The sequence below is a fragment of the Gasterosteus aculeatus genome, chromosome 13, assembly GCF_964276395.1.
Source record: "Gasterosteus aculeatus chromosome 13, fGasAcu3.hap1.1, whole genome shotgun sequence".
NCBI lineage: Eukaryota > Metazoa > Chordata > Actinopteri > Perciformes > Gasterosteidae > Gasterosteus > Gasterosteus aculeatus.
The window spans coordinates 23,552,862-23,667,604 of NC_135701.1; the positions used below are offsets into that span (position 1 = coordinate 23,552,862).

General features: G+C 44.4%; 5 protein-coding genes and 2 long non-coding RNA genes across 16 annotated transcripts; 4 read left to right on the forward strand and 3 right to left on the reverse strand.

Moving 5' to 3' along the window:
- The first annotated feature begins 3,427 nt into the window (after window positions 1–3,427).
- ntng2a (netrin g2a) lies at window positions 3,428–24,901 on the forward strand. 3 transcript variants are annotated; one of them, XM_078086562.1, is made up of 15 exons: window positions 3,428–3,700; window positions 4,069–4,485; window positions 9,989–10,247; window positions 10,742–10,887; window positions 11,104–11,342; window positions 11,432–11,604; window positions 11,782–11,805; window positions 12,840–12,944; window positions 13,788–15,251; window positions 15,683–15,775; window positions 17,100–17,174; window positions 17,668–17,835; window positions 21,121–21,264; window positions 21,358–21,447; window positions 21,625–24,901. In XM_078086562.1, the coding sequence occupies exons 2-15, from the start codon at window positions 4,252–4,254 to the stop codon at window positions 21,756–21,758; spliced, it is 3,348 nt and encodes a 1,115-aa protein (XP_077942688.1). In that variant the 5' UTR covers window positions 3,428–3,700; window positions 4,069–4,251; the 3' UTR covers window positions 21,759–24,901. The 3 variants fall into 3 exon arrangements, with proteins under 3 accessions (XP_077942688.1, XP_077942687.1, XP_077942689.1); XM_078086561.1 differs by having other exon boundaries at window positions 12,840–15,251; XM_078086563.1 differs by lacking the exon at window positions 12,840–12,944.
- Window positions 24,902–26,945: 2,044 nt separating this feature from the next.
- On the forward strand, window positions 26,946–29,621 carry endog (endonuclease G). Its single transcript, XM_040195262.2, has 6 exons — window positions 26,946–27,285; window positions 27,797–27,990; window positions 28,070–28,211; window positions 28,664–28,773; window positions 28,861–28,942; window positions 29,017–29,621. The coding sequence occupies exons 1-6, from the start codon at window positions 27,103–27,105 to the stop codon at window positions 29,212–29,214; spliced, it is 909 nt and encodes a 302-aa protein (XP_040051196.1). The 5' UTR covers window positions 26,946–27,102; the 3' UTR covers window positions 29,215–29,621.
- Window positions 29,622–29,676: 55 nt separating this feature from the next.
- LOC120830543 (transcription termination factor 1) lies at window positions 29,677–38,268 on the reverse strand. Of its 6 annotated transcripts, none has more exons than XM_040195259.2 (11): window positions 38,110–38,268; window positions 35,379–35,966; window positions 35,001–35,122; window positions 34,588–34,773; window positions 33,962–34,040; window positions 32,420–32,544; window positions 32,045–32,240; window positions 31,756–31,845; window positions 30,523–30,588; window positions 30,325–30,410; window positions 29,677–30,157 (listed from the first exon to the last, which is right to left on the reverse strand). In XM_040195259.2, exons 2-11 carry the CDS (start codon window positions 35,777–35,779, stop codon window positions 29,955–29,957), a joined length of 1,554 nt encoding a protein of 517 aa, XP_040051193.2. In that variant the 5' UTR covers window positions 35,780–35,966; window positions 38,110–38,268; the 3' UTR covers window positions 29,677–29,954. The 6 variants fall into 6 exon arrangements, with proteins under 6 accessions (XP_040051193.2, XP_077942691.1, XP_040051194.2 ...); XM_078086565.1 differs by having other exon boundaries at window positions 29,677–30,113; window positions 38,176–38,262; XM_040195260.2 differs by having other exon boundaries at window positions 38,176–38,262.
- An 890-nt stretch (window positions 38,269–39,158) lies between these two features.
- Window positions 39,159–41,272, reverse strand: LOC144386278 (uncharacterized). Its single transcript, XR_013451966.1, has 2 exons — window positions 40,945–41,272; window positions 39,159–40,008 (listed from the first exon to the last, which is right to left on the reverse strand). It is a non-coding gene; the product is annotated as an uncharacterized LOC144386278 (long non-coding RNA).
- A 12,858-nt stretch (window positions 41,273–54,130) lies between these two features.
- LOC120831372 (myosin light polypeptide 6) lies at window positions 54,131–54,845 on the forward strand. Its single transcript, XM_040196787.2, has one exon. It carries the CDS (start codon window positions 54,153–54,155, stop codon window positions 54,744–54,746), a length of 594 nt encoding a protein of 197 aa, XP_040052721.1. The 5' UTR covers window positions 54,131–54,152; the 3' UTR covers window positions 54,747–54,845.
- Window positions 54,846–58,487: 3,642 nt separating this feature from the next.
- On the reverse strand, window positions 58,488–72,638 carry LOC120831328 (regulator of G-protein signaling 3). 2 transcript variants are annotated; one of them, XM_040196709.2, is made up of 17 exons: window positions 71,767–72,638; window positions 70,808–70,918; window positions 69,251–69,332; window positions 68,912–69,017; window positions 68,576–68,672; window positions 68,223–68,495; window positions 67,833–67,872; window positions 67,476–67,732; window positions 64,061–64,144; window positions 63,427–63,538; window positions 63,065–63,216; window positions 61,489–62,220; window positions 60,230–60,276; window positions 60,022–60,120; window positions 59,845–59,906; window positions 59,406–59,572; window positions 58,488–59,325 (listed from the first exon to the last, which is right to left on the reverse strand). In XM_040196709.2, exons 1-17 carry the CDS (start codon window positions 72,001–72,003, stop codon window positions 59,125–59,127), a joined length of 2,859 nt encoding a protein of 952 aa, XP_040052643.2. In that variant the 5' UTR covers window positions 72,004–72,638; the 3' UTR covers window positions 58,488–59,124. The 2 variants fall into 2 exon arrangements, with proteins under 2 accessions (XP_040052643.2, XP_040052645.2); XM_040196711.2 differs by lacking the exon at window positions 70,808–70,918 and having other exon boundaries at window positions 71,767–72,636.
- Window positions 72,639–74,525: 1,887 nt separating this feature from the next.
- On the forward strand, window positions 74,526–77,607 carry LOC120830197 (uncharacterized). 2 transcript variants are annotated; one of them, XR_013451968.1, is made up of 6 exons: window positions 74,526–74,848; window positions 74,921–75,085; window positions 75,737–75,816; window positions 76,043–76,107; window positions 76,834–76,949; window positions 77,159–77,607. It is a non-coding gene; the product is annotated as an uncharacterized LOC120830197 (long non-coding RNA). The 2 variants fall into 2 exon arrangements; XR_013451967.1 differs by having other exon boundaries at window positions 74,526–75,085.
- The last annotated feature ends 37,136 nt before the right edge of the window (window positions 77,608–114,743 follow it).

Below are 114,743 nucleotides of genomic sequence, written 5' to 3' on the forward strand. Positions count from 1 at the left end.
GGATCGTGCTACCCACCACACCACCACGCCGCCCTAGTATTTTTATTACTATTCATCAAAGATAATTTTAACAAACCGGACCCCAGATTCAGTTCAATTTAATTAATTTTAGTTTGTATAGCCCAAAATTGCAAAATTGCCTCAGATTGCTTTACAGTCTGTACACATGCGACATCCTCTGTCCCGAAACCCTCACATAGGAAAAACTGCCCAAAAAATGAAAAACCCTTCGATGGGGAAAAAAGGGAAGAAACCTTAGGGAGAACGTCAGAGGAGGATCCATCTCCTGATGGACAATGGATGTCATGTGTACAGAATGAACAATGTAAAATATATATAATACATTAAATTCCCATAACGGAAATGATTCAAATAATTGCGAGCAAGCAGGTGTACGGTAGGACCACTGCAGGAACAACCACCATCAGATAGAACCACCATCCACAGAAGCCTGTGGGGAGGGAGAGCACAAAGACTTTAGGAGAGGGTAAAGTAGGTTTATGATGACAGTAATAGTACATGTGATGAATATTTAAAATAATAATAATAATGATGATAATAGCAGCTGCAGGTGTCAGCAGACCCACGGCAGGAAGAGGGTCCAGATAGAACCATGATCCATGGAAACCTGTGTGACAAGAAAGCACAAATACTCCATTGAAGAAACAAAGTTAGTGATGTTTAGAGCAATAGAAATGGGAATATCAATGGTGTCAGAAGCGGTAGGTGTCCGCAGGACCAGGGTCCAGACGGAACTACAATCTAAGACCTGCAAGGCGAAAAAGCACAAAAAAACTCCGGGAAAGAAGCTGAATTAGTGATGTGCATTAATACAACGTGGACTATTGTGGAGGGAGAGAGTGAGACAGGAGCTTGGTGTGTCTTGTGGAAGCTGATTCCACAAAAGAGGAGCTTGATAACTGAAGGCTCTGGCTCCCATCCTACTTTTTAAAACTACAAACAAGTAACCAGCATCTATGGAGCGCAGCTGCCTTGTAGGGCAATAAGGTGTTACAAGCTCTTTAAGATACGACGGTGCCTCACCAGCAAGTGCCTTGTAGGTGAGGATAAGTACCTTAAAATCTATTCTTGATTTAACAGGGAGCCAGTGCAGAGAAGTTAATACAGTGATATGATCCCTTTTCTTAGTTCTTGTTAATACACGTGCTGCAGCATTCTGAATCAACTGGAGAGGCTTAAGAGATTTACAAGAGCAGCCTGATAACAAAGCATTGCAGTAATCCAGTCTAGAAGTAACAAACAGATTAAGTTTGAGTTAATACAGGAGTAATATGATCCCTTTTCTTAGTTCTTGTTAATACACATACTGCAGCATTCTGAATCAACTGGAGAGGCTCAAGATGCTTATAAGAGCAGCCTGATAACAAGGAATTACAGTAATCCAGTCTAGAAGTAGCAAACACATTAACTATTTTTTCTGCATCACTTTGAGACGGGAAGTTCCTTATTTTTCAATATATTACGTAGATGAAAAAAGAGATTCTTGAAGTCCAACAAGCTGGTCGGTCTCTTCTGGCTTGATCGACAGATACAGTTGGGTATCGTCTGCATAACAATGGAAGTTTATGTGGTGTTTCCTGATGAGATCGCCCAAAGGAAGCATATGGGGTAAATAAGATTGTTACAAGTACAGAACCTTGTGGGACTCCGTGACCAACATTGGTGGTCTTTGAGGATTCACCGTTTACAAGCACAAACTGAGATTGATCCGATAAATAGGATTTAAACCAGCTGAGTGCAGTTCTTTTAATACCAGTTAAATGTTCTAGTCTCTGCAACAGGATACAATGATGTCAAATGCGGCACTGAGGTCCAGCAAGACAAGAAAAGAGATGAGTCCTTGGTCCGACGCAAGTAGAAGATCATTTGTAATTTTCACCAGTGCTGTTTCTGTGCTATGATGCGCTCAAAATCCGGACTGGAAATCCTGGAACAAAGCATTGTTTTGTAGAAAGTCACATAATTGATTTGCGGCGGATTTCTCAAGGATCTTAGAGAGGAAGGGTAGATTAGAGATAGGTCTGTAGTTAGCCAACACATCTGGAGCCATAGTAGGTTTCTTAAGAAGAAGTTTAATTACAGCTACCTTGAAGGACTGTGGTACATGTCCCGTCAACAAAGAAAGATTCATTGGACGGAAGAACTTCATTAAGCAACTTAGTCGGATCGACTTAGAGACAAGTAGACAATTTAGACTTCGAAATTCTAGAAGTCAGTTGATCAAGGTTGATGGAAGAGAAACCACCCAAGTAGGTACCAGGGCCCACTGCTGCATCCAAGGTTCCTACATCAGAGGACAGGATGCCACTGGTTGAAGGCAGGAGACCTTCAATTTTCTCTTTGATAGTCAGAATCCTATTATTGAAGAAAGTCGTTACTAATGAGGTCCAACGGAATACACGGCTCGACAGAGGTCTGTCAGCAGCTTTCTGACCCACAGCAGCAGTCAGCTTCTCGTCCCCAACATTAAATTGCCAGTAGGAACTGAACTGGTTGGTCAGATGTGAATGTCTAAAGTGACCAAGTGGTCGGTGAATCCCACTGGGAAAAAGTGACTCACCAACCGATTGCAAAACCCCAAGACATGTACACCCTTTCCAACTTGGCTGCCCTAACATTGCCACCTAACACCTTCACCTATGTGTCTAGTCCAGGGATGTTCGAGTCTCCACCACACCTGATTCTGCAATCACCTGTGACAAGGTGGCAGATAATATTGTGTGAGGTTCCTCTCCTGTCCGATCTAACAAGGAATCCAGTGTGCGGTTCTAGTCCCCTTCCATCACCACATACTCTCCAAGTCTGTTGAAGATGTCTGTCCTGTGTAAGCATAGACAAAAATAAAAACAAAAGGAATGTTCTGTAGTGTTGCTTTGCCAATTGCAGCCCTGCCATACACTATCTCCGTGGTGGAGATGATGTCCATATCCAGTCCAGGTGAGAAAAGAATGGTTACACCTGCAGATACACCTGTGATAAAACATAATGCCCCTTCCACCACAAACCTCGGCCCATGGGTCCACACTGTCCACAGTATCCAAAAATATGATAGCAGCCCCGTTCATCCGCAGAGTGGACTTTACGTCCCCATGGCCGGCCATCTCCTCCACGGCCAGGCTGCAGTCCCCCCGGAGCAAGAAAAGACCTTAATGCCGCGCCTCCTCGTTACTCGGGTAAGGTCCATAGTGGCACTTAGCATGCCGACTAGCGCAAGCTGATTTTATTTTGCATAGGAATACAAACACTGCAGGAATACTAAACCCCAAACAAGTCCACACAAACACCAACACACTCCTAAACCACAACCCTCTATATTCTCCACATCCAACGGTACATGAAAAAAACGCTATATTGCTCTCAGCTCCACCCTCTGTACGCTCAACACTCCTTCACTCAGAGAGAGAGAGAGACACAGAGATAAGAGGGGGTAGAGTCAGTTGAGCTCTGAGAGGTTTACCAGTAAAGAAGAGGGGGAAGAAGGAAGAGCAGGAGGAGTTTAAGCGAAAAGGGTTCAAACTAAGAAGAAGAAGAAGAAGAAGAAGAAGCAGATCAGACACACGAGAAAAGAGTGGAAGAACATTACTAAAAAGACGTGGAAGCTTTGCGTTGGATATTTAATCAGCTTATCAAGAATCCTCCTGAAGAAACAAACTACAGAGACCGATTACAGTTTTAAGAGGTACGTAATACAGAACCAAAGAGACAGACAGATGGAGAGAGAGAGAGAGACACGTAGGAAAGAGAAAGGTGGAGAGACAGACAGATATAAGATCAGGATAGATGAATGTAAAAGTAAGGTGAAGGATTACGGTGCTAGAATCTGATGCAAGACATGGTGTAGAATTTGGATGGATGAAGAAGGAGAGTGCAGTATTTGGGTTGATGAAGGTTATTTGATTAAGAGGACAAAGTCTGAGTCCCAGTGTAATAATAATTGTTATTAGTTCAAACAAAAACAAACAAACATTGACAAAAGTCAAGCAGACCGGGTGGGACCAGGTCTCATTGTTTCTTTGTCTTTGATGTCTGATTGTTTTCTGTTTGCAGACTGGCGGTTGGCTATCTGAAGACTTCAGGTGTGAACCATTACCTGGATGGTAGATTATAACCATGATAACCACGTCCTTTTGGAAGAAGGTCGGACACTGAACCTGAGATGCCCACCAGAAATGTGGGCGGTGAATTTGGGATGTGACTTCCAGACAACCTAGCTTTTTGTCTGACTCCACCATGTCCCTCGTCCCCTCCTGTCTACTCCAGAGACTCCTCGCCCTCCTCGTCATGCTGGCATTGGGCCAGTGTCAATTTGACGTGTGTCGCTCTCTGCGCAGCTCGGAGGCGGGGCCAGGATGGGAGTTTTATAGCTGCCAGCCTTCAACTGTCAACATGAAGGAAGTGATGCAGATCAGAGTCGACCCCCCTGGTGTCACGTGTGGCAACCCACCTGAGAGATTCTGTACTCTGGTTAGTCATGCACACACACACACACACACACACACTTGAACAAACCTGAGCACAAACACCTGAACATAGACCTGAACACACACATCTCAGAGTCTAAAAGATGTAAAATACGTTAGGAAACTGAGACTACAATTTGCAAAGGCTCACCAAAATCAACAATGGAAGATTGGAAAAACGCTGCCTGGTCTGATGCGTCTCAGTTTCAGCTGCGACATTCAGACGGTACGGTGTCAGGGGTGCGGGTGGAAGGCAGGACTCAAATGCAGACTTCTCCGAAAAACAAAAGACTATTAGTCAAAAACCACAGGAAAAACTCACAGGCAAGAAACTGTAGACATCCATGACGATAGACAAGAACAAGCGTGGCGAAAGACAATGACGCGACAAGTGACAACAGACACACACATGGGAGCCTCCGGTGGTCGGCCCGGCGGAGAGTCATTTGGCCGGCTCCGGAACGTCTCTGGCATGGCAGGCTCGGGGACACTGGAAACCTCCGGGGGGGTCGTCGGCGGCTCAGGGACACGGGAAACCTCCGGGGTAGTCGGCGGCGGCTCGGGGACACCTCCGGGGTAGTCGGCGGCGGCTCGGGGACACCTCCGGGGTAGTCGGCGGCGGCTCGGGGACACCTCCGGGGTAGTCGGCGGCGGCTCGGGGACACCTCCGGGGTAGTCGGCGGCGGCTCGGGGACACCTCCGGGGTAGTCGGCGGCGGCTCGGGGACACCTCCGGGGTAGTCGGCGGCGGCTCGGGGACACCTCCGGGGTAGTCGGCGGCGGCTCGGGAAACCTCCGAGGTAGTCGGCGGCGGCTCGGGAAACCTCCGGGGTAGTCGGCGGCGGCTCGGGAAACCTCCGAGGTAGTCGGCGGCGGCTCGGGAAACCTCCGAGGTAGTCGGCGGCGGCTCGGGAAACCTCCGAGGTAGTCGGCGGCGGCTCCAGTTCGGGGACACGGAACACGTCCGCAGTAGTCGGCGGCTCAGCAAGGGGACACGGAACACGTCAGCAGTAGTCGGCGGCGGCTCCAGCAAGGGGACACGGAACACGTCAACAGTAGTCGGCGGCGGTTCCGGCTCGGGGACACGGAACACGTCAGCAGTAGTCGGCGGCGGTTCCGGCTCGGGGACACGGAACACGTCAGCAGTAGTCAGCGGTAGCTCGGGGACACGGAACTGCAGCGGCCCAGCAGGAACGGGAGATCGCTTCTTCCGCTTGCTCCTCCTTGGGTTAAGGATGTCCCGGAGCTCGAGGCAGGCGAGCTGATAGCTCCTGGGACCAAAAACAAAATGTGTTTTCCGCTGCCAGAAGGGACTTCTTACGTCCAAGTAGTCCGGACCGTAGTCTGGCAGCGGGTCTGCTGAGTCCCATGGTCGCGTCATTCTGTCAGGGGTGCGGGTGGAAGGCAGGACTCAAATGCTGACTTCTCCGAAAAACAAAAGACTTTATTAGTCAAAAGGCCAAAAACCACAGGAACCAGGGGAAAAACTCACAGGCAAGAAACTGCAGACATCCATAACGATAGACAAGAACAAGCGTGGCGAAAGACAATGACGCGACAAGTGACAACAGACACACATGGTTTAAATACACTAGGGGAGGTGCAGGTAATTGGACACAGGTGGAAACTATTAAGACGATCACAGGGGATGACATGACAAGGCAGGAAGTGAAGTTACCCGGGGGCACGAGTGGCAGAAAACTACAAAATATAACATGAAGTGAACCACACCGTGACAGTACGGTCAGAATTTGGTGTAAACAACACAAAACCATGGATTCATCCTGCCTTGTACCAACGGTTCAGGCTGGTGGTGGTGGTGTGATGGTGTGAGGAATATTTTCACTTTGGGCCCCTTAGTACCCTTTGAGCATAGTTTAAATGGTGACCATGTCCATCCCTTTATGACCACAGTGTACCATCTGTACCATGTCACAAAGCTCATATCATTTCAAACTGGTTTCGAATAATTTCCCTTTATTTTGTATAGACCAAAATCGCAAATTACAAATTTGCATCAGAGGGCTTTACGGTCTGTACACATACGCCATCCTCTGTCCCAAAGCCCTCACTTCGGCACAGGAAAAACTAAAAAAATATATAATAATAAAGAACCCTTCCATAGGGAAAAAAGAGGAGAAACCTTAGGGAGAACGTTGGAGGAGAGATCCTACTCCCGGGATGGACAGACTACATGTGTACAGAATGAACAATGTATAACACATTCAATTACGATAACAGAAGTGATTCAAATAATTGCGAGTAGTAAGCCCGGTGTACGGCAGAACCACTGGAGGGACAACCACCATCAGATAGAACCACCATCACATAGAACCACCATCAGATAGAACCACCATCCACAGAAGCCTGTGGGGAGGGAAAGCACAGACTTTAGGAGAGGGTAATGTTGGTTTATGATGACAGGAATAGTAATATGATTAATATTTAAAATAATAATGATGATGATGATGATGATGATGCAGCAGCAGGTGTCAGCAGGGCCACGGCAGGTGTCAGGACCAGCATCCAGAAGGAACTACGATTTACGGAGACCTGCTCCCCTATAAGCGATGACTACTATAACTAACTACTATCAAGGAGGAAAGTATTAAGCTTTATCTTAAAAGAGCTGACAGAATCTGCCCCCCAGACTGAAAGTGGAAGCTGGTTCCACAAAAGAGGAGCTTGATAACTGAAGGCTCTGGCCCCCATCCTACTTTTTATAACCACAGGAACAACAAGTAACCAGAATCTATGGAGCGCAGCTGCCTTGTAGGGCAATAAGGTGTTACAAGCTCTTTAAGATACGACGGTGCCTCACCAGCAAGTGCCTTGTAGGTGAGGAGAAGAACCTTAGATTCTATTCTTAATTTAACAGGGAGCCAGTGCAGAGAAGTTAATACAGAAGGATTATGATCCCAGCCTGATCACAAAGAATTGCAGTAATCCAGTTTAGAAGTAACAAACACATTACGTTTGAGACAGAAAGTTCCTGATTTTTGATATATTACGTAGATGAAAAAAGCAGTCCCTAAAGTTATCCCTCTTTATCTGAGAGTTAAAGGACATATCCTGATTGAAGAGAACTCTGCGCTGACGGTGCTGCTGGATACCAGGGCAATTCTGGCAAAAGAACCAGGAAACTTCTTCCACACAACAACCTCTCAAAATAAACTTTAGAGGAAACAAAAGTTAGGTTTGAGAAACCAAACTTATCATTTAGGTTTATGAAGAGATTGTAGTTTTGATTGAAATAACTGCAGACGTGATTTTATTGAAGAACATAGATGAATCCAGACTTGTGGTTTCACTGCAACAAAAGAACAACTCCATGTGTATGTGCATCTTTGACAGCAGGGAATAGTGATATTGATGATAATAATATTAATAGAAATGTCTCTACTTTTTCTCTTGTCAGACGGTAATATCATAATATTTAATCAAGAATTAATCAGACTCCGAAATTAACGTTATTTTATCTGATCTTAAAATTTCATTTAAATCTGTCTTCTCTCGACTCACTTGTCAATGATTTCATTACCCCTCAGATTCCCCTTGAGACCACCTGGGGGGTCCTGACCCACAGGTTGGAAGCCACACGCTTCGTCTGTCTAATTGATCCTTTGGGTAGCTGAATTCGTATCTGAATTATTGATAAATGTAAAAGATGTAATGAAGCAAAAATGATACGTTAATAATTGATCAGTTTAATTCCTTCAAAACAAAAAATAACCATAAAATACATGAAACATTCAAAGAATCGGAATCAGAACCATTTATTTGCCAAGTATGTTGGACAGAAATTTACACAGTGGAAGAAATATGGATGAAATATGAATATGAAACATATTAAATGTACAATTACATTTACAAATGACTAGAGAAGAATATAACATATAAAAATAATATCAAACGAAAATACAGTGCAAGATGAAGTTCAACATGTTCCCATGGTGGCCCCTGATACATTAACTAAAACTCCTTCTGTGTAATTAATGAGAACGTAATCAAATGCAGCCGTAATTATATAAATATGTGTTGAAAAATGTACACCGGCAATATATTATAAAATGGCAGTACTATATCCTACACTGTGGTACATATCACTACAGTTTAGTACATGTTATGACATTGTAGTAAATATTATTACGTTAGTCCGTAGTACTACACGGTAGTACATCACAGGGTTGGTTGTCACAATGTTATTTCAATAGTAGAAACTTAAAAAAAGAAACATAGACGGTAGAACTAAATGTTAAAGTTAAATTGCATTAATACGTTGACAAATAACTTAATACTTATTAACACAAAATTAGAAAGAAACATAGACATGAAACACATCTTTAGGCAACGATAAATAAGAATATTAAGAACCAAACAAATATGCCCTCACATTGATAGCCTACTCAACCGGGCTCTACACATTCGCTATCCGAGTTACAGTGATGACAAATGTAAGGTCTGCACAGTCCCCCTAAGCAGAGCTTGTGTGCACACTGTTTAAAGCAACAGTTTGATAGGGTCCCATGTGACAACCAACCCCAAAGAGAATGTGACAATCAACGCCAAATGGAATGTAACTAAATTTAATTACGGACAATTTCATACCAACATTTGAGAAAACAATCACCTTCTGGTGGAGAGATATAATGAATGTGACAACAAACTTGTGAGAACCACCCCCTTTTCTCCCATACATACTATGTACCTGTGGGTACCATAGTACCCTGTAGTACATAGTAAATATGTAAATAGTTGAATAGTAGAAATGAAACAGTAACAGAGTTTGTTGGTTAGTTTCTAGTTTAATCAACTTAACAAGATGGAACTTTAATCTTGTTGAGTTTACTGATTATCTTCAGTGTGACAGCTGGCTGCTGAAGCTTAAGTCACATGTTTAACCTCTAAAACTCTAATTAGATTAACACACACATAACACCTCACTACAACAATCTACAGGACACTACCCCCCCACCTTCCAACTTCTTTTTCACAAACAACCAAAATTGCAAAATTGCAAATTACAAATTTGTCTCAGAGGGCTTTACATTCTGTATACGTGTGACATACTCAGATATAACCACCATCAGATATATTCACCATCAGATATAACACTTTATTTTAAAAGGCCTATATATTTGGTGGGTGTAAAGCATGCTTGTGTATTTTTCTTTGTGTTAGTCCATTTTTTTCCTTTAATTATTAAAACATGTTTATGTACTTGCTGAACATCTTTTGTCAGTTTTGTTATTGAATAAAGTGTTTGAAATTAATCCAATTTTTTTGTTTTTTTGTAATCCGATTCATCGATTAATTTTAAAAAAGTCAACAGATTATCAAAATAATCGTAAATTGCAGCCCTAATTAGTTTTTCATGTAAGTAACGGAAATAATCAGTTCAGATAGACAAACTGTGTCATTTTAAGCTAGAACCTAGAATTTGCTTCTCGTGACTTCACAGAAACTCTCCTGCTCCTCCCATCTGACTGTGTGTTTGTCTTTCTGCAGGAGAACCCGTATCTGTGCAGCGATGAGTGTGATGCTTCCAGCCCCGACCTGTCTCACCCCCCTCAGCTGATGGGAGACAGGGAGAGGGGGGGGCTCATCACCTATTGGCAGACAGTCACATGGACGAGGTATCCTGAGCCCCTATTGGCCAACATCACTCTGTCCTGGAACAAGAGCCTGGAGGTGGTCGATGACATCATTGTTAGCTTCGAGTATGGCCGACCCACGGCCATGGTATTGGAGAAGTCTATGGACAAAGGTGAATGGTTCAAGTTGGAAAGCTGTTGCTAACGTGTGACCTGTATGAATGAAAACTGCAGCGACATTTGAAATATAATTTGTATTTTGTAAACTTTCACAGTAAAAGTTTACTCTAAGGTTCCTACTTCTGTTGGCGAAAGCTGCCCTTCAAAAAAGAGGGCTAGGATTTACGACTGACGGGTGTTGAACAGTGTGGCTAGCATGAGTACTGCCATGCACCCTCCAAACACTTTTAATATTGTGTACTACTACCTGGTATGTAAAATATTGTAAAAATAAGTTTGGTTCCATATTTCGACTTTAAGTGAAGGATCTGAGAACACAAACCAGACAGAAGTACTAGGTCCAGTACTGAGCAATGCGGGACGGCAAATCAAAATGTGACGATTAAGTTGAGTAAAGAGCCAAAGCATGAACGCGTTGGTACTAATGTAACATAAACTTAGCAATAAGTGATTAACACTCACATAACTGTCAGTGTTTTTGTTACAGGTGTAACGTGGCAGCCATATCAGTACTATGCTGACGACTGTCTGGAGGTGTTTGGCATGTCTCCTAAACGGGTCTCAGATTTAGCACCGAGTAACTTGACGCGGATCATCTGTACCGAGCAGTACTCCCGCTGGGTCGGAGCCAAGGTAGGTAACTGGTCCTGACACTGGTCATACAGGAAACAGGAAACACTGATGATACACACTGTGGTATAGGTAAAATCCATCCACATACACCTCAATTCATATTTACTGATATTTAAATTATCTGAACAATTAGAAAATAAATTGATCATTAAGCAATGTTGGCCCTTAAGCAATGTGGAAAAACATGACAATTGACCATTAGGACTCCACCAACAGGAGGAGAAAAACATGGTTTTCGAGGTGCGCGCTCGGTTCGGGGTGTTCGCAGGTCCAAAGTTGATCAACATGGATGCCCTGTACCTCCGGATGGAGACCATGAAGGGTCTGAGAGACTTCTTCACCTTCACCAACCTCCGCCTGAGACTTCTCCGCCCGGCACTGGGAGGCACCTACGTCCAAAGAGACAACCTGCTGAAATACTTTTATGCCATCTCTAACATCGATGTACCTGCCAGGTATCAACAGCGGCCGACAAGCAGCTCCACAGGTAACAGGGTCCCCCAGTGAGAACCTCGACAAACACCTGTGTTTGTGTTTCATTTAGGTGTAAGTGCAACCTGCATGCAGCTCAGTGTGTATTACGTGATGCGACGCTGCAGTGTGAATGCGACCACAACACAAGTGGACAAGACTGTCAGCTCTGCAACCAGGGGTTCAAATCCCGCAGCTGGAGACCAGGATCATACCTGCCCTTGCCCAAAGGAACTGCCAACACCTGTAAGTACCATCACATACATTAAAACTAACACCTTTAAATACCATAAAAATGTATTACTAACACCTGTACGTACCATCACACACGCACAACTGTAGTTACTGACCGTCCACATATTCTCAGAGATCAGTCGCTGGATGTCACACAAATAAACACTCTAACATGTTTCTCATTTTCAGGTGAGGCAGCAGAAACAACATCCAGTAAGTACTGTTCACCTGTTTGTCACGTTTCATTCCATATCCCTCTTCCTTCACTTGCGTGTTAAGTGTTGCAATGTAAAAGTACATTATTATATTGAACAACAACTACAGTAAAATAAAATATGGTAAAGAGCTTTGGTATAAAACATAAAATAGTATCTTCAATACTATTTCACCTTTAATTAAGTGAGTTAATTAAAGGTGAGGAATCGGGAATATTTATTGCTAAGTATGTTAGACATAGATAGAATTTGACGTATACACATACAGACACACGCAATCCTAACACTTTAAACATGGGTCCAGCAGTTCCAAACCCAGCTGATCTCAGGTCAGATTTATTGTAGAACGAATCCAACAAGAAGCTGATGAGCCTGAAACCAAAACGGGAGAACAGTCAATGAAACATATACACTCAGAGTCTCTCTCTTTGATGTTGTTAAAAAATCAGCTGCTTGAATTTTTCCTTCAGAGGGCTTTACATTTAGGTGTGTTGTGGGGTTAAAGGGAGGGAGCACAGTGTGTGTATACATACTCACACTTAGATATCTTTGTTCATAGTACATATCTGGTCCACACTGCTTACAGACATCACATACATGGTCACAGACACACAAGTCTGTGAAACAAAACTGATGATTAGACATGAAGGTAATAGAGTTATGTCACTGTTCTAACTCACAACTCACGCTACAATCCAAAGGTTCTGTTTGTCAACACGTATTGGATTTGTCTTAAAAGATCCCAGTTATGTGAGTGAGGACACATGCAAACTTATTGGCAGGAAGAACTATTAGCTCACTTTCTGTTTTCACCATCAACCAACCCGACTGAGTGATCAGAAGTAACTGGTCTCAGAATACTTGGTTTATGTTGAGGTCTCCTGCTGGTATGATGTCTCAGTGGGGGTTTACTTCTTTTCACATTGTAGTAAAGGTAATCGTTTGTAAAACAATGTAAAATATATAAGTACAATGTTTAGCAGGTTGAAATCTGAGATTTACTAAAGAGACTTAACTCTTCTTCTCTGACAGCGGCTGGTGACTCTGACTCATCTGATGGAGTGACTGACACGACTGCTACTACCATTACTACTACCACCACTTCTACTAAAACTTCTACTAGCGCTACTACTCAGGGTATCATATCTTTATACACTATTACGACTGACGCTAATCTACGTGATATAATCCCTATAACTGAATATACATGGATAACTGACAGTACAACTACTACAGCTGAATATACCACCCCTACTGACAGTACTACTACTACAACTGAATATACTGACAGTACTACGACTACAACTGAATATACTGACAGTACTACTACTATAACTGAATATACCATCTTTATTGACAGTACTACTACTATACCTGAATATACCACATATACTGACAGTACTTCCACTATAACTAAATATACCACCCCTACTGACAGTACTACTACTACTACAAATGAATATCGCACCCTTACTGACAATACTATTACCACTGTAACTGATTTTACCACCCCTATTGACAGTACTAGTACTACTATTACAGAATATGCCGCACCTACTGGCACTACTAGTACTGACCTCACACCAGTTTTTACATACATGTTGAATTGTGATGCTGTCAGTGTTTCTACTCCAACTGACAGTATTTTTGCAGAAGAAGGAAGTCCTACGAGTTATACCAATGTAATTGACCCGGACAATGATCTTACTATCAACACCATCACAACTGTTATGAGTTCTGAAGATTACCGCATTAGTACAAGTGATACTGGGGACTTTATTAAAGCAGAATCGGATGCATTTCCTGACTTGAGCAGTACAACAAAACCTACAGTGGAGATAGCTTCATCCAGCAGTCCAGCTCTGGATAATGGAAACACTGCTCCCTGTACCAGTATTAGCACCTCCAGTTCCACCAGTACTAACAGCCCCACTATCCCAGGCCTCGGTACTGACTCTGAGGTGTCTATTTCTGACCCAGTGACTACGTCCTCTGACTCCACCAACTCAGCAGACAACAAAGACTTCACTCTCTCTGGGACTGGGACTACCAACTTGATCAGCAGCACTACCTCACCTGATGAGAGGTCTACAACATCTGCTGGAACACCAACAACAAGCATCTCAGAAATAACCCAGGCCAATGACAGGGCTGCCAAAGATACTCCACCCACTACAGGAGCTGACACTGCTTCGCCTGATATTTTTTCAGAAACTGTGACTGATATACCTTCTGCTGATGTAGCACCTCTTGATTTACCTCGTACTGATATTCCACTGGAAGCACCAGCTTTCAATCTTCGTTCACCTGAAGAATCTCAATCTAATATTCCTCTGCCAGAAATACCTCTTCTCAATGTACCCCCTTCAGAATCTCTTCCTGAGAATGTAACTTCTTCAGATGCACCTCCTCCAGACATATCTTCCTCTGTTGCAGTTCCTCCAAACAAACCTTCCTTTGATTTACCTCCGCCAGATGCACCTTCCTCTGATGAACCTCCTCCTGATTTACCACCTCCAGATATACCTTCCTCTGATGCACCTCCATATTTACCTTCCCCTGATCTAACCTCCCCAGATGTACCTCCCCCAAATGTATCTCCTCCTCCTAATGCACTTCCTCCAGATATACCGTCTCCAGATATACCTTACCCTGATGTACCTCCCCCAGATATACCTCTTCCTGAGGAAAGTACTTCAGCTATACCTCCCTCTGATGAACGTCCTGCGGATTCAGCTCCCCCAGATGAACGTCCTCCAAATGAACCTCCTTTGGATGTACCGCCTCCTGATGAATGTCTTCTAGATATACCTCCTTCGGACAAATGTCCCTCAGATGTACCTCCTCTGGATGTACCTTCTGGTGATGAAGGTCCTCCAGATATACTTCCTACTGAAAAACAACCTCCACTGGATGGACCTCGTCCATATGGACCTCCTCCAAATTCACCACCTCCAGATGCTCCTGCAGAATTCTTATTGTCTCCTCCTGAAGGAGGAGGTGATGCCATACCCGACATGAGCACCCCCTCCTTAGATCAGTCAAAGCCTTCTGGGGATTGGGCTCCGGTTGACTTCCGATTCCCTTTTCGAGATGGTCCAGATTCAGGTGACGCTGTGCCAGATGCAGGACTACAGCCTGAAATCTTGCCATTTGATTCTGGTAAATCTATTTCTGGACTGGATTCTGTCTCAGAAGAGACAGATGGGACATATACAGAGAAAGTAGTAAATGGTGAAATGGAATCACCAATCACTACAAGTGCTGGTCTAGATTCTCTACCGGATTCCCGTCCAGCAGTAGATGATCAAGGAGTCAATTCTACTGCAGCTCAGATAGAAGGTTCTACTGCAGCTCAGATAGAAGGAACGTTTCCTGGAGAAGAAACAGCTGCCAGTGGACCGGCAGAAGGTTCAGAGTCGGATGAAAAGGAAGAAGAGAAAGGTGCACTGATATATATTTTATATCAATATATACCTCTATATATAGTATTATATGTATATATCTATATCTAAAGATATAGATAGATAAAGATATAGATATAGATAAAGATATAGATAAAGATATAGATATATATCTATATCTAAAGATATAGATATATACAGTATATCTATCTTTAGAACACATAGACCTGAGAATATGTTACTTAGAGTATGTTTTATTTACCGCATTCTCCTGATCTAACTGCAAGTTGAAAAGCAGGCAAGGATGTTAAACATGAAGAACCAACAATAACAAACTAGAGTCATAATGGATCAACTATGTAGATCTCAAGTTTTATCAGATTATTGATCATCATCTTCACATGTTGAACAAATCAAACTATACTCAAATGAACTCTGTTTAAAAGTGTCCTTCTCTGTTGGACCAAACAGTCACTAAGGAGAAAGAGGAAAGTAAAGACAAGAAGAAGGCGAAAGAGGAAAGTAAAGAAGGAAAGAAAGAGGAGAAAGGATACGGCAAAAAAGGTACAACATGTGTCACCAGTCCTAAAAGTGAGCTTTACTGACCTTCAGCACACTATTCTTCATGTGAAATAACAACATTAGGTCAGTTTTTACATATGTAAATATGCAGTTATAATATGTATAGCATATATACAAGATGTGATGATTATGGCTGGGCACAACACATTAACTCATTAATTAACCGCAAATTATTTTATTCTGCATCAACACAGTTTTTAAAATGATTATTACTTTGAAACTGCATTGCTCACTGGCTGTGAACACATAAAACACACACCATGGGACACAATGAAGGTGAGATGTTGGGCGAAGTAGGGCGTCACCACACGTCTTAACCGTCCTTAACAGCATTTCGGGAGTAGGCTTAACACTGCTCTTCAAGCTCAGATGAACCAACTGGCGGGAACAGAGACATTTTAAAAAGGTATCAAAGTCTTTAATGGACATTATCATTTTAAATCTCGAGACAGTTGACCTGTTCAAGAAAAAAAAGGAAAACATATTTAAAAGTTAACTTGCTGTAGGAAGGTGCCTGTTATATTGTAACTTGTCTCGCAAAAACAAAATAGATTAAACGTTAATGCCCTGGCAGTGGCAGACGGCTCTGCTTTTATATTTGATGATTACACTGATTATACTGAGGGCTGTCAATTAATTAAAAAAAGACTAATTATTTTGAAATGCATTAATCGAGGATAAAAGTTTGTTATTGTTCTAAGACAAAATCTTATAAATTAACAAGTACTCATTTTAGAAGTATTTTAGACACTGCTGTTTATTTGTAATTTTTTCAACACAAACTCCACACATGTGATCATCTTGGAGGTGGAACATGTTGAACTAGCGACTCTTCCTGTTGTTCTCGTGGACTTTGCTCTCAACTGTCATTTGACGTGTTTGAAGAGCCAACAATGTCCCGACATTAAGCCAGGACGTTTCCAAACCAATGTCTTTTTAGGGACACAGTGGTGATCCTCTGCAGGAAGTAGCCTACACGTGGAGGAATTCCTCTGCTCAGTTCTTATTTTTTTACTTTACATTTATGATATATATAAGTGATATATAATAACATTATATCACTATTTATACATAGTAAAGCTCAACTGTGGCAGTAACAGTATTATATTTATAATTATTATTAGTAGTAGTAGCAGTAATAGTAGCAGTAGTAGTAGGAGTAGTTTTAGAAGTTGTGTCAGTACTCGTAGTAGTAGTAGTTGTAGAAGTAGTAGAATTAGAATTAGTAAAACTAGAAGTAGTAGTAGTAGTAGTAGAAGTAACAGTAGTCCGTTACCATGATTATACACATTGTTCTATTCCCAAGCGACCCAGAAGATTTTGATTCCAGGAGGGCCAAAGTTCAGCCAGCTGTCCAAAATTGCCTACGTGACCTTTCAGGGTAAGACCACCTCTGAGGATCTGACCTATACCTGTCCTTCGACTGTCCTTATTCACCTCCCCCTCTATCAGACAGTAAGCAAGAATACCTGTTATCAGTGGTGGAGTGGACTGATGACAGACAGAAAGGTGACTGACAAACATGTGGGGGAGGCATCAGGCCGTGTCTTGTTCTCATCTCACATTGTAACCAAAGTGAATTCACTACAATAACTCCCTCCTGCAAGTCTACAAGCTAGTGCCATCCCACCTCGGTAGCTCCTCTGGTCTCTGTGTCACCTCTCTGTCCTCTCACCTGTCTGTCAGTCACCAGTGTGTGTGTGACCTATCTGTGAGTCATATGTCTGTCCTCTCATTCTGAGTCACCGTCCGTGTCACCTATCTGTAAATCACCGGTCTGTGTGCCACATGTCTGTCGTCCCACCTGTCTATGAGTCACCCTCAAACACCCTCTTTCCTCTCACCTTTCCTTGTGTTTCTTGTGTTTCCGTCAGACTGTGAGTGTAACGGTCACTCCAACCGCTGCAGCTACATTGACTTCATCAACGTGGTCACATGTGTCAGCTGTAAACACAACACACGAGGACAGAACTGTCAGTTCTGTCGCCTTGGTTACTATAGCAACGCCCTGCTGTCTCTGGACGACGAGAACGTTTGTGTCGGTCAGTGACACACACACACACAATACACAGTATGATGATAATGGATGTGATGATGAGGGATGATGGGGATGGTGAGGATGATGATGATCCGGATGATGTGCGATGATGATGAAGATTGATCATGATAATCAGGATGATGGTGAGGAGGATGAGGGTAATGATGATTAGATTAAAAAAGACACCACCTGCTGGTGCTTTGGGCATGGACCTGCCTGGCTAAATGTTTATCTAGGCCATGCGGGCCAGAGCATAGGGCAATTGTTAAAATGTGTTCAGATTCAATCCACTGGTTGAGCTGTATTTATGGAAATACAGGAAGGGGCGTGTTGGACAAGAGGTCCTGCTCCTGAAATACGCTAATTATCTTCAATTCACTAGCAAGGACCACGCCATCCACTGAAGGCGTTTACGTGTAATTGATTGATTGATGATGATGATTTCGTCAGGTCGGTCGGGTTGGGTTGTGGGTAACAAAAGACTCCCATTATGTGAGGTGTGATAGAGCGGCTTGAAGATCTTTGAGATCCGAATAAATGCAGCGAGGATTGTCGAAGCTGCAAGTACATGGAAAGGGTTTCAAAAGGATTCACGGGTGACTGTATCTCGAAGTAAAAACAGGTGTCGGTTGGCCTGATCGGTTGGTTTTCATTTGGTTGTGTAGTTGTGTGGATGTGCCGATCATGAAACCTTCTTTTACTTCCTTGGTGAGGAGCTGGAGCATGGAGCTGGTCGACTGATTCTGGTTCTTTCAAGGCTGACTGAAGGGGTGGATGGTTGAGTGGCAAGTCCCAGGTGGAAACTTGTAAGTCCATCGATGAGGATCTGCGCAATATGTACGACAGCATCCCAGTGCCATCAGTTGCATCAATGATACTTAACATTCCCCCTTTTGACACATGGTCTAACCCATGAGTCAATTTCGCATAGTGAGGGAAGAAATGTTTAGGTAAGCATGGATTACCATTCGGACCATACCAGATGCCGTCTATGAATTTGGAGCCTGAGGAAGACCAAAAACGTCTCTCATCTGAAGTAGAGAGGGACTGCCTCGTTGCGTTGCATTCTTGACAGCGCTGGATTGCTTGTAGTTGGTGCAGAAGTTGTTGTTGGGGCTGCTGTTGTAGTTGGTGCAGCAGTTATTGTTGGAGAAGCAGTTGTTGCTGAGGTTGTTGTTGGCGTGGCAGTAGTTGTCGCGGTAGCAGTAGTTGTCGGTGCAGCTGTTGTTGTTGGGGCTGCTGTTGTCGTGGGGGAAACTGTTGTAGTTGGTACAGCAGTTGCTTGACAGTGTTGCACTCTTGACAGTGTTAAGTTGCCTTTGTGTGACATTGTTGCGTTATGTAAATACTGGAAATTTAGTTATTGTGTAAATGCTGAGGATTATCGCTGTGGGCTGGCATCTCGGTGCTGATGGCTCCAACTAGCATGGGTGCCTGACTGTGACTGGAAGGCGTGATGGTCTATCCCGGTGGAAATGGCTAGCAGTGGGGGGGGGCTGGAAGCATGCGGTGGGTGTGCTGGCTAAAGTTGGCGGCTGCGGTAGTTAAGAAATTGCAAAGAGGGGCCCCAGCATCTCGGTGCCGGGTGCTCCTGCTAAGCTGGCTGGAGAGGTTGAGGATTGTAGCTGTGAGCTGGCATCCCGGTGCTGGTAGCTCCAAACGGCGTGGGTGGTAGTGGTGATTTCCATTTGGTGTTGCAATGCACTATGGGAAGTGCTGGGGGCAGTATTTCCTCCATGTTTAACTGCAAGCAAGACAAGGAAGAATAATGTTTTTTGACAAACAGTCATGGTGAAAAAGAGTGTGGGCAGACCAAGGTGAGACTTCGATCATCTGGGGGTATTTCATCGGTAAGACGGAGGGAAATCCGGTGCCATGAGTTGCTACTGGTGGGTGATTTGTGTGTAGTGTATCTTTAACTGGATTGCTGACGTTTCGACGTGTTTTTTTGCGTGATGACGTCAACGGTTGGCACGGCGGTTTGGCATGGCGTTAGGGATTTAAGAGTTGAACTCTTCTGTTGAAAGGGAATCCGTTGTCCATTATAGTGCTTTTTTGCACTTTTTGCTTTTTTCAGTTACAGGGCTACTTGTGACAGAGAATATTTCCAGTAACCAGGGGTTACACAATCCTTCTAGCTGACGTGACCTAGGCAAAACAAACGCCCAACTTACAGTGGCAGAGTAACAGGGACTCCTCGAGTCCTCTGCAACTAGCAGACCGGTTTACAACCTGATGAAGTGACAGCGGGGACGGCCAATCACACAAGCAGAGCCAATCGAGGAGCTTGTGGGCGGTCTAAACTAAGGGAAACAGGCTTCAGCTTGAGCGGCCGTTTTTCCACTTGGTCCTAGTGCTTGACAGGTCTTTGTTTACCATAGCGTAACATTGTTTTTGGACGGCAAAAACAGCAGGGGACCAAAACAGGCTTTTGAAAAAGAGTAGGGGACATGTCCCCAGTATAACATCTCATCAGTGCACTGGATATAGTACATTATAGTGTAGGATCATTGTTAAAGGACACACTGCTACTCTATATTAGGTAATAACGCAGGACGTTTGTTCAATAATAACATGTGTGTGGCCCTTAAAGAGCCTTTTGGATATGCTTGAGCTCACGGTGCCTCTCCATGGGACAGTTCCCTCGACAGAGAAGTATGTCCAGGTGATGAACTCCGGTCCCCGATTCGAGCTAACAAGTTCAAACAGGCAGCTAGCATCATGTAGTGCTGGAAGCATCCAGACGCACTTCCTGTAGAAGCTGTCAGCCCCTACAGATGCCCTTTTCAGAAAAGGGCATCGACCGTCCGACGTGAGTAGGACTTCCACATCAGGAACATCGGTGCTATGTCTTTCATCGTTGATGCGGACAAAACTCGCGGGCGGAAATGGCGGAAAGTTGAACTGTTTTCAGGCCACACCCCCTCTCCGTTGCATCTAGTGTGAATGATGCAATTGTGAATTGACTAGAAATGGTCCCCCGAGAGTATGCAGTGTGTTTAGAGCGTTTGAGGCGCTTCAAAACATGTTTGGCGTGAACACACTATTAGGGTGATGAGTCCAGTCCAGTTTATTGTTCAAGTGAACACCCAAGTATTTAAAATATTAATTTTCCTGGATTGCCCCGACCAGAATTCTGGCACCATGATGGGGTTGAGTTTGATGGTGAGGATGGTGACGGTCATGATTATGGTATTGATGATGATGAGAGGATAATTATGATGATGTGATGATGATGATGATGGTGATAATGATGAGAGGATGATTATGATGATCTCTGTGTCCTCAGACTGTGAGTGTGATGTGGACGGCAGTGCTTCTCCTCACTGCTCTGACTCTGGTTTCTGCCAGTGTAAAGATGGAGCCACAGGGAGGCGCTGTGACACCTGTTTACCTGGATACACCTGGAGAGGAGGCGGAGCCAGCTGCACAGGTACAGAGGGCTTCAGCCATCCCTCTGGATGAGGGCACAACCAAACTTTGTAATCAATAACATTATTAATAATAAATCATTCTTGTCCCTCAGTTAACATGTGTGATGAGGAGGATTTGATTTGTCAGAATGGTGGAACCTGCGTCAACCTCCAGCGCTGCGTCTGTCTGGACGGCTTTACAGGTAACAAACCTGGATGACGTAGCAGCTCCGGTAATTACATTACATTACAGGTCATTTAGCAGACGCTTTTATCCAAAGCGACTTACATTACACTTTTAAACCCATGGCTTTTTCACATTTTAATGTGGGCGGGGACTGATGATGTCACACCTCAGGTGTCTGATGTTGTATTTGCAGGTGCATTCTGTGAGAACCAGGTCTGTCTGAAGAAGAGTGGTTGCCTCAACAAGGCTGAGGCCTCCTCCTCCCTGAGCTCACACCTTTACCTGCTTACACTGAGCGTGGTCTCCAGTGGACTCATCCACTGTTAACCCCGCCAACAAACCCCAGGCAAAAACAAAGTTTGTTGAAACAGGTGAAATCACACCTCGGCCCACCTGTGAGGAAGTTTCTTCATCTCCTGTAAGACACATTTAAGTAAACTACTACTACTAATACTACAACAACCACTTCCACTTCTCCCACTTTCATTACCATCACTACCACTAACACTGCTACCTCTACCACTTTTGCTACTACTACTACCACTTCCACAACTACTACTTCTTCTGCAACTACCACTGCAACTACTAATACTACAACTAAAACTACAAATACTCCCACAACTTCCAGTACAAATATTGCTACCACAACTAAAACCACCAGGGGTCCGTTTCAAGTAGGAGGTTTAAAAACCCTAAACTCTTGGGTTGATTTACCCTGAGATGGGAAACTCAGGGTAAATTTCCGAACAGCTGTTTAGAGTTGGTTCAATGAACTCGGAGTAGGTTGACTCAGAGTTGAGTTGAAAATCTGTTAAAAATAAAGAACAAAAACATAACATGAACATAAGTATTCACAGCCTTTGCCATGACACTCAAAATTTAGCTCAGGTGCATCCTGCTTCCACTGATCATCCTTGAGGTATTTCTACAACTTGATTGGAGTCCACCTGTGCTAAATTCAGTTGATTGGACATGATTGAGAAAGGCACACACTAGTCTATATAAGGTATCACAGAGGTATCATATCAGAGCATAAACCAAGCCATGAAGTCCAAGGAATTAGCTGTAGACCTCCGAGACAGAATTGTATCGAGGCACAGATCTGGCGAAGGGTACAGAAAGATTTCTGCAGCATTGAAAGTCCCAATGAGCACAGTGGCCTCCATCATCCGGAAACGGAAGAAGGTTGGAACCACCAGGACTCTTCCTAGAGTTGGCCGCCCAGCCAGACTGAGCGATCGGGGGAGAAGGGCCATAGTCAGGGAGGTGACCAGGAACCCGATGGTCACTCTGACAGAGCTCCAGCGTTGTTCTATGAAAAGACGAGAACCTTCCAGAAGGACCACCATCTCTGCAGTACTCCACAAATCAGGCCTGTTTGGTAGAGTGGCCCGACGGAAGCCATTTTCAGTAAAAAGTTTGCAAAATAGCACCTGAAGGACTCTCAGACCATGAGAAACAAAATTCCCTGGTTTGATGAAACAAAGATTGAACTCTTTGGCCTGAATGCCAAGCGTCATGTCTGGAGGAAACCAGCCACTGCTCATCACCTGGCCAATACCATCCCTACAGTGAAGGATGGTGGTGGCAGCATCATGCTGTGGGGAAGTTTTTCAGCAGGAGGAACTGGGAGACTAGTCAGGATTGAGGGAAAGATGAATGCAACAATGTACAGAGACATCCTCAATGAAAACATGCTCAAAAGCACTCTGGACCTCAGACTGGGGCGACGGTTCATCTTCTAACAGGACAACGACCCGAAGCACACAGCCAAGATACTCTGTGAATGTCCTTGAGTGGCCCAGCCAGAGCCCTGACTTGAACCCGATTGAACATCTCTGGAGAGATCTGAAAATGGCTGTGCACCGACGCTGTCCATCCAACCTGATGGAACTTGAGAGGTTCTGCAAAGAAGAATGGGAGAAACTGCCCAGAAATAGCTTGTGGAATCATACCCAAGAAGACTTGAGGCTGTAATTGCTGCCAAAGGTGCTTCAACAAAGTATTGAGCAAAGGCTGTGAATACTGATGTCATTATGGGTTGTTGTGTGTAGAATGTTGAGGAAATTAATGAATTTTATTCCATTTTGGAATAAGGCTGTAACATAACAAAATGTGGAAAAAATGAAGCGCTGTGAATACTCTCCGGATGCACTGTATTCACCCCTATTGAGCTGGACATATTAATGCAAGCGTACGGCAAGTATGAACCCGTAATTAGAAAGAAAAGCAACACTGCTACTGCAGCAAAAGACAGAGAAACGGCGTGGGAGAAAATTGCTACTCGGGTCAATGCGTAGGTTATATTACATACCCCTACGCCGCGACAACCCCTATAAGTTCCAACATAATGTTGTCAGTTAATATTTGATTTACACACTGATCATAATCCATATGTTTTACCAATTCCCAGTTTTTACACAGTTAGAATGCAATACACACAGGCTTGAAATACACATACACAAATACGCTAAAATAAAGAACAATATTGCTGGTAAAAACTGGTACAATGGTATTGAACCTATAATGTATTTTATTTAGGCAAAATCCTGTGGAACTCCTCTTTAATGGCTCTCACTGGTTTGTGTCCAGGGAACAAAATGTTTAAAAGAGGTTTCAGAGTGAGGCACACTTCTCTTACAGCTCTGCATACACCAGCTTTACTAATATTCCCTGCATCACCAAAGTTGTACAGGAAACTGCCGTTTGCGGAACAACTTAATGCTACACAAAGAATCTCCTCAGACGTGAGAGGATGTCCATGATGGGGGACATTAGTTATATGAGGAGGGGTGAGGTTATGTACATATTTGATGGACTGTGAAGAAAAACGATACAGTTCAAAAAAGTAGTTATCTGGAAATGACAATATATCAATATTCTCTCCCGACGTGTTTAACACCCTGCGAAGTAAAAGCGCTTCTTCATCAACAGGATCGTCCAGGAAAGGACGTGACGTGTTCCAGAAAACACTTTAACGTAACATCTTATTTTGTTCATATGTGGAAACTGCGCTACAATCCCACTGATACAGAGTACATGAATGAATGAGGAAATGAAAGCGCGCTGTGTCATTGGCTGGGCTGCTGTCAGAGGGAGGAGCCTGTGGAAGGAGAAAGAACCTGCTCCCGACCAGGTGATGTTCACAGGCTCAGTTACCATGGAGACGGATCCTGAGCTTTAGTTACCATGGTGACTGACCCTGAGCTTTAGTTACCATGGTGACTGAGCCTGAGCTTTAGTTACCATGGTGACTGAGCCTGAGCTTTAGTTACCTCCCTTTGTGGAAGAAGCCAGAGTTTCCCTAATCTCAGGGTTAAAAAACTCTGAGTTGCCACTAAACCTGCTTCTTTAAACGGATTCCAGCACAACTACTATCATAAATACTACTGTACTGTAAATAACATAATACCATGGACACAAACTTCTTTGGTTTTTATTTTGCCGTAATAAAATAATGATTCACTTTTTCAATTTACTCAGTCTACTATTTTTTGAATTACAGTCCAAGTGTGGCTTTTACTGGTTTCTGTATTGTTTTCACTGCTTACTAAGTATTGCTGTTATTAAAGACTAAGTATTGTTTTTATTACAAACTAAATATTGTTTTTACTTCTTACTAAGTATAAAGATTGTCCATCCATCCATCTTCAACTGCTTATCCGGGGTCAGGTCGCGGGGGCAACAGCTCCAGCAGGGGACCCCAAACTTTCCTTTTTACTGGGCCACATCTACCAGCTCTGACTGGGGGATCCAAGGCGTTCCCAGGCCAGTGCAGATAGAATCTCTCCACCTAGTCCTGGGTCTTCCCCGGGGCCTCTTCCCAGCTGGCCGTGCCTGGAACACCTCCCTAGGGGGCATCCTCACCAGATGCCCAAACCACCTCAACTGGCTCGCAAAGGAGCAGCGGGTCTACTCCGAGCTCCTCACGAATGGCTGAGCTTCTCACCCTATCCCTAAGGGAGACGCCAGCTACTCTCCTTTTGGCCGCTTGTACCCATGACCTTATTCTTTCATGACCATAGGTGAGGGTAGGACGGAAACGCAGACAAGAACTCGCGACACCAGGAATGCCGCTTTGCAATCTCCATCTTTAACATTATCATGGTCTTAGGCCTTTTATGACAACATTTAAGAGGGATCTGATTAATTTGCGAAGTGCAGGGTATAAAATAAAAAACATTCCACTTCCTGTTGCCACTAGGAAGCGCTATGACTAGAATTCAAAATTATCATATGGATATCTTCAGGGTAAGGTTATTCATGACACATGAGAAATATGGGGAAATGTCTGGGAAAAGTATTCACTAGTCCTGATGTGCATATCACACACAAATCGGTTTTGCATGGTCCAAAGAGACTTTTCTTCGGTTTACTTTTGTTACATATTCCTACTGAGTTTCAAACTTGTAGGTCAAATGTAGCGCTGGGGCTCCTTCGAGTCTAAAGTTTTTGCCACATTTAGTTACAATTTCAGCATGTTTAATATCTCAAAAGCACCATTGTTGTTTACTGGATACCAGAAAATGTGACTTTCTGTTACCAGTAGGTGGCGCTATGAGTTTGATTCCACTTTACACGTCTTCAGGCCCGGAGTCTCATCAAACATGTGAACATTGGAAAGGACCTGACCATGTGGAGTAGAGTTATTTGTTCTTGTCGAAGGATCAACGTCCCACCCCCCACTTGCCGCCTTTTATGCAATTCTTAGTTTAATATTTTTTCCGGCAAAATGCAATTTTTAAAGGCACGGCCTCAAGATCACACTGCCCAAATTTGAAAAGAATCAGGTTTAATCTCTGGGAGGAGTTTTACAACGCTTAAATAATCGTGAAAATAGGCTAAACAAATAGGCTAAAAAGGCAGATTTTCAACGATTAACTGCAGCCCCCCCTATTCTTCAAATATTCTCAAAGAACCATATTTGTTCAGCGGTTCAATGTTTATGTCAACATATGTTCCAATTTTGGTAATCAAATGTCCGATTATCCAGCTCAGATTACCGAGATGATTGACATCAGACTATCTCGGTTCCTCAAAGGCGGATCGACGCTCAAAGTGTCTCCTTAGTTTGAACCAGATGTCAATCATCAGGATAATCTTACGTCAGAAGGCGGAAGAGTCGATTACAGAAACTAGGATTTTTTTAACAGTATAACGGCAAATAAACTTAAAGAGCGTCTTTTTTCTCCGCTGATGAGCAGGAGATGATCATGAACCCATATGATGAGATAATATGTTCATTTCAATCATTTCTGTCGAATGAATTGAAAGTATTACTATTGATGGATGTCGAAGAGTGCCAAATGTGTGCCAAATTTACAGTCGATCGGACATCCGGGGCAAAACTGGCCTACTTTTCAAATTTCTAGGGGCCCTATAGAGACATTTCTTTGTACTCAAATGCAAGAGACCCCAAAATTGCCAAAATTATCATTATTATTTTTTAACAGTCCTGATATGCACTTTTTGAATATGATAAAGCCCCCAAAAAGGAGAATAATAATAATAATTCCATGAAATACAATAGGTTCCTCTACGCTATTCGAAGCGAGGACCCTAATTAATACATTACTCTATAAAAAAAGGGGAAAGATGTTTTTATTTACCGGAAGAAGTAACGTCAAATCTTGACGTCATCAGAGTGCGCCACTAGCAGAGCGCCCGGATCATGACGCGCTTGCTCCGTACCGGAGCGACCTTGTTGGTCGGTGCGAGTTTTGGAGCTTCAGTGAGCCGCCTTCTGGGCGTCAGAGGCCGGGAAGAGGAGGAAGAGGAAGCCGGTGCTCCTCTGGGTCTACTGGGCAGAGTGCCGGTGCTCCCCGTAGCGAGAGTCCAGGCCTCCGAGCTGACGGTGAGCCGTGTGTGTCCGCGTGTGCGGCTGCGGGCGCTTTATCGGACTGTAATCAGAAATCTGAAAAAGGTTGAAGCACAACTGCTTGTAAATACATAAACGTATATATTAAATATGAATACATAACCTTAACATACATGTTTTATTTATTGATGTTATATAAAACATGTGGTATAACCATTACATTACATGTCATTTAGCTCGGTGATCCCCAACCACCGGGCCGCATTTCAGTGCATTTCAACCATAAGGAAACAAACCCAGAAAAACAAGAAAGTGCAATTTCATCAAACGTTATGTATAACAGATGTCATTTAAAGTGGCATATTGTAATGTCACTATAAAAACGGTATAACGGATATAAGAGAAACAAAGTCTGTATGTCATAATATTAATATCATATAATCGTATGTTATACTGTCTCACACTAATTACCTGTCTCATAATGTATGTCCCACTCTGTGTCTACCTTTGCTTACCTGTCTCACGCGGCGTCTACCTGTCTGTCAAGGTGAGTCCGGGTGGGTCAGGATCGGTGATGAAGTATGGATTTCCCTCAGTGGCCAACATCAAAACCAGAGAGTCCTATGTTTCCTCGTACGACCCCCGCACACGCACTCCATCCTGGGTAATAGAGAGGCTTACCCCAGCCTCCCTGAACGGGCCGTCAGACAGGAAGTACTGCAACTTCAAAGAGGACGAAAGGTGAGACAGAAATAAACAGGACGGCAGGTGACAACAAAGTGTCAGACAGGGAGTGCTGATGACCCCCCCTCCCCTCCAGCATCCACATCTTTCACAGGGCGACCAACGCAGACTTCAAGGGGAGTGGCTTTGACAGAGGTCACATGGCAGCGGCAGCCAATCACAGGTGGAGTCAGAAAGCAATGGAAGACACCTTCTACCTGAGCAATGTGGCCCCACAGGTGAATAAACACACAAACAGAATATGTAAAGTCCCTGACAACAGTCTCATCACTTATCCATTTAGTAGAAACAACAGCTTATAACCTGACTTTTTATTAATCCATTGTTTTTTTAAATGGCTCATATTAAAGCTAAAACCCTCTCAAATTATGTTTAATATACTAAAATAAAATTGCTTCACTGAAGAAAGATTGATCATTTAATGAACACAGAAAGGTCAGATTTTGGCAAGACAAAAGTTTTGTCGCCTACAGAGAGTAATGCGAAAATTGAACAAAAATATGTTGAATAATCAGTGAATTAAGTAGTGGTGCTGTGAGATCCATCTATTCAATATCTTGTTGTTGTTTCTTCAGTCTGTAGTGTGTGTGTGTGCGCGTGTACAAGTCTTCCTGACCAGGTCAAATGCTGTGATGTCATCACTGACTGATTAATATGCCAATGTCGTCAGAACCCTCATATGAATCAGAACACCTGGAACAATCTGGAGAAACTGTGTCGCTCTCTAACCAAACATTACCTCAACATCTACGTCTGTACCGGACCGCTCTACCTGCCCAGGTAACCACTTCTTCTTCTGCGATGTCTGAGTACGCTGTCGTAGGGGCTACAGGAGGACATCACCAGGTGTGTGTGTGTGTGTTTTAGTCAGCAGGCTGATGGGAAACTCTACGTCAGGTATCAGGTGTTAGGACGAAACCACGTCGCTGTGCCGACGCATTTCTTCAAGGTTAGTCCACTTGTATGATGATGATGATGCCGTAGGTGACCTGACTGCTGATGGCTGCTCATTTGGTTCCACAGGTGCTGATCCTGGAGAAGGTAGATGGAAAGGGGGTGGAGCTTCGATCATATGTTTTACCCAATGAACCAATAGACGAGAAGATTCCTCTGGAGCGTTTCCTGGTTCCCATAGAAACCATCGAGAGAGCTTCAGGACTTCACTTTGTTCCGAACATCATGAAGAGGACCAGCAGCCTGCAGGCCATCACTGCCAGATGAGCTCCATTACCCATGATGCACTTATTTATCTCTTTAAACAGATCCCCTGTTCACTGTAGTTGTTTGATAATGAACCAAGTTAGTTGATCCCTACTGGAGAACCAAGTGATCACATGATCGGGTGATCATGTGACTGATATAACCATCTAATGTGATCACCGTGTGATTCTGTTTATAAATGATGAACGTGTCACTGTATTTAAATACTTGTTAGTTTAGGACACTCAATGGTTTGTGTTAATAGATTACTCTGAACACCCATTGCTTTTGTGCCTTAATTTAAACCATATGGTACAATTTTGATCTCAATATTTGTCTACTAATGACAATAACAATGAATAACAAAGTATTTTAAAATATTGTATCTTCACTCAGAAAGGAAACCATAATAAATAATATACATGTGATTATCCGGATTTCATTTTTAGGTTCTCTATAAATGGAAAAAAAACTGAAACTTGAAAAGGTCACAAAATATTTTATTAAAACAAAGACATCAGTCTTAATAAAGTGATGCAGCCTTGATTAGGTTCACTTCCTGCTCCATGTTTATATAATCAATCAGTCAATTAGTCACACTATAACTCAGAATACTTGTGGGGCTTTCCTATTGAGCTCCAAAGTATTTAACACTGGTAGATCACTTAATGAGGATCCTGTTGAGCGTCAACATTTATGTGTGTGCGTGAACTGATGCTGTGCACACATGAGATGAGTCTGACAGCAATTTCATTTGGAATCTATCTGCATCCTGATTGGCCAAATGTCAGCTGACTGTTGTCGCTTTCCATGTAGTCGTCGTCTTCATCGTGTGAAGGGACAATGTCAGAAAGCAGGAAGCCGTCCTCCCCCTGCGCCTCCCCCCGGCTTTCCTCTCTGCTGGCCTTCTGCAGCTTCGCCTGCAGGATCGGAGACACGTTCAGCTGCAGGAAGTCGATGATTTCTGACAGGAAGTGACATCACAGTATACATCAGTGACAACTTAAATACTGGCCTTTTATGAATAGAGTGCAATACTGCTTTGTCAAATACTGCAGTACTTGACATATGAAGTACTATAGTACTGACATATGAAGTACTGTGGAACAAGCATAGTATTGCAGTACTGACCTCCGTAGGATAAACTGATCCAGTTGGGAACTTTGGAGACTTTCAGTCTGTAGAAACTCCTCTGAACGCACACAGGCGTCACTTTACTGAAACACAGTAAGTACACACTAGTACACACTTTTCTTATCTAGGGCCCCACTAAGGGTCTGTGCACGTGCCTGTTCTACACTGTAGTCCTACTGCTCATTTTGACCTCACCCCACAAGGCGCACAACCTCTTCCCAGTCGATGTCCGCTATGTCCTCCACACCCATGTTGTACAGCCTGAAACACACAGTTGTTAGTGCTGTTGTAAGTATCATTTCATTTAGTTTATAGTTTGTCTGTGCAAGGTCCCTCAGTATATTTTGAAAAATAAATTATAAGTTACCTTTTTTTAGTTAAGTTTCAAACATTGATGTTCTCCTGCTCACTACTATCATCATGTATTACAAATATACTTAAAACTAGGGTTGGGTACTGTTAAGCTGAATCTTGACTACGCTTCCCAGAGTGCACCAGCAGAAATCACTAATTGTGGAGCACCTGTGTAGAGGTCCTCATTCCCTTTTTAAACAGGCACAGCGGAGAAGAGACACAAGTTACTCTACGGTTCGGTCCAAAGACGCCAATGGTCGGTGAGATTTTATTTAAAATGCTGATTTATGTTGAAAGCATGGGTAACTGAGTAGATTAGGGTGAATCATTGCAGCATCAAGTTGTCAGAATTTACTAAAATATTTCATTAAATTTGAAAGTATAAGATGTTTATTTAAATGTAAACCCAGTTAAACTTGTGTTTTTAATGTGAATGTTTAATTTTGAGAGGTAATTTATGTTCTTTGTCTTTAAAGGTTTACAACCTAACTCTGAACTGGCAAATCAATGGACAAAGGCAAAAGAAAAACTAAATAAAAGTGATTGAGCCAGAAACTTTGATTTGTCCTCGTGTCCTCGTGGATTGTGAGCTGGAGAAAACTTGACAGGTACCGAAAACCGGTGCCATATTCCTATGCGACCGGTACCTACGGGACCGAACCACAACGCAGATTTTGCGTCTTCCTTTCGGTGCCTGAGCCAATGGAAAAACTTTACTCACACGACTGATGACTCCGTGCCCGCAGCTGCTAACGATAGCCTAGCGCCTGTGTAGCTACAGTAGCTAGTTAGCCATCTGCCTACTATTTATATTCATCCAAGTCTATTTGCCCTCGGTAATTAAAGTCTGCACGTGTTTTTGCTGTGCATGGCCCCGATGGACACAGGCAGAAACGTGGGCGCCCACACAGGTGAGCACGTTCCCACCAGCAGACAACGAGGTGGCGCGCGGATGGTCCGGCCGCGGGGAGGGGGGGCGGTCATTTTCAAGCTGCCTGGACGAACGCTGTGGTCGGAAAGGTCTAACGCAGGGGTGCCCACACTTGTTCAGCCGGGTGTTTTATGTTATCTTACGTGTTGATGAGCCGAATCTTAGCCGCAATTCCTTCAACTCCTCTGGTGAAGGTTCCAGCTGAAGTCAGTTTTAACCTCAGGATGGAGAACCTGGAACACAACAACACGTCAAACATCTGAAGACCTGACCATCTAAAGGCCTGTGGACCTGAAGCCCTGACTACCATAACAAAGATCTGGCAAACTACATACCCGAATAACTGAACACTTTAAAACCTACGGACCTGAAGACCTACAGACCAGTCCAACGTTGGTATAGTTAAGTAGCAGAACTGGAAGATGTACTGACCACTTGATCCGACACTGGCAAATTGATCTGGTCCCGACCTTCCGACTGATCACATTCCAAGGCAGAGAGTTACACAGCTGCTGCCTACTCAGACGGGGACCTGAGGAACTCTGCTGGACCAGAACCTCAAGGTAATCTCTCACAGCCCGCTTCAACCTGGACTTCTCATCTGGACTCCATTTACCCCGACCTGTAGCTGAAGAGACACACATACACACACATTACAGATACACACATGCGTTCTACGACAGGAGTTACATTTTCAGTCTCACAAAGATTAGTCACCCGTTTAAGGATTTTCCAAACGGATCAATGCGCTCCCCCTCTTAGAGCTGGCTAAAGTGAGTTCTAAAAGTTCTGAATCAGCTGTTTTACCGAGTTGTGCGAAGCGCTTCTCTAAGGCGAACACGCTGCGGCCCATCATCTCAGAAATCTTCTTCCAGTCATTCCCATATAGGTTCTGAAACTTTGTCAGTTGGTGCACCTCCTGCTCCGAGAACCTGAGTGAGGACAGGTGGAACATGAACACACAGAGGGATGCTGGGAACATCAGGCCTCCAAGTCTTCAGGTCCTGGCTGGACAGCCCAAAGAGTCATAGCTTTAGGTCTAACATCTGACCTACTGTTACTTCGTAACAGTCAGTGGCATAAAATGGCACGTTCACACTAAACGCCATGTTTTGCACCACCTCAAAACCACCGCGTACTCAATCATTTCTGGTCAATTTGCATGAATCGTGTAATTCGGCTGGAAGCGACAGAGGGGGCGTGGCTTATCACCCTGGAAACAGATGAGCTTCCTCCGCATCAACCAAGGCAAACATAGCGACTGTTCCTGTTGTGGAAATCCTACTCAACAAACGCCGTGGTGTTTTGGTACAAAATAGCATCAGTAGGCGCAGACAGCTTCTACAGGAAGTGCGCATGGACGACTGCTGCTTCCAGCGCTACATGATGCTAGCTGTTAACCCGTTTGATAGCCTGTTGGCTGGATCGGGTACCGGAGTTAATCGCCTGCACATCATACTTCTGTCGGGGAACGGTCCCATGGAGACACAGTGAGCTCAAGCACATCCAAACGGCTCTTTAAGGGCCACATACGTTATTTGGGGCTTTCACAATATCAAATTGTTGTTGTGTAACTATTGCACCAACATTTATTGCGGTATTGCAATTTTCAGACCATTTCATGCCACTGATACAGAACATAATGACAATATAATAGCATAGTAACACAAGTACGCTATTTCAAAGAACAATGAGTTCTATTCAACAGAATAGTTAGACATTAAAACTGGAATGTTAAAAAAAGCTAAATAAAACAAAAACAAAAAAGTGCGAGGGACACGGAGCGGTGCAATGCGGTCGGTAAATGTGTCCAGCGGAAAGTGTGGCGCGGGTATTACTTGATATAGAGCAGCAGTGTGTGATCCCACACTATAATGTACTATAGTCAGTGCACTGATGAGATGTTATAAAAACGGCACATATGGTTGTGTCCTGTTTGTTAAAAGAGGTCTTTCCTGAAGCGGTCGCAGTAGGTACCAGGATGTATCGTACAGCTCGGGTACCCACACACAGATAGCGTTACTAATCATTTACCCTCCATTTGTTCTGATTGGGTAACTGTCTGCAGGACGTCAGTGACGACGGGGAGCATCTCAACGCTGGTAGGCTTTCCACAGCAGCACAATGTTGCCAACGTTGAAATTCCAACTTTTGTGTTTGGGTGTCAACGCAATTTCGCCTGAATTTGGTTCAACTTTGCTGACGCAGATTTGCGTCGCAAAGTGTATGCACTGGTGTCTTATCACGTCTGTGTATACACTTTGTAATTCTGTGGCGTGAAACCTTTGGATTGCGTTTGATGTGGACTGACTACCTGGTCTAACATCTGACCCTTCAGGTCTCACTGACCTCCCCTTGTAGTTCCTCTTGTCAAACATCTTCTTGGCTCTTATGTAAACCTGTTGACACGAACGAGGAATCCCCTCAGCTGTGGAGAGAGACAGAGACTAGTAAGTAAAGACATGGTAACTTGATAACTTCCCAGGCTGATCCCCTTTCCCCAAAGACTGCAGTACCACAAAGACTACAGTAGCATGAAAGACTGCAGTACCACAAAAGACTACAATAGCATGAAAGACTGCAGTACCACAAAGACTACAGTAGCATGAAAGACTGCAGTACCACAAAAGACTACAATAGCATGAAAGACTGCAGTACCACAAAGACTACAGTAGCATGAAAGACTGCAGTACCACAAAGACTACAGTAGCATGAAAGACTGCAGTACCACAAAGACTACAGTAGCATGAAAGACTGCAGTACCACAAAGACTACAGTAGCATGAAAGACTGCAGTACCACAAAGACTACAGTAGCATGAAAGACTGCAGTACCACAAAAGACTGCAGTAAAGACTGCCGTACCACTAAGACATCTTTACCAAAACGACTCTACAGTACTGCAGCAACAGGAGGACCATCTTACTGTCTGGGTTTGATTACAAGGTGAGGTGCGTTGTTTGTTAACAGTACATACCAATCCTCTCCAGGAAGTGATGACGTGCTCTTAGCTTCTTGATCTGCTTCTCCTGCTCTGGGTACCTCTGAGGAAACAGAAGCCGTTTGGCCGAGCTGATGCTTGTCAGAGCGAGAAAGTCTCTGACATTGTCTCTGATTTGCTGATTCTCCTGCTGAGAAAGCCTCCCCCAACACAGATCCACACCTGGAGAGAGAGGAACAGGTGAAATGTCTGTATTCAAAGTATTAGTACATTGATGTTTAAGGTTTTTTCGAAATATTTTTGTTATGTTTATTGAAACACTGCAGGTTCTGCTTCAGCAGTTTGCAGTGCTTTCTCCTTGTTTAGAGCATCGGCAGCGCTCCTTGTTGTTTACAGCATTAGTTGTCGTCTCCACCATACTAGTAGCACGTTGGTAATGGTAGAAGTACCTTGCTGTTTGAATTGTTTGAAGCGATGCAGGTCGTATTTAAGCAGTCTATCGATGTGTTTGGCTGATCTCGTCTTGATGTTTGGGAGAAACTCCTGCAGCTCCTCCAACAACCAGTCCAGCCTGATAATCAAAGCAGTACATTGTCTATCAAGCCGTCTAATTGGAGCACAAATAAAAATACAATAAAAATATATTGGATTGGCTAAAAAGGGTGCCCTCTCATTGGAACAACTATAGCTTAGCATGGTACGGCCTGTACCGATACCGTGTGCTACAACGCTATTAATGCATCTTACAACTTGCATTACTCAACACCACCATCCCGTTGATCCTTGCAGTCAATCGAATACTCTTGACGATAAAGAGAAGAACTCACTCCTCTTTTGGAACTGATGTTGTGATTGCACTATTCTCTCTTCCTCCTTCTGTCCTCTTCGCTCTTCTCTTCTTCTCTCCTACATCGCTCTTGTTCTTCTCCTCTCCCTCTAACATTACTTCCATTATATTCCCATCTTTCTTCTTCTTCTTTCCTGTTTTGTTGGTTTCCATGGAAACTGAGAAATCTTTTCCTGTGTGGTTATGGTCTGTTACCGTGGATATACCTTTTTCACTCTGTTCATTTTTCTCTTTCTTCTTCTTCTTCTTCTTCTTCAACGCCTCAGTTGTGTCTACTACAGGCGGTGTCTCCTCAAACACTTCCTGCCTCTTTTTTCTCTTCTTTTGTCTGCTTGTGTCTACATCAGCAGCAGAAGAAGCAATACTGATCTCTCTGTCCATTTTGCTTTTTGTCTCTCCGGTGTATTAATGTCAACAGCTAAAGGATATTCCTCGACGTCGACTACTTCTGATAACCATGGCAACTGGTTGGAGGCTTCATGACAGGCGGACGTGGAGGAGATGATGATGGTGTAGATGAACAAGGTAATGAAGCAGGAGGAGGAGAAGGAGGCTATGGTTGTTAAAGCTGTAAAACAATAAACACAATTTAGGAACAGCTCTTTCCATGGCGCCACTTACACTACTTCTGGGTCATTTCACTCAGTGAGGAACTTCCCTCGACAATTCGGCTGGATTAGAATAGTCAAGGTCATTTGCCGTGATAAGATCGGTTTTCTATCGTCGACACGTTGTTTATTATAAAACGATTCAGAGCTAAGGGTCTTTTTTATTCAGTATTACAATACACCACAGGAAGTGCTGGGGGCGCCATCGCTTCTATTGTCTACATGCACCAAGGAAAATAAGAAGTTTATCAAGTTGAAAGTGAGTCGAAAAAGTCTGCGAGTAGTTCATCAGCGGAACAAAACAGTTGTCGTTCAGTGATATTGATAGGTACGCATCCTGCGTCCCTGACAAGCGCGGTTTCAACCCTTTGCGCATCAACTCTGCGCAGACATGCTAGTTTAGCCGCTACAACAACAACTAGCCAGTAACCGCAGATTTTATTTCAACAATATAGATACAAACTTATTAGTAAATAAATTCACGTTTTAACTGCTCTATGTTGTGTCCACTGCGGGCGATTATGTTTTAACGTCTAGCGGACGGGCTGTAATGAAATAAATAAAACATTTTGGTGGTAGGTGTGCGGAAATGAAAAATACTTTGAATGGCGGTCGCCATTTTGTTATGCGCAGACGTCGTCTGCGCATACATCCCGCTTCCCACGTGATCCCGTTTTTCCTTGAGTGAGCAGGAAAAGTAGAACGGAAAAATGCCCCCTAAGAAAAAGATGAAACCTATCGCGGACCAGAAGACTATTGAATGTGTATTTTCTGCTCCATCTACCTATCGAAAGCGACGCAAGCCTCGCAAGCCTCCCGCAGCGCACAAGGCTGTGATTGGTCTGCTAACTACGTCTTTTACGGAGTCTCACATTTCCGTTTTCATAGCACAATACGGCCATTATTAAAAGGAAGAATGAGAGAGAACGGATCAGATTGAAGAGCTTTTGTGGGAAGAAATGCGTAAATATGAGCACTTGTACAAGCCGTGATTGGCGGACTATGAGGACGCCGGATGGCCTCTGATTCATGGAGGCAGATCTCCACAAACCAGGGGAACAAAGTCGTGGAGGAAAATACGGGACAAATGTGTCCTTGATGAAAAGCAGCAGTGTGGATACACGGGGCAATAAAGTCTATGATCAATAAATAAAGCAACCAGCGACTTCCACACACAAAGACGTGACTCTCTAGGTCGTCTTCAACAAAACACGTGACTCCACCTGTTGTTCTGGAGGTGAATCGCTCTGCAACACACGCACGACTTTACAACCAGGAAGTGAAACCAGAGCGTAAAGACGCGTAAAGACGCAGAAACACGCGGCAGCCTCAACTCACACTGTAACAACACATTCAATTCATTTTATTTTGTGTAGCCCAAAATCGCAAATTAGCCTCAGAGGGTTTTACAGTCTGCACACATGTGACATCCTCAGTCCCCAAACGCTCACATCTGCACAGGAAAAACTCCCCAAAAAAGGAAAAACCCTTTGATGGAGAAAAAGGGAAGAAACCTCAGTGAGAGAGTTTTGTGCTGTGAGAGGTTGGTGAGAGGCAGAGGAGGATCCCTCTGCCACGATGGACAGACTACAATGATGTCAAATGATGTCATGTGTACAGAATGAACAAGTAAAAGATGTACAATACATTCAATTCCTATAACGGAAATTATTAAAATATTGGGAGTAGTAAGCCAGGTGCACGGCAGGACCACTGCAGGGACAACCACCATCACATAGAACCACCATCAGATAGAACCACCATCACATAGAACCACCATCACATAGAACCACCATCAGATAGAACCACCATCACATAGAACCACCACCCACAGAAGCATGTGAAGGCATATCTATTTGACAATTCAAATACGGCCTCAATTTTGCCTCCGCAAGGAATTGTGGATGATCTCATTTTGTCTTAAATGATGGTCCAATGGTCCCTATACTAAAGGAGCTGACGTAAGTAGGGAAGCATTGAAGCTCCTTTCCTTTGCGTTGAGATAATTCCAACGGCTCTTTTCATGGCGCCACTTACACTACTTTCGGGTTATTTCACTCAGCGAGGAACCTTCCTAAACAAAAAAGAATATAACAATCAAACCCCAGTGTGGTCCCGGTTCTGGCTCCGTCTGAAAGGTTCTAAAGATTCAATTACTGAACGTCTCACATGCTCGGCTCCGACGGCTCGTGGATGGAAGCCTGATGCTTTTTTACTTCCTGTGTCCTAACAGCGCATGCGCAGTGAGTCTCAAAGCGCAACCTGCAAAGAGGTATCACTCTGACTAAGTTTCCGGATCCTTTCTTTCGGCGTCCTTGATTCTTTACAACAGAACCGCACTTTGCTGGAGTTTTAAAGTATTTGTATATAAAAATGAGCATAAGCACATCTGTCGATTGGGTTTGTGACGACACTGTCTGTGTCTGTGTAGCTGCTTACCTGCAGGTGTTGCACCTGAGATCCACCTGAGATGTACATGATATGTGCCTGATATGTACCTTGGATGTCCCTGAGATGCATCTAAGCATCTGAGATGCACCAGGATATTCCTGATATGCACCTGAGATTTACCTGAGATTCCCCTGATATGTACATGAGATGCACATGAGATGTACCTGAGATGGACCTGCGTGTGTAGTTCCTCTTGTTAACAACACCCTGTGTGTATGCTCCTGTGTGCAACACCATTTTGTATTTAGTTAATGGCTTTGAGTTAATAAATGCTAACTACTAAATCCTACACGGCAATTTGTGTGTGAGCAAGTTATCATAAGTTGGTCCCTCAGCGCCTCCATCTGGCAGGTAAAAGTTGGAGCCACTGAAGGGTGGAGCCGTGTGGAAGCAGTAATATCAGGTTCATCTCTGCTATATAACTTTAAATTGAATATTTCTTTCATGGTAATTACCTGTTTATTTTAGTCTTTATGTATATTGGAACTTGGAAGTGTTTTTCGCCCTTAGGGGATCAATAATCAAAAATAGTTTAACTTATGAGTACTTCAGTACTTACTTCATTTAAGTAGGGTTAGTTTCTCTTTTATTTTGGACATAAAAAGACACAGTCTTCAGTGTTCTCATTGCAAATTTTACTCATGAATGAAAGTGTTTCAATTATTGTAAGAATTATAATGAATGAAAAATAAAAACTGAAATTGATATTTGTTCCATAAATATATTTTAATATCTGTCACATGCTACAATGAGTCTTACAGTTTAAAATTTCCAACTGTGATTTATTGACTTTACAGGACAGAAGTTTTAGGTTGAGAACACAGGGCCAAGACCTGGTCTGGACTTGGTTCAGGAACTTTGATTAGATTTGGGGCCAGTTCAGGACTTGGTCCTGGTCTGTACCTGAATCCTATGTCTGAATTCCTAAAAAGGGAAAACTGAGATAAATCTTAAAAGTTTTTTTGAAGGACTATGTTCCCATCATTCCCATAATAAAACAAACCAGTTTAAACAAGTTTCCTTATGCATTAGTAAAGATGATCATTAAATATCTTAGATTGTTTTGTTACGTCCATATTTATCAGATAACATTCTTCTTCTTTACCTCTTTTGTTAACAAAGAGAAACATTCATCCACAGCTCTAATAACCAGCTCTACCAACCACTAACTACTCAGAGAAGCACATCCATCTGGTCTGTAATCTAATATCAGTCGTCAACACATCTGGATCCTAAAGACCTGAACCTGGATCCGTCCCAACCGTCTTAACATCAGGATAATTCTAGTCTTTGTGGAGCTCTAGAAGAGTGGTTCTGAAGAACCCTATAAGACTCTGGTACTCATCACTGATGATTTGGGGGATTGGGGGAGGGGCCTGCGTTAATGACGTCATGGTCGTCGTCAGTATGTGTCGGCAGCAGAGAGGCTCTCTGTTCGTCCATCCTCCTGGACTGAACTCTCTGAATCAACCCAAAGAAGTCCTGCTGACCTTCACCAGCAGCTTCATCCAGATCTGGAAGGGAACACCTCTGGTCCTCCATCCTGTTAGACTGGAGACAGACGAACCGACAGAGAGGGAGACAGGTAGATAGAGAGTCAGATTTGATACCAGTCAGACAGATGGAGAGAAAGTGAGATAGTTAAGAGAGAGAGAGAGACATAACACTAGTCAGACCGGATGAAGGAACTCCTGTCTCCATCGTGTCTGACTGGAGACACGGAGAGTGAGTAAAGCCTAGTTTATGCTTCTGCGTTTTCAGAGCGACGCAAGGAAACGCAGACGCAAGAGCCCCTTGCGTGTCCCGTGTGTCCCTTGCGTGTCTTTTCACACCTCCTTGCGTGCGTCGACCCATTTTTCTAGACTAGCGTCTAAAGCGACGCAGCCTCCTGCAGCACCAGGCTGTGATTGGTCTGCTGACTACGTCCTTTACGGAGTCTCACATCTCCGTTTTACCAGCACAATACGGCCATTATTAAAAGGAAGAACGTTTACGAGAGAACGGATCAGATTGAAGAGCTTTTGTGTGAAGAAATGCGTAAATATGAGCACTTGTACAAGCCGTCATTGGCGGACTATGAGGACGCCGGATGGCCTCTGATTCATGGAGGGAGATCTCCACAAACGAGGGGAACAAAGTCGTGGAGGAAAATACGGGACAAATGTGTCCTTGATGAAAAGCAGCAGTGTGGATGCACGGGGCAATAAAGTCTATGATAAATAAATAAAGCAACCAACGACTTCCACACACAAAGACGTGACTCTCTAGGTTGTCTTCAAAAAAACACGTTACTCCACCTGTTGTTCTGGAGGTGAATCGCTCTGCAACACACGCAAGACTTTAGAACCAGGAAGTGAAACCAGTGCGTCGGCACGACGTAAAGACGCAGAAACACGCGGCGGCCTTAAGGTAGATATAGAGAAAAACATGTAGTGGTGTGACCTTTCCCACCTCCATCAGTGTAGTGGTGAGACCTGGCTCACATACCTGGTAGTGTATTAGCATGTAGTAGAAGCCCACACTGGGTGAAGTTAAGGGGGGGCTGCAGGCTCCACAGAGAGAGGCTGACCCTGGGTCAGGTAACAGGTTGAAGCTGGCTCTCTGGTCCTCCAGTCTCTGACCCTGACTCTCAAGAATCAGGTCCAACATGGCCTCTGGTTCCTCTGGCTTGCTGCTGCTGCTACGCTACAAAAACCAAACAAGACCAGAGTTATTTTCATCATAGACGATGACATCTTAAATGTCATCCAGAAGATCATAATGTGACTATTATGTGTGATTAAATCAAAACATCTGCTTTTAACCAATACACAACAAATGATTTGAGTATGATTTATAAACTCACACTGAATGAACAATATTTATTGTCACAGTGCACAAGTAATAAAATAAAGTGGAATGAAATGCTAATGCAATGGGTTAGTAGAATAAGGCTAAGGCTATGGGTTAGTATAAAACAAGGGAATAAAGTTAAAAAAAAATTAAATATTAAAAAGTTAAAAAGAAAAATATTAAGCATAAAGTGCACTAACGAACAAGTAACAGACAAGAGACAAAGTGACAAGTGACAAAGTGATGAATTGCAGTTAAAGTGGCATGTGCAGTATGAGGGGGAGTGACCGGTGGAGTGTTATAGTCAGGCAGTGGGGGACCGGCTCTGTTGATGAGCCCGACTGCCGACGGGAAGAAACTGTTCGTGTGGCGGGACGTCGTAGTCCTGATGGACCTCAGCCTCCTGCCAGATGGAAGGGGCACAAACAGGTTTTGTCCGGAGTGGGAGGGGTCGGCCGCAATCTTTTTAGCTGCTTCAGAGACCTGGAAGCGAACAGGTCCTGCAGGGACGGCAGATTGCAGCCGATCACCCTCTCTGCAGAGCGGATGACCCGCTGAAGCCTGCCCTTGTCCTTGGCTGTGGCTGCAGCGTACCAGACGGTGATGGAGGAGCAGAGGATGGACTCGATGATGGCCGTGTAGAAGTGGACCATCATCGTCTTTGGCAGGTTGAGTTTCTTCAGCTGCCTCAGGAAGAACAACCTCTGCTGAGCCTTCTTGGTGATGGAGCTGATGTTCAGCTCCCACTTGAGGTCCTGGGTGATGATGGAGCCCAGGAAACGGAAGGAATCCACAATAGTGACGGGGGAGTCACACAGGGTGATGGGGGAGGGTGGGGCTCTGTTCCGCCGGAAATCCACAACCATCTCCACTGTCTTTAGAGCGTTGAGCTCCAGGTTGTTCTGGCTGCACCACGACACCAGATGGTCAGACTCCCACCTGTATGCGGACTCGTCCCCACCAGAGATTAGTCCAATGAGGGTGGTGTCATCCGCAAACTTCAGGAGCTTGACGGACTGGTGGCTGGAGGTGCAGCTGTTGGTGTACAGGGAGAAGAGCAGAGGGGAGAGAATGCAGCCTTGGGGGGAACCGGTGCTAATGGTCCGAGAGGCTGAGACATGTTTCCCCAGCTTCACGTGCTGCTTCCTGTCAGACAGGAAGTCTGTGATCCACTTGCAGGTGGAGTCGGGCACGTGCAGCTGGGAGAGTTTGTCCTGCAGCAGAGACGGGATGATAGTGTTGAAGGCAGAGCTGAAGTCCACAAACAGGATCCTGGCGTAGGTTCCTGGGGAGTCCAGATGCTGGAGGATGTAGTGGAGGGCCATGTTGACAGCATCGTCCACAGACCTGTTGGCTCTGTAGGCGAACTGCAGGGGGTCCAGGAGGGGGTCGGTGAGGGACTTCAGGTGGGTCAGGACTAGCCGTTCAAAAGACTTCATGACTACAGAGGTCAGGGCGACGGGCCTGTAGTCATTGGGTCCTGTGATCCTGGGCTTCTTGGGGACAGGGATGATGGTGGAGGCCTTGAAGCAGGCTGGTACGTGGCATCTCTCCAGGGAGGTGTTGACAGCTGGTCAGCTGGTCAGCACAATGCTTCAGGGAGTGAGGGGAAACGGAGTCCGGACCGGCTGCCTTACTGGTGGGGGAGGGGAAGGCGATATAGTTGAAGAGGCGTGAGCCCCTGATGGGCTGGGGGAGGGAGGGGAGGGGGACTGCAGCAGGTTGGTGGAGCTGTGGGGGATGGGATCAGGACATTGTCTTTCAAATCTGCAGTAGAACTCATTCAGCTCGTCTGCCAGGCGGAGGTCATTCATGGAGTGGGGGGTTTTTGGCTTGTAGTTGGTGAGGTGTTTGAGGCCTCTCCAGACCGAAGCAGAGTCACTTGCTGAGAACTGTTGTTGGAGTTTCTCAGAGTACAGTCGTTTAGCATCTCTCACCGCCTTGCTAAACTTGTATTTTGCCTGTATTTTACATGTGTTAACATACATGATGACATGTGTTCTCAATTGTTATATTGAGCTGTACCAAACTTAAATCAATACAGGTACTGTGTGATTGACAGGGACTGTACAGCCAATGGGAACTACTGTAATTGTCATGTGTCAATAAAGTTTTACCCCTTTGTATTATGGAGTTCCACTGAGCAGAACTGATGTCACATCGTGTTTTATTCCTATTTGGTTTACATTACATTACATTACATGTCATTTAGCTGACGCTTTTATCCAAAGCGACGTACAATAAGTGCATTCAACCATAGGGTACAAACTCAGGAGAACAAGAAACAAGAAAGTGCAATTTCCTCAAATAAGCCAATTTACAATTTGCTATAGATGAGTGACGTTACAAGTACAATTTAAGTGCTAGGTTTAATGCACAATGGTTTAGTACGAGTCCGTCCATTCTGGATTAAATGCTCTACCTTTGCTTTCCAGAGAACAATCAGCCCTCAGGTTGTCTCTCTGATGAATAATTAATCAGTCGGCTCCACAATTACCACTATCTGTATATGTATTCCACTTCTGTTGCAATATGCATATATATATATATATATTCATTACATACTTATGTATATGTAATATATACAATTACATCGTATAGTGTCATATAGTGTTATTTTTCTTGTAATACATATATTCTTGGTATTATTGTTATTGTGTGTATTGTGTGTACCTCTCTAAGATCCTTGAGAAATCCGTCGCAAATCAATCATGTGACTTTCTACAAAACAATGCTTTGTTCCAGGATTTACAGTCAGGATTTCGAACGCATCACAGTACAGAAACAGCACTGGTGAAAATTACGAATGATCTTCTACTTGCATCGGACCAAGGACTCATCTCTTTTCTTGTCTTGCTGGACCTCAGTTTGATACCATAGACCATTGTATCCTGTTGCAGAGACTAGAACATTTAATTGGTATCAAAGGAACTGCACTCAGCTGGTTTAAATCCTACTTATCGGATCGATCCCAGTTTGTGCTAGTAAACGGTGAATCCTCAAAGACCACCAATGTTGGTCACGGAGTCCCACAAGGTTCTGTACTTGGACCGATTTTATTTACCCTCTATATGCTTCCTTTGGGCGATCTTATCAGGAAACACCACATAAACTTCCATTGTTATGCAGATGATACTCAACTGTATCTGTCGATCAAGCCAGAATAGACGGACCAGCTAGTTAGACTTAAAGAATGTCTTGGAGACATCAAAACTTGGATGACCGGCAACTTCCTGATGCTAAACTCAGAAAAAACGGAAGTTATCCTATAGGCCCAGAGCGCCTTCGAAGCCAGCTGTCACGTGATACAGTTTTTATGGATGGAATTGCTTTGGTACCCAGCAGCACCGTCATGAATCTGGGAGTTCTCTTCGACCAGGATATGACCTTCAACTCGCATATAAAGAAGACTTCAAGGACTGCCTATTTTCATATACGTAACATATCAAAAATCAGGAACTTCCTGTCTCAAAGTGATGCAGAAAAATTAGTTTATGCGTTTGTCACTTCCAGACTGGCTCCCTGTTAAATCAAAAATAGATTTTAAGGTACTTCTCCTCACCTACAAGGCACTTGCTGGTGAGGCACCGTTGTATCTTAAAGAGCTTGTAACACCTTATTGCCCTACAAGGCAGCTGCGCTCCATAGATGCTGGGTTACTTGTTGTTCCTAGGGTTTTAAAAAGTAGGATGGAAGCCAGAGCCTTCAGTTATCAACCTCTTCCTTTAGGTACATGCTGCAACAGAATACGTCCCTTTCTCACTCAGAAGATGACGCAGGTTCTGATACAGGCTCAGGTCATCTCACACCTTGACTATCGTTACTCCCTCCTAACAAGTCTACCTGCCAGCGCCATTCAACCTCTGCAGCTCATACACAATGCAGCAGCTCGCCTGATCTTTAACCTATATTCACCCACACTACTCAGCTCCTCCACTCCCTTCTTTGGTTACTAGTGGCTGCCCGTACCATGCGGCAAACATATCAGAGCCAGCCTACATCCAGGACATGGTCAAACCGTACGTCCCTACCCACTCACTCCGCTCTGCATGTGCCAATCTGCTTGTTGCTCGCAGACAGGGAGTTAAACACTCAACAAAATCTTTACTGTTTGCTGTCCTGTCTCCTAAATGGTGGATTGAATTCAGGACAGCAACGGCGTACAATGGAACTTACTTATAGCACTCTGTAATTTGTCTTTACTTTACCGTACTTTTTTGATTGTTGTTCTGGTTCTGTTCCCTCTTCGTTGAATGCACTTATTGTAAGTCGCTTTGGATAAAAGCCTCAGCCAAATGTATATTTGGATATGTGGACACGAGGAGTGTGGCTGATGAGTTAGGGCAGATTGTCCATATTGTGTCAGTGGTTTGATACCTGACTCCAACAGTGTGCATTTGATATAAGGTTCTAGTTTAACCTTTTTCTTATTTGTATGTGTATATATAATAACGTTTATTATTTAATTTCAAAATAGAACCTGATCCTGGAGTTTTACCATCCTTGGGGGTCACTGGGAATCCAATCAGCTCTCTGTGTGAAATTCCTCCGCAGCTCTTTAGCCTCATTAGTATCACAACGACATGAAAGAGGGCTCCAGCCACCTGATGCTGCTGTCAATCATTCAGGCAGCATCTGCTCCCAAAGTCACTGGAAGGAGGGAGACATTCAGATAGAAGGGAAGTATTTAAACCAACAATGCTACTAGTAATATCAACAATATAATAACAATAATAAAACAATATTAATAACTACTATATTATATGCAACTTTCTTCCAACCAAACTCCAATAGAAGTCTTCAAAATAGGAAAAAAAGAAAAATCCAAAATCGTAGTTTTATTTCAGAGCATTATAAGACTAAATCAGCAATGAATCTGTGTTTCAGAGTTTGTTAGTAGGTCTTCTTTATCATCATCCTGAGGACCCCATCAGCTTCCTGCAGAGCTGCCTCAACACCACCCGACAGCTGGGAGGTCCTGGGGTAATTACATCCACCAGAGAAGACTGAGTGGGTGAACCCTGACAACACCTTCTGTACCTCTAAAGACAAGACGTATACCTTCATTGATATCACCAATACCACCATCAATATCCCCTGACCAGGGCCCCTTACTCACATTAACATCACCAATACACCCAACAACACCATCAACACCCCCTAAAAGAAGGCTGTCAATACCATTAACACCTTAAATAAGTCAACTTATTTCAACACCCCCCAAAACCTCTATATCCTTTTTGAATCCCAACACCCGCTAAGCCCAAGACCCAACCTCAAGACCCCAAACCTTTTCGGTATTAGCCCAAACGACACCCCATAAACCCGATATATTAGGTCATGTAACCCAAAACTCCATGTTAGCCATACAAACGCATGGGTCACACTTTCTTGCCATTGAGCCCAAATATTCTGTCCTAGCCCCACCCCAAACCCAGGTGTCCTACATCACCAGCAAAACATCATCTGGACCCACTGTAACAGGTCCTGAACCCCAAATTATTTCCCCAGCCCCACCTGCAGCTACCGTGACACCACCGTTACACCTTCAGAAGAAGGAGCCACCAGACAAAAAGACGCCCAGCACACAAGTTAAGAACCTGAAAAACACCAAAATTTTGATTGTTGGCTGAAGCAGTTTGGTTTAATTATTCTGAAGTTTATATCTTCTGGAATTCTGCTCTCAATGAGTTCAGTTCTCCAGGAGTTCAGATGGTCCAGGAATTTAATCAGCATACCCGTTGAGACAGTTTGCAGTGGCATAAAAGGATTCCTGAATGAGAGTGTGGGATTCAAAAACTATTCTCATGTCTCCCCTCTCAGTTCCAATTCCAACAGTATCTTCTGAGCTCTCCATAGATTCAGACTCTGACATGACGGAAAGCTTTGGACTTCTGCAGGAAGTCAGCATCCTGCCTCCTCGGAAGCCACGGCCCCAAATCCTCTATTATTGGTATGATTTCTGAAAACAATTTTTTGGATACGTAATAAAACATTAAGGAGCGAAGGATGCAAAGTGATGTATAGAAACTGAGGACGTCATGTTACGTATTCCCATCAGGTGGTCCAGGAAGTGGAAAGGGAAATCAGGCGGAATCAGTCCAGAAGGAGGAGGACAGAGGAGAGAGAGGCGGCTCTAGCAGTGTGGAGCTGCTCTAAGACAGCAAGGAGAGCAGTCTCTGTGGAATGGGCTTGAAGTCTGACTGGTGGGGGTCAAGGAGGTTGTTACGGTAGAGATAGGACAGTTGGTTAAAGATCGCACGTTCAAGAGTTTGGGATAAAAAGGGAAGAAGAGAGGCAGTTGTTTTCTTCACAAGGGTTGAGGGTAGGTTTCTTCAGGAGAGCGTTAACTCATGCCTCCTTCAGAGAGTTGGGAAAACAGCCAGATAACAGAGAAGAGTTAATGCGACAGGTGAGGAAAGGAAGAAAGTGAGAAGTGATAGATTGTAGAACATGTGATGGAATGGTGTTAAGAGGGCAGGGGGTCGGACGGGCAGAGGTTACTACGGTAGGAATTTGGTTAGGGGACAGAGGGGTGAAGGAGGAAAGTGATAGAGATAAAGTCGGTGGGACACGAGTAGTAGGAGGTGGGTTTGAGAAAGAGGAGGGTAGGTCAGCTATGTTCTTGGTAAACTAGTTGACAAAGTCTCCCGGAATAAGGGTGGAGGGGGGGGGGGGGACTGTGGCCTTGGAGGAGGTTGGAGAAGATAGAAAAGATTTTTTTGGGGTTAGAAAATGAAGATTCAATTCTGGGTTGGTAGAAAGAGCTTTTGGCAGCGGAGATAGAAGCAGAAAAAGAGGAGAGAAGAGATTGAAACACAAGCAGGTCATCGGGTCGTTTGTATTTACACCCATCTCCTTTCCGATGCTCGCATGGTGGCTCTTATGGCACCGGTTCAGACAGCCACAGAGCCGGAGGGGATTTGCCGGCCTGTTGTGTCGTAAAAGGACAGGGAGAGTCTAGAGAGGAGGAAAGAGTTGAGAGGAGACTCTCTGCGGCTGTGTTCAGATGTAAGAGTGAGAGTCAGTTGAGGGGAGAGCTCATAGAACAAAGGAGGCCAGAGAGGAGGGAGAGAGGGAGCCAATATTGCGAAGCATATACAGTAAAACATATACTGCAAATCTATAGTTTTTTGCAGTTTGTGGAGTATGAATGACAAAACTGTTTATGAATTTTTAATAATGTGGTGTGGTGAAAGTAATGAAAAATGATTCACATATACACGCTAACACAAGTACACTTTGTCCTTTTGTGTGCGTATGTCTATCTGTGTTTGTGGGTGGGTGTGATTTTCGCGCGTGCGTGTGTGCGCGCGTGCGTGTAGGCGCACCTACATCTGTCAAATGATTCGTTAGGTATTTATTAATTGTTTATTTATTATTTATTTATTGTTTGTTTAAACTTCAATACTGTTATCTAGTTTGCCAACATATTTAATTTGTTTGGTTGTTTGATGTAATACTATAAAACACCATATGTATACCATAAATTTACAGGAATTTTCCTTAACAATTTTACAGAGAAACACATTTATTTTATAGATTCTGTCTGTATTATTACGATCAAACACTTTCAATACAGGGATATTGCTTAAAGTTCTGCAGAGAAACCCTGTTATTTTACAGGTTCGTCATGTATTATTACTATCAAACACCTTCAATGAAGTGATATCACACAGGTTTTGCAGTAAAACAGTACCATTTTACAGATTTGTCCTGTAACACATTGTCAATTCTCATAAAATAGAAGCTTTTCATAAATCTTCAGGATTTTCAATGTTTCAATTAAACTAGGGGTTGGAAACTTCCATCCATCTTCAAAAGCGCTTATCCTGCACACCAGGTTGCAGGGGGGCTGGAGTCTATCCTAGCCAACTTTGGGCGAGAGACTGGGTACACCTTGATTCGTCACTCGGCAATCGCAGGGCTAACACAGAGACAAACAACCATTCACACTCACATCCACACACCTACAGGCAATTTTGAGTCACCGTTGGACTTTGGGAGGAAGCCGGAGTACCCGGAGAGAACTCACGCAGACACTGGGAGAACATGCAGACTCCACTTAGAAAGGCCACTAGGCGTGGTCGAACCCAGGACCTTCTTGCTGTGCTAACCACAACACCACCGTGCCGCCGACATATATGTATACATACATATATTTATATATGTATATATACACAGTACCCTCTATTAAAGGTGTTTCATCTTAATACTACAGGAAAAATCTATAAAATAAATGTGTTAAATCGTTATGGAAAAGTCTTTTTTTATGGTTCTCGCACTTCATTTGAATTAAGTTATTTTATCTTAATTTAACGTTTTTTGTTTGGCAGATGATGTTTTACATGATTTGAATGTAATTTAAGAAAACAGTCAAATGCTCTAGAATGATTACAGTATTTCTTCCGTAAAAAAAGGGAAAAAAAAGTAATTTGTCATTATTACCGTAATACTCAAATTCACAGTTGGACTGTTAATTTACAGATAATATCTTTATTGTTTTGTACATAATTAAAAACAACAGTAAAACTACTGTAAAAATGTATGTTACTTTCCGTAAAATTAGGATCTTTTTTTTTACAGTGTCCATATATATATATATATATATATATATATATATATATATATATATATATAGAATCTATATATATATAGAATATATATATATGTATATATATCTACACTAAAGACCTGATCATTGATGATTAATGACCACTGGTTTGTGTTCATTGATTCGTTTTTGTGTGTCTCCAGGTCCTACTGATCTACCAGAATGCACCTCCGCTGCCCCCTCTCACAACAGATCTTTCCAAAAATAACACCTTTTTATTGTAATGTCAGTTTTACTATACGTTTTACCTGATGATGTTTAAAGTAATAAAGTATCAAACAGTATGAAATAGTTAACATGCTCATCTCAAATAACAATCACACAACCTTCATCAAACATTTGATGTCATTTCTGTAATTCTCGTGTGATAATTAAGTGTTGAATTAATATTTATTTTTTGATGAGGTGTTTACATTATTAATCATGCTCTGCAGAGAGGGTGATCGGCTGCCATCTGCCACCTCCAGGACTTGTTTGCTTCTAGGACCCTGAAGCGAGCTAAAAAGATCGTAGCCAACCCCTCTGAACCCGGACAAAACCTGTTTGTGCCCCTTCCATCTGGCAGGAGGCTGAGGTCCATCAGGACCAAGACCTCCCACCACACAAACTGTTTCTTCCCCTCGGCAGTTGGGCTCATTAACAGAGCCCGGTCTGCCACTGACTAACTCTGACATTCCACTGGTCACTCTCCTTCACACTTCACACGTCACTTTCTGTTCACTTGTGCACTTTATTTTTAATTTCTAAATATTTTTAACTCTAACTGTTATTCCTTTTATTTTTAAACTAACCCATAGCCTTATACTACTAATTCATAGCATTATATTTCATTTTATTCCTCTTCCACTGTTGTCTTGTCGTCCATTGTCGTACTGTCTGCTGTTTCGCACCAACCGCCAAGTCAAATTCCTTGTATGTCTGACATATTATGATTTTCTTGATTCCTGATTAAGTGTTACATTGCTGATATTTATTAATACAACAATAGAACGTTGTAATAGAACGAGAATGACTTTTAGGGTTAGGGGTTATATGTAGTTGTAGTAAAATAATATAAATAATAATTTGTATCATGTTTATTAAGTTATATTATGCCATCGTATTATGCATGTATCTTTAAATCCACATTATATAATGACATATCATTGCATAGAACAAGTTATTCTCAAAAGAACAGTTCACCTCACTCACAATCTGCATGTCTTGAGGCTGTCATCACTTTTATTTAAAGGCTGAAGGACACCGCAAGCAATGTGGATAATCACAGTCCTTATCACAGGGGGAATGTTAATGTTACAGATAGCTTTGAATAGCTCACCATGAGACAGAGAGACTAAAACAAATAAACTAGAGAAAGAGGGAGAAAGGGATAGAACATGAAACAAAACAAAAGCATAAACTCTTCTATATTTACTGAAATGTTTAAATCTTATTTTCTCTCCAGATACTCCACATATTTAATCTTTTTATCAATAACATCGTCCATATTGTTCATAAATCATCTCGATGGTCGAGCAGCCTCTACTTTCTGTACTTTTAGACATTAAGCTACTGTATAACATCCCAAAATGTTATATCATATATATGTGTCAAAGAAGGGGGGTGAGTGACAAATGGACCACTTTACGCACTGCTAAGCTAAGCTGCTAGGCTACTTCCATCTCAACATCTACCTGGCACTGCACACCGTCTGCAGAGGCCCACTAAAAGACAGTGGTTTGGAAAAAGTTCTGGCTAAATGTCGGGAGATAATGACGGAGAGTTGAGAGCAAAGTGCACAAGGACAGCAGGAAGAGTTGCTAGTTTGACATGTTGCACCCGGTGGAATTCTGCCTTGGAGATGATCCAATGTGTGTAGTTTTATTTTTTACTATTAAACAACAAAAATACACGCTTTCTAAAGTGATTACTCATTACTTGTAAGATTTGGTATTTAAAAGAACAAACTTTTAGTGAAGCTAATTGGTCTAATTTTATGAGCAGGACCAACATGCCTCTTCCGGTATTCCCATAAATACAGCTTAACCCACTCTTCGTACGCAATCTAAATCCCAACTCAAAATGTTTCTGTATATCTTAAGTGGCCCCCATGTGCTTGTGTGCATGTTTGACAATGTCTCAGCTCCTAATGAGACCCCAGATGATGTATTGTGGGATGTCCTCCAAGATCTTACCAAGGACATTAGTGAGCTTCTGTAGTAAGTAAGTACGTCTGATGAGCAACCTGGCGGTGTCTGATGGACTGAAACATAATGTTCCAGAGGAATTCTGTGGGATTTAGGTCAGGTGATTGTGAGGGCCATTCCATTGTATCAATCCCTTCATCCTCCAGGTACTGCCCGCATGTGCATCAGGAGAAACCCTAACCTACTGCACCAGCATCTGAAAATGGGTTCAAGGATTTGATCCTGATACCGAATGGCAGTCAAACTGCCGTTCTCTAGCCTGTAGAGGTCTGCGCTTCTCTGCATGGATTTGCCTCCCCAGACCATCACTGACCCACGTTGAATGACGTTGCAGGCAGCATAGCTTTCTCCTTTGTTTCTCCAGACTCTTTCACGTTTATCATAAGTCCTCAGGCCGATCCTGCTCTCATCTGTGAAAAGCACAGGGTGCCAGTGGTGGACATTCCAATTCTGGTGTTCTACAGCAAATCTTTAGATTAGATTGGATTTGATTCAACTTTATTGTCATTGCAGGTACTGAGACAACAAAATGCAGTTTAGCATCTAACCAGAAGTGAAAGAAAGCAGATAAAGTGCAGTGTATATATATGTGGTATATATAAAAATAAGAATAATATGCACAGTATGAAATATACATGGAGCACTATGTATATTCAGCAGCCAATTTGTAAGTATGAAGGCATGGTAGTGCAAATATGGCATAATTGAAGTGCAAAATGGCCAGGGTGGAGGGGGGAGTCAGATAATTTGTAATTAGTTTTTGAGACAAAATACCTTGGGGTAGTGATCCATCATAAACTAACATAGAGACAACATATTGATCATATTAATGGTCAATAGCAATAATGTATACATCTGGAGATTTACTAACTTCTAAGGCCTGGCATATAATTATTGCTCACCTATACTTTCTTACATATCATATTGTGTGGAGGTGTGGGGGTCAACCTATAAAACGCTGAAAGATATATGTCAAATGAATAGAACGATATAAAATATGTCATGAATAAGCATAAGGATTACAGGTACTTGAACCCAAAAGCACTACTCGGAAACAGAAATGCAAGTAGTTCTTTACTCGTGTTCAGACAGGGTCAAAACTCGGAGGTCAGTCCAACAGGCAAATAAATCCAAAAAGGGGGCCCGCAAAAATCCTGGATCGAGTAGTCGGGAAAACAGGCAGATCAGGAACAATATCAGGATACGCTGGAGAGGTTGATGATAACACACAATAATCTGGCAGACGTAAGACGTGTAAGTGAGGGACCTAAATAGTAAGCGACTAATAAGGGAATGAGCTGACAGAAGATATGGCGTGGATGAAAGGTTCTGGAATGACAAGAGGGTTAATTAAACAAGCAGACAGGATGTAAACTAATAAGACATAGACAAAGTTCTTTTACAAATACATGAGTGTAAATATGATTTTGTTCACTGCACAAAAAGCTAAAAATGGGATTAAAAGATGTATCTCTGTTGGGGTCCAATAATGGAACAATGCTAAAGCAGAAGTAAGAATTTGTAAGTCTTTTTTTGTTTTTTAAAAGGAAAAGCTATATTGGAGGGTTACAAGGGCAAATGAAATGTGTATGATAGGTGTGTGTGTGTGTGTGTGTGTGTGTGTGTTTGCGTGCGTATGTATGTATATAGTATATAGTGGTGGATATGGGTATGTAGCTATGCATATATGTATGTGTGTGTATGTGTATGTAACTTAATAATAATTTAGGAATAGGAATATACTAGCTGCTGAATATACTTCTGCCTATAACCTTTCGCACGCAATATATATTAGTTTGTATATATGCTTTACACATTGTATTTTACGCAATGACTGAATAAAACGCAACTAACTAATATATACTTTGAGTCACTGCATCATGACGAATCTTTTTCTCGTCACTTTATGATTGTCAGCTTCTCTTCCTCGCCTATCTGCTCTTATCTTCTCTTTGAGTGCTTCTATTCCAGGTTCTTTCCATGTTTGGCCTGCTGCTCTCTCTCTTTCTATCTCAGTCTCGCTCCTATAAAAACCCTCCATCTCCGCCCTTTTTCTCTGCACTATGGCACCAAAGAAAGTGGAGCCAAAGAAGACGGAGGTGAAGAAGGTGGAGGCAAAGAAGGAAGAGCCTCCTCCTCCACCCAAAACTTCAGAGCCAGTGTCCAATCCCCCTGAGGTGGACCTAAAGAGCATCGTGGTGGAGTTCACCCCCGACCAAATGGAGGAGTTCAGAGACGCCTTCACGCTGTTTGACGAGACGCCGGGGGCTGAGATGAAGATCCGTTTCGCTCAGTGCGGTGACGTGATGCGAGCACTGGGTCACAACCCCACCAACGGGGAGGTGTTGAAGCTCCTGGGGAGGCCAAAAGCAGAGGAGATGAACCTCAAGTTGCTGGACTTCGACAGCTTCCTGCCCATGCTGCAGCATGTGGCCCGGTCCAAAGAACAAGGCAGCTTGGAGGACTTTGTGGAGGGCCTGAGGGTCTTTGACAAGGAGGGCAACGGCACGGTGATGGGGGCGGAGCTACGCCACGTCCTGTCCACACTGGGGGAGAAGATGACTGAGGATGAGGTTGACCGGCTGATGGTCGGACAAGAGGACGCCAATGGACTCATCAACTACACAGAGTTTGTCAAGCACATCCTGGCCGGGTAGGACCACCAGCGGGTTCACCTGATGGTCTGAGGTTCAGTTGGTCTCTGATGTCTCTGATGTGTTCTCTCTGTTTCTCTAATAAAACATCTTCAGTCCTTCTCTCAGTTTCTCCTGTTATTTACCGTTTATAAGAATCAGAATCAAATGGTTTCTTTATATTTGTGATCTTGGAGATCCCCTGCAAAAGCACGAAATAACTGCTGTTATTATTATCATTATTATAATTCATCATTATTACAGAGCTGCCAACTTTTCAAAAAAACTTGGAGTGAGATTTTGTCGGGGGTGACCAAGATTTTGCCGCGCACGCAGCCACACACATTGGTGGCTCATATCAGGAAATTGGAATTCATTTGGCGTAGTACCCATGTTGTACCCTGCATTCTGGTGGTTTGTGGGGCCCAACGTCGTTGAGAGGGGCGGCCTGCTGGAGGTGGACAACATTGGTTACATTCTGAGAAGCAGAGACGTAGCTGATGGTCCACCCCAAGGACATTCTGGTTTAAGTAGATGTCATTTCATGCATTCCAGTGGATTTTTGGGTGGTATGCCTGAACTTATTCTGATTCATGTTCATCTGCTCATGACTTGTGGGGCCTTCTAGACTTGAGCTGAACATTCATCCAGAAAACTATTGCTGTGCCTCAATGACTGTCTATGTACCACAACATAGCCTAATTAATAGACCTGTGTTTAAGATTTCACCAATTTAGGTTGTTTTGATTACAATGGTATTCAACTAACTCTTAACTAAAACCTCACCTATATTGTTAATAATTATATAAGTATTCTTAAGAGCACTTAATGATTCATGTTCAGCAAAAAATGACAAGTTTAGTTAGGGAAAAATATTTTTCATTATCAAACAAAAAAGTGCAACAAATAAAGTGCTTAAACAGTAGCCCTTCAAAGCAAAACAATGGATACACATAATATAAATACACATAAATAAAATAACAAAAGATGAGGTATTAAGAAGGAGATCAGAAGCTGGTTAGTATCTTTTTTTATCAAGCATTGTTTATTAAGGCTTAATAAACAATGCTATGATGTTTTGAGCGTGCAGTACACCAAGAGGTTAACAAGGTGCTCTCCTGCTGCTTGTTGTGACAGTTTACATTCACCACTCAAAATCACACAAACACAACTAATAATGTCTTTCAAGAATTAAAGTTTAAGAGAGTGAGTACTTAATTGAACCACATGTCATTAACATACCTTAGTCTTTGCTCCTCCTTAGTTTCTCCCGCGGTTGTGTCTGTTTGAAAACCTTCTTCCGTTGCTAACTCCGGGACTCTTCGGGGTAAACAGGATGTCTATGCAGCGAATAGGTTCACAGACGCGCTCCTTAGCGCCGTCTATCGTCGGGGAGTTTGAAAAGGAACGAACGCGCTTCGGCCCAAAATCCGAATTTCTTTTTTTGCCGTGAGAAATTTGTTGTGTGGCGTGAGTGCGTGTGAAAACATGCAAAAGCGTGTGTCACACGGCGAAACCGTGAGAGTTGGTAGATCTGCTATTATTGTTGCTGTTTCTTTTTATTATCATTATTATTAATCATTTGTTCATTGTGAAAATTATTAAAGTTTTTGTTATTATTATTCATAGCCATGCTATTGTTATTATTGATAAATTGATATAAACTTTATTAATCCCCAAGCGGAAATTTGTGTGCAATAGCAGCAGTACAGCAAATAAAGTGAAAATAAAAAATGCACAATATATACACAGTAAATACAAAAAAATAAAATAGCAGAGCAAACATATTAAGTTAAGTGGAAGGAGTATGTACAGTGGAATATGTATTCAATTAAATTCAATTAGAAAATGAAGTTAAGACAGTAGGGTTGTCGTTCAAGTAAGTTCAAGTTAACAAGGATTTAGCCGGAGGTATTATGTTGTGTTCTGTTGTAAAGTCTTATTGCCGTTGGCAGGAATATTTTCCTGTATCTGTCGTTGTGACAGCGGAGCTGAATCAGCCTGTTGAAGAAGGTGCTCCGCTGGCCCAGCAGTAGGTGGTGAAGAGGGTGGTCCGGGTTGTCCAATATGGACAACAGTTTTTTCAGTGTCGTCTTCTCCACCACCTGTTCAGGATGCTCTTGTTGGGAGCCAATGATGGAGCTGGCCTTCTTCACCAGCTTCTTAAGTCTATTGGTGTCACCAGCTCCAATGCTGTTCCCCCAGCAGACAATGGCATAGTACAGAGCACTGGCCACAACAGACTGGTAGAACTCCAACATCTAGCTGCACACATTAAAGGATCGAAGTTTCCTCAACAAAAAGAGTTGACTCATCCCCTTCTTGTAGACAGCATTGATGTTGGCCTTCCAGTTCAGTCTGTTGTCGATGGAGACATCCAGGTGGTTGTATTCCACCACTTTGTCCACTTTCTCACCCAGAACTGTCAATGGTTGTGGAGACGTCTTCTTCCTCCTGAAGTCCACCACCATCTCTCTGGTCTTGGCCACGTTCAAAGTTCCACTCCACTACAGTCCCTGCACTCCTCCTGAAATAGTCAGTAATCAGGGAGATGGTGGATGCATTAACAAACAGCTTCTCACTCAGAAGCAGTAGTTGGATGGTGTTGAATGCACTGGAGAAGTCAAAGAAAGTGATTCTCACAGAGCCACCAGTTCCATCCAGATGCGACTGGCCTCGTTGCAGCAGGTAGATGATGGCGTTGTCCACCCCATACAAGGTTGGTAAGCAAATTGAAGAGGGTCAAGTGATGATTTAACCTGCGCCCGAAGGCGGGCCAAGACCAGCCTCTCCAGCACCTTCATCACATGGGATGTGAGGACAACTGGTCGATAGTCATTGAGGCTAGATGGAGTTGAATTCTTTGGTACAGGGACCAGGCACGACATCTTTCAGAGCCCCGGGACTTCCTCCAGCTTCAGGCTTAGGTTAAAGAGACGTTGCAGGACTTGTTAGACAGTTGGATAGCGCAGGTCTTCAGTACTCTGGGGCTGACGCCATCAGGTCCTGCAGCTTTTCCGTGGCGGAGTCTCTCCAGCAGTCGTCTCACCTGGCCATTCATCACAGAGAGGGGGGGAAGGGTGGAACAACACCGATGCTGACTGGAGATGACTACTAGTAATGTCTTCCCTCACCTACCTCTCCTGCTCTTTTGTTGTTAGGGGTAACCCTTTAACCTTTTTTACATTTTGCCCGGGGAGCATTTAGGGGTTAGGTGCCACCAACCTTGTGGTTCCCAGCCCACCCTCTCTACCCCTGCGCCACGTCGACCCCTTTTTCTGAGTTTAGCATCAGGACGTTGCCGGTCATCCAAGTTTTGATGTCTCCAAGACATTCTTGAAGTCCAACTAGCTGGTCGGTCTCTTCTGGTTTGATCGACAGATACAGTTGAGTATCTGCATAACAATGGAAGTTTATGCTGTGTTTCCTGATCAGATCGCCCAGAGGAAGCATATAGAGGGTAAATAAAATCGCTCTAAGAACAGAACCTTGTGGGACTCCGTGACCAACATTGGTGGTCTTCGAGGATTCACCGTTTACAAGCACAAACTGGGATCGATCCGATAAGTAGGATTTAAACCAGCTGAGTGCAGTTTCTTTGATACCAATCAAATGGTAACATGTATAGCTTATATTTAGAGTTTCAGGTTAAAGCTTAAGGTATTGGAAGGGGGAAAAGTGTAAAATAAGCTATCAGTCTATCTAGATACAGATATATATGTCATCAAACTACTGGAAATAAAAACAAAGAACAAGAAGCAGAAAGTCCGACGTTATCATTTATTTTTCATCACGTCGTCTCTTCATCCAACAGGTGAGAACACAAGTCTTCTAATTGTCTTCCAGTACTTTAACCTATCTCTTTATGTCTAAAAAACACAAACTCACACAACTTCTTTTACGAGCTTCTATAAAAACTAAAAAAGAAAAACAAACTAAAAGTTTCTGTTTTTTACTCAAAATGTGATTGCTAACATTATAGTTTAGAGTGTAAGCATGCTAACAGTTAAAATGCTACAACAATAAACAAAGCTGACATGTTGGTTTATAGTGGCAGTATCGTTACATTAGCTGACCCTAGCCACTAAACTGTAAGTACAAATGGGGACATTTAAACATCACAACATTAGTTCTTTAGCTTTGCAAAAAGAGACTAAAGAGTATAACCGAAGAAAACATCTGTTAGAGTTTAACTTCTGTAAACTAAGGCTTATAACAAAACTGAAGTATTTCCACCCGTCTCTTTTGAGATATGTAGTACAGAAACCAAACTGAACAGGAGACCAGAAAAACTTGATCCTATATTTCCAATGATGCAGCTTAGTTTCATGTCATTGGCGAGCTCTTGGCTGAACCGATGAGTGGAACGGACGCCCAATCGGATGGTGCTTTTGTCTCCTCCTCACTCATGATTGACCAACCGGTAGAGGCCCAGAGACCCATTGGCCAACTGGGTGTAAAGGCGGGACTTGAGGAATCGTGGGTAACTATCACTCTCCATCAGGCTCAAGATCTGATCCTGAGCCAGCTGGAAAGACATCGGGTCAACACCGACACGCAGGCCCTGATTGGTTGATTCCCTGACAGAAGAGTCCACTATGACCTGGAGGCAGGGAGCAGCAGGGTCACATGGCCGATGATCATTAGACCAAAAAGAGGACGAACCGCCAGACAGACAAGTACCTGTCTCGATGCGTTGACAGCAACAAACTCGTCGTAGATGTTTGCAGCTCTGGAGACCATCTTGCTGAGGGGGCGGGTCCTCTTGAATCTCTCCACTGCCAACCAGAAGTCCAAGTTCTCCTCGCTGAACTCTAACTTCAGGAAGTAGCGGAACACAGCCAGACCATCTGAAAAATGGAAAGTGAGCAGCAAGATGAGTAAACGGTGAAGAACGCCAGGATAAGGACACGAAAAAGAGTCATAAACAACAATCACAAGACGTTAGACGTTAGAGAAGTTAGTTACGTGTGTTCTAATCATCATATCTATGGGAATCTAAATAAACATCATACATAAACATACATACAACATACATCAAGCATAAACATCCAGCGTCCTCCAGGTCTGAAAAAGGATTACAAAATGCAGGGGTAGACGCCCTAAGGAACTGTTGTCTTACACTTATTAGTCAAGAGAGCTTCCAAACTCGCCGCCCACCTGATCACCTCTCCTGTAGACGGCCTGTAAGACAAAATACAGGTACCTTTGAGCACAGGGACCCGGTAAGACCCAGTATGACCCGGTCAGAGCCAGGTGAGCTCAGTTAGCATCTTCTTTGGAACATCTGTGTTCCCACCTGTTGTTTCTCAGAGCTTTCTTCAGACTGTTACAATGGGAAAAGGTGGTGTCTTTTTGCTGCCGTAGAAACAGCGGGCAGCTACGAACTCCAGCAGCCCTGAGGAGGGGATAATGATAAGAGAGAGAGACAGGAAATAAAGAGGCGACTCCATGGTTGTGTTTGTTTGTGTGTGTGTGTGTGTGTGTGTGTGTGTGTGTGTACTTACAGATTCCTGGTATTCTTCCTCGGTTGAAAGCTTCTCACATCTTTATCCTGAACAAACAAAACAACAACTGATCAGACTCTACTTGGTTCCACAAGGATCGACTGAATTCTACTGATCCCTAGTGAATTCCATCAGCCTTTACTGAGCTCTACTGGTCCCTAGTGAACTCCAACAGACTTTGCTGAGCTGTGCTGAACCGGATCAACATACGCAAGGCTGCTGGCCCTGATGGCATCCCCGGGCGCGTGCTCAGGAACTGTGCTGTGACTGACATTTTTAACCTGTCACTGGCTCAGGCAGCCGTCCCCACCTGCTTTAAAACCACCTCCATCGTGCCGGTGCCGAAACACTCCAAGGCAGCGAGCCTAATGACTTCCTTCCTGTTGCGCGAGTCCAAGTCCAAGAGTTGGTCCTGCCTCACCTCAAATCCTGTTTTCCATCGAGAGCATCCGCACCAACTGCATCACGGTGTGGTACGGCAGTTGCTCTGCTGCAGACCAGAAATTTCTCCAGAGGGTGGTGAAAAGGCATCATGGCTTCCTCACTCCCCACCATTGAGACTGTCCAGCACAAAAGATGTCTGCGGAGGTTGCGCAGCATTGTGAAGGACAACTCTCACCCTAGCCATGTTTGCCCTCCTCCTCTCTGGGAGGTGCTACATGGCCCTCCGTTCCCAGACCAGCAGCAACCTGCTTTACCCCTGCTGAACTCACCACCATGGTTTCTGGTCTGCATTTCGGTGTCTCTGTGTCTCTTTCATGGTCCCTGTACTCTGTGCGATGACAATAAAGTTGAATCTAATCTAATCTAGTGAACTCCATCAGAGCTCTACTCGTCTCTATTGAACTCTATCAGGTTCTACTGGTCCATAGTGAACTCCATCAGACTCTACTAGTCCCCAGTGAACTCCATCAGACTATACTGAGCTCTACGGGTCCCTAGTGAACTCCATACCACTCTACAGAGATCTACTGATTCCATGTGAACTCCACCAGACTCTCCCGAACTCTAATGGTCCTTAGTGAACTCCATCAGACTCAACTGACCTCTACTTGTCCCTAGTGAACTCCGTCGGATTCTACTAGTCCCCAGTGAACTCCATCAGACTATACTGAGCTCTACGGTTCATACCACTCTACAGAGGTCTACTGGTTCCATGTGAACTCTATCAGATTCTACTGACTAGTTTCTGCTGTCAGCGTCTGTAATATCCGACTGACTGTATGTCCATTAGTCTTTACTGGTCTCGAATGGTCTACCTTGTCGCCATTGAGCAGCAGCAGCATGTGGTGCAGTGACCCCCCTTCTTTGGTGAGCTGTTTCTTCAGGGCGTGGATGGAAGGGTGGCGGGGGAAGGACCCTGTCCCGGGTTCAGCGTCAAAGTTCAAGGGGCTGGTGAGATGATGGGTGATGCTGTCGGACATGGAGCGGGACGTCCGAGGTTCCTGCAGTAAAGAACCCTCGGAGAGAGAGCGTCGCAGATCTGCAGGTCTCGGGGTGAAGGTGAACAACTCCTCCTCTTCATCACTAATCTCCTCTTCTTCTTCCATCATGTGGAGATGATGAGAGCTGAGCAGGAAGCCCCGCTCCCCGACTCTTTCCACATTCTCTAATGTTTCTGAGGTGCCCTCCACCTGCTGCTGCTCCTCCATTTCCTCAGGCCTCCTCTTCCACCTCTCCTCCTCTGTCCCTCTTCTCTCCTTTCCCACAGGAGAGAGAGAGGGCTGGAGAAGGAGCTGACGAGATCTAGAAGGAGGTGAGGAGGCGGAAGCATATGGGGTGAGAGTTGAGAAGGGCGACAGAGGAATGGAGGAGGAGAAGGTAGTGGTGGAGCTGTAATGAGATGGGCAGGGTGGTGTGAGGAGGTCACAGAGGGAGGAGGTTGGGTGGGGGAGGGGAGGATCAGATGAAGAGGAAGAGAAGGAAGCCCGAGTGAGAAGGTCAGACTGACCCAGGGAGAGGAGGCCAAAATTTGAGGGGAGGTCTGAGAGCTGAGGAGGAGGAGGTAGAAGAAGACAGGAACGAGGAGAACAGAGAAGGTGTTAATATCTCATCAAACAGTACATTCAGAGCAGTATGGACTCAAATATCAGAATAAAATATTGTGTTTAAGGAAGGACAAAGTGACAACAAAACCAGGACGAGTACGAGGCGATGAGACGAGGACGAGACGAGGACGAGACGGGGATGAGGCGCTAAGACAGGAACGAGGCGCTGAGATAGGAAGGGGACTTTGTCCCAAGGCGACAAGAACAAGGAGTCGAGGACGAGGCAACAAGGACAGGGCGACGAGGCAACGAGAGAGGGTTGAGACAAGAACAACAACACGAGAAGAGGACGAGGCGACGAGATGAGGCGAAAGGATCTAGGCAATGAGACAAGGAAGAGACAAGGCGACGAGATGACGAAGCAGGGACGAGGCGACGAGACAAGAAAACAAGACAGGGAAAGCGCTGAGACAGGGACGAGGCCTTTGGATGGGGTGCTAAACGAGACGGCGCGACAGGAACGAGGCAACAAAAACAGGACGAGGTGACGCGGCGAGGAGGATGAGGCGACAAGGCACTGAAACGGAACAACGCAGGGAACTGTGAGGTTGGCGGTTCGAACCCTAGCTGCTCCATGTCCCATGTCATTAAGTGTCCCTGAGCAAGACACTTAATCCCTAATTGCTCCCGGGCAAAAATTTTAAAAGCCATGGGTTAAAAATGCAATGTAATTTGCTTTGGATAAAAGCATTAGCTAAATGACATGTAATGTAATGTTTACAGGGGATGCAAAATGGTCACGTGTCACTTCCTCTCCTGGTGGTTACCTGACGGTTACCAGGCTTACCTGGTGGTTTTGAGCTACCGACTGGACGTTGTCATGGAGACAGAGACTGACTCTAAGTCTCTGCTCAACACTGAACGTCTCAAGAATGAAGAGACGATGCCACCGAGCCTGGGAGCTCTGCAGGAAGTAGATGTGCAGCGGCTCAGAGGGCACTATCCCCCCCCCCACACACACACACACACACACACACACACACACACACACACACACACACACACACACACACACACACAGTACAGTTGACCAATAACACCTTCTGATTGGCTGTGATCATAAACATATCAATGAAAAATTAATGAACAGAGAGGACGTCATATTCAAAGACCTGAGGTATATACCATGTTGTGTGTGTGTGTGCATACCCTCTCTGAGCTGCAGGGTGTTCAGGTACAAAGGACTCTGTAGGACGTTGCCACGTCCAGCTTTGTCCTCTCTGGTGAACAGCAGGAGGTCACTATAGATCAACACCGTCACCTGACACACACAAACACACACAGACAGTCAGACACACATAGAAGTGGTAATGATGCCACCACCATGTAAATAGAACATGTTACTGTGACCTTTGACCTCTAGAGTGACCTTTGATCTGCTAGAGTTGTGCAGAAGATGCATCATCTTCACTGAAAATATGAAACTAAATAGGAGCAGATTTCCTGCCTCTGTGTGTCTTGTGTGTACATTTGTTTGTGTGTCTGTGTGTAACTGCATGTCAGCGTGTGTCATATCCTTCAGGATCAGGTTCACTCAAAAGTGTGTTTCTTTAATACAGTAATATTAGACATTCTGGAGCAACGATAGTATATTATAGTCATGTTAAGTCAATGATTAATATAATATAATAAACAGAGTGGAATCGTTTTGATTTGCAGGAACTGTATATGTCTAATTGTAGTATTTTAGGACAAGTACTGTAACACTTTCAGTATTTCAATCGCGGTAGTACTGTAATAGTATATAATAGTAGTATTTTAATACCTTTACTTGTACTGTTACCTTTGCAGGCAGGATATGGGCCTGGTGGAGAACCATTTCCTCTGACATCAGCAGGGTCCTGTCGGGACTGCAGAGGTTCAGAGGCTAAAAATGAAAGGGACACATATGGAACACAATATCAAACACCTGACATCCGTTAATACAGAGAACTGTGTACAAGACGAGTTTAATAAATAGAATTATTTAATGGGACTTTATATATCGCCCCATCACGTTTACAATTGTTCAGTCCTCACTGTGCGACTACTAACCCCTCGTTATTTCGACGTGTTTATTATCTGCTGGATCTTCTTGACCAGTCTGCTAAATATTGTCTGACATGAAAATGGTCCGTGACTCACGGACCGTGAGGCAAAGAAAGGTTGTGGACCACTGATCTAAACAACAAGTAATTCAATTCAATTCATTTCATTTTATTTTGTATAGCCCAAAATTGAAAATTACAAATTTGCCTCAGAGGGCTTTACAGTCTGTACACATACAACATCCTCTGTCCCGAAACCCACCATCGGCTGGGGGCTGGACTCCAGCCCCCCCGCGACCCTGTGTGCAGGATAAGACAATGGATTTGACAATGGATGGATGGATGGATGGATGATCATGGGGGGTCGTGGCACAGGGGTTAGAGAAGGTGTGCTGGGAAGCACAAGGTTGGTGGTTCGATTCCAGGCTGCCCCATGTTCCATGTCGAAGTGTCCCTGAGGAAGACCCCTAACCCTAAAAAATGTGAAAAAGCCATGGGTTTAAAGTGTAATGTAAGTCGCTTTGGATAAAAGCGTCTGCTAAATGACCTGTAATGTAATGTCGTCAGCAGGGCCACGGCAGGTCTCAGGACCAGCGTCCAGAAGGAACTACGATCTACGGAGACCTGCTATGGGAGAAAGCCCAAAAAACTCCCGAAAATAAGCTGAATTAGTCATGTGCATTAATAAAACGTGAATTATGGTAGAGCGTGAGAGAGGAGCTTGGTGTGTCCTAAGAAGTCCCCCGGCAGTCTAAGCCTATAGCAGCTTAACTAAGGGCTGGTCCGGGCTAACCTGAGCCAGCCCTAACTATAGGCACGAGCAAAGTTTTAAGTTTTACTTTAAAAGAGCTGACCGAATCTGCCCCCCGGACTGAAAGTGGAACCTGGTTCCACAAAAGAGGAGCTTGATAACTGAAGGCTCTGGCCGCCAGCCTACTTTTTAAAACCATAGGAACAACAAGTAACCCAGCATCTATGGAGCGCAGCTGCCTTGTAGGGCAGTATGGTGTTACATGCTCTTTAAGATACGACGGTGCCTCACCAGCAAGTGCCTTGTAGGTGAGGAGAAGTACCTTAAAATCTATTCTTGATTTACAGGAGTGATATGATCTTTTTTTTTTGTTCTTGTTAATACACGTGCTCCAGCATTCTGAATCAACTGGAGAAGCTTAAGAGATTTACAAGAGCAGCCCGATAACAAAGAATTACAGTAGTCCAGTCTGGAAGTGACAAACTCATGAACTAATCTTTCTGCATCACTTTGAGACAGGAAGTTCCTGATTTTTGATATGTTACGTAGATGAAAATAGTCAGTCCTTGAAGTATTTAAATGCGAGTTGAAGGTCATATGCTGGTCGAAGAGAACTCCCAGATTCCTGACGATGCTGCTGGGTACCAGAGCAATTCCATCCATAACAACTGTATCACGTGACAGCTGGCTTCGAAGGCGCTCTGGGCCTATCAGGATAACTTCCGTTTTTTCTCAGTTTAGCATCAGAAAGTTGCCGGTGATCCAAGTTTTGATGTCTCCAAGACATTCTTGAAGTCTAACTAGCTGGTCTGTCTCTTCTGGCTTGATCGACAGATACAGTTGAGTATCGTCTGCATAACAATGGAAGTTTATGCAGTGTTTCCTGATAAGATCGCCCAAAGGAAGCATATAGAGGGTAAATAAAATCGGTCCAAGTACAGAACCTTGTGGGACTCCGTCGCCAACATTGGTGGTCTTTGAGGATTCACCGTTTACAAGCACAAACTGGGATCGGTCCGATAAGTAGGATTTAAACCAGCTGAGTGCAGTTCCTTTGATACCAATTAAATGTTCTAGTCTCTGCAACAGGATACAATGGTCTATGGTATCAAATGCGGCACTGAGGTCCAGCAAGACAAGAAAAAAGATGAGTCCTTGGTCCGATGCAAGTAGAAAATCATTCGTAATTTTCACCGATGCTGTTTCTGTGGTATGATGCGCTGGAAATCCTCGAACAAAGCATTGCACAAAGTAATGCATGTTAATGGAAACAAATCACATGCAAAACTGATAGTCAAAAGTTCTTTTCACGGGCTTAGTTGGGGGTTCGCTGTCTTGTCTTGATTTAAGAGTTAGGTAAGGGGGGAAGCAGGATGTGCCGAGCAGAAAGACACGAGTCTGACAGGATGAGGAGTCAGTTTCTGTCCTGGCTGAGGAATGCAAGGTCTGCGGGTCAACTAGCAGATGTGCCAGCCTAAGGGGGGTTTAGAGACACACCAACACTATTCAACATACACACTTTGTTTGTTGATGTTTACGTTAAGTCAGGAGTCCGGACATTGGATGTGACCGGATCTTTAGATGCGGGAATGGAAGGTCGTCCTCTACGCCAGTTTAGGGCCAATAGGAATCTTTCCTTCTCTGTCTTTCAAGGGTTATAAAACATGATGTTCTTGCTGATGTTAGTTAGCTGTTCTTCTGGCCTGTGTGCTGCCTGAACTGCTCCTGCCTTTGCAAATGCAGCACTGATACTTGACCTGTGATCTGACAAATAAATCTCCCAGAACGCGAGAAGTTGTTCGGCTGAATTTTTGATAACCCCGACCAGGCTCCAATTCTTGAACGCGTACTCTTACAATTCACATTCAGAAGACAACGGAATAACTGTTAAACACGTTTGTTTCGGATCAGAGCGGCAGCTGATTCAACATATGAGACTCAAGGATTAATCTTGGCCTGGCTGTTAGCCTGGTCTGTAGCAGGCTAGCTGCAAAGAATAAATCGCCATGGTTATTTGGCTGGGCTTAATTCCACCTGCTTTCGTGCAACCAAGTCCAAGCTAAATTCATCCAGGATAACATGAATATGCAGGCTTAATCCCTTATCCTGGTTTCGTGCAATAGGCCCCTGATCTCCTGGGTTTATTATTTCCACCACCCCTAGACAGTTTAGGGACGTAACATAGGTAACATACAAGGAAAGGAGAGGGAAAAATAGATGGTGTTACAATAACTTTAAGTAACATATATGCTTCCCCTAAAAGTGATTCTGTTTTTTACAGAAAGACATTTGATTTAATGATCGGGGCTCCAGGAATTTTCATATGTGGTGGAGATCGGAATATCCGTCTTAACCCCAAACTAGATTCATCTAGGATATGATGGATTTTTTAAAATTTATTTCATGTTTTGGGTTCTGACCTGGACAAAGACGGGGAAAATGAGGGTTTTGGACTCCGGGGTGACGTAGGTTCCATAGCCAGAGCAGGGGAGATGTGATTGGATGATGTTGCAGTTTTGGTAGTCGTTGTAGTTACTGGGTGGGGCTGATGAAGAGGAGGTGCATAGAGAGGGGGGCAAGGTGGAGGTGTAACTACTGAGAAGTCGCCCTGACAACCCAGGTCTAGGGTCGTGGACGAGGTTCTGACCTCTTTTGGGATGAGTCTGGTACAGACGGCCTGAGGATAAACAACACAGGTAACAGGTATATATATACATATATATAATCAATATATTCATTGATGCTATGTGAACGCTCAATAGTCGGTGTGATATTACCGATGGTTCCATTACTGTCATGGTAAACCGGCTGCAGCAGCTGGAACACAAAGGCATTAATGTCATTACCGTAAAAAAACAACATCAAACTGAAAGGTTCAACAAAAAGCCTCGTAAGTCAATGTAAGATTCATGTTTCAGTGTAAGCTTCAGGGTTCAATTTAAATGTCAGGGTTCAATGTAAGCTACAGGGTTCTACTCAAGCCTTAAAAGCTTAGAGTGTTTGCTCTCAGTCTGATTAAAAAAGTTTTATCTGGGTTTGGTTAAAGGTCTCCCTTCTTTCTGGGTCTGATTAAAGGTTCAAGTGAGAACAAGACTTGAATTTTCCGAAGGTTGTTCTGTCTGTGGCAAGAAGACACTTTTTGATAGACACCGCCCCCTCAGGCTCACCTGTCCTCCTGGGATCACAGGGGAAAGGAAGATGTAGTTGTCTCCATCTGATGATGTCACACGGGTGCCCTTTAGTGTGGTGGTGCGAGAGAAGTACTGAGTCGCCTCCTGATCTTTCTCCTGCTCCCCTTTCTCCACCTCCTCGTGGTCCTCCGTCCTGTCCTTCCACACAGAATCCAGAACCCCCAAACTAGACCGGACCACAGACCCTTGACCCAGTCTGCCGCCATGTTTACTGTGTGTGGGGTTAGGTAACAGCTTTCTGCCTGTTGTCTAGGAGAAAAAGATGAAATTAATCAAATTAAATAATTTGTGTTTGTGAACAGTAGATGTTCTTTCTTTTAGAAACTCACCTGGTTGTTTGTTGGTGGGTGGAGCAACTCATCACATCCTGACCTGAGCTCAGGTAGACTTCGCCACACTACCAACACAATCTGAGACGAACAGCTCCTGTATATGATTAACGGATATATGAATACAACCTCAAAACAATCCATGTCCAATTACATCTTTTAATGTAAACTTTGTGAGAGAAGTGGTTTAGCTGAGATTTGATTAATCTCTCTATCAGGATTGAGGCCTGCAGAGACCCAACAGATGAACAGCCTTTCCATATAAAGCTTAGCTAGACTGAGAGTAAACCAAACAGGTAACAGGTAGCACGTCTGACTCGGAGGGGGCGGGGCTACCTGATGGTATTGGCGAGGTCGACACACTTCCAGTTTTCGACAGGAAGACCGTTGAGCTGCAGGACAGAGTCTCCCTGACGGAGGCCGGAGCGATGAGCCGGACCTCCTACAGACACATAAAGAGTGTTAACTCACTGCTACACCTCTGGACCGGAAATGCTTTTTTCTCAAACAGGCAATAAGTCGATAATCCAATAACCAGGAGGTGATGCCTGGTCCAATCAGGTGACATAGAAGTTCATACTGCATATACATTTTTTGCACGGTTTACGGTTTATAATGTTGTTTCTACTTTAAATAAACAATAGCAATAACAATTAATAGTTTGTGAAGAATCACCTAATTCGACCCCCTGAACTCTTACTGGACTGTCGGAGAAGATCGTGAATCCAAATCCGTCTTGTCCTCGAACAACGTTCACCTGAAGAAAAACACTGAGCTGGATCTATGCAGTGCAAGTACAAATAGCTTGTTCTTGTACTGCATAGATCCAGCTCACATATACATGTACACATACATGTCATTTTAATTCCATATACAAGCAAACATCCATATACTTCTACATCCAAGAACGTATACAAATCCATGTACAAGTACCCATCCATATACAAGTAAAAATCCATGTACCTCTATATCCATATACAAGTTCACGTAGTTATAAATACAGTACCAGTCAAAAGTTGACACAATTTCATATTCATTTAAATGAGAAGTTGTGTCCACACCTTTGACTAGTACTGTACATATGCGTTTACAAATGGCCATTGTTCCTGTTCCTGATACATTGTGACACTTCATTCAGTTAATTAAGTTAGTCTTTACAACTATCAAGATTATCACTGGACTTATTTCTTTTCCTGCTTTCCACAGGATGAATGAGGTTCCTGCCCTACAGAGGATAATCATCGCAGATTTTAGTGGCTGCTGGTGTTCAGCAATATTGACATATTCAGGAGTTTGTGTGTCACTATGACAACCAGGAAAGGTTGCGTCCGCCTGAGAGTTTTCTCTGCACAAAGAAAGTTAAATGTCCCTCAGCTGTGACTGACAGGCGGATATTAAAACACCACGGAGGAGGTCTTTAAGGAGGACTCTCAGTGTTTGTGCTTCTCTGCAGGTTTAGTTTGGTTCACACGTTCTCAGAGACATCTGGCATTTAAGAACCGTGATGGACGTGACCTCACTGTGACACCATCAGCTTCTTGTTCATCACAGGTTCAATATTTCGCCTCCTCTGGTTCATCATGACACTAGTCTCATTTCGATGAGAATGAGGAGGCTGTGAGGCGGGGCTAAAGGAAACGCTAATGAGCATGCTTAGTGGGCCAGTGTGGATCCATGGTAGCACTGCATAAAGGGTATGTTAGTCCTTTCATATGGTGTTCAGGTAAAATCACAGTGACATCACGTTTACATAGTGCACCTCTACAGCTTATGGCTGAATACAAGCTGCGGGATGAGAGGTGGCCTGAAGACAGATCTCAGGGCTGAATGAGCTCCAGAGGCTCCTCAACTGAAAGGTTAGGGTTTATTTTTAATTGAGCGTTTGTGTACCCTACTCAAACACACACGCACACAGACACAAAAACATACACATTATGACACACAAATTGTGATATTTGTTAGTAAACAACAGATTTAATGAAACCTAGGTAACAGAGACCTGAACACGGAAACGAGGACTGGACTCCACTTGACTTTACTGGACTATGTTAGGTTTTACTGGGTTCTACTGTCTGATACTCAACTCCCCTGACTTTAGACCCTCAGATGTTGAGAAGCCGTTAAAGCAGATTCACTTCCTTAAGAACCTCATCAAGAAGAGATCAGTTCCAGAACCCATCAGAGTTCTAATCAGACCCAGTGAACCTTAATTCATAATTGATGAAGTCAGACCTGTGGCAGGTTCTGTCCGATGCAGATTCGACACAGCCGGTGGATAGTGTGCATAACGGCAGGTTGATGGTTCAGATCCTGCAGGTCTGCCCGTCCATCTTCAGATCCTTTCTTTAAGAAAACCAGAGCCAGATAGAAGCCAGCTTGGATTCAGAGTGCTGGATCATGGTTCATCCCCACTTCAACAGAACGGTCCGAACCAGGTCTGCATTTACATAACTAGAACTATATCTATCTTAGCCGGATGTTATGAAATACATTTATTCCCGGCTCAGACATTAGACACAAAGAATACGAACTAATCCAAATCCAGATTTCAAAAGACCAGCAACAAAACATGTCCAATCCAGCAGTACCTGTCCAGATAAACCACCGAGTGAGTGGCTCAGCAGTCCACTGGATGTTAGAGGGCAGAGCAACCAGGGAGTTTAAGTCTTATCGCAGAAATACATCCACTGAGTTTGTTGTTTCCTGCTATTCTTCTCACTGAAGGTTCCCAAACAAAAACACACAAGCACCCATACTTCGCCACCCCATGTGAACGCTGTCATTTAATCAGTTTGGATAGCTGGCCGTAGAAGAAGACTCACTAGATAATTATTCATATGTGAATATTTGATTAGTCTTAGAAGAAAAGTCAACCACACACATTTTGTCCTTTTCTGATTACAACAGCACTCATCGGATTGGTCGTCAACATAGCCCTAGTTAGCAGCTAGTTAGCTGCTAGTCTTAGTGGAGATGCTTCAAAATGCACAACAACTGGAGCAATAACACAAAGTAGCTAAACAACAACATGACGTATACAAACAATATGGAAGAAAATTATAGATCAATGCCACCATGTGCCAAACTACAAATGAAGACCAAAAAGTCACCAAATCACAAGTCAACACCACCAAGTCACCAAAGTACATGCGGAACCAACAAGTCACAAATCACTGGTCAAAATCACTCACCATTAGCTGCTGGGTGCTGTTGCTCTCTCTGGTGTAGCTAAGGTTGGTGGGGTTATGGTTGGTCCATGCCTTGTGGTTTGTTGATGACTTTAGTCCAGTGGTGGTGGTGATGCGGTTTAGGTCCACATCAGAAGTGGAGTCCGGAGTCCTCCTGGGCTCCTCTGTTGGGAGCAAATAACCAGCGTCATCATTATCTGCTGCATTGTCCCAAGACCATGCAGTGTTCTTCCAGAACATCCTGCTAGCTCTCAGACCAGACCAGGAGAGACCCAGGTGGTCTTGTGCTACAACTCAACCTGAAGCGTATGGCTACAGTCTTAAATACATCTGAGCTAAATCTTTAGTTTCATCCAAACTGTTTCCTGAAATTATTAAATTTGAATCACTATGATTCACACTGTAAATGAGGAGAAACAAATACTTCTGATGCCTCTCGTCTGTCCTCCTCTGATGAGACAGAAAAAAAGAACTAAGATCTAGTGTAAGAGAGAGGGTGGGGAGGGGTTTACGCTTCGATAGAAGGAGTGGGGGGTTCAAGCTACAAGGGTATCGGGAGAGTCACAGTTACAGGGCAGCTTCTTGTCACCATGGTAACAGCATGGACTCCCAGGGAGAATGACAAAGAGATTCAGTTTTAATCTAAATCTCCCGATGCGGCACTGTAAATACAACGTCTGAGCGTTTCAGAGCTAACAAAGGTAACATGTTAGCCTGCCCGTGTCACTTAAAGGGCCACAACCTCAGAGAAACCGACTGTCAGACAAAAGCGACTCCAAGTTCACAAGAGCAGTTTGACTCCAAACTTCAAGTGGGGAAGACAAGCAGTGGCTGTCAGGTGATGTGGAGCTCTGTAATTGCTTTAGAGCAGGGATCTTCAACTAAAATGTGAAGAGATATATAGATAGATAGATAGATAGATAGAAATCTATCTTGAGTAATCCCCAAGGGGAAATTTGTGTGCAATAGCAGCTGTACAGTAAATAAAGTAAATAAAGAGGAAAAAATATAGAATTAAAAATGCACAATACATACACCGTAAATAAAATAAAATAGCAGAGCAGAACATATTAAGTTAAGTGAAAGGAGTATGTACAGTGGAATATGTATTATGTGTTGTGTTGTAGTTCAAGTAAGTTCAAGTAAACAAGGATTTAGCCAGAGGTATTTGGTTGTAAAGTCTTATTGCCGCTGGCAGGAATGTTTTCCTGTATCTGTCCTTGTGACAGCGGAGCTGAATCAGCCGGTGCTCATCTGGCCCAGCAGTAGGTGGTGAAGAGGGTGGTCCGGGTTGTCCAATATATACAACAGTTTATTCAGTGTCCTCCTCTCCACCACCTGTTCAAGATGCTCTTATTGGCAGCCAATGATGTAGCTGGCCTTCTTCACCAACTTCTTAAGTCTATTGGTGTCACCAGCTTCAAAATTCAGAAAAAATAAAATAATCGGAAGAAAAGATTTCCCCTTTTCTGCTTCACATTTGTACTCGACAGTCTCAGCAAATTATAAAGAATAAATCTTAACCCATTTTAACAATTAAACAGTTTAACAGAATATATACATGTGTGCTTGCCAAGAACTGGTTTGTTTTTTTCATGCAGAAATCGTAGGATGTCCATGCAGGCTTTTTTTTTGTTTGATATTTATTTTGCTAAGAAGAATAGCCAACAAACACAAACATAACATAATTTCTATGCCTGTCTTTCCTACGCTCCTTAAAACAAAATGTATTTTATGAAAAGATGGTACAGTTGGAAACTGAGAGTGCATAGCATATGTATGTTAAAAACAATTTTAACGCTAAACTTGCAGGTCTATTAGCAGAGTGGTTGTCAAATAATAATCTAACATTAGCCTCCATTACATTCTGGGTCTTTTCCCTCTTAGTTGAATGCACTTGGATAAAAGCATCAGCTAAATGAAATGTAATGTGATAGTCTCAAAGGAAGAATGCGGCTCCATCTGCTGGAAGAATTTGTTTGAATTTATCAACAATTTAGTATAGTAAATACATTCAGTCGGTTTACAGCAATAAAGTCAGTGTAATGAACCATACTTTAATAAAGGTTATAGTGTCTGATTTCAGAAAGGTGCAAATCGATTTCATATTTGAGGCTCTAGAATCTTGTGCCAATGTTGCCAGTATTATTTCAGATGGGGAAGGTTTAAAGAGAAATGCTATTTTAAATTCTGTTTTTGACAATTAGAGTTCTCAAAACTTGGAGAAGGTTATTGAGGTTAAAATGGCTCCCATTCTGCTTAAGTTAGAAAATATCTGTCTTGTCTAATGCATATGAAGATTATATTTTAACTATTTGATTGGTGCTGGCTGTGCTGATTACTCAAAAAACTGTTAGTCAAATATTAAGAGATAATGGATGCCAGTTTGACCAGTCAGTAGTTGAAGAGCTAGCCAGCGCGTTCTGTGTGAGAAGCCTTGTTAGAAACAATTGGTGATACACCTCCACTTTCCAGTGCTTGAAGGAGAGAGGTTTACTTTGGGACCCACTTTAATATAGTGGAACCAGTAGAATATATACTCAATCAAAAGAACAGGGTTAATTTCAGGCTGCAAATCATTTACACGCATGTGGCTTTTCCAGACCTCCATTGGAAGTGATAAATATTTCCTCTCTTCACATGTTTTTACCAAGGATATCTCAAATACTCTGAAACAAAAGTCTAAGGACCAAAACTAAGGACAGTGCAAGCTTGGCCAAAAATGTGGCATATAATGGACTAAACTACAGGTGAGGGAAATTTTGATCCATGGCTTACTGGGTGCACAGCCAGAGTTTGATGAAATAATCTAAATGGTGATGCTGCAAGACAAGTTCATCTTTGTTGGGAAGAAGCTCAGCCTGTGAGATTATAACTCAATGATTTGAATAATAAATAATCTTTTTCATTGTGTAGCCAGTGAGAAAATGTCCTTCCTGAGCTACTGTAGGTTCAGGCAGGCCTTGGAACCTCCTACTTCCTGGTTCACCCATTAGAAAGGGTATAAAGCTGCCCATAATGAAGCTGCTTTTGGCATGCTTGTCCCTTTCTATGTTGGAGAGTGGCTGGAGAAGCCAGTGAGCTGGTAGGTGTTTTTATTCTCAGTTCTTATTATAATGGTTTGGCCATTGGTGATCTTTCTGTTTGTGTCTCCCAGCTCGTCAGGGAGGCCCAAACCATGTGTGAGCCATACCAGGTGGAGGAGCCTCAAAGAAACTCCAGGCTGGCATTGGAAGCCATTGCTGTTTTGTGTTGCTTGTTCACTTCTGGTCTAGTTTCTTCATGTTGGTAATATTAGTTAGTTTGCAGATGATTACTTTTGGTAAGTAATTTGTGTTCATTTTTGTGTTTGAGGTTTTCTGCAGAGTAGCATCCCAGATGGTGGGTTTGGTGGCTGGGCCTTTCATCTGCTCATCCCATTGTCCGTTGTGTTTGTCTGTATTTTCTTTTTACATAGCATGCCTCTATTTTATATTGTTTGTGTGGAGAAACTGAGTCAGTGAGTGCCCTGTGCCAGAGCCTGTCCCTGCCCCGGTGCAGCCTAGTCACCAGTAGCACTCAATTTGTTTGTAGAGGTGCATTTGGTTACTTCTACAGCTGATGTAAATTGGTTTAATTGTTTTGTATGCTTTCCATATTTTAACTAAATGTTGAAATCTGGGAATACTTTTTCCTCAGTCTGACTTCAGTCACCTGTTGATCCGTGGTTGTTGGATAATTTATGAGGAAATATTTAACCCTGTGCTACCGGTGGTTACAAATGTCTTTCTTCCAGTTGCTCAACTTCTCATGACTTGATCTACACACTATGCATCAGCTAAAACTAATGCATTCTAATACAACCGCCCTACAACTATTTCTCCCTCATTCTCTTGCATCTGTTGACAGCCCAAATAGAAATCGGCCAATGATACCCCTAGAGGGGATTTACTTGCACGTTGAACTTTACTAATTGCTTGTGATCTCTTCTCAGACTGCTATGGCTGGTTCTACACCTGCAGGATCAAGATGACCAATGGAAAAGCTAAAACTTCCAAGGTTTGGAAATTCGGGGTATGTTAAAGGGCAACCTCACTTCAATACATGGACCAAGCTTTTGGCAATTACTTTTAATCTCAACTCTACGACTGAATTTCAGGGACAAGTAGGAGGCCAAATGGGTTAGTTGATGTGTAAAATGTTTGACCTACCTGTGGGATATTTCGTAACCCTGTTTTATAAATTGTTGCAGATAATTTCATTTTTTTTTAAATATTGTATTGTCATTTACTCATTTCAGTTGGTTCAATATGCGTTGGGCAAGAAACCTGGTGGAGACCGTGGTGCCATGAAAGCAAACAAAAGGTATGACTGACTTGCGTAAACAAGTACATTACTAAAGAGCCACTGCTCATATTTAACTGCACGCATTTTTCACAATGTTTTAACTGTTTGAATTGCTTGGTGTTTTATGGTGATTGTGATGTTTGTTCCATAGTACAAGTGAATCTTGTGTGTGTACCCTGTATTATATTTAAAGAGCAATTTTTCATTAACTGAACCAGAGTTTGTTGCACAATATATCACAAGTGGGTGTTTTAGTAATATCTTTATTGATTTGAATAGTTGCTTAAATATTTCTCATGCAGATGTTTTAAAATGGAAAAGTCAACCTCATAGTGCTGTACACTTCAGTGTAACCCCAACACAGTAGGTTAAGACCTTATGTTTACTGGCTTAGTGTTGCAATGTTCTCCAATTTGACAGTCACATTTACTGTGTACCTGGAATGTAATTTTGGCAGTGAATTAATAAAATGTCAATGTATTCTAGAGGAGAGGGAGAAGATGGGTGATGCCTGGGACTTGTTTTTTTTTTTTTGGTAATGCTTGTCTTACAAGCTGTAATGGCACTAATAAAATGTCTTTCTAACTGTAAAGAATGCCCGAGTGTTGTGGCCTGTCCTTAAGAACTATTTGGATCATTTAGCTGCTGTTTATCTATTTTCTGTTGGCCAATGTGTTAGTATTGCTAAATAACATTAACCTATGGGCAAAAAGATTTTTCAGAATGGGTTGTGATTCCACACAGGACGGTCCAGAGAAGAAAACAGGCTCCTGCCTTGAGGATCCCCAGAAGTGGTCGAGCAGTTTCAGCCTCCTGTGACGGTGGAAATTACCAGCAGTCTTTAGTGATTTGAGTGAACGGTAAGACGTTTTTCCAGTATGGTTTTTGATGTGTAACGCTTGTCATGCAGGCTGTGTGACTGGTCTAATAATACATTCTTTTTCAAACTGTCAAGAGCCTGACTGTTGCATAATGTGTTAACTATCTTCTAAAATGTGGTTGGATTTCCTGAACTATACCACCCTCTTTAGCTGCTTCATTTGAATTTGGCAGCTTTTTGCTCGTACAGGGAAACTGCAATCAATGTTCGGAAAACATTCCGGTTGGGTAAAGTAGTTCTGTGATTCCACGCACGACGGTCCAGAGAAGACCACAGGGTCCTGCCTTGGGCTCCCTAGGAGCGGCCAAGCAACTTCAGCCTCCTGTGAAAATTGAGAGGGAAGACCCTTTTCATGTCATGCTGTGTGAAAAGTCTAATAAAATGTTAGAATGCCTGACGGTTTGTTGGTTAACTGCATCTGCTGCTAATATGTACTGAACTAATCCAGTCTTTATCTGCGCTTTCCCAGTGTGTAAAAAGATGCATTCTTGTCAGTGTTTAAATATTTCTTGTTTGCTAAAGTACTGTTGTGCTACCACACATGACGATTCAGAACACTACAGGCTCCTGCTTCAGGGGCAAGCAGCTTTAGCCTCCTGTGGAAATTGCCTTATGCTATTGCCAAATTAGCGATTTGACTAACGGGTAATTTTTTTTTTTTTTTTCTCCCAGTAATGGGTATGTAATGCTTGAAATTGTATGATTGCATAATGCACTTGTGGTGCTTCTTGTCTTTGGTTGTGTGTCCTGAACTCTTCGGTTTTAACCATTTTCCATTCGCCAATGTTTTAGGGATGTGTTTATTGCTACATGTAAACCTGTAGGTGAAAGAAGGTCATGGTAGTGTTTAAGACTGTTCTGGATAAGTTGGGTAATGTAGTCTTATTTCTTGCAGTATGATAGAATGCAACTCTCTACAGGCTTTGGCAGAAGGTAAGATCTTTTTTTGGACATTAAGGGCTAGGGTTAGCGGGGGCTAAGTGTGGGCTAGGGTTAGCGGGGGCTAAGTGTGGGCTAGGGTTAGCGGGGGCTAAGTGTGGGCTAGGGTTAGCGGGGGCTAAGTGTGGGCTAGGGTTAGCGGGGGCTAAGTGTGGGCTAGGGTTAGCGGGGGCTAAGTGTGGGCTAGGGTTAGCGGGGGCTAAGTGTGGGCTAGGGTTAGCGGGGGCTAAGTGTGGGGACAGCGGTCCTAAGACCACTGTCAGTGCACGGTCCATCGTCAGGCCCGGCTCCGAGGACCCAAAAGTAAACACAGAATCAAGTTTCCCTTAGTCCCAGTTACCCACAGACATGGCGCCTCCGCTTTCTCCATCACTTTGATGTCGCGTCATCACCTCCGTCCGGGTCCGGGTACCTCTGCTCGCCTTAGCCGTGGTGCTGGTGCAGGTTCCTTCTCCCTCCGTGATGTGGACCGGAAGAACTGCGCTCCTCACCTCAGCATCAGCAGCCTCGCAGTCACCCATGGCACCCGGCTCGCTCACGTCCATAATCTGCTCACTCGTTGCTCCGCCATCTTTGTTAGCATTTCACCGCATGTTGGGCTCGATTAGCCTCATTAGCTTTGGGCTAACTTAGCCACAACAGCACTTAGCTTAGAAAAAAATCGGCGAAAAGGTTTTCTTTACCGTTTATTTTCTCCAGCAGGAACATGGGAACAAGCACAAAACAACACCGCAACGTTTCGGTCTCAACTGGACCTTCTTCAGGCAGGTTTAAAAAGTGTGCATTTAACAAAACAGCGGAGCTCGTGCCGGGGACTCCTTTCCCTCCGGACACGCTGGCGAAAATGACGTGAGTCGGCGGCGCAGTGATATCGGAGGTGCGGACCGGCGTGATCCGGCACCGCTGGATCTATTTTATCTCAAACTCAACACAACACATCATGATATTTAGCGTTAGCAGGTATTGTATCATTAAAACAATATATCCGCCCTATTCTCGACCGTCCATATCCCCGTGGATTTATAATTATGTATACATTGTCAAGAATAAGCATTGTTTAAATAAAAACGATCACAATCCTGTACACATGAGTGGTGGAATCCTTCAAAGCATGACACAAAGTTAGTATTCAATGCCTGTCAGTAATATTAAACTGAAATATCACATCATCTTATTGTGTTCACAGTGCAAAACATCATAAAACAATATATTGGCCGTACTCTCAATCGTGCTTCTTTCTGTGGATCCGTAATTGTGCTTCAATAGAGCGTCGTCCTTAAAGAATAGTGCATACATTTCTAAGAGTCAGCATTGTTTAAAAGATTGTAATCCTGTACACACAAGTGATGGAATATAATAGCATGACACCAGGTAGGCATTCTATGCATGTCAGTAAATTATAACTTGACTATTAAGATTTGTGAAGGAGTGAGATGTCATAGATCCGCTATAAAATGTGTTGTTTTATTCTGTCCATGCATTAAAGGGCCAGATTAGGCTTGCAAATAATACATGTACTAATGTTGTGTTTAGGAAAAGGGGACCAGGTTAGGTCACAGCCTCCCTCCAACAATAGAAAACTGTGTGGTTGTGTTTAGGAGAAGGGGACCTGATTAGGTCACAGCCTCGCTCCAACAATAGAAAACTGTGTGGTTGTGTTTAGGGCTAGGTGATGGAGAGACTGCATAAACAAATGGGGGAACCCCCGGGGCTAGACCCAAGAGGCACAGGCTGGTTAGGGGTTAAGGGGTTGGGACAGCGGTCCTAAGACCACTGTCAGTGCACGGTCCATCGTCAGGCCCGGCTCCGAGGACCCAAAAGTAAACACAGAATCAAGTTTCCCTTAGTCCCAGTTACCCACAGACATGGCGCCTCCGCTTTCTCCATCACTTTGATGTCGCGTCATCACCTCCGTCCGGGTCCGGGTACCTCTGCTCGCCTTAGCCGTGGTGCTGGTGCAGGTGCCTTCTCCCTCCGTGATGTGGACCGGAAGAACTGCGCTCCTCACCTCAGCATCAGCAGCCTCGCAGTCACCCATGGCACCCGGCTCGCTCACGTCCATAATCTGCTCACTCGTTGCTCCGCCATCTTTGTTAGCATTTCACCGCATGTTGGGCTCGATTAGCCTCATTAGCTTTGGGCTAACTTAGCCACAAAAGCACTTAGCTTAGAAAAAAATCGGCGAAAAGGTTTTCTTTACCGTTTATTTTCTCCAGCAGGAACATGGGAACAGGCACAAAACAACACCGCAACGTTTCGGTCTCAACTAGACCTTCTTCAGGCAGGTTTAAAAAGTGTGCATTTAACAAAACAGCGGAGCTCGTGCCGGGGACTCCTTTCCCTCCGGACACGCTGGCGAAAATGACGTGAGTCGGCGGCGCAGTGATATCGGAGGTGCGGACCGGCGTGATCCGGCACCGCTGGATCTATTTTATCTCAAACTCAACACAACACATCATGATATTTAGCGTTAGCAGGTATTGTATCATTAAAACAATATATCCGCCCTATTCTCGACCGTCCATATCCCCGTGGATTCATAATTATGTATACATTGTCAAGAATAAGCATTGTTTAAATAAAAACGATCACAATCCTGTACACATGAGTGGTGGAATCCTTCAAAGCATGACACAAAGTTAGTATTCAATGCCTGTCAGTAATATTAAACTGAAATTTCACATCCTCTTATTGTGTTCACAGTGCAAAACATCATAAAACAATATATTGGCCGTACTCTCAATCGTGCTTCTTTCTGTGGATCCGTAATTGTGCTTCAATAGAGCGTCGTCCTTAAAGAATAGTGCATACATTTCTAAGAGTCAGCATTGTTTAAAAGATTGTAATCCTGTACACACAAGTGATGGAATATAATAGCATGACACCAGGTAGGCATTCTATGCATGTCAGTAAATTATAACTTGACTATTAAGATTTGTGAAGGAGTGAGATGTCATAGATCCGCTATAAAATGTGTTGTTTTATTCTGTCCATGCATTAAAGGGCCAGATTAGGCTTGCAAATAATACATGTACTAATGTTGTGTTTAGGAAAAGGGGACCAGGTTAGGTCACAGCCTCCCTCCAACAATAGAAAACTGTGTGGTTGTGTTTAGGAGAAGGGGACCTGATTAGGTCACAGCCTCGCTCCAACAATAGAAAACTGTGTGGTTGTGTTTAGGGCTAGGTGATGGAGAGACTGCATAAACAAATGGGGGAACCCCCGGGGCTAGACCCAAGAGGCACAGGCTGGTTAGGGGTTAAGGGGTTGGGACAGCGGTCCTAAGACCACTGTCAGTGCACGGTCCATCGTCAGGCCCGGCTCCGAGGACCCAAAAGTAAACACAGAATCAAGTTTCCCTTAGTCCCAGTTACCCACAGACATGGCGCCTCCGCTTTCTCCATCACTTTGATGTCGCGTCATCACCTCCGTCCGGGTCCGGGTACCTCTGCTCGCCTTAGCCGTGGTGCTGGTGCAGGTGCCTTCTCCCTCCGTGATGTGGACCGGAAGAACTGCGCTCCTCACCTCAGCATCAGCAGCCTCGCAGTCACCCATGGCACCCGGCTCGCTCACGTCCATAATCTGCTCACTCGTTGCTCCGCCATCTTTGTTAGCATTTCACCGCATGTTGGGCTCGATTAGCCTCATTAGCTTTGGGCTAACTTAGCCACAAAAGCACTTAGCTTAGAAAAAAATCGGCGAAAAGGTTTTCTTTACCGTTTATTTTCTCCAGCAGGAACATGGGAACAGGCACAAAACAACACCGCAACGTTTCGGTCTCAACTAGACCTTCTTCAGGCAGGTTTAAAAAGTGTGCATTTAACAAAACAGCGGAGCTCGTGCCGGGGACTCCTTTCCCTCCGGACACGCTGGCGAAAATGACGTGAGTCGGCGGCGCAGTGATATCGGAGGTGCGGACCGGCGTGATCCGGCACCGCTGGATCTATTTTATCTCAAACTCAACACAACACATCATGATATTTAGCGTTAGCAGGTATTGTATCATTAAAACAATATATCCGCCCTATTCTCGACCGTCCATATCCCCGTGGATTCATAATTATGTATACATTGTCAAGAATAAGCATTGTTTAAATAAAAACGATCACAATCCTGTACACATGAGTGGTGGAATCCTTCAAAGCATGACACAAAGTTAGTATTCAATGCCTGTCAGTAATATTAAACTGAAATTTCACATCCTCTTATTGTGTTCACAGTGCAAAACATCATAAAACAATATATTGGCCGTACTCTCAATCGTGCTTCTTTCTGTGGATCCGTAATTGTGCTTCAATAGAGCGTCGTCCTTAAAGAATAGTGCATACATTTCTAAGAGTCAGCATTGTTTAAAAGATTGTAATCCTGTACACACAAGTGATGGAATATAATAGCATGACACCAGGTAGGCATTCTATGCATGTCAGTAAATTATAACTTGACTATTAAGATTTGTGAAGGAGTGAGATGTCATAGATCCGCTATAAAATGTGTTGTTTTATTCTGTCCATGCATTAAAGGGCCAGATTAGGCTTGCAAATAATACATGTACTAATGTTGTGTTTAGGAAAAGGGGACCAGGTTAGGTCACAGCCTCCCTCCAACAATAGAAAACTGTGTGGTTGTGTTTAGGAGAAGGGGACCTGATTAGGTCACAGCCTCGCTCCAACAATAGAAAACTGTGTGGTTGTGTTTAGGGCTAGGTGATGGAGAGACTGCATAAACAAATGGGGGAACCCCCGGGGCTAGACCCAAGAGGCACAGGCTGGTTAGGGGTTAAGGGGTTGGGACAGCGGTCCTAAGACCACTGTCAGTGCACGGTCCATCGTCAGGCCCGGCTCCGAGGACCCAAAAGTAAACACAGAATCAAGTTTCCCTTAGTCCCAGTTACCCACAGACATGGCGCCTCCGCTTTCTCCATCACTTTGATGTCGCGTCATCACCTCCGTCCGGGTCCGGGTACCTCTGCTCGCCTTAGCCGTGGTGCTGGTGCAGGTGCCTTCTCCCTCCGTGATGTGGACCGGAAGAACTGCGCTCCTCACCTCAGCATCAGCAGCCTCGCAGTCACCCATGGCACCCGGCTCGCTCACGTCCATAATCTGCTCACTCGTTGCTCCGCCATCTTTGTTAGCATTTCACCGCATGTTGGGCTCGATTAGCCTCATTAGCTTTGGGCTAACTTAGCCACAAAAGCACTTAGCTTAGAAAAAAATCGGCGAAAAGGTTTTCTTTACCGTTTATTTTCTCCAGCAGGAACATGGGAACAGGCACAAAACAACACCGCAACGTTTCGGTCTCAACTAGACCTTCTTCAGGCAGGTTTAAAAAGTGTGCATTTAACAAAACAGCGGAGCTCGTGCCGGGGACTCCTTTCCCTCCAGACACGCTGGCGAAAATGACGTGAGTCGGCGGCGCAGTGATATCGGAGGTGCGGACCGGCGTGATCCGGCACCGCTGGATCTATTTTATCTCAAACTCAACACAACACATCATGATATTTAGCGTTAGCAGGTATTGTATCATTAAAACAATATATCCGCCCTATTCTCGACCGTCCATATCCCCGTGGATTCATAATTATGTATACATTGTCAAGAATAAGCATTGTTTAAATAAAAACGATCACAATCCTGTACACATGAGTGGTGGAATCCTTCAAAGCATGACACAAAGTTAGTATTCAATGCCTGTCAGTAATATTAAACTGAAATTTCACATCCTCTTATTGTGTTCACAGTGCAAAACATCATAAAACAATATATTGGCCGTACTCTCAATCGTGCTTCTTTCTGTGGATCCGTAATTGTGCTTCAATAGAGCGTCGTCCTTAAAGAATAGTGCATACATTTCTAAGAGTCAGCATTGTTTAAAAGATTGTAATCCTGTACACACAAGTGATGGAATATAATAGCATGACACCAGGTAGGCATTCTATGCATGTCAGTAAATTATAACTTGACTATTAAGATTTGTGAAGGAGTGAGATGTCATAGATCCGCTATAAAATGTGTTGTTTTATTCTGTCCATGCATTAAAGGGCCAGATTAGGCTTGCAAATAATACATGTACTAATGTTGTGTTTAGGAAAAGGGGACCAGGTTAGGTCACAGCCTCCCTCCAACAATAGAAAACTGTGTGGTTGTGTTTAGGAGAAGGGGACCTGATTAGGTCACAGCCTCGCTCCAACAATAGAAAACTGTGTGGTTGTGTTTAGGGCTAGGTGATGGAGAGACTGCATAAACAAATGGGGGAACCCCCGGGGCTAGACCCAAGAGGCACAGGCTGGTTAGGGGTTAAGGGGTTGGGACAGCGGTCCTAAGACCACTGTCAGTGCACGGTCCATCGTCAGGCCCGGCTCCGAGGACCCAAAAGTAAACACAGAATCAAGTTTCCCTTAGTCCCAGTTACCCACAGACATGGCGCCTCCGCTTTCTCCATCACTTTGATGTCGCGTCATCACCTCCGTCCGGGTCCGGGTACCTCTGCTCGCCTTAGCCGTGGTGCTGGTGCAGGTGCCTTCTCCCTCCGTGATGTGGACCGGAAGAACTGCGCTCCTCACCTCAGCATCAGCAGCCTCGCAGTCACCCATGGCACCCGGCTCGCTCACGTCCATAATCTGCTCACTCGTTGCTCCGCCATCTTTGTTAGCATTTCACCGCATGTTGGGCTCGATTAGCCTCATTAGCTTTGGGCTAACTTAGCCACAAAAGCACTTAGCTTAGAAAAAAATCGGCGAAAAGGTTTTCTTTACCGTTTATTTTCTCCAGCAGGAACATGGGAACAGGCACAAAACAACACCGCAACGTTTCGGTCTCAACTAGACCTTCTTCAGGCAGGTTTAAAAAGTGTGCATTTAACAAAACAGCGGAGCTCGTGCCGGGGACTCCTTTCCCTCCGGACACGCTGGCGAAAATGACGTGAGTCGGCGGCGCAGTGATATCGGAGGTGCGGACCGGCGTGATCCGGCACCGCTGGATCTATTTTATCTCAAACTCAACACAACACATCATGATATTTAGCGTTAGCAGGTATTGTATCATTAAAACAATATATCCGCCCTATTCTCGACCGTCCATATCCCCGTGGATTCATAATTATGTATACATTGTCAAGAATAAGCATTGTTTAAATAAAAACGATCACAATCCTGTACACATGAGTGGTGGAATCCTTCAAAGCATGACACAAAGTTAGTATTCAATGCCTGTCAGTAATATTAAACTGAAATTTCACATCCTCTTATTGTGTTCACAGTGCAAAACATCATAAAACAATATATTGGCCGTACTCTCAATCGTGCTTCTTTCTGTGGATCCGTAATTGTGCTTCAATAGAGCGTCGTCCTTAAAGAATAGTGCATACATTTCTAAGAGTCAGCATTGTTTAAAAGATTGTAATCCTGTACACACAAGTGATGGAATATAATAGCATGACACCAGGTAGGCATTCTATGCATGTCAGTAAATTATAACTTGACTATTAAGATTTGTGAAGGAGTGAGATGTCATAGATCCGCTATAAAATGTGTTGTTTTATTCTGTCCATGCATTAAAGGGCCAGATTAGGCTTGCAAATAATACATGTACTAATGTTGTGTTTAGGAAAAGGGGACCAGGTTAGGTCACAGCCTCCCTCCAACAATAGAAAACTGTGTGGTTGTGTTTAGGAGAAGGGGACCTGATTAGGTCACAGCCTCGCTCCAACAATAGAAAACTGTGTGGTTGTGTTTAGGGCTAGGTGATGGAGAGACTGCATAAACAAATGGGGGAACCCCCGGGGCTAGACCCAAGAGGCACAGGCTGGTTAGGGGTTAAGGGGTTGGGACAGCGGTCCTAAGACCACTGTCAGTGCACGGTCCATCGTCAGGCCCGGCTCCGAGGACCCAAAAGTAAACACAGAATCAAGTTTCCCTTAGTCCCAGTTACCCACAGACATGGCGCCTCCGCTTTCTCCATCACTTTGATGTCGCGTCATCACCTCCGTCCGGGTCCGGGTACCTCTGCTCGCCTTAGCCGTGGTGCTGGTGCAGGTGCCTTCTCCCTCCGTGATGTGGACCGGAAGAACTGCGCTCCTCACCTCAGCATCAGCAGCCTCGCAGTCACCCATGGCACCCGGCTCGCTCACGTCCATAATCTGCTCACTCGTTGCTCCGCCATCTTTGTTAGCATTTCACCGCATGTTGGGCTCGATTAGCCTCATTAGCTTTGGGCTAACTTAGCCACAAAAGCACTTAGCTTAGAAAAAAATCGGCGAAAAGGTTTTCTTTACCGTTTATTTTCTCCAGCAGGAACATGGGAACAGGCACAAAACAACACCGCAACGTTTCGGTCTCAACTAGACCTTCTTCAGGCAGGTTTAAAAAGTGTGCATTTAACAAAACAGCGGAGCTCGTGCCGGGGACTCCTTTCCCTCCGGACACGCTGGCGAAAATGACGTGAGTCGGCGGCGCAGTGATATCGGAGGTGCGGACCGGCGTGATCCGGCACCGCTGGATCTATTTTATCTCAAACTCAACACAACACATCATGATATTTAGCGTTAGCAGGTATTGTATCATTAAAACAATATATCCGCCCTATTCTCGACCGTCCATATCCCCGTGGATTCATAATTATGTATACATTGTCAAGAATAAGCATTGTTTAAATAAAAACGATCACAATCCTGTACACATGAGTGGTGGAATCCTTCAAAGCATGACACAAAGTTAGTATTCAATGCCTGTCAGTAATATTAAACTGAAATTTCACATCCTCTTATTGTGTTCACAGTGCAAAACATCATAAAACAATATATTGGCCGTACTCTCAATCGTGCTTCTTTCTGTGGATCCGTAATTGTGCTTCAATAGAGCGTCGTCCTTAAAGAATAGTGCATACATTTCTAAGAGTCAGCATTGTTTAAAAGATTGTAATCCTGTACACACAAGTGATGGAATATAATAGCATGACACCAGGTAGGCATTCTATGCATGTCAGTAAATTATAACTTGACTATTAAGATTTGTGAAGGAGTGAGATGTCATAGATCCGCTATAAAATGTGTTGTTTTATTCTGTCCATGCATTAAAGGGCCAGATTAGGCTTGCAAATAATACATGTACTAATGTTGTGTTTAGGAAAAGGGGACCAGGTTAGGTCACAGCCTCCCTCCAACAATAGAAAACTGTGTGGTTGTGTTTAGGAGAAGGGGACCTGATTAGGTCACAGCCTCGCTCCAACAATAGAAAACTGTGTGGTTGTGTTTAGGGCTAGGTGATGGAGAGACTGCATAAACAAATGGGGGAACCCCCGGGGCTAGACCCAAGAGGCACAGGCTGGTTAGGGGTTAAGGGGTTGGGACAGCGGTCCTAAGACCACTGTCAGTGCACGGTCCATCGTCAGGCCCGGCTCCGAGGACCCAAAAGTAAACACAGAATCAAGTTTCCCTTAGTCCCAGTTACCCACAGACATGGCGCCTCCGCTTTCTCCATCACTTTGATGTCGCGTCATCACCTCCGTCCGGGTCCGGGTACCTCTGCTCGCCTTAGCCGTGGTGCTGGTGCAGGTGCCTTCTCCCTCCGTGATGTGGACCGGAAGAACTGCGCTCCTCACCTCAGCATCAGCAGCCTCGCAGTCACCCATGGCACCCGGCTCGCTCACGTCCATAATCTGCTCACTCGTTGCTCCGCCATCTTTGTTAGCATTTCACCGCATGTTGGGCTCGATTAGCCTCATTAGCTTTGGGCTAACTTAGCCACAAAAGCACTTAGCTTAGAAAAAAATCGGCGAAAAGGTTTTCTTTACCGTTTATTTTCTCCAGCAGGAACATGGGAACAGGCACAAAACAACACCGCAACGTTTCGGTCTCAACTAGACCTTCTTCAGGCAGGTTTAAAAAGTGTGCATTTAACAAAACAGCGGAGCTCGTGCCGGGGACTCCTTTCCCTCCGGACACGCTGGCGAAAATGACGTGAGTCGGCGGCGCAGTGATATCGGAGGTGCGGACCGGCGTGATCCGGCACCGCTGGATCTATTTTATCTCAAACTCAACACAACACATCATGATATTTAGCGTTAGCAGGTATTGTATCATTAAAACAATATATCCGCCCTATTCTCGACCGTCCATATCCCCGTGGATTCATAATTATGTATACATTGTCAAGAATAAGCATTGTTTAAATAAAAACGATCACAATCCTGTACACATGAGTGGTGGAATCCTTCAAAGCATGACACAAAGTTAGTATTCAATGCCTGTCAGTAATATTAAACTGAAATTTCACATCCTCTTATTGTGTTCACAGTGCAAAACATCATAAAACAATATATTGGCCGTACTCTCAATCGTGCTTCTTTCTGTGGATCCGTAATTGTGCTTCAATAGAGCGTCGTCCTTAAAGAATAGTGCATACATTTCTAAGAGTCAGCATTGTTTAAAAGATTGTAATCCTGTACACACAAGTGATGGAATATAATAGCATGACACCAGGTAGGCATTCTATGCATGTCAGTAAATTATAACTTGACTATTAAGATTTGTGAAGGAGTGAGATGTCATAGATCCGCTATAAAATGTGTTGTTTTATTCTGTCCATGCATTAAAGGGCCAGATTAGGCTTGCAAATAATACATGTACTAATGTTGTGTTTAGGAAAAGGGGACCAGGTTAGGTCACAGCCTCCCTCCAACAATAGAAAACTGTGTGGTTGTGTTTAGGAGAAGGGGACCTGATTAGGTCACAGCCTCGCTCCAACAATAGAAAACTGTGTGGTTGTGTTTAGGGCTAGGTGATGGAGAGACTGCATAAACAAATGGGGGAACCCCCGGGGCTAGACCCAAGAGGCACAGGCTGGTTAGGGGTTAAGGGGTTGGGACAGCGGTCCTAAGACCACTGTCAGTGCACGGTCCATCGTCAGGCCCGGCTCCGAGGACCCAAAAGTAAACACAGAATCAAGTTTCCCTTAGTCCCAGTTACCCACAGACATGGCGCCTCCGCTTTCTCCATCACTTTGATGTCGCGTCATCACCTCCGTCCGGGTCCGGGTACCTCTGCTCGCCTTAGCCGTGGTGCTGGTGCAGGTGCCTTCTCCCTCCGTGATGTGGACCGGAAGAACTGCGCTCCTCACCTCAGCATCAGCAGCCTCGCAGTCACCCATGGCACCCGGCTCGCTCACGTCCATAATCTGCTCACTCGTTGCTCCGCCATCTTTGTTAGCATTTCACCGCATGTTGGGCTCGATTAGCCTCATTAGCTTTGGGCTAACTTAGCCACAAAAGCACTTAGCTTAGAAAAAAATCGGCGAAAAGGTTTTCTTTACCGTTTATTTTCTCCAGCAGGAACATGGGAACAGGCACAAAACAACACCGCAACGTTTCGGTCTCAACTAGACCTTCTTCAGGCAGGTTTAAAAAGTGTGCATTTAACAAAACAGCGGAGCTCGTGCCGGGGACTCCTTTCCCTCCGGACACGCTGGCGAAAATGACGTGAGTCGGCGGCGCAGTGATATCGGAGGTGCGGACCGGCGTGATCCGGCACCGCTGGATCTATTTTATCTCAAACTCAACACAACACATCATGATATTTAGCGTTAGCAGGTATTGTATCATTAAAACAATATATCCGCCCTATTCTCGACCGTCCATATCCCCGTGGATTCATAATTATGTATACATTGTCAAGAATAAGCATTGTTTAAATAAAAACGATCACAATCCTGTACACATGAGTGGTGGAATCCTTCAAAGCATGACACAAAGTTAGTATTCAATGCCTGTCAGTAATATTAAACTGAAATTTCACATCCTCTTATTGTGTTCACAGTGCAAAACATCATAAAACAATATATTGGCCGTACTCTCAATCGTGCTTCTTTCTGTGGATCCGTAATTGTGCTTCAATAGAGCGTCGTCCTTAAAGAATAGTGCATACATTTCTAAGAGTCAGCATTGTTTAAAAGATTGTAATCCTGTACACACAAGTGATGGAATATAATAGCATGACACCAGGTAGGCATTCTATGCATGTCAGTAAATTATAACTTGACTATTAAGATTTGTGAAGGAGTGAGATGTCATAGATCCGCTATAAAATGTGTTGTTTTATTCTGTCCATGCATTAAAGGGCCAGATTAGGCTTGCAAATAATACATGTACTAATGTTGTGTTTAGGAAAAGGGGACCAGGTTAGGTCACAGCCTCCCTCCAACAATAGAAAACTGTGTGGTTGTGTTTAGGAGAAGGGGACCTGATTAGGTCACAGCCTCGCTCCAACAATAGAAAACTGTGTGGTTGTGTTTAGGGCTAGGTGATGGAGAGACTGCATAAACAAATGGGGGAACCCCCGGGGCTAGACCCAAGAGGCACAGGCTGGTTAGGGGTTAAGGGGTTGGGACAGCGGTCCTAAGACCACTGTCAGTGCACGGTCCATCGTCAGGCCCGGCTCCGAGGACCCAAAAGTAAACACAGAATCAAGTTTCCCTTAGTCCCAGTTACCCACAGACATGGCGCCTCCGCTTTCTCCATCACTTTGATGTCGCGTCATCACCTCCGTCCGGGTCCGGGTACCTCTGCTCGCCTTAGCCGTGGTGCTGGTGCAGGTGCCTTCTCCCTCCGTGATGTGGACCGGAAGAACTGCGCTCCTCACCTCAGCATCAGCAGCCTCGCAGTCACCCATGGCACCCGGCTCGCTCACGTCCATAATCTGCTCACTCGTTGCTCCGCCATCTTTGTTAGCATTTCACCGCATGTTGGGCTCGATTAGCCTCATTAGCTTTGGGCTAACTTAGCCACAAAAGCACTTAGCTTAGAAAAAAATCGGCGAAAAGGTTTTCTTTACCGTTTATTTTCTCCAGCAGGAACATGGGAACAGGCACAAAACAACACCGCAACGTTTCGGTCTCAACTAGACCTTCTTCAGGCAGGTTTAAAAAGTGTGCATTTAACAAAACAGCGGAGCTCGTGCCGGGGACTCCTTTCCCTCCGGACACGCTGGCGAAAATGACGTGAGTCGGCGGCGCAGTGATATCGGAGGTGCGGACCGGCGTGATCCGGCACCGCTGGATCTATTTTATCTCAAACTCAACACAACACATCATGATATTTAGCGTTAGCAGGTATTGTATCATTAAAACAATATATCCGCCCTATTCTCGACCGTCCATATCCCCGTGGATTCATAATTATGTATACATTGTCAAGAATAAGCATTGTTTAAATAAAAACGATCACAATCCTGTACACATGAGTGGTGGAATCCTTCAAAGCATGACACAAAGTTAGTATTCAATGCCTGTCAGTAATATTAAACTGAAATTTCACATCCTCTTATTGTGTTCACAGTGCAAAACATCATAAAACAATATATTGGCCGTACTCTCAATCGTGCTTCTTTCTGTGGATCCGTAATTGTGCTTCAATAGAGCGTCGTCCTTAAAGAATAGTGCATACATTTCTAAGAGTCAGCATTGTTTAAAAGATTGTAATCCTGTACACACAAGTGATGGAATATAATAGCATGACACCAGGTAGGCATTCTATGCATGTCAGTAAATTATAACTTGACTATTAAGATTTGTGAAGGAGTGAGATGTCATAGATCCGCTATAAAATGTGTTGTTTTATTCTGTCCATGCATTAAAGGGCCAGATTAGGCTTGCAAATAATACATGTACTAATGTTGTGTTTAGGAAAAGGGGACCAGGTTAGGTCACAGCCTCCCTCCAACAATAGAAAACTGTGTGGTTGTGTTTAGGAGAAGGGGACCTGATTAGGTCACAGCCTCGCTCCAACAATAGAAAACTGTGTGGTTGTGTTTAGGGCTAGGTGATGGAGAGACTGCATAAACAAATGGGGGAACCCCCGGGGCTAGACCCAAGAGGCACAGGCTGGTTAGGGGTTAAGGGGTTGGGACAGCGGTCCTAAGACCACTGTCAGTGCACGGTCCATCGTCAGGCCCGGCTCCGAGGACCCAAAAGTAAACACAGAATCAAGTTTCCCTTAGTCCCAGTTACCCACAGACATGGCGCCTCCGCTTTCTCCATCACTTTGATGTCGCGTCATCACCTCCGTCCGGGTCCGGGTACCTCTGCTCGCCTTAGCCGTGGTGCTGGTGCAGGTGCCTTCTCCCTCCGTGATGTGGACCGGAAGAACTGCGCTCCTCACCTCAGCATCAGCAGCCTCGCAGTCACCCATGGCACCCGGCTCGCTCACGTCCATAATCTGCTCACTCGTTGCTCCGCCATCTTTGTTAGCATTTCACCGCATGTTGGGCTCGATTAGCCTCATTAGCTTTGGGCTAACTTAGCCACAAAAGCACTTAGCTTAGAAAAAAATCGGCGAAAAGGTTTTCTTTACCGTTTATTTTCTCCAGCAGGAACATGGGAACAGGCACAAAACAACACCGCAACGTTTCGGTCTCAACTAGACCTTCTTCAGGCAGGTTTAAAAAGTGTGCATTTAACAAAACAGCGGAGCTCGTGCCGGGGACTCCTTTCCCTCCGGACACGCTGGCGAAAATGACGTGAGTCGGCGGCGCAGTGATATCGGAGGTGCGGACCGGCGTGATCCGGCACCGCTGGATCTATTTTATCTCAAACTCAACACAACACATCATGATATTTAGCGTTAGCAGGTATTGTATCATTAAAACAATATATCCGCCCTATTCTCGACCGTCCATATCCCCGTGGATTCATAATTATGTATACATTGTCAAGAATAAGCATTGTTTAAATAAAAACGATCACAATCCTGTACACATGAGTGGTGGAATCCTTCAAAGCATGACACAAAGTTAGTATTCAATGCCTGTCAGTAATATTAAACTGAAATTTCACATCCTCTTATTGTGTTCACAGTGCAAAACATCATAAAACAATATATTGGCCGTACTCTCAATCGTGCTTCTTTCTGTGGATCCGTAATTGTGCTTCAATAGAGCGTCGTCCTTAAAGAATAGTGCATACATTTCTAAGAGTCAGCATTGTTTAAAAGATTGTAATCCTGTACACACAAGTGATGGAATATAATAGCATGACACCAGGTAGGCATTCTATGCATGTCAGTAAATTATAACTTGACTATTAAGATTTGTGAAGGAGTGAGATGTCATAGATCCGCTATAAAATGTGTTGTTTTATTCTGTCCATGCATTAAAGGGCCAGATTAGGCTTGCAAATAATACATGTACTAATGTTGTGTTTAGGAAAAGGGGACCAGGTTAGGTCACAGCCTCCCTCCAACAATAGAAAACTGTGTGGTTGTGTTTAGGAGAAGGGGACCTGATTAGGTCACAGCCTCGCTCCAACAATAGAAAACTGTGTGGTTGTGTTTAGGGCTAGGTGATGGAGAGACTGCATAAACAAATGGGGGAACCCCCGGGGCTAGACCCAAGAGGCACAGGCTGGTTAGGGGTTAAGGGGTTGGGACAGCGGTCCTAAGACCACTGTCAGTGCACGGTCCATCGTCAGGCCCGGCTCCGAGGACCCAAAAGTAAACACAGAATCAAGTTTCCCTTAGTCCCAGTTACCCACAGACATGGCGCCTCCGCTTTCTCCATCACTTTGATGTCGCGTCATCACCTCCGTCCGGGTCCGGGTACCTCTGCTCGCCTTAGCCGTGGTGCTGGTGCAGGTGCCTTCTCCCTCCGTGATGTGGACCGGAAGAACTGCGCTCCTCACCTCAGCATCAGCAGCCTCGCAGTCACCCATGGCACCCGGCTCGCTCACGTCCATAATCTGCTCACTCGTTGCTCCGCCATCTTTGTTAGCATTTCACCGCATGTTGGGCTCGATTAGCCTCATTAGCTTTGGGCTAACTTAGCCACAAAAGCACTTAGCTTAGAAAAAAATCGGCGAAAAGGTTTTCTTTACCGTTTATTTTCTCCAGCAGGAACATGGGAACAGGCACAAAACAACACCGCAACGTTTCGGTCTCAACTAGACCTTCTTCAGGCAGGTTTAAAAAGTGTGCATTTAACAAAACAGCGGAGCTCGTGCCGGGGACTCCTTTCCCTCCGGACACGCTGGCGAAAATGACGTGAGTCGGCGGCGCAGTGATATCGGAGGTGCGGACCGGCGTGATCCGGCACCGCTGGATCTATTTTATCTCAAACTCAACACAACACATCATGATATTTAGCGTTAGCAGGTATTGTATCATTAAAACAATATATCCGCCCTATTCTCGACCGTCCATATCCCCGTGGATTCATAATTATGTATACATTGTCAAGAATAAGCATTGTTTAAATAAAAACGATCACAATCCTGTACACATGAGTGGTGGAATCCTTCAAAGCATGACACAAAGTTAGTATTCAATGCCTGTCAGTAATATTAAACTGAAATTTCACATCCTCTTATTGTGTTCACAGTGCAAAACATCATAAAACAATATATTGGCCGTACTCTCAATCGTGCTTCTTTCTGTGGATCCGTAATTGTGCTTCAATAGAGCGTCGTCCTTAAAGAATAGTGCATACATTTCTAAGAGTCAGCATTGTTTAAAAGATTGTAATCCTGTACACACAAGTGATGGAATATAATAGCATGACACCAGGTAGGCATTCTATGCATGTCAGTAAATTATAACTTGACTATTAAGATTTGTGAAGGAGTGAGATGTCATAGATCCGCTATAAAATGTGTTGTTTTATTCTGTCCATGCATTAAAGGGCCAGATTAGGCTTGCAAATAATACATGTACTAATGTTGTGTTTAGGAAAAGGGGACCAGGTTAGGTCACAGCCTCCCTCCAACAATAGAAAACTGTGTGGTTGTGTTTAGGAGAAGGGGACCTGATTAGGTCACAGCCTCGCTCCAACAATAGAAAACTGTGTGGTTGTGTTTAGGGCTAGGTGATGGAGAGACTGCATAAACAAATGGGGGAACCCCCGGGGCTAGACCCAAGAGGCACAGGCTGGTTAGGGGTTAAGGGGTTGGGACAGCGGTCCTAAGACCACTGTCAGTGCACGGTCCATCGTCAGGCCCGGCTCCGAGGACCCAAAAGTAAACACAGAATCAAGTTTCCCTTAGTCCCAGTTACCCACAGACATGGCGCCTCCGCTTTCTCCATCACTTTGATGTCGCGTCATCACCTCCGTCCGGGTCCGGGTACCTCTGCTCGCCTTAGCCGTGGTGCTGGTGCAGGTGCCTTCTCCCTCCGTGATGTGGACCGGAAGAACTGCGCTCCTCACCTCAGCATCAGCAGCCTCGCAGTCACCCATGGCACCCGGCTCGCTCACGTCCATAATCTGCTCACTCGTTGCTCCGCCATCTTTGTTAGCATTTCACCGCATGTTGGGCTCGATTAGCCTCATTAGCTTTGGGCTAACTTAGCCACAAAAGCACTTAGCTTAGAAAAAAATCGGCGAAAAGGTTTTCTTTACCGTTTATTTTCTCCAGCAGGAACATGGGAACAGGCACAAAACAACACCGCAACGTTTCGGTCTCAACTAGACCTTCTTCAGGCAGGTTTAAAAAGTGTGCATTTAACAAAACAGCGGAGCTCGTGCCGGGGACTCCTTTCCCTCCGGACACGCTGGCGAAAATGACGTGAGTCGGCGGCGCAGTGATATCGGAGGTGCGGACCGGCGTGATCCGGCACCGCTGGATCTATTTTATCTCAAACTCAACACAACACATCATGATATTTAGCGTTAGCAGGTATTGTATCATTAAAACAATATATCCGCCCTATTCTCGACCGTCCATATCCCCGTGGATTCATAATTATGTATACATTGTCAAGAATAAGCATTGTTTAAATAAAAACGATCACAATCCTGTACACATGAGTGGTGGAATCCTTCAAAGCATGACACAAAGTTAGTATTCAATGCCTGTCAGTAATATTAAACTGAAATTTCACATCCTCTTATTGTGTTCACAGTGCAAAACATCATAAAACAATATATTGGCCGTACTCTCAATCGTGCTTCTTTCTGTGGATCCGTAATTGTGCTTCAATAGAGCGTCGTCCTTAAAGAATAGTGCATACATTTCTAAGAGTCAGCATTGTTTAAAAGATTGTAATCCTGTACACACAAGTGATGGAATATAATAGCATGACACCAGGTAGGCATTCTATGCATGTCAGTAAATTATAACTTGACTATTAAGATTTGTGAAGGAGTGAGATGTCATAGATCCGCTATAAAATGTGTTGTTTTATTCTGTCCATGCATTAAAGGGCCAGATTAGGCTTGCAAATAATACATGTACTAATGTTGTGTTTAGGAAAAGGGGACCAGGTTAGGTCACAGCCTCCCTCCAACAATAGAAAACTGTGTGGTTGTGTTTAGGAGAAGGGGACCTGATTAGGTCACAGCCTCGCTCCAACAATAGAAAACTGTGTGGTTGTGTTTAGGGCTAGGTGATGGAGAGACTGCATAAACAAATGGGGGAACCCCCGGGGCTAGACCCAAGAGGCACAGGCTGGTTAGGGGTTAAGGGGTTGGGACAGCGGTCCTAAGACCACTGTCAGTGCACGGTCCATCGTCAGGCCCGGCTCCGAGGACCCAAAAGTAAACACAGAATCAAGTTTCCCTTAGTCCCAGTTACCCACAGACATGGCGCCTCCGCTTTCTCCATCACTTTGATGTCGCGTCATCACCTCCGTCCGGGTCCGGGTACCTCTGCTCGCCTTAGCCGTGGTGCTGGTGCAGGTGCCTTCTCCCTCCGTGATGTGGACCGGAAGAACTGCGCTCCTCACCTCAGCATCAGCAGCCTCGCAGTCACCCATGGCACCCGGCTCGCTCACGTCCATAATCTGCTCACTCGTTGCTCCGCCATCTTTGTTAGCATTTCACCGCATGTTGGGCTCGATTAGCCTCATTAGCTTTGGGCTAACTTAGCCACAAAAGCACTTAGCTTAGAAAAAAATCGGCGAAAAGGTTTTCTTTACCGTTTATTTTCTCCAGCAGGAACATGGGAACAGGCACAAAACAACACCGCAACGTTTCGGTCTCAACTAGACCTTCTTCAGGCAGGTTTAAAAAGTGTGCATTTAACAAAACAGCGGAGCTCGTGCCGGGGACTCCTTTCCCTCCGGACACGCTGGCGAAAATGACGTGAGTCGGCGGCGCAGTGATATCGGAGGTGCGGACCGGCGTGATCCGGCACCGCTGGATCTATTTTATCTCAAACTCAACACAACACATCATGATATTTAGCGTTAGCAGGTATTGTATCATTAAAACAATATATCCGCCCTATTCTCGACCGTCCATATCCCCGTGGATTCATAATTATGTATACATTGTCAAGAATAAGCATTGTTTAAATAAAAACGATCACAATCCTGTACACATGAGTGGTGGAATCCTTCAAAGCATGACACAAAGTTAGTATTCAATGCCTGTCAGTAATATTAAACTGAAATTTCACATCCTCTTATTGTGTTCACAGTGCAAAACATCATAAAACAATATATTGGCCGTACTCTCAATCGTGCTTCTTTCTGTGGATCCGTAATTGTGCTTCAATAGAGCGTCGTCCTTAAAGAATAGTGCATACATTTCTAAGAGTCAGCATTGTTTAAAAGATTGTAATCCTGTACACACAAGTGATGGAATATAATAGCATGACACCAGGTAGGCATTCTATGCATGTCAGTAAATTATAACTTGACTATTAAGATTTGTGAAGGAGTGAGATGTCATAGATCCGCTATAAAATGTGTTGTTTTATTCTGTCCATGCATTAAAGGGCCAGATTAGGCTTGCAAATAATACATGTACTAATGTTGTGTTTAGGAAAAGGGGACCAGGTTAGGTCACAGCCTCCCTCCAACAATAGAAAACTGTGTGGTTGTGTTTAGGAGAAGGGGACCTGATTAGGTCACAGCCTCGCTCCAACAATAGAAAACTGTGTGGTTGTGTTTAGGGCTAGGTGATGGAGAGACTGCATAAACAAATGGGGGAACCCCCGGGGCTAGACCCAAGAGGCACAGGCTGGTTAGGGGTTAAGGGGTTGGGACAGCGGTCCTAAGACCACTGTCAGTGCACGGTCCATCGTCAGGCCCGGCTCCGAGGACCCAAAAGTAAACACAGAATCAAGTTTCCCTTAGTCCCAGTTACCCACAGACATGGCGCCTCCGCTTTCTCCATCACTTTGATGTCGCGTCATCACCTCCGTCCGGGTCCGGGTACCTCTGCTCGCCTTAGCCGTGGTGCTGGTGCAGGTGCCTTCTCCCTCCGTGATGTGGACCGGAAGAACTGCGCTCCTCACCTCAGCATCAGCAGCCTCGCAGTCACCCATGGCACCCGGCTCGCTCACGTCCATAATCTGCTCACTCGTTGCTCCGCCATCTTTGTTAGCATTTCACCGCATGTTGGGCTCGATTAGCCTCATTAGCTTTGGGCTAACTTAGCCACAAAAGCACTTAGCTTAGAAAAAAATCGGCGAAAAGGTTTTCTTTACCGTTTATTTTCTCCAGCAGGAACATGGGAACAGGCACAAAACAACACCGCAACGTTTCGGTCTCAACTAGACCTTCTTCAGGCAGGTTTAAAAAGTGTGCATTTAACAAAACAGCGGAGCTCGTGCCGGGGACTCCTTTCCCTCCGGACACGCTGGCGAAAATGACGTGAGTCGGCGGCGCAGTGATATCGGAGGTGCGGACCGGCGTGATCCGGCACCGCTGGATCTATTTTATCTCAAACTCAACACAACACATCATGATATTTAGCGTTAGCAGGTATTGTATCATTAAAACAATATATCCGCCCTATTCTCGACCGTCCATATCCCCGTGGATTCATAATTATGTATACATTGTCAAGAATAAGCATTGTTTAAATAAAAACGATCACAATCCTGTACACATGAGTGGTGGAATCCTTCAAAGCATGACACAAAGTTAGTATTCAATGCCTGTCAGTAATATTAAACTGAAATTTCACATCCTCTTATTGTGTTCACAGTGCAAAACATCATAAAACAATATATTGGCCGTACTCTCAATCGTGCTTCTTTCTGTGGATCCGTAATTGTGCTTCAATAGAGCGTCGTCCTTAAAGAATAGTGCATACATTTCTAAGAGTCAGCATTGTTTAAAAGATTGTAATCCTGTACACACAAGTGATGGAATATAATAGCATGACACCAGGTAGGCATTCTATGCATGTCAGTAAATTATAACTTGACTATTAAGATTTGTGAAGGAGTGAGATGTCATAGATCCGCTATAAAATGTGTTGTTTTATTCTGTCCATGCATTAAAGGGCCAGATTAGGCTTGCAAATAATACATGTACTAATGTTGTGTTTAGGAAAAGGGGACCAGGTTAGGTCACAGCCTCCCTCCAACAATAGAAAACTGTGTGGTTGTGTTTAGGAGAAGGGGACCTGATTAGGTCACAGCCTCGCTCCAACAATAGAAAACTGTGTGGTTGTGTTTAGGGCTAGGTGATGGAGAGACTGCATAAACAAATGGGGGAACCCCCGGGGCTAGACCCAAGAGGCACAGGCTGGTTAGGGGTTAAGGGGTTGGGACAGCGGTCCTAAGACCACTGTCAGTGCACGGTCCATCGTCAGGCCCGGCTCCGAGGACCCAAAAGTAAACACAGAATCAAGTTTCCCTTAGTCCCAGTTACCCACAGACATGGCGCCTCCGCTTTCTCCATCACTTTGATGTCGCGTCATCACCTCCGTCCGGGTCCGGGTACCTCTGCTCGCCTTAGCCGTGGTGCTGGTGCAGGTGCCTTCTCCCTCCGTGATGTGGACCGGAAGAACTGCGCTCCTCACCTCAGCATCAGCAGCCTCGCAGTCACCCATGGCACCCGGCTCGCTCACGTCCATAATCTGCTCACTCGTTGCTCCGCCATCTTTGTTAGCATTTCACCGCATGTTGGGCTCGATTAGCCTCATTAGCTTTGGGCTAACTTAGCCACAAAAGCACTTAGCTTAGAAAAAAATCGGCGAAAAGGTTTTCTTTACCGTTTATTTTCTCCAGCAGGAACATGGGAACAGGCACAAAACAACACCGCAACGTTTCGGTCTCAACTAGACCTTCTTCAGGCAGGTTTAAAAAGTGTGCATTTAACAAAACAGCGGAGCTCGTGCCGGGGACTCCTTTCCCTCCGGACACGCTGGCGAAAATGACGTGAGTCGGCGGCGCAGTGATATCGGAGGTGCGGACCGGCGTGATCCGGCACCGCTGGATCTATTTTATCTCAAACTCAACACAACACATCATGATATTTAGCGTTAGCAGGTATTGTATCATTAAAACAATATATCCGCCCTATTCTCGACCGTCCATATCCCCGTGGATTCATAATTATGTATACATTGTCAAGAATAAGCATTGTTTAAATAAAAACGATCACAATCCTGTACACATGAGTGGTGGAATCCTTCAAAGCATGACACAAAGTTAGTATTCAATGCCTGTCAGTAATATTAAACTGAAATTTCACATCCTCTTATTGTGTTCACAGTGCAAAACATCATAAAACAATATATTGGCCGTACTCTCAATCGTGCTTCTTTCTGTGGATCCGTAATTGTGCTTCAATAGAGCGTCGTCCTTAAAGAATAGTGCATACATTTCTAAGAGTCAGCATTGTTTAAAAGATTGTAATCCTGTACACACAAGTGATGGAATATAATAGCATGACACCAGGTAGGCATTCTATGCATGTCAGTAAATTATAACTTGACTATTAAGATTTGTGAAGGAGTGAGATGTCATAGATCCGCTATAAAATGTGTTGTTTTATTCTGTCCATGCATTAAAGGGCCAGATTAGGCTTGCAAATAATACATGTACTAATGTTGTGTTTAGGAAAAGGGGACCAGGTTAGGTCACAGCCTCCCTCCAACAATAGAAAACTGTGTGGTTGTGTTTAGGAGAAGGGGACCTGATTAGGTCACAGCCTCGCTCCAACAATAGAAAACTGTGTGGTTGTGTTTAGGGCTAGGTGATGGAGAGACTGCATAAACAAATGGGGGAACCCCCGGGGCTAGACCCAAGAGGCACAGGCTGGTTAGGGGTTAAGGGGTTGGGACAGCGGTCCTAAGACCACTGTCAGTGCACGGTCCATCGTCAGGCCCGGCTCCGAGGACCCAAAAGTAAACACAGAATCAAGTTTCCCTTAGTCCCAGTTACCCACAGACATGGCGCCTCCGCTTTCTCCATCACTTTGATGTCGCGTCATCACCTCCGTCCGGGTCCGGGTACCTCTGCTCGCCTTAGCCGTGGTGCTGGTGCAGGTGCCTTCTCCCTCCGTGATGTGGACCGGAAGAACTGCGCTCCTCACCTCAGCATCAGCAGCCTCGCAGTCACCCATGGCACCCGGCTCGCTCACGTCCATAATCTGCTCACTCGTTGCTCCGCCATCTTTGTTAGCATTTCACCGCATGTTGGGCTCGATTAGCCTCATTAGCTTTGGGCTAACTTAGCCACAAAAGCACTTAGCTTAGAAAAAAATCGGCGAAAAGGTTTTCTTTACCGTTTATTTTCTCCAGCAGGAACATGGGAACAGGCACAAAACAACACCGCAACGTTTCGGTCTCAACTAGACCTTCTTCAGGCAGGTTTAAAAAGTGTGCATTTAACAAAACAGCGGAGCTCGTGCCGGGGACTCCTTTCCCTCCGGACACGCTGGCGAAAATGACGTGAGTCGGCGGCGCAGTGATATCGGAGGTGCGGACCGGCGTGATCCGGCACCGCTGGATCTATTTTATCTCAAACTCAACACAACACATCATGATATTTAGCGTTAGCAGGTATTGTATCATTAAAACAATATATCCGCCCTATTCTCGACCGTCCATATCCCCGTGGATTCATAATTATGTATACATTGTCAAGAATAAGCATTGTTTAAATAAAAACGATCACAATCCTGTACACATGAGTGGTGGAATCCTTCAAAGCATGACACAAAGTTAGTATTCAATGCCTGTCAGTAATATTAAACTGAAATTTCACATCCTCTTATTGTGTTCACAGTGCAAAACATCATAAAACAATATATTGGCCGTACTCTCAATCGTGCTTCTTTCTGTGGATCCGTAATTGTGCTTCAATAGAGCGTCGTCCTTAAAGAATAGTGCATACATTTCTAAGAGTCAGCATTGTTTAAAAGATTGTAATCCTGTACACACAAGTGATGGAATATAATAGCATGACACCAGGTAGGCATTCTATGCATGTCAGTAAATTATAACTTGACTATTAAGATTTGTGAAGGAGTGAGATGTCATAGATCCGCTATAAAATGTGTTGTTTTATTCTGTCCATGCATTAAAGGGCCAGATTAGGCTTGCAAATAATACATGTACTAATGTTGTGTTTAGGAAAAGGGGACCAGGTTAGGTCACAGCCTCCCTCCAACAATAGAAAACTGTGTGGTTGTGTTTAGGAGAAGGGGACCTGATTAGGTCACAGCCTCGCTCCAACAATAGAAAACTGTGTGGTTGTGTTTAGGGCTAGGTGATGGAGAGACTGCATAAACAAATGGGGGAACCCCCGGGGCTAGACCCAAGAGGCACAGGCTGGTTAGGGGTTAAGGGGTTGGGACAGCGGTCCTAAGACCACTGTCAGTGCACGGTCCATCGTCAGGCCCGGCTCCGAGGACCCAAAAGTAAACACAGAATCAAGTTTCCCTTAGTCCCAGTTACCCACAGACATGGCGCCTCCGCTTTCTCCATCACTTTGATGTCGCGTCATCACCTCCGTCCGGGTCCGGGTACCTCTGCTCGCCTTAGCCGTGGTGCTGGTGCAGGTGCCTTCTCCCTCCGTGATGTGGACCGGAAGAACTGCGCTCCTCACCTCAGCATCAGCAGCCTCGCAGTCACCCATGGCACCCGGCTCGCTCACGTCCATAATCTGCTCACTCGTTGCTCCGCCATCTTTGTTAGCATTTCACCGCATGTTGGGCTCGATTAGCCTCATTAGCTTTGGGCTAACTTAGCCACAAAAGCACTTAGCTTAGAAAAAAATCGGCGAAAAGGTTTTCTTTACCGTTTATTTTCTCCAGCAGGAACATGGGAACAGGCACAAAACAACACCGCAACGTTTCGGTCTCAACTAGACCTTCTTCAGGCAGGTTTAAAAAGTGTGCATTTAACAAAACAGCGGAGCTCGTGCCGGGGACTCCTTTCCCTCCGGACACGCTGGCGAAAATGACGTGAGTCGGCGGCGCAGTGATATCGGAGGTGCGGACCGGCGTGATCCGGCACCGCTGGATCTATTTTATCTCAAACTCAACACAACACATCATGATATTTAGCGTTAGCAGGTATTGTATCATTAAAACAATATATCCGCCCTATTCTCGACCGTCCATATCCCCGTGGATTCATAATTATGTATACATTGTCAAGAATAAGCATTGTTTAAATAAAAACGATCACAATCCTGTACACATGAGTGGTGGAATCCTTCAAAGCATGACACAAAGTTAGTATTCAATGCCTGTCAGTAATATTAAACTGAAATTTCACATCCTCTTATTGTGTTCACAGTGCAAAACATCATAAAACAATATATTGGCCGTACTCTCAATCGTGCTTCTTTCTGTGGATCCGTAATTGTGCTTCAATAGAGCGTCGTCCTTAAAGAATAGTGCATACATTTCTAAGAGTCAGCATTGTTTAAAAGATTGTAATCCTGTACACACAAGTGATGGAATATAATAGCATGACACCAGGTAGGCATTCTATGCATGTCAGTAAATTATAACTTGACTATTAAGATTTGTGAAGGAGTGAGATGTCATAGATCCGCTATAAAATGTGTTGTTTTATTCTGTCCATGCATTAAAGGGCCAGATTAGGCTTGCAAATAATACATGTACTAATGTTGTGTTTAGGAAAAGGGGACCAGGTTAGGTCACAGCCTCCCTCCAACAATAGAAAACTGTGTGGTTGTGTTTAGGAGAAGGGGACCTGATTAGGTCACAGCCTCGCTCCAACAATAGAAAACTGTGTGGTTGTGTTTAGGGCTAGGTGATGGAGAGACTGCATAAACAAATGGGGGAACCCCCGGGGCTAGACCCAAGAGGCACAGGCTGGTTAGGGGTTAAGGGGTTGGGACAGCGGTCCTAAGACCACTGTCAGTGCACGGTCCATCGTCAGGCCCGGCTCCGAGGACCCAAAAGTAAACACAGAATCAAGTTTCCCTTAGTCCCAGTTACCCACAGACATGGCGCCTCCGCTTTCTCCATCACTTTGATGTCGCGTCATCACCTCCGTCCGGGTCCGGGTACCTCTGCTCGCCTTAGCCGTGGTGCTGGTGCAGGTGCCTTCTCCCTCCGTGATGTGGACCGGAAGAACTGCGCTCCTCACCTCAGCATCAGCAGCCTCGCAGTCACCCATGGCACCCGGCTCGCTCACGTCCATAATCTGCTCACTCGTTGCTCCGCCATCTTTGTTAGCATTTCACCGCATGTTGGGCTCGATTAGCCTCATTAGCTTTGGGCTAACTTAGCCACAAAAGCACTTAGCTTAGAAAAAAATCGGCGAAAAGGTTTTCTTTACCGTTTATTTTCTCCAGCAGGAACATGGGAACAGGCACAAAACAACACCGCAACGTTTCGGTCTCAACTAGACCTTCTTCAGGCAGGTTTAAAAAGTGTGCATTTAACAAAACAGCGGAGCTCGTGCCGGGGACTCCTTTCCCTCCGGACACGCTGGCGAAAATGACGTGAGTCGGCGGCGCAGTGATATCGGAGGTGCGGACCGGCGTGATCCGGCACCGCTGGATCTATTTTATCTCAAACTCAACACAACACATCATGATATTTAGCGTTAGCAGGTATTGTATCATTAAAACAATATATCCGCCCTATTCTCGACCGTCCATATCCCCGTGGATTCATAATTATGTATACATTGTCAAGAATAAGCATTGTTTAAATAAAAACGATCACAATCCTGTACACATGAGTGGTGGAATCCTTCAAAGCATGACACAAAGTTAGTATTCAATGCCTGTCAGTAATATTAAACTGAAATTTCACATCCTCTTATTGTGTTCACAGTGCAAAACATCATAAAACAATATATTGGCCGTACTCTCAATCGTGCTTCTTTCTGTGGATCCGTAATTGTGCTTCAATAGAGCGTCGTCCTTAAAGAATAGTGCATACATTTCTAAGAGTCAGCATTGTTTAAAAGATTGTAATCCTGTACACACAAGTGATGGAATATAATAGCATGACACCAGGTAGGCATTCTATGCATGTCAGTAAATTATAACTTGACTATTAAGATTTGTGAAGGAGTGAGATGTCATAGATCCGCTATAAAATGTGTTGTTTTATTCTGTCCATGCATTAAAGGGCCAGATTAGGCTTGCAAATAATACATGTACTAATGTTGTGTTTAGGAAAAGGGGACCAGGTTAGGTCACAGCCTCCCTCCAACAATAGAAAACTGTGTGGTTGTGTTTAGGAGAAGGGGACCTGATTAGGTCACAGCCTCGCTCCAACAATAGAAAACTGTGTGGTTGTGTTTAGGGCTAGGTGATGGAGAGACTGCATAAACAAATGGGGGAACCCCCGGGGCTAGACCCAAGAGGCACAGGCTGGTTAGGGGTTAAGGGGTTGGGACAGCGGTCCTAAGACCACTGTCAGTGCACGGTCCATCGTCAGGCCCGGCTCCGAGGACCCAAAAGTAAACACAGAATCAAGTTTCCCTTAGTCCCAGTTACCCACAGACATGGCGCCTCCGCTTTCTCCATCACTTTGATGTCGCGTCATCACCTCCGTCCGGGTCCGGGTACCTCTGCTCGCCTTAGCCGTGGTGCTGGTGCAGGTGCCTTCTCCCTCCGTGATGTGGACCGGAAGAACTGCGCTCCTCACCTCAGCATCAGCAGCCTCGCAGTCACCCATGGCACCCGGCTCGCTCACGTCCATAATCTGCTCACTCGTTGCTCCGCCATCTTTGTTAGCATTTCACCGCATGTTGGGCTCGATTAGCCTCATTAGCTTTGGGCTAACTTAGCCACAAAAGCACTTAGCTTAGAAAAAAATCGGCGAAAAGGTTTTCTTTACCGTTTATTTTCTCCAGCAGGAACATGGGAACAGGCACAAAACAACACCGCAACGTTTCGGTCTCAACTAGACCTTCTTCAGGCAGGTTTAAAAAGTGTGCATTTAACAAAACAGCGGAGCTCGTGCCGGGGACTCCTTTCCCTCCGGACACGCTGGCGAAAATGACGTGAGTCGGCGGCGCAGTGATATCGGAGGTGCGGACCGGCGTGATCCGGCACCGCTGGATCTATTTTATCTCAAACTCAACACAACACATCATGATATTTAGCGTTAGCAGGTATTGTATCATTAAAACAATATATCCGCCCTATTCTCGACCGTCCATATCCCCGTGGATTCATAATTATGTATACATTGTCAAGAATAAGCATTGTTTAAATAAAAACGATCACAATCCTGTACACATGAGTGGTGGAATCCTTCAAAGCATGACACAAAGTTAGTATTCAATGCCTGTCAGTAATATTAAACTGAAATTTCACATCCTCTTATTGTGTTCACAGTGCAAAACATCATAAAACAATATATTGGCCGTACTCTCAATCGTGCTTCTTTCTGTGGATCCGTAATTGTGCTTCAATAGAGCGTCGTCCTTAAAGAATAGTGCATACATTTCTAAGAGTCAGCATTGTTTAAAAGATTGTAATCCTGTACACACAAGTGATGGAATATAATAGCATGACACCAGGTAGGCATTCTATGCATGTCAGTAAATTATAACTTGACTATTAAGATTTGTGAAGGAGTGAGATGTCATAGATCCGCTATAAAATGTGTTGTTTTATTCTGTCCATGCATTAAAGGGCCAGATTAGGCTTGCAAATAATACATGTACTAATGTTGTGTTTAGGAAAAGGGGACCAGGTTAGGTCACAGCCTCCCTCCAACAATAGAAAACTGTGTGGTTGTGTTTAGGAGAAGGGGACCTGATTAGGTCACAGCCTCGCTCCAACAATAGAAAACTGTGTGGTTGTGTTTAGGGCTAGGTGATGGAGAGACTGCATAAACAAATGGGGGAACCCCCGGGGCTAGACCCAAGAGGCACAGGCTGGTTAGGGGTTAAGGGGTTGGGACAGCGGTCCTAAGACCACTGTCAGTGCACGGTCCATCGTCAGGCCCGGCTCCGAGGACCCAAAAGTAAACACAGAATCAAGTTTCCCTTAGTCCCAGTTACCCACAGACATGGCGCCTCCGCTTTCTCCATCACTTTGATGTCGCGTCATCACCTCCGTCCGGGTCCGGGTACCTCTGCTCGCCTTAGCCGTGGTGCTGGTGCAGGTGCCTTCTCCCTCCGTGATGTGGACCGGAAGAACTGCGCTCCTCACCTCAGCATCAGCAGCCTCGCAGTCACCCATGGCACCCGGCTCGCTCACGTCCATAATCTGCTCACTCGTTGCTCCGCCATCTTTGTTAGCATTTCACCGCATGTTGGGCTCGATTAGCCTCATTAGCTTTGGGCTAACTTAGCCACAAAAGCACTTAGCTTAGAAAAAAATCGGCGAAAAGGTTTTCTTTACCGTTTATTTTCTCCAGCAGGAACATGGGAACAGGCACAAAACAACACCGCAACGTTTCGGTCTCAACTAGACCTTCTTCAGGCAGGTTTAAAAAGTGTGCATTTAACAAAACAGCGGAGCTCGTGCCGGGGACTCCTTTCCCTCCGGACACGCTGGCGAAAATGACGTGAGTCGGCGGCGCAGTGATATCGGAGGTGCGGACCGGCGTGATCCGGCACCGCTGGATCTATTTTATCTCAAACTCAACACAACACATCATGATATTTAGCGTTAGCAGGTATTGTATCATTAAAACAATATATCCGCCCTATTCTCGACCGTCCATATCCCCGTGGATTCATAATTATGTATACATTGTCAAGAATAAGCATTGTTTAAATAAAAACGATCACAATCCTGTACACATGAGTGGTGGAATCCTTCAAAGCATGACACAAAGTTAGTATTCAATGCCTGTCAGTAATATTAAACTGAAATTTCACATCCTCTTATTGTGTTCACAGTGCAAAACATCATAAAACAATATATTGGCCGTACTCTCAATCGTGCTTCTTTCTGTGGATCCGTAATTGTGCTTCAATAGAGCGTCGTCCTTAAAGAATAGTGCATACATTTCTAAGAGTCAGCATTGTTTAAAAGATTGTAATCCTGTACACACAAGTGATGGAATATAATAGCATGACACCAGGTAGGCATTCTATGCATGTCAGTAAATTATAACTTGACTATTAAGATTTGTGAAGGAGTGAGATGTCATAGATCCGCTATAAAATGTGTTGTTTTATTCTGTCCATGCATTAAAGGGCCAGATTAGGCTTGCAAATAATACATGTACTAATGTTGTGTTTAGGAAAAGGGGACCAGGTTAGGTCACAGCCTCCCTCCAACAATAGAAAACTGTGTGGTTGTGTTTAGGAGAAGGGGACCTGATTAGGTCACAGCCTCGCTCCAACAATAGAAAACTGTGTGGTTGTGTTTAGGGCTAGGTGATGGAGAGACTGCATAAACAAATGGGGGAACCCCCGGGGCTAGACCCAAGAGGCACAGGCTGGTTAGGGGTTAAGGGGTTGGGACAGCGGTCCTAAGACCACTGTCAGTGCACGGTCCATCGTCAGGCCCGGCTCCGAGGACCCAAAAGTAAACACAGAATCAAGTTTCCCTTAGTCCCAGTTACCCACAGACATGGCGCCTCCGCTTTCTCCATCACTTTGATGTCGCGTCATCACCTCCGTCCGGGTCCGGGTACCTCTGCTCGCCTTAGCCGTGGTGCTGGTGCAGGTGCCTTCTCCCTCCGTGATGTGGACCGGAAGAACTGCGCTCCTCACCTCAGCATCAGCAGCCTCGCAGTCACCCATGGCACCCGGCTCGCTCACGTCCATAATCTGCTCACTCGTTGCTCCGCCATCTTTGTTAGCATTTCACCGCATGTTGGGCTCGATTAGCCTCATTAGCTTTGGGCTAACTTAGCCACAAAAGCACTTAGCTTAGAAAAAAATCGGCGAAAAGGTTTTCTTTACCGTTTATTTTCTCCAGCAGGAACATGGGAACAGGCACAAAACAACACCGCAACGTTTCGGTCTCAACTAGACCTTCTTCAGGCAGGTTTAAAAAGTGTGCATTTAACAAAACAGCGGAGCTCGTGCCGGGGACTCCTTTCCCTCCGGACACGCTGGCGAAAATGACGTGAGTCGGCGGCGCAGTGATATCGGAGGTGCGGACCGGCGTGATCCGGCACCGCTGGATCTATTTTATCTCAAACTCAACACAACACATCATGATATTTAGCGTTAGCAGGTATTGTATCATTAAAACAATATATCCGCCCTATTCTCGACCGTCCATATCCCCGTGGATTCATAATTATGTATACATTGTCAAGAATAAGCATTGTTTAAATAAAAACGATCACAATCCTGTACACATGAGTGGTGGAATCCTTCAAAGCATGACACAAAGTTAGTATTCAATGCCTGTCAGTAATATTAAACTGAAATTTCACATCCTCTTATTGTGTTCACAGTGCAAAACATCATAAAACAATATATTGGCCGTACTCTCAATCGTGCTTCTTTCTGTGGATCCGTAATTGTGCTTCAATAGAGCGTCGTCCTTAAAGAATAGTGCATACATTTCTAAGAGTCAGCATTGTTTAAAAGATTGTAATCCTGTACACACAAGTGATGGAATATAATAGCATGACACCAGGTAGGCATTCTATGCATGTCAGTAAATTATAACTTGACTATTAAGATTTGTGAAGGAGTGAGATGTCATAGATCCGCTATAAAATGTGTTGTTTTATTCTGTCCATGCATTAAAGGGCCAGATTAGGCTTGCAAATAATACATGTACTAATGTTGTGTTTAGGAAAAGGGGACCAGGTTAGGTCACAGCCTCCCTCCAACAATAGAAAACTGTGTGGTTGTGTTTAGGAGAAGGGGACCTGATTAGGTCACAGCCTCGCTCCAACAATAGAAAACTGTGTGGTTGTGTTTAGGGCTAGGTGATGGAGAGACTGCATAAACAAATGGGGGAACCCCCGGGGCTAGACCCAAGAGGCACAGGCTGGTTAGGGGTTAAGGGGTTGGGACAGCGGTCCTAAGACCACTGTCAGTGCACGGTCCATCGTCAGGCCCGGCTCCGAGGACCCAAAAGTAAACACAGAATCAAGTTTCCCTTAGTCCCAGTTACCCACAGACATGGCGCCTCCGCTTTCTCCATCACTTTGATGTCGCGTCATCACCTCCGTCCGGGTCCGGGTACCTCTGCTCGCCTTAGCCGTGGTGCTGGTGCAGGTGCCTTCTCCCTCCGTGATGTGGACCGGAAGAACTGCGCTCCTCACCTCAGCATCAGCAGCCTCGCAGTCACCCATGGCACCCGGCTCGCTCACGTCCATAATCTGCTCACTCGTTGCTCCGCCATCTTTGTTAGCATTTCACCGCATGTTGGGCTCGATTAGCCTCATTAGCTTTGGGCTAACTTAGCCACAAAAGCACTTAGCTTAGAAAAAAATCGGCGAAAAGGTTTTCTTTACCGTTTATTTTCTCCAGCAGGAACATGGGAACAGGCACAAAACAACACCGCAACGTTTCGGTCTCAACTAGACCTTCTTCAGGCAGGTTTAAAAAGTGTGCATTTAACAAAACAGCGGAGCTCGTGCCGGGGACTCCTTTCCCTCCGGACACGCTGGCGAAAATGACGTGAGTCGGCGGCGCAGTGATATCGGAGGTGCGGACCGGCGTGATCCGGCACCGCTGGATCTATTTTATCTCAAACTCAACACAACACATCATGATATTTAGCGTTAGCAGGTATTGTATCATTAAAACAATATATCCGCCCTATTCTCGACCGTCCATATCCCCGTGGATTCATAATTATGTATACATTGTCAAGAATAAGCATTGTTTAAATAAAAACGATCACAATCCTGTACACATGAGTGGTGGAATCCTTCAAAGCATGACACAAAGTTAGTATTCAATGCCTGTCAGTAATATTAAACTGAAATTTCACATCCTCTTATTGTGTTCACAGTGCAAAACATCATAAAACAATATATTGGCCGTACTCTCAATCGTGCTTCTTTCTGTGGATCCGTAATTGTGCTTCAATAGAGCGTCGTCCTTAAAGAATAGTGCATACATTTCTAAGAGTCAGCATTGTTTAAAAGATTGTAATCCTGTACACACAAGTGATGGAATATAATAGCATGACACCAGGTAGGCATTCTATGCATGTCAGTAAATTATAACTTGACTATTAAGATTTGTGAAGGAGTGAGATGTCATAGATCCGCTATAAAATGTGTTGTTTTATTCTGTCCATGCATTAAAGGGCCAGATTAGGCTTGCAAATAATACATGTACTAATGTTGTGTTTAGGAAAAGGGGACCAGGTTAGGTCACAGCCTCCCTCCAACAATAGAAAACTGTGTGGTTGTGTTTAGGAGAAGGGGACCTGATTAGGTCACAGCCTCGCTCCAACAATAGAAAACTGTGTGGTTGTGTTTAGGGCTAGGTGATGGAGAGACTGCATAAACAAATGGGGGAACCCCCGGGGCTAGACCCAAGAGGCACAGGCTGGTTAGGGGTTAAGGGGTTGGGACAGCGGTCCTAAGACCACTGTCAGTGCACGGTCCATCGTCAGGCCCGGCTCCGAGGACCCAAAAGTAAACACAGAATCAAGTTTCCCTTAGTCCCAGTTACCCACAGACATGGCGCCTCCGCTTTCTCCATCACTTTGATGTCGCGTCATCACCTCCGTCCGGGTCCGGGTACCTCTGCTCGCCTTAGCCGTGGTGCTGGTGCAGGTGCCTTCTCCCTCCGTGATGTGGACCGGAAGAACTGCGCTCCTCACCTCAGCATCAGCAGCCTCGCAGTCACCCATGGCACCCGGCTCGCTCACGTCCATAATCTGCTCACTCGTTGCTCCGCCATCTTTGTTAGCATTTCACCGCATGTTGGGCTCGATTAGCCTCATTAGCTTTGGGCTAACTTAGCCACAAAAGCACTTAGCTTAGAAAAAAATCGGCGAAAAGGTTTTCTTTACCGTTTATTTTCTCCAGCAGGAACATGGGAACAGGCACAAAACAACACCGCAACGTTTCGGTCTCAACTAGACCTTCTTCAGGCAGGTTTAAAAAGTGTGCATTTAACAAAACAGCGGAGCTCGTGCCGGGGACTCCTTTCCCTCCGGACACGCTGGCGAAAATGACGTGAGTCGGCGGCGCAGTGATATCGGAGGTGCGGACCGGCGTGATCCGGCACCGCTGGATCTATTTTATCTCAAACTCAACACAACACATCATGATATTTAGCGTTAGCAGGTATTGTATCATTAAAACAATATATCCGCCCTATTCTCGACCGTCCATATCCCCGTGGATTCATAATTATGTATACATTGTCAAGAATAAGCATTGTTTAAATAAAAACGATCACAATCCTGTACACATGAGTGGTGGAATCCTTCAAAGCATGACACAAAGTTAGTATTCAATGCCTGTCAGTAATATTAAACTGAAATTTCACATCCTCTTATTGTGTTCACAGTGCAAAACATCATAAAACAATATATTGGCCGTACTCTCAATCGTGCTTCTTTCTGTGGATCCGTAATTGTGCTTCAATAGAGCGTCGTCCTTAAAGAATAGTGCATACATTTCTAAGAGTCAGCATTGTTTAAAAGATTGTAATCCTGTACACACAAGTGATGGAATATAATAGCATGACACCAGGTAGGCATTCTATGCATGTCAGTAAATTATAACTTGACTATTAAGATTTGTGAAGGAGTGAGATGTCATAGATCCGCTATAAAATGTGTTGTTTTATTCTGTCCATGCATTAAAGGGCCAGATTAGGCTTGCAAATAATACATGTACTAATGTTGTGTTTAGGAAAAGGGGACCAGGTTAGGTCACAGCCTCCCTCCAACAATAGAAAACTGTGTGGTTGTGTTTAGGAGAAGGGGACCTGATTAGGTCACAGCCTCGCTCCAACAATAGAAAACTGTGTGGTTGTGTTTAGGGCTAGGTGATGGAGAGACTGCATAAACAAATGGGGGAACCCCCGGGGCTAGACCCAAGAGGCACAGGCTGGTTAGGGGTTAAGGGGTTGGGACAGCGGTCCTAAGACCACTGTCAGTGCACGGTCCATCGTCAGGCCCGGCTCCGAGGACCCAAAAGTAAACACAGAATCAAGTTTCCCTTAGTCCCAGTTACCCACAGACATGGCGCCTCCGCTTTCTCCATCACTTTGATGTCGCGTCATCACCTCCGTCCGGGTCCGGGTACCTCTGCTCGCCTTAGCCGTGGTGCTGGTGCAGGTGCCTTCTCCCTCCGTGATGTGGACCGGAAGAACTGCGCTCCTCACCTCAGCATCAGCAGCCTCGCAGTCACCCATGGCACCCGGCTCGCTCACGTCCATAATCTGCTCACTCGTTGCTCCGCCATCTTTGTTAGCATTTCACCGCATGTTGGGCTCGATTAGCCTCATTAGCTTTGGGCTAACTTAGCCACAAAAGCACTTAGCTTAGAAAAAAATCGGCGAAAAGGTTTTCTTTACCGTTTATTTTCTCCAGCAGGAACATGGGAACAGGCACAAAACAACACCGCAACGTTTCGGTCTCAACTAGACCTTCTTCAGGCAGGTTTAAAAAGTGTGCATTTAACAAAACAGCGGAGCTCGTGCCGGGGACTCCTTTCCCTCCGGACACGCTGGCGAAAATGACGTGAGTCGGCGGCGCAGTGATATCGGAGGTGCGGACCGGCGTGATCCGGCACCGCTGGATCTATTTTATCTCAAACTCAACACAACACATCATGATATTTAGCGTTAGCAGGTATTGTATCATTAAAACAATATATCCGCCCTATTCTCGACCGTCCATATCCCCGTGGATTCATAATTATGTATACATTGTCAAGAATAAGCATTGTTTAAATAAAAACGATCACAATCCTGTACACATGAGTGGTGGAATCCTTCAAAGCATGACACAAAGTTAGTATTCAATGCCTGTCAGTAATATTAAACTGAAATTTCACATCCTCTTATTGTGTTCACAGTGCAAAACATCATAAAACAATATATTGGCCGTACTCTCAATCGTGCTTCTTTCTGTGGATCCGTAATTGTGCTTCAATAGAGCGTCGTCCTTAAAGAATAGTGCATACATTTCTAAGAGTCAGCATTGTTTAAAAGATTGTAATCCTGTACACACAAGTGATGGAATATAATAGCATGACACCAGGTAGGCATTCTATGCATGTCAGTAAATTATAACTTGACTATTAAGATTTGTGAAGGAGTGAGATGTCATAGATCCGCTATAAAATGTGTTGTTTTATTCTGTCCATGCATTAAAGGGCCAGATTAGGCTTGCAAATAATACATGTACTAATGTTGTGTTTAGGAAAAGGGGACCAGGTTAGGTCACAGCCTCCCTCCAACAATAGAAAACTGTGTGGTTGTGTTTAGGAGAAGGGGACCTGATTAGGTCACAGCCTCGCTCCAACAATAGAAAACTGTGTGGTTGTGTTTAGGGCTAGGTGATGGAGAGACTGCATAAACAAATGGGGGAACCCCCGGGGCTAGACCCAAGAGGCACAGGCTGGTTAGGGGTTAAGGGGTTGGGACAGCGGTCCTAAGACCACTGTCAGTGCACGGTCCATCGTCAGGCCCGGCTCCGAGGACCCAAAAGTAAACACAGAATCAAGTTTCCCTTAGTCCCAGTTACCCACAGACATGGCGCCTCCGCTTTCTCCATCACTTTGATGTCGCGTCATCACCTCCGTCCGGGTCCGGGTACCTCTGCTCGCCTTAG

Bases quoted from the DNA above. Each gene is read 5' to 3' on its own strand.
- LOC120830543 (XM_040195259.2), bottom strand. From the start codon at position 35,779: ATGGACAGAGAGATCAGTATTGCTTCTTCTGCTGCTGATGTAGACACA. The intron at 32,545-33,961 runs GTCAGTGAGACC...GTCCTCACTCAG, and splicing joins AAGAGGAACTACAAGGGGAG to GTTCTCGGAGCAGGAGGTGC. The intron at 30,589-31,755 runs GTAAGATAACAT...TGTGTGTTTCAG, and splicing joins AAGATTCGGCTCATCAACAC to GCTGTACAACATGGGTGTGG.
- LOC120831328 (XM_040196709.2), bottom strand. From the start codon at position 72,003: ATGTTCTGGAAGAACACTGCATGGTCTTGGGACAATGCAGCAGATAAT. The intron at 60,121-60,229 runs GTAAGTACACAC...TCCCCTCCTCAG, and splicing joins AGGAAGAATACCAGGAATCT to GGCTGCTGGAGTTCGTAGCT. The intron at 59,326-59,405 runs GTACTTGTCTGT...CCCTGCCTCCAG, and splicing joins CTGTCAACGCATCGAGACAG to GTCATAGTGGACTCTTCTGT.
- ntng2a (XM_078086561.1), top strand. From the start codon at position 4,252: ATGTCCCTCGTCCCCTCCTGTCTACTCCAGAGACTCCTCGCCCTCCTC. The intron at 11,806-12,839 runs GTAAGTACTGTT...CTTCTCTGACAG, and splicing joins GGCAGCAGAAACAACATCCA to CGGCTGGTGACTCTGACTCA. The intron at 15,252-15,682 runs GTGCACTGATAT...TGGACCAAACAG, and splicing joins TGAAAAGGAAGAAGAGAAAG to TCACTAAGGAGAAAGAGGAA.
- endog (XM_040195262.2), top strand. From the start codon at position 27,103: ATGACGCGCTTGCTCCGTACCGGAGCGACCTTGTTGGTCGGTGCGAGT. The intron at 27,286-27,796 runs GTGAGCCGTGTG...CTGTCTGTCAAG, and splicing joins TCCAGGCCTCCGAGCTGACG to GTGAGTCCGGGTGGGTCAGG. The intron at 28,212-28,663 runs GTGAATAAACAC...CAATGTCGTCAG, and splicing joins TGAGCAATGTGGCCCCACAG to AACCCTCATATGAATCAGAA.
- LOC120831372 (XM_040196787.2), top strand. From the start codon at position 54,153: ATGGCACCAAAGAAAGTGGAGCCAAAGAAGACGGAGGTGAAGAAGGTG.